Raw genomic sequence first — 144,179 nt, forward strand, 5'->3', positions numbered from 1 at the left:
GGAACTGAAGCAATAAGGTGCTTAGTAGCTATTCAGTATATTGTAAAAATTACTCAAACTGATATAATTCTATTTGATAAAAAGAAGGTTTTATGAGGCGAGTCTTATAACTTGCTGTAAGCAAAGACAGAGTAAAAAAAACAAAACTCTATGAAAGGGGTTAATCTATGCGATATTTACGTACTTAATATTAATAGTAACATCTAAGTATATTCAGTCCTTAGTAAACTAAGTATTAAACATCTAAATTAAATCACTATTAAATTATCATAAATGGTTGATACTTGATATATACACTATTTACACTATGTACAATGAATGATGCTATTCACTTATTCACTTATTTATGGTTTGCGCTTTCTCATGCGTGTTTGAACACTTTTTTTATAAGCTGAGTGACGAGCTGCTAAAACTTTGTAGTGTACAGCACTTGTAAAGAACCACCATAGCTTGGCAGTAATTCTGTGGAAATCTAAGACATCTCTTGATGGAATATCCATTGAATACGTGAACTTGTTTCTGTTAGCCATCAGGTCGTTGGCATGCCAGCAGATCCTTTTGTTGGCCTTATTCCGTTTCCAATGATAAATAATTGGTATATTATTATGATCCTGAATGAGACCGTGGTTGTCGCAATATGTAAAAGCTTGAGGAGGAATTTCACCTGTCGAAAAGCATTTTGCGAAGGTATCATCACTAGTATCAATGATCTTGTTGATTAGTGGATTATTGATTATCTTGCAATTGTTGTAAAAGTCTCTTGAAAGCTTTAACATATGACAGTCAATTCTAGGAATTCGTGCTCTTTCATATAATTCGAGGTTGCTAATGAATTTTAAATAACCTGAAGCTGCTGATCGATAAAGCCCTAAACAGGCTCTAAGACATCTTCTTTCAAATACCCTGAGTTTTTCCATTGTCGCAGCACTAGTGTTCCACCATAAAGGTGCAGCATATGTCAGAATTGAGCGAATTAGTAAAAGATAGCAAATGACTTTAGCGATTTTACTGAGCTGATGATTGTAAAAAATGGCACTATTAGCCTTAAATGCATTAATAGCTTTGTTTAATTGAATGTCGATATGAAGATTACCTCTGACTAGCTCTTCAATGTTAAATCCAAGATATTTAACTGATTTGCTTCTTTTGATTAATAATTTTTGGTCAGCAATATGTCCATTATCGTCGAACGCTTCAACCTCCATAGAGAAAGACTTAATGCTTAATCTGGTTTTTTTCGACAAATAACTTTCAGGTCTTCTGAAAATTATGCATTCAGACTTCAGTGGATTTATTTTAAGGTTCCAAGTTCTGTAAATTCGGTTAAGTTTTTGGAATAAGTTTTCTAAATCTTTCTTAATAACATTAGCATCTCTGTTTGCACTATATGATATAATATCGTCTGCATAAGCAATGAAATTTGCCCCAAAACCATCATTCAGATTAAACGCATTTAAAAAATCACTGGTGAAGATGTTAAATAGAATAGGAGAGTTCACCGTTCCTTGTTGACGACCGTCATTAATGTGAAAAGTTTCAGATGACGTTTCTCAGCCATTCCAAGTGATAAACTTTTTTTCCTTGATCATACTCATAATCAGTAGTATTAGGTGAGAACTGAAGTTTTTTTTTTTAATTTAAATACTGAGCCGTCTTGCTACACTGAGTCGAATGCTTTTTCAACATCAATTAGTACAGCACCGACTGTTAAATTATTGTTAAAATGAGCAGATAAGTCTGAGAGGAGCTTAAAAATGGCGTGACATGTCGAATGCTGCCTCCTAAATCCGAATTGGTTATGGTTATTGGTTATGCAATGATCATTGATTCTAATATTTATAACAGCTTCAAACACCTTACTTAATGAAGGGGTTAAGCTGATTGGCCGGTAGCTTTTTGGATCTGAAGAGTCTTTTCCAGGTTTAAGAAGAGGAAGAAGTTTTGCCGTTTTCCAGATGGACGGAAAATACAAATTGTTAATAGCACGATTGAACAAAATAGTGATTGTTTTGATTATCTTGTCTGGTAAATGTTTTATAATTATTGGTGGAATGAGGTCAATGCCACTCGATGTTTTATTTGGAAGCCACTTCATAATCCCATAAACTTCAAAGAATTCAGTGAAAATTTTATGGTCCTCAGACGTATCAGTATTTGAGGAATCTGCTTTATTGTTGTCATCAAAGTCAGTTATTGTTAGTTTTTCTGATTCAGTTATGAGATATTGGTCCTTAATGGTTTTAATTTTTCTTTGAATTAGATCAGTAAGACGTGTATTAGCATTAAGACTTTTTGGTGAATTTATTTCTTCAAATGTTGCACCTAAGACATTTAATTTATTTTTATCGTTATTAATTATTATGGATCCATTTTCAGAATATTGGTTTTGAAGGTTAATTTTGGCTCTATTGATGATTTGATCATTTGTATTATGTATTCTGAGTGTTTCTATTGAAATAGGTTTTCTTTTTCTTAGAAGTCTATTGATTTTAGGAAAGAAGGCTTCTGAATTTCTATAATCTATCTTTTTAATTTGTTTCTTCCAGTAGTTTTGAATTGATATTTCAAATTCTAATTTGATTGATAATTTAAGCGTTTTTAATAATTCGTTCAGTTGCTTCTCGACGTTTTTGGTGACTTTAAGTTTTCCGATCTAGATTTTCCTCATTATTGTTAAAAGTTTTGATTTTCTTTTCTGCAGTTTTTGAATTTTGACATTGGTATATTTCAATACACTATTGGAGTGTTTATTGCATTTAGGTGTGACTGTTTCTATCGCTGCTAGGATTTCTGAATTTAATTGAGTAAAATAATAATCGATTTCTTCACGAGTAATATTTAAATTAACAGGAACTTCTATTGTAGTATTATCCTCAAGGAACTCCATAAAGCTTTCCCAATTTGTAGCTTTATAGTCGGGTCTAGCAGGTATATCTTCAACTGTAGCTTTAGCAGCAGTAACTAGTTCTAATGTAAAACTCAAAGTTAAATGGTCGCTTTCATAAGATAATTTTCTGAGAATGTCATTATCATTTAGATTTTTGAGGTTAAGTCTATTGTCAGCAATACATAAGTCGAGATAAGTAGCAGCTGGGATATAGGTGGGCTCATTAGTATGGTTTATTTTAGATCTAAACATTGTTCCTTCATTGGAAAGCCAGCGATTAATATGTATTCCTCGTTGATTTAGGCCTCTATCCCTCCAAGCAGAAGAACGAGCATTCAGATCACCAGCGATTACGTAATAATTTTCTGGATAACTTAGTTTGAGTGAGTTCATAAGGAAATTCAATTCTTTGATGAAACAGTTCTTACTTTCCTTGGTTGTTGCATACATACAAATAATAAATAACGATGATCTTCCCATTTTGATTTTAACTATTGACACTTCTACTATTTTATTGGAAGATACTGAGGGTATTATGATTCTTTCAGCTTTAATCCTTCTTGATAATAGTATTGCTGTACCACCACCTAGTTTAGCTTTGCTTCTATCATTCCTGAAAATTATGTATTTATCTAAACTGAATTTATGATTTTTGTTGAGCTTTGTTTCCGATAGGAGAACTATATCTGGTGAATGCTCATCCAGAAATTCACAAAGATTATATCGTCTTGAATTGTGAACAATGGAGTTCACATTAATTGCGATGATATTAATTTCATTAATTGAAATGCTAGTGTTAGAATCACTGCAACCTATTATGCTTCTATTATTTGTATTATTTAATTCCATTTGAGATTAAGTGAATTTAGTATAAATTCTATCTTGGAAGTATTGAGTTCCACCTGTGAAGAGATTGTGTTGAGCTTTGTTGAGATTGCTGAGATTAAATCATCTTTGAATGAGTTGACCCATTCAGGTTGACTGTTATTCATATTAGAGTTATGATTATGATCGGAGTAATTATGATTACTATTGGATGCTTGAGAATTATTTGCGGACTTCTTCAATGCATTGTTACTTGCTGCATTTGCATATGAGCTTCCCGGTACTATTTCATTCAGGTTTTTGATTTTGCGAGAAGGATTTTTCTTCTGATTGATGAGCAATTTATTTATCTTGATAATCACTTTATCTTCTTACTCATTACTTTTATCTATTTCGTTTTTAATTGCACAATTATTTGGTTCATGGTTATCAGTACATTTTACGCAACGGTATTTTAAAGAGCAATTGATACTGGAATGCCCCAACCTTTGGCAGTTTTTGCACTGTGTGATCTTCTTTTTTTTCAGCGGTTACCATCTAACTGCTTGGTAGAGAAGAGAACGAATATTAATCAGTTGAGTTATATCTGAATCGTGAGAGACTTGGATTAAGAAATGATGGAATTGTTTATTATTAAACTTGTAAATATATTTGATGACTTTAGTAATGTTAATATCTTGTAGGTTCAGCTTAGCAATATCACTTTTTACGTTATCTTCATTATAATCTCCTTTAATTCCTTTAAGAATGATGTTTTTATTTCTCAGTTCTTTAGGTGTGAACGTATAAAATTGTACAGAGTTTGATTTTGATTCAGCGCCCTCATGGTCCCCGAGTACTATGAGATATAGTACTTTTTACCTAAGTTTTTATACTAAAAAATACGAGAAAAATTTTTCCGTGTAGTTATTTGGTGAAAAGCCACGTATTCTTCGCATGATTCCCACGATTAATTCAGTCCGACTGTTAACTGCTTCTAAATATTGCAACATGAGTTGTTCCTGCCTCTCCCCTCTACGAACTGCCTCTACTTGGTAGGTTTAGATAGTAGTTGTTAGTAATTCTAAAGTTTTTAATTTTCCAGCTTCTATGTCCAATTGTTTTTCCCTTTGTTGGTACAATTGTTTCTTCGCTCGTCTTTTTTCATTACTTTTTTTGCCTTCTTCTGCACTTTCCTCGTCACTAGTTTCTTTATCTCCTTTTTCCGTCGGTGGTTTGTTCAACAAACATTGGAGACGTTTAACAATATCGAGTGAATTATTTCTTTGAATTGCTTAAAGCGCAGAGCAAATGTTCATACTTACATTTCTGGAGAGCTGCTTGCCATTGGATGATTTTGAATGAATTGATTTTCATTCAAAATTACGGATTTATTATTTGTGAATATTTCAGCCATTTTATCGTACCGCGGCCAAGTGTTGCGCCCTGACCAGATTTTTTATTGGTCTTTTTTGCTTTCATGAATGTAGTTTTCATATTCCTTATTTTACTGTGCACTGCTATCTGTGAAAAATTGAAATTGTGTCCCTTCAGCACATTACTAATTTCTGTGTAAAGAATTTTTTTTTAATGGACGGATTACGAAATTTATTATGAAATCTCCAAGTCGCGTTTACATGTTCGAAATTTACAAATCTGAAGACTTTTCAACTATGCTAATAGAAATTTGAATAGTTATATGACGGCTCCATTTTCGTTATTATTGAATTGTTTATTATATGAAAAGAAATTATTCTTGAATGTTTCTTTACGAAAAAAATATGCCTCATGTAAATATTTAGAATCTTTTTAATTGTAAATATAATCAAATATTTCTTAAACAATTGTTTACTATATCTATATGGACTTTTTTTAATAAATTTTTTTGGCTATATGCAAGTTTTATTTTATCATTATTATATTAGTTATTTTTACACAATCGTAATCAAAATTTCTTTACTTCGAATCAACATTTTATATTCTTTTAGTTTTCTGTAGCTATGTATTGTTCACGTGAAATTACAAAAATATATTGATAAAAATTGTACCAAAATAAACATGTGTTATCAGAAAACAATGTAGATTTAATATATACCTTTAATTTCATAGTAGTTGAAAAAAATGATTGATATTTACAAATATAATTTAGTAGCACGTGACATACTTATTTTTATTAATTAATCATGTGTATGTTCAGAATTTGCGTAGCATATAAATTAATATATGGTATTCTTGTCTATGAAAAACCAAAAAACGTATTCGAAGAGAACATTTTATGAACATTTTCTTTCCATTGGTAACTATCTATAAACAGATTTATAATAAAAAAATGACTATTATATGCAATAAATATTGTAGATTGAAAAAGTCAATAAATGTAATATTATAAAACACAAATATATATGTATTCACTATATATATTTGTAATGAATTATAGAATTATAAACAGTAGCTAACTAATTAAATACTTATAAGATGTTACTCAGATGTCACTCAAAAGAGTGTTACATCTAACCAAATTTATTGCTATTAAAATATTCAATAAAATTCGTTAACTTTAAAAACATCCAAGATTAAGAAATCATAAAACTGGAACATCTAAAGTCATCCACGCTTACTCAGAATTTCCCAATATACTACAATTTCTGTCCTAAATTCCCCCTGAATTTCCTCAATTTATGGGCCATTTTACTGCTATAAAAACCGTCAAAAATCATCACTCAAGGGTTTTTCTTCTGATCAGCAACCTAGACGGTGACACGCAGGCTTGATTGCCCCCGCGCTCGTTGACCACGTCGCGTTAGTAAGTTGAGAATTCTATTAAGATTTTTCTCGGTATCTTAACGAAGTGTTTGTTAACTGAGGCGTGGGTTCTCGTGACATAAGATTTCATTGCAACGATTCCTTTCTAAATAACAAATTCTTCTAGTATTACATATGTTAGAAGAGAAAAGCCCTGTTAGCCCAAGATCCCTCGTTTAGCCTTTGGCTGCTACCAACCCATTTAATTAATTCTTCAAATTAATTAATAATAAATATCTTCGGATATAACAAGAGTAATCAGAAGAAAGCTGTTGCGCGAATCTCAAAGAGAATTGTCGCAATGAAGTTTTATCTTACAAGAACCCACGCCTCAATGAATGGAATTAATGTGACAAAGTAAATTATTATAATACTTACCGCACAGCAGTGTCGGCTTACAATATAAAATTAATTAGATCAGCAACTTCAGGTGTTGATCGAAGAGTAAATTTATAATATTGGCTTGACAGGAAATGAACTTGGACAAAGGTAGATAGAGGTGCTTTCTCAAGAAGACTTTGACGCACTAAATACTCTTTCGTTCACTTCAGTTCATTCAAACACAATTACAAATCGATATGAGTTATAAATTAATACGAAATAAAACTCAAGAAGAGATTTATTATTATATTTTATTTTATGAGTCCTTTTGGAAGGCGTCTCAGTACGCACGTGAACCGAGATGATTCTATATTAGATTTTGAACAGATTCTAGAGGTCTAAGTTAACAAACACTTCGTTAAGATACCGAGAAAAATCTTAATAGAATTCTCAACTTACTATCGCGACGTGGTCAGCGAGCGCGGGGCAATCAAGCCTGCGTGTCACCGTCTAGGTTGTTGATTAACCAAAGAGTGATGAAATGAACAACTCGCTGAATTGAGATACAAAAATGTCGGACATAACAGGCAAAAAGTACTATATCCCATAGTACTCGGGGACCATGAGGGCGCTAAAGTAAAACTTACTATTAAATAGTGTAAAAAGTACCACATCTTATTGTAATTATTACTTTACATTTTGAGAAATTTCTAATAGTCTAATAATAATTTTTATGTTAAAAAATTTTATCAATAAAACGAAAAAAATGGAAATAACACAAAAATGAAACATTATCCAATATATTTAATTTATTTTTATTTTAATTTTATCAATTTTTATTAATTTCAATTTTATATGTGTAATATTATTCAATATTTTATTGAAAAAAATTGGAATAAAGAATTTAGGATCAAACAACGTCATTTTCAAATATTTTATTTATTAAAACCAGTTCTTAATTACATATTGTCTTCCACCATTTGTTACGACTTGATGCGTGACACTAAAATTATGCAATGATTCTGCATTGATGACTGACCCACATGAACCAATATGCTCAGCTCTATATTAGTATATCTTAGTTATACAAGATTCACGTAAACTATAATATCCAAAGTTAACCTCTTACCATCATCATATTGATTCTATTTTGCACTGTAAGAAAAACCAGAGAACATTCCATAATAGTCAATTAAATTTGAAGTTTAAATTTGAGAAAATAATAATATTAGCAACCAAAATCAGTGAATCAACTTAATTTGTTCGATGAATGACTATAACCTAAAATCTATAACATTTATGTATTTTTTGAAATAAGAATTTGTAATATTTATAAAATAATAAAGTAATTTTTGATAAAATATTAATTTTTACTACCGCTTAGTGGTCAATTTTACTACAACAAATAGAACTTTTTACGCTGAAGTTATAGGTATATCTACCATTTAAATTGTTACTTTTTGCCGTGAACTGAAGTATGGAACACGATTACCCGCGCGGATGTAGTAATTTTTACTTAAAATATTTTTTCTGTGTGTAATATGTGTAGTATATAAGTTACGATATTATTCTCAGAAGCTTAACAATCATTATTGTTAGGAGTATTATTATTATTACAAGTTACTAAGTTATCATACAATTAATACATATCGATTAAAACTTTAATGTGTCTCTAGTTAAATTAAAGTTAATTTTGATCAATTTTCTGATTGAAAACAAAAAACATTTTTAAACTTACTAGTGGAACGAAAAACTAAATATGTTGTTTATGAAATTAAACAACAAAAAAAATGTATAATTGAACTGTTAAAGTAATAATTATATTTAAAAGATAGAAACAGTTTGGCTGACAAAAATGTATATTGAATTAAACTGAAAATTAACTTAATTACTGTGTAATGTATATATTTGTTATCAGTGATAATGATTTTATATCTGATGATAATGAATCTATATGGAGAAGGAGAAAACTATTTATGAAACAATTTATTGATAACAATTCAGTAGCAAACAACCTTCAAGAAATGTAAATATGCAAATCTGATCGGTGTATTCATTCAGCATAACGTAGCATAGTAATTTGCCAGAAGAAAGTAGTAAATTATTTGACCAAATATTAGTGTATAAATTGATGTGTCTAAAAACTAATGAATGATAAAAAATATACACGTATTTGCACTTCGTTCTTGTCTATAACAATGAATAATAGTAATGCAATCGTCAATAATATAGAATGCTGCTTATACTATTACCAACTATAGCTATAAACTGAATATTGATTCCTGTGATATCAACAGTAACGCCGTTCGAGTTTCATCGTATTTTTTAAAAACGCCGTATGAGTGAAGTGGTGCCACATCCCTTACATCGCGTTTTGTTCATTAATTTTTTATAGTTCTGTAATCATTGATTTTCATTGAGTTTCATTTACAATTTCCTATCATTTTAATGAAAATGAAGGAGTCAACGGTCTTTATCATAGAATAATATAATAATTATTATTGTAGGTGCTTTCCGTTAACTTATACTACACGTAAATAATTTGATATTGTGTTATCTTTATAAAAAATGTTTATTTGTGAACAAATACGCTTATATAATTTTGAAAATAATTAATACGACAAAGGGAATAATAAATATCCATTAATATGAACAGAATTTTTTGATTCCTTTCAAATTTTAGTGGTGGTGGCGCTCTTATCAGTAATCACACTAATTTTTGTGTGATTACTACGATCATGTTCAAACTCAATGTGTTGACTCAACACATGTTGAATTGTTGAGCTGTGTTAAATTGTCCTGAACACACTCATTAATGCTAAGGGAGGAACAGCACTAATGGTAGGATTTTAAAACGCACTCTGTGCTTTTTAATATCTTAGATTAGAAAAATAAAAACGACGATAATATGTCTTGGTTATTCACGGATATTGTTAATGAGAGCCTAACTAGTGGATATAAAATAATTACAACCCTTCAAAATGATCCCAATTTCACAAATTTCATAACTGGCATACACCAACGTTTATTTGCAATAAATGAAGTATTTTTAATCTAATGTCGGCTTTTTATAAAGATACAGAAATTTATTAAATTGCAAATAAATTAAAGCATTTTTAAAATAAATCTACGTTAAAACAGATTTGTGAAAAATACAACAATTCGGTCTTGAAAATTTCTCTCTTCTCTGCGTAGAGCTTACGCACCTTCTATTGGAACATGGTGGTGCCATGTTGCGGCCACTCCTAATACGTGTGTGTAGAAAATAAAGAAAACTACATGACCACATGTAATAAGTGTAGAAGTGTGACTTCGACATTCACACACAACATGTGGGAAGTAAAAACTCAAGCCACATGCTGCAAGTGGAATTCTCATCTACGCCAGTCAAAGAATGATATTCCAAAATATTTGAGAAAACAGAGAAATTAGTTCTGCAGCAGGCTTGATTGTAAGTATTTATATGCGCTATAAGAGATTTTAAATTTTATCAAATATTTTCAACTGATGTGTTGTTTAGTGCTATTGAGAAAAATTTGAAATCACAACGAAACCGTACAAGAAGACTGCAGCATTTCGACGTGGACAAATCAAAGCAGCTTCAACCAAGTTTGAAACCTTCGTAGACCGATTCGAAGACTTACCAGGTGTTCTGACTTGGTCTAAGGTACTCTATCGACGGCCTAACATTTTTCTCCCCACCGAATAATTAGATGACTCAAGGTCTCTCCTGCCAACTCATTTTCGCCAATTAGACAACTCTAATTAATTCCTAGGCATATACATCCCTTCTCTAAGGGCCTAGAAGCTTCGAGAAAAACGGTCTATATTTGTCGGTATTCGCCGGTTACTGCGAGTATTCGTACGTAGCTCGTACTCGAACGATTCTTGGGCATCATCGGACGATGCCAACCCACAGACAACTCGTTGTAACAGTCAACTCGGTACGTGTGTACTAGCAGAGAGCTCACGCAGTCGAACTCTCTAGTGAAAACCCAGACAACTCCTCAGACATGGACTAACTCACCAGTTAATCATCTATAGTGATGATTATGAACTCATCAGGTAGTCTACCTCTTAGAAGACATCCTCAGGAAGCTCATGTTGGTCCGCATCAGCACCTTCTTACAAAAGGCGCGAATGATGTCGGCTTCAACGCCTCACGGCCTCATGGACAGACACACACACAAGATCCATACACGAACAACTCACTCGTGTCTGTGTGGCTGACGCCAACACAATGAAACCCAGACTACTCAAAAAAATCAGGCTACTCCTGGTGCAGAGACCAGTACAGGAAAACTTACAACTTTCCTGTGATCCTCTACTCATCAGTCAACTCATCAGTGAACTCTGTGTGAAATTTCCGTGAACTCAAGACTGTACAGACAATTCAAAGACTCTTTTATTGTTATTTTTCTGTTACTGTGATTTTAGTGTTTAATAAATCGTTAACTGTTACTGTTAAATAGTGTCAGCCAACTCATTTACACCGTTCAAAAGTCCCGACTGTTCTAGCATCCAAACATCCTAAAAAATACAGTCCACAAAGTCCCGACTTCTCACTCAGCCGACTCAAAGTCAGAACACCAGGAAACCAAGCAAGATTGGAACAGAGCATAGTCAATATTAAAACAACAGTTAAATATCTTAAATTCATTTCTGATGAGCTTACAGAATTAGATCCAGATTTCTGTAACCGAGAGATGGTATAGAACAGGCATGGGACTCCGTACCTGAAATGGGTTTTTTCAACTTTACTCAGACAATCGGGCCCCCGGGGTGACATAGATGTTTCTATTCTTTAAGATATGTCGCGTAACAACGGGGGCAGATTATAGTTCGTCGTGCCCCATTTTTACTCTGCCCTAGATGGTAGTCTGAATGTGGGAACTTCGAACACGCCGAGAGCGAGACGCGTTAGCGACCGCCGACGAAAGCGGATAAAGTTGGTGCTAGAGGAGGCCAAATTCCAAGCCCTGTGCCTGGGGCTGCAAAGTCGAAATAAGACATGTAGGCCTAGGTACAACTGGCCGATTGAGGTCGGACTCGTAGTGGTATGTTGTAAGGCCTCGGGCTTGTTACGTGTATCTCTGTGCCTGTTCTAAGGTGCAGGTATACGCGTCCCGGGAAATGTCATCGCGAAAAGAGTAGAGTTATAATTTCCCAGAATTATGCCCAAAGAGGCGAGGTACTCAATTTCCGTCCTTCGGACGGGGGAAGCATGGCTTTTTTACTCAGACAATGTACTTGCTTCAGCAGTACATATACTAAAATTGATAATACAGAAATTAGCATGGCCCCTGCACAAGGATGACACGCAAAATCGTGAAGCGTTCCACATTTTTTACGACAGGGTGTCCGGTTGGCCTCGCGCACGCTGCCTTCTAGCACTCTCGCTAACAGCCGGTCTCCGAACCTGGCTACGCGCACGCGATCGCGATCGGTCCGTCTCGATACGAGCTTGCCCAGTCAAAGGAATGCTTTGTGCTCCTAAATCGACTGGGTACTCGAGTAAACCCGATTGGCAGAGTATTTCGAATCCGTAAATGCTCAGTGAGCCTTACCCGACCAAAAATTCACAACTCTCCCGGGCTCTGCATACTAAACACAGAAAAGGTATCTTTTGACCTCCCGCAATGGAAGGCCGTTGTCAGGGCTCGGCAACGGATCTCCACCTATACTTTTCCCGTGATCTGGGAGGGCGTGGACTACTAAGTTTGGAGTGTTCACATGACAGGTTAGTAATAGGGCTGGCTTATGACATCTATGAGAGCTCTGATCCTCTTCTCAAGTTCGTGAACAGCTTTGAACTATTGGGAAGGGATGCATTTCTATATAGAGCAGCATATCAGGCAGCGCAGATCCTCGGCTCAGTTTTCGACCCTAGCAGCCCAGACGGTCTAAGGCTTTTGTAATTGACGAGAGGGCAGCGAAAGGTCGATATAAAAACGACCGAGCAGTTAAAACTGCTCGACGAACATGTGGCAAAGTCCTCACATGGTGTGTTTTATCGTCATCTCGAAACACAGGACTTGTCACACCAGCTGATTTTCCAATACCTCAAGTCAGCTGGCTTGTTCTCTGAGACCGAAAAATTCATTATGGCATGCCAAGATTGTGTATTTTCCACCCTCGCCTATCGGCGTGATGTTATGCACGAGCAACTCGAGGACACAAGATGCCGAGTTTGCCACGGTAATGTAGATGAGACGCTATTTCATGTGCTATCGGCTTGTTCGATATTAGCGCGCTCAGCCTACATTCACCGGCATAACGCCGCCCTAAAAGTGCTGTATTACTACCTTCGGCACTCTTATGAAATAGACGAGACACCAGTGCTGCCCTATGTGTCCGGTGAAATTGAGTCAGTCGTTGAGAACGGGAGAGCAAAATTTTTTGGAATTACCCGCTTTCTACGCCTCAACGCAATGAACACAATAAGCTGGATCTTACTCTCTTCGACCATACCACCGAGCCACTTTGTGTGAAATGGATTACTACCGGATCTACGCTCAATACCAAGATCTAGCGTTAGAGAGTAGAGACTAGAGACCCGCACTTAGTGGATTCCTAAGTAGATTTCTAAGTGGATTTCTGAATTTATTATTGATGATTTTTTTTTTTTAACATGGCATACTGAGAACACTGAATTCTCAGCCCCGGCTGAGACGAATATACGTGCGAAATAAGAGAGTAAACAGGAACGCTACAGAGAGCTCATGGAGGATATGAGAAATGTCTATCTCGAATACACAGCGCACGTAAGAGTCCTGATGATTAGCGCCCTGGAGGGATAAGGGACCGCTTTTTGACAGAGCTCCGAACAATACCAATCTGCTGCAGTCAGGCTGAGGTTCTCGCGGCTCGTATGCAGAAAGCGATCATCCTTGGTTCTCTCCGAATCCTGAGACGTTTGTAAAAATTTCGACTAAACGGCTGCAGCCCCGGCTCACCCTCAAACCTGAGGGAGTCGGGCGTCTGCAGGATAATCCCGTCTGGTCAGGCCCCAGGTGGGTCAAAGCCCTGGGATCCCTGGCCAGACACCTCTGACAAATCGCAAGATGATTATAATAATAATAATAATAATAATAATAATAATAATAAATATCAGTGCTCTGCAGTGGTCTGGGTGCGACCCGAAAGGTCCACACGACTAACTTCCCAGTGGAAAAAATGAAAAAACAATTCGAATAGAACCTGTTTTTATTCTTTATAACGAATAGAATTGTTATAAATGAAATGAGTCTGTTTTCATTCATGTCATATGGTTGGTAACATTTTTTTAGTAAAAGAAAAAATTATGCATTAAAAGTACTCATATATGTAGAATGGATCCCTATTTTTATTGTTTATAACCATTTACAACTTATTATTTAAATATTACTATGATCAATAATCACTTGTTAGTAAATGTACAATTGTTATGAACACAATTCCATATTATTGACAATTATTATTGACTATTATAGCCTTTTTAATGCTGTTTTCTCAATCCTGACACGAGTTTAAAATTTTTTCATTGCTGATTTTGTTTTTTAAATTTTTTTTTTTCGATGAAATATTGTCACCATATTTTCATACAAATATTCTAATCACTTAATATTCATATTTTTTTTAAGAATTCGAAATTTTGTCTAAAAAATGGTATAATTTATAAATTGAGAAATTCAGGTCATTTTCCATTTTTGCTAGTTTTTTGGTTCTGCAAAAAAAAATGGCTAGACCGATTTTGCTGAAAATCTAATCAATTCTAAGATACATAATTACGCGTCGAATGCAATTGGTCCTAGATCGATATCATTTTTTGTTCTCGAGATAATTGAGGCGAGAAATAATTCCGAACGCACATACATACATACGCACACACGCACATACGCACATATGTACATACACACACACAGACGTCCACTGGAAAACGATCGCATTCGACTCTGGGGACCTTCAAACGTGGAGATATGTTAAAATTCGGGATTCGCAAAATCGGACCCATCACTATAACTCCCCACTGAGAAGTTAATAATATTAATAATGGTGATGCTGATTCACACAATTCTGATTATAATTATAATAATTATATACGAAACATCACGGTATGCAAACCACGAGACAACCAAGACGGTGATAGCGCCGTCCCGACTCCAAGTGGTCGGGCGCCGTCCCGAAATACCGCAAAGAATGCCGCCATTAGAAGGACCGACGAGCTCCGTCTTCTTCAATTAAACCTCTATCTCAACATTGAATCCACGAAAGAAGCGTTTGCACTTGTGAAAGAGAAGCAACTGGATGAACCGGCGGTGTTCGCTGCTGATTTTCGGTGATCAGAGTGATTTTCTGACGCATGTGCAATAATTTTCTTATGAATTACGCATGCTCGAGAAAAAGAATTATTATTATCATTTTCTTCATATATTTAGCCAGTTATTGTGTCACTTAATTAATTATTTTTTTGTTTTAAAATGTCTAATTTAAATAAATTGGTAGTGCACTTCTTTTATAACCCAACAACAAAATTATTTTTTCCGTACCATATTACAGAAGAACAACAGAAACGAATGAAAGTTGGTAAGTGCAATGAAATTTATTTGCTTAACCTCTAACCAGATTATGATGTTCAACATAAACATATTAGGCTTAAATTACTTTCAATGTGATTTACATCATTATTCAACCTATTGTCATCATTTAATTATTAATGGTTATTCATGTTCTAGATAAAGAATACACAAAATATATGTATGAAGAAATAAAACTGAAATTAGATCAAAGGAATGACCAAAATGTAAATAAAAATCTCAGTTGTTTGTCATCAGATAAATGTATCGATGATACATTGCCTTCCACTTCCAACAGTACAACAGATGATATTGTTATCCCAAGTCAAATGTTCCAATCGTTTGATGAATTGCCAGCTGACTGTTCGACATCGGACGACTGTGATTTTCGGCAAGAATGTAGTGCAGACAACATCGAAGGTATCAAGAGCAATACAGTTTCAAGTCAAGCTCCTAAAGTTAATGCCAAAGTTTCATCATCAGACAAATATTATTGGCAATATGAAGATACGAAATTGCTCATCAATAGTTACGGTCTTTATGTTGATGAACAATATCATCCTATAAAAAGACACCACTATTGAGAGAATACCGTGAATGATTTCGTCAGCCATCGAAATAATGTCACTGAAGATATGTGTTCTACTAAATGGAACAATCTTCTTAGAACATATAAAAGCTGCAAAGACAAATCAGGCCGGGAACCCAATAAATTGGCTCACTGGATGGACATGGATGAAATTTTAGGTGATAAACCTACAAATTCGTCGAAATTTACATTGTCTTCGCTGAAAAAGAAATCTGTGTAACGAAAATGATAATAACGCATTGAATGAAAATGTTAATACTAAAAAAAAAACTGAATTTGTGCAAACCAAGAAAATAGACAAAGAGAAAGGTAAAAAGAAAAACTAACAAAATGACTGATGAAAAAATTGAATTATTAAAAGAGAAAATGGCAATCGAACAAAAAAAAATAGCTTCTAAGAAGTCATTCGCGAAAGAATTTCTGTCTGTAGAAGAGAAAAAAACCGACTCAATTGAGAAATATTGTGATTTGCAGTTAAAAAAAGATTAAAAATGGATTGCAATTTTTATTTTATTACATTTTCTTTCTATTTTTATTATTGAAAGTTAAATAAGTGTTCACGATAGATTATGGAAGTGAGTGTGTATTTATAAGAGTCACATCACTGTGTTTTTTTGCGACATAAAAGTTAAGATTCAAGTTGCTCAGCTAATTATTCACTTTGAATATTGTTATAAGATTAAAATGTTACGTTTTTATATTTATATTAAATGATTGTAATAATATTGAATAAGGCTAAAGACTAGGAGCAAGAAATATTCGATCAAAGTTAAATGTAATTTACAAAATTATGTATTTTTTTATTAGACAGATATCACTGTTCTTCTTTGTTTTATGAAAGTTTATGATTCATTTTGTTAAGCTGAGTGTTTGGTTTAATTATTCTTGCGAGATTGAAATATTACGATTATAAATTATCAATCGTTAGATTCTAAAGAAAGTCTGAATATTAAGAATCATAGTATTATTATTTTAAGCTCTGAAAAATCCTCCAGTTACAGTGATTTTATCCCATTTGCGATGAAAAACAAATAATGTAAAGAAATTAGTCTACATTGAATACCAAAAAATAAGTACAAAACAAAAACTGATTATGTATTGGTATGTTAAGCATTAAAGGCTTTCGTTGGAATAATTGAAAGATTATTGACATTGTATACATACAATAAAAATTCATTAAAATATTAGTAAATTGGTATATTATTTTTTATATACTTGTGCCTATACATTCATTTTATATTACATTTTAAATTATTTATTTTTCAAACTTTCTCAATTATTATCATCACTCACAAAATAGAGTTTTCATACATTATTAGTTTCTTTACGGGTAAATAAATGTTTTTCATTACATTACTGACTGTTACTGCTTTCACTACTAGTTTCATCACTTGTACTGCTCATTACATTGTTTCCACTGCTTGTTTCATTCGTTTCACTGCTCGTTTCATTGGTTACACTGCTTCCACCACTCATTTCGCTATCTGATGATTCATCTTTCAATTGATCATCATATAATATACATATATTATGTAAAATACATGATGCCACTATACATTTTATTATATTATCAAGTCTTAAATTATCCAAACGAATCAATCGTCGAAATCTTGCTCTTAAAAGACCAAAAGCTTGTTCTATAACGATACGAGTTGATAAGTGCCTGTAATTGAATTGACGTTCTCCAGCTGTCAAATGTCCATTATCTCGGATAGGAGTTATCATCCATGGTAGACTCGGATACGCAGTATCGCCGAGTAGGAAGTATGTTTCAAGAAAGTTTGGATCTGTGAGGGCTTTTTCATATAGAGGCGATCGTCGGAGTACACGTGCGTCATGCATGGATCCAGGTTCACCAATATACACATCAGTAAAAACCTTATCACAATTTGCAACTGCTTGTAAAACAATGCTGTGGTATCGTTTTCGATTATAGTAATCTTCTTGATGATTCACAGGTCTTCTGATACGCACGTAGCATCTATCTATTGCACCTGAAATTCAATCTATGTTTTGACTCCTAGAAAATTTTCTGCTAACTTCGGCTTTATCTGCTGCAGTTTTAGGCTATCGGATATATTCTTCAATTAAAAAAATTAAAAAGTCTACGGAGCGTATTAAAATTCTATGCGAATCACTTCGTGCAAGGTCGAATAGATTTGATATTTGGCGAAATGTTTCAGTATTTGCTAGATACCATATAGTCATTAGTAGAGCTCGTTCATGGGTGATTCCTTCAATCAGTAAATTGGAAAGAAAATTAGTCGGTTCGAATCTTTCTAAAAAAAAGTAACAATAACGTTAAAAATTTTCGAAATTTAGACTTAAGTCCATTTGGAGGAATTACCCATGAACGAGCTCTTGAACAATTGTTACATTTTCTGAAATTTTTTTTAAAATGAATTCTACTTACTTATCAATTCATACAATGTTGATCGGCGAAGCCTAAAATGGCTCCGAAATTGTTTATTACTGTATTGATAAATAGTGTTCTAGACGAAATTTTAAAAGCACATACGTGGAACTCTGATTCTATTATTATCTTCATCGTCTTCAGATGATTCTGAAGATTCTGATGATGATGAATTTGAAGAAAATAGAAAATTGTTAATGTCAGGGAACGGAGCATCAAGTATCCATTCCTTAAAACAAAAAGAAATAAAATGGAATTAGGACGTGCTTGTGTCATTACTCATCTATTAAGTGTTTGAGAAAAACTCATGAGTAATTTTGGCAGGATTAGTCTAGTACTAGAATTGATATCAATACCAACCTGTATGATATTATTTACCACTTGGTTCATTTTCAGATTCAATCTTCGTTATTTTTGATGAAAAACAACAATTAAAACAATTTATTATTATCATAATTTACATGTATGTAAAAATGTAAAATCAGCGGAATAAAATAATCAAATGCTATAACTATACAGCAGCGAACACAGCTACTGTTATTACAGGAGCCCTACTCCACAAGTGTCGATTCACAAGGCTACACAGTTAGAGGATTTGGCCAAGCTCTAGACGCTGCGAAAACTCATAAACGGGAAAAACCCAAATCGGCTATTGTCGCAGTTAACCCTCTTCTTAAGATGCTCTATATCGATGAACTTAGTACTGCACACTGTACGTGTGCTCTCATTGAAGGGCTTGGTCATTCGTTTTACGCTATTTCACATTACTTCCAATACAAGGGAAAAGCTTGCAAATTTCTTTACCGAATTCGGTCAGAGAGTTCTCAACAGAATCGAAGGATTTGCTGACACCCTTGCAAATAAGTTAACAAATCTTCGCGAGAAGTCCATGCCGCGACGTAAAGCACCAAGGAAACCGAATCCTCGGTAAAAAAACCATTTGTCCCGATCAAAGAGTAGTGTATATAGGCTGCGCAATAGATTCCAACGTACCAAAAAGCTTGGTACAGATACCCACCGAATTAGGACAGCGAGACTCCGATACCGCCAGCAGATAAGAATGTACTCCCAAGCAATGAAAAAGACGAAAACAAAGAGCTGGAAAAACTTCGTCACAACCCACGGAAACGAGGAAAAATGGGGTGTGGTATACAAGATTGCAGCCGACAAGATTCGAGCCGAAAAAGTTGACAACACAGATGACGCAGAGCCATTCAACAAAGGACTCAAACAAGTCGTCCGAACGCTTAAGAATGGAAAAGCTCCAGGACTAGACTTGCTGGAAGTAGAGGTCGTTAAACGTGCAATCACGTACCTTCCAGAAAAATTTCTGGCATTATTCAACGAATAATTGTCTCAAGGCGTCTTTCCTCGGGCTTGGAAGGAGGGAACAATTCGTATGCTCCTAAAGAGTCCCGACAAAGATGTAGCGGACCCTAAATCATATCGACCTATATGTCTTCAATCAGTACTAGGCAAAATCTTCGAAAGACTTATAAAAATTCGTCTTTCAACTAGCGTCCTTAAACAAGGAAACATCTCAGACCACCAATATGGATTTATGGAAGGGCGATTAACGGTAGATGCGATACTGACAGTGCGAAGAGCGTTGCAAGAGTCCACGGAACGTAACGTAGTCTCGTAGTGGTATGTCGTAAGGCTTCGGTGTTGTTACGTGTATCCCTGTGCCTGTTTTAAGGTGCAGGTATACGCGTCCCGGGAAACGCCATCGCGAAGAGAGTAGAATTATAATTCCCCAGAGTTATGCTCTAGTAGGTGAGATACTCAATTTCCGCCTTTCGGACGGGGGAAGCAAGGACTTTACTTAGACAATAGTAGACCTATTGTCCCAGCAGCCTTTCTTCTGTGTTCCATAAGGCAAACCCACCTTACTTGATACTGTAATGTTATTTTACTTTCATATACAATAATTATAGCGGTAACTCAAATGTAAGATATCGGTTCGTGAACCTTTTGGTAACAGGTTCGAATCTCGCTAATAGCTTTTTTTCTATTTTAGTCATTATTCATATAATATACATTATAATTTTTTTTGTGACAATACTAATGTCGTTTGTTATGTCCGAAGATATTTATTATCAATTAATTTGAAGAATTAATTAAATGGGTTGGTAGCGGCCAAAGGCTAAACGAGGGATCTTGGGCTAACAGGGCTTTTCTCTTCTAACATATGTAATACTAGAAGAATTTGTTATTTAGAAAGGAATCGTCGCAATGAAATCTTATCTCACGAGAACCCACGCCTCAGTTAACAAACACTTCGTTAAGATACCGAGAAAAATCTTAATAGAATTCTCAACTTACTAACGCGACGTGGTCAGCGAGCGCGGGGGCAATCAAGCCTGCGTGTCACCGTCTAGGTTGCTGATCAGAAGAAAAACCCCTGAGTGATGATTTTTGACGGTTTTTATAGCAGTAAAATGGCCCATAAATTGAGGAAATTCAGGGGGAATTTAGGACAGAAATTGTAGTAGATTGGGAAATGCTGAGTAAGCTTGGATGACTTCAGATGTTCCAGTTTTATGATTTCTTCATCTTGGATGTTTTTGAAGTTAGCGAATTTTATTGAATATTGTAATAGCAATAAATTTGGTTAAATGTAACACGTTTTTCTTTCTTCAGTAATTGATAGAAAACAAACATTTTTTTATTAATTTTTAATTAATTTTAATAACAATAATGGATAAATTATAAATATATATTTATGTATTTTTTTGATCATATATATGAACCATAGAGATTTTCAAATATCTATATAAGGCTATAATTAATACCATAATTTTAAAATATACTATATGTATTGAACAAAAATTTATTATAAGATTCAAAAAACTGGGTAGGAATACTATCAGTATTACATCACTCCAAAGTCAAGAAAAGTTCGTAACACCATGAATATAGGTACTAATAATTTAAAAAAAGTATAAAAAAAAGATAATCAAAGGGAAAAACATTTTACATGCTTTTTGCCTCAAATCGTTTACCAACGATGCAATTAAAGATTTCACGATTGAAAACGAATACTTTTATCTAAATCAGCCATGCGAGTTACTTATCAATGTCTCGATTACCGCCTGAAGATATTTCATGTTTAGATGAAATTTCATTTACTCTTTCTCCCGTTTTCTGTTTCTGTCGTGAGTCTGTTGTAATTCACATAAAATATTTCTAAGAGTTTTTTAAAAATGCGAATTCCAAAAAAAAAATTTGGTACGTATCATAAATTATACTGAATTTGTGAATTGAAGTTATCGATCGTTAATTTCTATCATGTAAGAAAGTATAATATCAAATATCTTTTATGATGTTTTATATTTACTTGTAATAAGGTTCGACAACTTAGACAATACAATTGTTGATAATTTCATAATATTGCTGATGAATTAGTAATTAAATTTAATACACATAAAAATGTACTGAATTAAATTATTTTACTTATGTCATAAACTTTTCATTTAGATTTCATGACTGAGAGTAAAAAAGTAGAGAATTAAATAAAGTAATAAATGAATAGTTTTTCAGTTTTTTTTATTTCTAGTCACAGTCAATAAATTATAACAATTATTGTTGAGACCATACAAAGAATGAAAATGTATTATAATAACCTCTAGCCCCGCAATGAATATGTAATTATAAAATCAGCCTATGAAATTTACCGAGTCGCATTTTGAGGCATCTCTGAAAATGTTTTTTTTGGATGTTTTATGTACAATTTTAAGTTGATTTATAATGGACTAGACCGTTTACATAATTCGAGTTCAAAACATTAAAGTCATTTTGATTGCGTTGATATATAGAACTCTCAGAGTCATATTTATAGTTAAAACTCGACTTTCAGCCTCATTAATAATTAATTGTCATTCTCATCTAGAGAAGCTCATTGAAGATAATTCAAATAAATAACTCGGATAACTTTATCCAACATGATCGTTACCAGTTAGACTATCAAAGTAAATAAATGTCTTCAAAAAGTTGCGGTTTACATCGTTTTTGTCGAGTTAATAGTATCACTATTATGTCTATTTAATAGTTATTTCATAAACTTGTCACTAATTAACATTATAATTATTTTTCTACACTGCAATGATCAGTGGAACGGATATTTTACAGAAACACCACGAGAATCCATCAGTCAAATATCCATTAATATGGGAATGTTATTTGATTTAATTTAAATTATCACTTTCTTAGACTACCTATTGCTTTTCCCTTGATATGCTGAAATTAATAGTTTCTTCAATAAAAAAGTTGTTAATATCTAAAATTTAATATGTTTTTCGTTTAGTCAATTTTTGAGAACGAATATTTATTGATATAATTATACGTCTCGTTGCATATTTTATTTAGCCAAATAGTTAGTATAAACCAACATAATTGTATGATCAATTATCAGTAAAAAAATGTAATTTCATTTTAACATTAAAAAATAAATATTTTATTTAAATCGGACGTTTTTAAATAATATTATAACTAAATGAATTATTAAAAATCATGTTTTCACTTCAAGTTTATCTTCTTATTGACAAATAGATATAATTAAAACATACAATGATAAATATTAATGATTTTGATTATGATTGGATCATTACTGCCATGTTGTATTTACAAGATCGTTGATTACATTCATATCTAGCAGATTGTTACACTATACATTGGTATATTGTGTATAAGAATCAACATTCTTGTACATGAATATATTTAATTATTATCCTTTGATGTATAAAGTTTGTTACTTTTATTTTTAATTTATTTTTAGTTCTATCTTAAATATATAATTTAGTCTTGAGTTTTGGCAAAGTTGAATTGATAAAAAACACTTTTATGATATTTTTAAATTATTTACAATTTTTTTAAGTAGTTATATTTTATTTGCTTCATTTTCATATATTCATTTTTAAAGTGTAAATTGATGACTCCGATAATTAATATACAAATTTACATGCTATCGATGCAAATTATAACATTAAGTTTTCCAATCAGATTAACTTCCAATTAATTTCAAGTAAAATCAAATTGTAAGAATGATTAAATTTCAAAAATATTAAAAGTAAATATCAAAATCCAAGATTTTTAATTTACAGTTTTAACATTAATATTCATGATAATAATAATAGAAAATATTTTATGGAATAAAATTTGAGCGCTACTATTGGCAGTTCATGATTTTTAAGGATAAATCCATTGTAACGGAGGAATGACCCTTTGGTCTCGTGATATTTGTAATAAATATCTTACACATAAAACAGAGAGAATCACTATAGAATTTTACTTCACTATTTCGCTCTCTTTTTTGGATTTTCTGTTTTACTTAATTAACTTCGTATCGCCTATAATTGAATTATTATGGCTTAATAATTCATTCATATTGCCATCAATTAATAAATAGTATTATATGAACAAGTTAAAATGAATTAGCAGATCATGCCTATTCATTACATTTACTAATAAATTTTTATCCTCCACATATTGATACATAATGGCTTATAGAAACTCTTCTCTACTTTTAATATATTAAAAGCATAACAAAATTTAAAAGAAAATGTTCATGTTGACAATTGCATCATTTGATTGAATTTCGAATAAAAAAAATATTGATATTCATTAATAAATTCTCGATCGTGAATTCGTCCAAAATTTTTATTGAAAGACCAAAAAAATTTGATAATTGTTACTTTAATTTCTTATGTTAACGAAAATAACATATATATATATATATATATATATATATATATTCATATGAAAAGGTTGTAGAATATTTTTTGATGCACATATATATTAAAATATTTAATTTTTAAATAAATGTAGCACTTGAATAAAAAATTGTGAAAAAATACTAACACTAAGTATAACTTATATGTTATTTTTATCGTTAAAGTATGTATCGATAAATGATTATAAATTTGTGACCATTCGTATGGAAAAAAGCTTTTGTAAAAATAATAAATTAATTAAACAAATATTAGCAATAATTACAAGTATTAATCATTATATTAATAAATGCGATTTTCGAAATTTTTAAATATATGTTAAAGATTAGTATTATAATAAATTCTATTTTTGAATCAGACCAGCTAACACATTTTCTCATATTCGTACTTAACTGTATTTCTAAATTGATCTATTAAATTGTTCTGATTAATTCATCGTTCATTATGTATCAATGTACAGTTTATGGATTTGTGCATGATTCTATTGATAACTAGAATCATTTTGACCTTTTGTTACAGAATTTTGTGATGTTGGTGAACCACGTACAAAGTTGCTAAAATTTTTTGTTGGAGAATCAACAATTGCAGTAACTAAAATTTTGTCTCGTGGTGGAGGAGCTGAACTGATGCTTGATGAACTAACTCCGGAGTCGCTTGACTTTTCACTGAGACATCCACGTTGGCCAAGACCTACAGTAGTTGTAACACCTTCACAAGTCAAACTGAGATCACTACTGCCACCAACTGCATACTTAGACATGGCTAGTTTACTCGGTCCTATATCATCTCCAATTACGACAGTTTCACTCAAGTTGCCTCTTTTGGCTATAAATCTAACATTGCCACTAGTGTTGCGCAGCTGTGGTGACTTTTCGAATAAACCTTCCTTTTGTATTGCACTTGAGATAGGTATATTGGGATGATAATCATCTTTAGATCCAACCTCAGACAGAACATTTGTTTCAGTGCACTTGCTAACCGACATTGATGAACTGAGGTTGTTTTCGCGCGTCAGCTTGGTTGTTTCTGGGCTTACAGTTCTTCTTGACGAATTTTTGTGAGCATCGTAACAACCAGAATCACGTGGAAATTGTCGTCTACTAAATGGAGAACAGTGTCCTGAAGTTTGACCAGATGATATTGCTATACGGTTGATTTCATCGCCTTCTGAACTAGATGCCAAGTCACCCTCGCTTCCAGCTAAATTAAAGATTAAATGAGTAATTATTTAATTCGTCGATATTAATGAAATTCTTTTTTAAGTGTATTTATCTTATAGCTTAGATGTATGTAATTATTGATTCTTTTGTAATAAAAAATATGTTTACCGTTTGAGTATAAAATTCTTAAACGAAAAATATTTTATTCAAAAATATGTATGTATAATATATATGTTAACAGTTGATTTAGTAAAAAAAAATGAATATATATAATGGTAATTCCAAATATTTAAATTATTGATTTATAAATAATATTGTGTTGAAATAAATTTTATAATTTTTGTGAGTGTACTAGTTGAAAGTGTTATTTGACACTCACACTGTAGATCATGTAGCAGCTGTACGGCTGTAAGTATTTTTGCTCTATGTTCGGGCTGATGAATGCGTAGATAGTCAAGGTCTGCTGGCTCTATTTCCCTGAAGAGTTCGAGATCTTCATAACCATTCAAAACAAACACCGGTATATGTTCCTATAAGCATACATACAGAGATATTGAAACAGTATAAAAATGTTTTTCATTAATTTTGCAATAGAGATTAAATTTCTCATTTAACCTTTTTTGATATTATTCATAGCAAATTCTTTGAAGTGGACGGAATATTGAAGATATTTCTCAAACGGAAGAGAGGATACAAGAGGATAATAAAAGATTCAAATAAAAAAATATGAGATGCAAAGAGCGACAAATTGCGGTATACTAAATCCTACTTTGCATTCGAAGTGATGCAAATGTAAATTACCCAAGTCAAGGTATGATATTACTTCCCACCTGAAGATTCATTCTCTGTAAAAGCTCTTGAACTGAGCCTGGTTTCTGCCTGTACCTCTGGCTCCACTTTGGTCGTTCAGGCTCACCACGACGTGGCACTCGTTCGTTCAATATCTCCACGTTTATAAACTTGAAGTGGCCAATTCGATTGTGCAGTACACCCTTCCATAAACCACTTGTGTTCATTTGAACAACATCGATAACATCACCTTTCTGCGAACAATTTATTTCATTTATTAGTCACTTTACTTTTAAATTGAATACATTCAATAGCAAATAAATATTCTTAAAATACCTTAAATTTAAGGGCGTCTTTGTCATAAGGACTGGGAGTATAATCCACAAGTGCACGTGCTCGACAAAGTACAGGACCAATAGCTGTCGGACTAACGGTATCTCTGTCTTCGCAGGATATTGAACTGTGATTACTGCCGGCCCTCACTAAAGCTTGAGTGCTAGAACCACTTCCACTAGGTAGACTTTCAACACTGCTGGCGCTGCAAGGGAAAGCTTCTGAGGAAGCTCTATCTTGTTTCAGCCTTGTGATTTTCCTTTGAACATCATGCCTCAAATTTCTAGCTCTTCCTGCAATTCCTGTCCGCGCGTCATTGCTTTCCAATAATGCGCTAGCCTCTGACTGTAAGTATTAGATAATTATAATTAGAAATTAAACTGATAATTTAAATTAAATATCTTTAAAAAGCAAAATGATGAATACATGTGTACTAACACACAAATTGAAGTAATTGAGTGCTGACATGCAACTCTTGGATATCATATGAAGGTCAACTTGTTTGTGAATTTTTCACGCATAAATTATATCAAGTGTAAATATTTACACATAACATTTAAGATTATCATTTAGAGGATATAATTAGTGCAAAACAGATAACGATATAGTCGAAAATGGTTTCAGCTGCATTTTCATAAATTTATCATATATTCACTCATTCAATTCCGTGCATCGAAACAATAATCATGCATCTACAGATAAGACTACCCACGGTAGAAAGCAGCATTAGGGAGACATACTGTGTGGACAGCTGCAGAGTGTTGATTCTCCATTTCTTCTTGGTCTTCGTAGTCACTGCTTTGGCTTGGTGATAGACCTTCTTCACCACTGCTTCGACTCTAGAATCGATTATACTCCAAAATAGAACTAACCCAACTATAGAAACAATAGGAATAATAGAAAAAAAGCAGGCAAAATTTAAAAAATATGTAAGGTATTTGATTTAATTGAAAACGCTGATGATTTTTAGATTAAGCATCATCATTCTAGTCTGTCTCGTAGCTAGGGCGAGTTTTTATCGAGCGAATTTCAAAGGAAAATGAACGAATAGTACTTTCGATTGTCAAATGAGAAACGAATTGAAAATTTAAACAGATTCTCCGTTCATGCAGAAAATTAAATTAATTTAATAAAATAATGTGTAAAGGGAATTAGAAAAATTATTAGAGTTATTAAATATAATAATAAGATAAAAAAAGTAAAATATATAGCGAGTATTATTGTTGAAAATAAGTGTAAACTGTCCTATTAATAAATAAAGCTCATGGTGACAAGAATTCCGTTGTTAGTACTAATGTGCTATATATTTTACTCATTTCTTTCAGATTTTCAAACTAATAAATTATGCAAATTCTATTTAGTTTTTTTTTCTTTTCTAATATTTTGAAACAACTAATTTTGTTCTCCAAATATTGTAACTATATTCGCATAAATAAATTTAAACATTGTAATACAGAAAACCTTATCGAATTTTTTTTCAAAGAAATCATTTTATTTACAATTCGTTTTAACAATAATTTTCATTTAGTTCGAAATATTTATTAATTTGACAGTCTACATATACGAATGATTGTCATAGTTTTTCATCATCTATTTTCCTTAAGACGTGCGAATGAACGCAATAACACTATTATTGTTGTGCAAAAGCACTATATTTAAACCCTTTTAAAAGCTTTTACCGAAACTCGAGCAATTGATCAGTGGTAACAATTTCTTTTGATACGAAAACTAGCAATCAAGAGAACATGTTTGTCTAGTTTAGAAGAATGATCGTAGGAGAAGAGGCGAATGTAGATTCAACTCCTTAAAATCATTCTATCCCTTCGTATAGAATCAGTGAATTCATATTCGTGACGGGATTTAGGGAAACTTCAATCACTATCTCTTCCTCGAGATGTTGATATTTGTTCGGGTTTCGGATAAGTAGGTTAGTACGAATCCTGCGGCTGCTAAAATGTGTGCGAGAGACAGAAATACATATGCAGAATTTACAAATCCAGACAAATACGAACATATCCGGGTTTAAGTCGTCTTGGAATGGATTTTGATGACAGGGCTGTGATCATGGTGTTGGTAGTGGTGATAGAGCTCGTACTACTAGTAGTTGTGACAGGATGACGTTGATTAGATCGGGGTGATGCCAAGTGGCGAAAGTAGTGGTTGCTGTATTGGTAACGATGGTGGTGTCGGCGATAGTGGCCTGGATGGCCACCCACTGAAAGTTGTTCACTCTCGCCTGTGTCCACTAACATAGTCGACAGTCTCGAACTCACACTCTGCATTCCCCAAATTAAATAAATCACCATTCATTGTTCAGAGAATTGTGGTAATGTATTACCGAGGCAGAACACGAACGTGTCGTGTCATGTTACTTAGTTATGACCATGAAGAAAATATGAATCAATTTGATGGATGGTAATGATGATTAATTTAATTACCATTTTTAGACATTTTTTGCAATTGAATTATAAAAAAATTTTTAATGAAAACTCAACATGTCTTGTTAACATATTTTGTAAAAACGCAAAAAAATAAATATGTACATGAATTTGGAATTAAAATAATTATGAAAAAAGTACGCCAGGTAAATTGTGATACCTATTAAACTGTTATCTAGTGTTACAACACTCCGTCCCATAATTACAGGAAATTACGGATCTAAACAAATATCTATTTAATTTTATTCAGATACATGTGACATCATATGATTGATTCAATTAAAAAAAAATATTATCCGTACATAAACTTGAATAAAGTTACAATGCTTAGAAAATTTTATTTGTCAATCAAAAGGTATTCTAACAATTTTTAAGTTAAAGATTTTAATATAGTTAATATACTCATTCCAATATTAAGTTAAGCTTCGAAAATTTTTAGTATCGAATAATAGAATTATTGCGAACGATTAATTGGTGCAAAAGTTTTACATTATAATAAAAAAAGAGTTTATTCTAAAAACATTTCTTTCCAAAAAAACATTTCCATCTATATCAATATCTAAAGTACATATAATTGAAATTGCAATTTCGATGTAGTTCGAAATTGATGAGAGATCAGTACTCGAAAGCTCCCAGTTTGTGGATGAAGGTTTAAAATTCTCATATCAATGCAATACAAGCAACACGAATGTAAAATGCAAGAGGAAAAGGTATACGAGGAATATGCTCTAGAGAGTATGCAAAATTTGCATCAGATTCCAGATGGTTGAAACGCCCTTTCTTTCTACATATACTCTCATTGGATATGGACCGGTGGCAAATTGACAGCGTTCCATGTCGATGAATAGGTTATTCACGTCTATAGTTTGCATCAAAGTGTCACGGGAATCACATTGCCATCATGATGGTCATTCTATTTCATTCCCAGTATTTTCACATTCCTTAATGCCAGTTGACTTTTGTCATTTCGGTAAATTTATCCATACATAAATTCGCGATAATACTTTAAGCTAATGAACATTAATGCTTCGTCATGTTATAATAACCAACCTGAACATCACTGCTAGCATAGTCGCCACTTTCTCGGGAAGCTCTCGAGTGCGTCAGTGGGATTATAGTTGGAGGATTATTGTGACCTTGAGGTACAATGAGACCTCTCATCATAGATGTCGCTGCTTTCCGTGAACGATCTCGAGGCAAACTGATGTCTCCTGCTGTTCGTAAGGATATTACGCCTTCACCACGATTTTCAGGTCGAACGTTTAGCGTAAAGCACACCCTGAGAAGAAAATTATGTTTTAATTGTTAAATTCTGTTATGAGGTGACGTCTGATAAATTAATTTGATATAAATATACTAAAAAGTTATTATAACTTTCTATCACGTAATATAGTATGTAGTACTATGTAAGTAGTTACTGCAATATTCCATAACAATAACCAAATAACACCTCAACTAAAAATTAGTTCATGTTTTCTAAAGTATGATCAGATTCGAATCGTATATCCCTTAATATGACTTTTTGATCAGTTCCTAATCAAAACGTAGTATGGTATATTTTCAATCTATAAATAATATTTCCAGTCTACCCTAGTAGCCAAACCAACGTAAGACTGCCATCAGTTTAAAAATTTTGTCCTATACTGCGTTAGTCATTTACGTATGCATCTACCGTTTCTATTTTAAGTAGATCGACGTAAGATTGTCATCAGAAAATTTAACGTAAGCAATTGCTCTTGAGTGAATGGCAATCTAATGCAGATCTGGAACAGACGTACGTAAGTTGGACGAAAACTCTTAAATCAGGGCTGGTTACTAGAGTATAGTCACGAGTTGTCAAATAATAAATTTTGCAATAATTCATAATAATCATATACATGTTTTAAAATATTATATTTAATTATATTTTTATTTTTTTAATTTTATTCTGACGTCTACTAATAGTTTACTATTTTACAAAGATTTCATTTTAACATACTTACTATAAACATAATAGACTTAAAGAAAAAAAATTTACCAAAGTTTTGCTTATAATTTCATTGAAATCACACTTATATCACCGATCCATAAATCGATGTGTAGGAAATACAGATTTGTAATAGTAATACCAATTAGTAGGCAGTTACCTGTGTTCAACGTTTGCTGCCACAGGTTTAGACCTAAAATCAACCTGGCACTAAATATTTTTTAATAAAAGACTGTTTGAATTATAATTTAAGCCCAGTTTGAAGCAGTAACTCGATAAGTACATTTTCTGTCAAAAAAAGAGACTTAAAAAATGTCTTGCCAAGATGATCGTCCCATAAAAATCAAAGCACTAAATGATAATTTTATTTTACAGAGTAACAAGTAAATTTTAAGGCTACTTTGAAGTGGTAACTCCTCCGGTATGATTACGGTACTTATATTAGAAGATGTAAAAAATCATACAAATTTTGTGCACCACTTAAGATGACAGCCTTTTAATTTTAAAAAATAAAGTAGTGAGTACTTCACAATAAAAAATATTTCATGCGATAACTCGATAGGCCTAAGATTTTGCAGCGGGTTCTCGCTCTATTATTCCTACCTAGTAAACACCAAACCTTGCTGTTATATAACATACACATAACATGTTATATTAATGTTAGTTATGTGTATGTAATATAACTGTTATATAACGTGAGCGTAACAAAGTAATATAACAGTAGTTACTTTTATGCATTATAACGAAAATGTTACGTTGTTATATCAGTGTTATATAATTTTTATGATGTTTCTTTTATACAAATGTACCATAACAAGTTAAAAATCTTCGTACTGTTCCTTTGAGATAACTATCGTTCATGTGCTGATTTTGTGCGTTCGTAAAAATTGGTCCATTATAGGGTCGGGCGATGTTGAAAAAAGCATTGAGGTTTTTAAATTGATTGTATGTACAACCAATCGATTTTTCACTAAAAAATCGATGTTTAAATAAACGACGTGAAAATCTCAACAGAAAAATTTATAATAAGAAGATAGTTGTAAATAAAGAATAGAATAATCCGAAAAAAACACGAAAATATGAAAAATTTTAAATTTATTAAAATATATTTTTTTTAAAAACATCTTAAAAGTTAATTTTTAAAGTTTCACATAAAATATACTGATCCACACGGAAATCCAATGTATCCATAATGTATCTGGGAGATATCCAAAATATATCCAAGACATATCCAGATACAAAAAAAATGTACGCGGGATACATCCGGGATATATTTGGGATATTATACTTTTGGCCAATTTTTATATATCCAGAATATATCCCGTTTATATCCCAGTGATAAAAAAGATATATTTAAGATACTTACAGAATATATCTTATATATATCTACATAAATTTTCGAAATGAAAAAAAAAATTGAAAAATTTTAAGAAAAGAAAAATTTGTTTATATTAATTCGATTTATAAATGAAAAAAAAATAGAAAATAATTTAAACAGCGATAACGACGCACAAAAGTTCTCATTGCTGGCTTCTTTTTGTTATAATAAGAAAAAAAGTTTTTTATAATTTGTTTAAATTTTTTTTCAACACTTCTTTCTTACATCATCTTTGGAGAACATTCGTCCAAAGTCAATCTTTTTTTCTATCCTCGAAATGTAAAAGAAAAATTCAAAAAAAAATATCTCAACAGTTTTCTACTTGAAATTTAACTAGAAAATCTTTACAAATATTATGTATAAACGGATATTTTTATTATTGAATGATTTATTTTAAAATTTAACACTCAGTGGAAGTAACCATCATTAATTAGACAATTTGAAAATTTGTTTTTGCTCTATCTCTTACCGTTTTCGAGATATAATCATTTGAAAAAAAAAAAAAAACTATTGACATTTTGGAAATTTCTTTTATGTCATCATTTAGTGGATTAAAAACACTGACCCCCTATTTACTTGACAGTAATTAAATAACTGTATTAAACATTTTTGTCAGGATGTTCAGCGGCAAAAATAAATTTTTCAGGGCGTTCAGTCGGAAAATATAAATTTTTAGATGTTTAGGAAAATATTATATTTTTGTAAAGCTTTTAGATTTTCGAAACATTTTTAACCCTACAATGCATTCAGTGACATATATGATACGACGAATATTATTAAAAACAGCTCTAAACTTGTATGATATGAACTAACATAATTGAAACTAAGATTATAGAGTAATACTATTATTTTATACACTGAGAAAATTTTTCTTGAAAAATTAACCATAATGTGTGGGTAAAATTTACCAACCAGTTTGGTAAAGCTACTTTACTGTCAGTTTTCGAGTAAATTTTACTAAGCAACTCATGGTAAATTTTACCTCAATGTTTTTTTTTTAATTTTAACGGATTTTAGGGATATTTTTTACTGTTATTGTCGGTGAAATTTTCTACTGTAAAAAATTTTTTTACATATCTTATGTGTGTTAGAAAATTATTTAAACTTTACAAGTATTTAATGAAATAAATGGATATTATTTTGACTAGATAAACATCTAAGTAGATTTTAATGGCTTTATTATTTAGAGATTTACATAAAGTATAATAATTTGTCAAACATAATACATAAGCTTATCTACTTACAATATATTTATAACTATTTGAGGCGCATACAATGTAGCTTATAATACAACCATGTAAATCTTTACTATTTTTAAAATCCGTGAAAATGATGGAAATAAAATTTTATATGACTGTAGATGCAAATTTAAACCTACATCGTTCAACATCTTTCCTATTATAAAAAAATCGTGTTTATCGATTATTATTAAATGAACAATGTAAAATTCAGACCCATCTTCTAAATGGAATATTATAATGTCACCTATTTTAATATCATTACTTTCAAAATGTTTTGTTTTTACTGTTAACAATTGTTGTATTGTAATTAAATAGCTAGGTAGTAAATCTTCGAAAAACATAATATTTGAAATATTTATCATTGCACATAACTCTGCTTTGTCTTGCTCATAAAACAAGTCTGAAACTTCTGTACATTCTAACATCTGATAATTCAATATTAATTTATGTTTAGCGCAATTGTACGACAGATATTTAGACGGCTTGTCATAGATCGTGAAATATTTTTGACCAACTTGATCGTCCTCAAAGAAGTTTAAGAAAATACTAAACTTAAATATGCACGGACCTTAAATGTATCCAAAGAGTGCATACTTTTAAATAGAAGGAGAATAATTTTTCGTGTCAGTTATGGGAGTTAAGCTCAGTTTTATTGCTGTATAGAATTTTTCCGAGTATCAACAAGACTGCGCTTACATGTTCATTTATAGTTATCCGAATAGTAGGCATATGTGGTTGGCATTTATTTAACTAGGCGTTGTCAATTTTTTTCATAATGAATGAAAGAACATCTTTTTCATTTATTTGTAAGACTGAAGGTTTTTTTTTGTTGGAAAAATTTTACTAAACGTGCTTGGTAAAATTTACCCAGATGGTTTTGTAATAATTCATACGTGTAGTTCGTAAAATTGCTAAGATTCTGAGGTACCACGCGGTTAACCCGAAGTTAAGGGTAATTTTTCACGAAAAATTGTTTAAGTGTAGACTAATATTTTTGAAAACAATCTAGATCTTAAGTGAAATCACATATATTTTTTTCAAACTAAAAAAAAATGCATTGTATGGTTAAATAAATAATAAATAGTATTTACTTTTTTATCAATTTTTAGTTTTATAAACGATATAATGTTTATACTCACCTTTCATTTTGAATTGTAGCAGTAGGAACTGGTCCACCACTAGCACCCATTAGAAAATCTTCAGGATCAGATTCATACGGAGGTTCATCATACCAATGTTGTCCCACACATGTTATGCCACATCTTGCGTCTTCATCGTACATATAAGTATCATCTACGTAAAAAAAACCAAATATTCAATACAAGGTCAAATGTGAAAAAGCTTACGAAAAAAATATATTTAATGTTTTCTATGATGAAAGTTTTACCAAAGACAGGAAAAAAGATAAAAAGACGAAGAGTGGAACTTGACGGGTGTTTACAGTAACGAAATTACGTACGAAGAGCTTCCCGTCCGATAACTTTTTTCTATGCTTATTTTTTACGATTTTCTTTTGTTTATTTCCTTCAACACGTAGAAAAACTAGTACAAACGCGTAAATAAATTCTACAGATACGGTTTTCTATAATCAAATTGTATTGCATTTTTCAACCAACCAACACGTGTTACTGCTACACACGTAAACGTGTAATTTGTTTTTAATGGTTTGATAAAGTGTATATGAGTAGTTGTATGTTACTTGATCATATTCAATATCTCGAAATAAAATATCCATATGTCTAAAAATATAATGCACTTTTCAATCTCTGAGAAAACAGTACAATACACATGTCATTCAGTATAACGTGACAAAGTAGCATAGGTCATGTTATTCAATACATTTTACAATATTATAAATTTTAGTAAATTAGAAGCTGCATCACAAAAACATGTTTTCCTTAAAAAATTGTTATGTATTCTATCAAATAAAGTCTATATTCATATCGAATAATTATCGTATAGAATGTGCAATTTGAAATAATTAATGAAAGTACAATAGCCCTAGTAACCAAACTAACGTAAGACTGCCGTCAGATCTGGATATTTTATCATACGATGGTCATTTATGTATGTTTCTGCCGTTTTTTACCACAGATAAATGTAGGGATATCGTCATCAAATTTAACGTAAGTAAATGGCAATCTGATACGGAATGAAAACAGACCTGCGTAAGTCTGACGGTAATTTTTACATCAAGGCTGGTTACTAGAGCTATTATACATTCTAAAGTACACTGTGTATAAAATGAATACAAAACCTCTACACAGAGAGAATTTTTTCACTAAATGTAAGTGCAAAAATGACAAGCCTACGTTTCGAAATTTATAAGTAAAAATATTTCTGTTCAACAGTAAATTTTGGGTTGTCGTAAGTAATTCTTTTACTAAGACACCTTTCAAGTCACAAGTTTACTTACAAGAACTCAAAATTTACTATTGAATGGAAATATTTTTACTTATAAATTTCGAAACGTGGGCTTGTCAAATCCGTCAGTAGCACCATACCAAATAAGTAATTTACAAATTCCAGCGTTTTCTCTGTTTAGCGTGTAAAGATATAAAATCTAAAAAAAAATGGAAAATAATTTGCATATGATTTATTTTTAAGAAAAAAAAACATCTGAGATATATTATGACATTAATGTATAATTGTCTTGTAATGTATTTGATCTCCTAAAAATTTATTTATTTCATACGAGACTTGAAATTCTAGCCTAATTTTGGGATACAATTCAAAGACTTTTTGATAAATATATGATAATTGTGAGTTCTTGAAAAAAAAGTTTGATTCAATAAATAAATCATTGAAATATCGTATTTAACGTGACTGTATTGTATAAAATTGATCTCTAGTGCATGAGATACGAATTTACAGACCTCCAGGAAGCTGACTTCGACTGTCACGACCCAACTGCATCAAACCTTGTCGTATATCACGTAAAATCTGAAACATGACATGTAAATGTGCAATTTTAATTCACGATGTTATAAGAAATAGTTATTAAATTTAAATGATAAATTTTTTTTTGTCATTATGTAAATATGAGTATTAGTATTAACTCTTTTTCATGAATTACAAATTTGCAGGATTATTCAGGCTCAATCAATAAAGATAATTCTCATGGATTTCTCTAGACTTGAAGAATCAGAAAAAAATTTATGACTTTCCTAAAAAATTTATTTGCATATTCTTTATAAATAAATGTTAAAAGAGTTCGATTATGTAATAGAAAAAATTGTTAAGATTTAAATGCTATATTTATATAATTCCGTTAAAATGGAATTAAAAATGCTTGGTATTTAACTAAAATAGATAACTATTTTGTGGAAAACCAGTAAATTTCATTGGAGGAAAAAATTTCCAGCGCTAAAAAAGAATTACCACATTTATCAAACAGGTACAAATTGTATGAAAAATGTTTTTAAAATTTAAAGATAACGAAATGTAAGTTTCACTGATTATCAGTGACAATTCAATTACTGATTTGATGAACGTATTTCAGGATTATTTTTAACGTGACAGATGAACTAAAATACTCTAAAAATTTTACAAAAGGATTTATTGTGTCATTTCTTCTTCAGATATTAGCTTCTTATTTAAGCACATTCTCGAGTTTTAACTAATATTTATTGATATACATGTAGTTGTCTGCCTGCAAACTCAACTATGAAACATTTAAAGGATACTTATGGTATTAAAGTTAATTCAATTTTTATTTTTGTCAGTGTAATAAATAAATAATATTAAGTCATCGTATAAAATTATATTCCGATTTTTTTTTTCTTATTTTTCGTACGATAAATAAAGTAGTGTTTAATTCTGAAAAGGCTCCAAAAGTAATTATCGAAGTTTGCGCGATAGCCCGAAGGGACATCTAAGGATAGCAGAGCAAGCAACGAAACATGGCGATTAAGGTACAGTCAAACTTGTGAGGGGAACAAACATGTTTGCCGAAGGCTTTCATAGGTCTAAAGTAGAAGCGACAGAACGAAAAAAAAAAGAATATTAGAGTAAATGAGAGATGAAATAACAGTATATAATGCGAATTACGTAGATTTTTATATAAAAATAAATAGCCTTTAAATGGTTAGTATTTTATCATAATAAAGTTATATTTGTGAAAAAAAATTAGCCTCTTCATGTAAACAAAAATTAATTGATTCAAAATACTTCCTACCTCTGTTTATAAGAAACAATTTTTTTTTAGTTCAGATATTCTCAACATTCGGAACTTATCAAATATAAAAGAGTTTCGTAGTGGACTGTTTGTGAACTTTGTGATAATAATATAAGAATAGGATAGATGATTAACTTACAGATGAAATTGATTCAAAATCCAAAAGAAAATGTTCGTCATATTCTTAGATTTTAAAGTCATATGATTATCTGCAAGCTCGTATAAATAACTTTCTCCGGAATTACATACTGTTTGAATTTTGTTTATATTATCAAGTTATAGATATCGTTCATTTAGTGAAGAATATTTTTTCAATATTTTCAGTATTATGGCGAAGTTGATTATGTAGATTTTTAGGGTTGCATCCACACTATATTTCACTCGACCAATTCAATCACAACTTTAGTTACAGAAAATGTTGATAAAAAATTTATTTAAAAGAAAATCAGAAAATGATGAACTCTAACAGAATTAGGTTTTAAAGTCTTTCCAGACTTGGTCTGTGCTTACAGTAGGTTACGCATACGAACTTTTCAATCTCTCCCTTTAGAAAAGTAAACTCTTGTTGGTAATCCTAGATGATCTTCTTCAGAATCTATACTGTTCTGCTCTTAAAACCTTTGACCAGTAGTTCCTATCCCATGAGTCAAGGCTAAAGGAATCATCTCTGGCCATGTGTGATGTAACTTGGGATTTCATGAAACTTGGCCTTATGCCTGACTACTATGTTTGTTTCTACTTCTCAGCACTTCCAATACTCTTAGAACCTACTTTCTAAATCCGAACTTTAACATTTACATCACTGGACATGTCTCAGAGACTAGTGATTACTTATAAGTATCTTGATTACCATTAATACATAAAAAAATGATAGTTAAAAAATACAAGCACTCGGAAGGGTATATTTTAATTTTTCTAGGCCGAATAATATGAATAATAAGGAAGTGTTTACCATGATTCTATTTTTTAACAATATAACTGAGAGAACCTGTAAAATTAATATGACTATTTAAGTTGAAAACGATTTTTGAATTTTTTTAACAAGAGCACATAGAACTACATTTTCTCTCATTTCTCTCTATTTACATAAAGTAGGTTTTTGATTTTAATTTCTACTAAACGTTTCATACTGATAAAGAACATTGTTACATTATTTTTGATCGTTGTTTGTGTGAACAAACTACTTTATTTGTATATGCGAAGAACATTTAACAAAGTCTGACATGATGAGAAAAGCTTAAAATTAGTAAAGTAAATTGATGTTACGAATAAAAATTCTAAAAAACTTAATTTTTTAAACCAAAAAACAGTCAACAGATAATCTGATAATAAATTTAACTCTAAAATGATAAAGCTTATTCGTTCATGATGGCATAATACATAATTTATTGAAACTATCATAGAAAACACCCTTGTAATTGCAACAATTTCTATGATTTACACTGTGACTTTCTGTAATACGTGCTTGGTGTGGTTTTACGAGTTTCATTATTTACTACGCAACATGAATTTTGATAGATATTTTTACGGTAAAATTTACTACAATTTTTTTATTTTAAATGTCATTTTTTACGTTTCAATCATAAATCACCACGGAAATAGAGAATTGGGCTTGACAGATGCAAATAAATGATATGTTTGATTTGTTATTTTTCTGACGGATATCAATTTTTAGTTTATTGAATAGACAACTCACCTCTTCATGCTCTTTGTGGAAGCGTTCTTTCTTCTTTAGTGCATCTTGTACTTTTAGCTGAAATGTAAAATTTATACTTCATGAGTATTTGAAAAGATTGTGAAACTTTCGAGATACATAAAATAACAATTGTGAAAATTGAAAGGAAACATTTTGTTGAAATTATTAATTCAATATTTTTCAGAGCATTGATGGTATGAGTTGTTTTCGTTATTTATCATAATTATTTTAAACTCAAATCACGTCGGTTTCTTTAGCAGTTAACTTAATTAGACATTAATTATGGAATCATTTCAAATGATTGGACTTTAATCGCTCCATTTAATTTGTGAAATATGATAATTTCATCTATATCTAATAAATAAATTGCAAGTATGTTTAGGATGGACAATGAAAGAATATGCATATTCAGTTGTTAATAAATAGAGAATGTACTCAAAGAAATGTTTTAATCATTTATTGATCACAATCAAATATTTTCTTTATGCTAAGGTAAATTGTGTCATGAAAAAATTTAACTTCTACGTCATAAAAATTTAACTAGTCACTTTTTGTGCTCGTTTCTAGCAAAAAAAATTCTTTCCATATAATTTTATATTCAAACTAATATAATTTTTATGCTTCTTAATTTACTAATTCAGTTGTAAACTGGAAGAATGAGTTGAATTCACAAAATTGGTGAATAATAAACCAGCAAGTTATTTGCCGTATTAACTTACTCTGTGAATAGTTTCTTCAAAGCTATTCGGCTGACCACCATTCATCTGCAAATACCGGAGTCTATCATAGTCTCTAGGATCTACCATTGATCTAAGAATTGTATGTCCCATTTCAGGTCCCAAACCAAGTCCACTCTGCAGTACACTATCTGGTGTATCCACCTAAACATTCAATTAAATAGATCATTACAAATCTTTAAATTTGTCAGTATTTAGTAAACTTATTCATTAAATAAATAAGCTTTTCATAGCTTTTAGGGTTGTTTACATGTTTGATAATATGGTTAAATATGTCGCTACATAATAAGATTATATATCGTGATAAATTTGTTCAGTTTAGAGTAGGTATTTTGAAATGTCCCAAGAATATTTGAATAAGTTACTTTATTAAAATACAACACACATACATTCTAAAGACGCTTATCTCAATGCAGACATAAGCATACTGAACTTTACATCCTTACTAACCTCCAGGTAAAATAATTAAGACTTAGTTTGAGTAATTTCGGGAGTAGCTTTAAACAAAGCACCCGCCAAAGCACTTATAAAGGGGCCTAGCTCTCCGGAATTGCTAAGAGACAGTACACAAGGTTAATCAAGCAACAAGGAGAAAGGGTCATGAATTTTCTCTGATTTCGTACATGTCATGAAACATGTGGAAAAAAAATTAGACTATGAATTTCGAGAATATATATTTTTTTACACGAAGACTATTTCTTCTAAAAATTGAACTATAATTCATAGGATAAAATGAAAATGTTATAAAAAATACTTTTTTTAAAGTGATTTTTATACCAATCTTTTCTTTATAAACCAGCTAATAACATTCAATAAAAAAAAAGTAAAAAACTATAAAAACGTAACAAATTACAAGACTTACAAGGCGAAAGTCAATAAATTTATTTAACATCATAATCTCTAAAAATGAATCAGTAAATATTTACTATTTGGAGCGATAATAATAGCACTAATTCAATCAGTTATGGTTATATAACTGAAAATCAGTGGATGTATACTATTTTTTACAGATATACTTCTAGAGAATCACAATTTATGATTTGTTCTAAAAGACAATAGAAAATATAAACATTAATTACAGGTTATAATATTTCGGGAGAGAAAAAAGGTAGAATTATATTCCGATCTTCAGGATAGTATATTTGTTTATTTTGGGAGCACGGTGTGTCTTTCATTAGCCAACCCACAGATATATTGAAAAATAAATAATTACTAGCCTAAGTCAACACTGAAAAAAGAAATTTTCATATCAAGTAAATATGTAATTATTGTAGGTTCAAATAAATAATTACTTATTATTACAATAATCTATTTAATGAATTATAAACTACTAGCTTAATAAACTACTAGTTTGTTAAACGTGTATTATTGAATGTAAGACACTAAGGATATGAAATAATCATCGATTAATAAAAATAATTCTTATGGTAATCTAATGTTAAAATGCACAATTACTTTATTAAATGAATTGTAGTAAAAGACATATGCATGGAGTTCTCTGTTTTGTCCTACCTTTACAGCCAATACACACGGTAGGAGCACAGGGATCATTAATGGTGAAAAATGATTGAACAATTCATTAATTTAAATTTAGAGTGATCTTTGACGTCTTGTATTTAAAACAATTTTATTATAAAAAAAGCAAAATAACGAATTTTAAAAAATTATAATACTTTCAATTAACAGCAATTAAATCAGCAGAATGTACAATTTCAGTTGATAAATAATATTTAAACCGTCTAATCGTCTAATCAGTTGGTGGGATTGAAACCCTCATTCATAATGAATACCAAAGTAATTAATATCTAATTTTTAGAAGCTTCTACAGATGTAAAACGCATTCAAGGTTAAACTCATTTACGATTCATTTTATATTATACAAAAGTTATACCCATTCAAAATAATCCATTGATTGATAAAATTTATTCCATGCAATGTAGTCAATGTCTAAATTGACTCGACTATTATTCTTGTTGTATAGTTGAAGCTAGAGTGTAACTTGTTATGCCGTGGATAAATTTCAGGATTTCAGTCAATTTAAATACACAAAAATTTATTTTAAGTGATCACAAATTTATTGTCACTTTTAATATTAATTACACTTAAATGTTTAGCACTAAAATTATAGTTAAGAACAGTACAGTTAATTAATCACTTCTATTTATTACTGAATATTCTAAACTTATTGACAATATTCTGATTCTTATTCTTCACATGAATCGAGAAAACTTTATTTATTTCTGTTTCTACTTCAATGATAGTTTTCTGTCGACTGCCTGAATAAAAAAATGAAAAAATATCAAAATACAAAAGTAGTGCTACTAATGTGTTACTGCGCTTGAGGAAAATAAGTAAGAGAGTTGCCCTGAGTGTCGAGACACAGGCGTAATAATATTACGGTCAGCAAAAATTTAAATACACGTATGGTGTGAGGTAGTCACGGCGTAACAAACTACACGTGAGATAATAAGGGTGATATCAGCATACTCACAAAAGTGCTTATCAAGGTTATTAGTGAATTCAAAGACTTGTAACACAATCATCTATGACAGATTCAAACTTAACATTGAGTCTAATGAGCTTTATGGGAAAAGTCATGTAGAGGTTAAAAAACTTATAAGAACGACATGCTTTTTATTATGGTGAAAGTCTGGTATAAGATTGGTAAAAGTCTGCAACGACTAATTTAATCGAATTGATATAATTTCGATTAAATCAGTCTGCTTAAATTTAATCAAACTTTATTTGTACTGAATGAGCCGAATGAACTTCAGTTGTATTAAAAACAACCTTGTATCAAATTGTATGCTTTACTCAATTATTTAGTTATTATACTGTAATATTATTATATTTTTTTCTAATCTCCCATTATTTTTTTTTTCAGTGTACATTAGAGAGTTTTTTCATATTTATCGTAATAAAAGCGCATATTTGTATCTTTGATTACATTCAATCAAGTATTTTCTAAAAACTATATTACACGAAAAAAAACAACCGAGCTCATAACACTTTCCTTAGCAAGTGAAAATAAAAATGTAGATCTTACTAAAAATATAGTAGATTATAATAGTCTTTGAAGAATTATTGATATTATTATAAAGTTTTAAACTTTTTACAAAAAATAGTAAAATAATATTCGGTTTTATTACTTCAATGAGTTGAAATTAAACTTTACATTAAAGACATTCGTTTGGTCTGACATGTAATTCAAAGAGTTTATTATTGACGTATAGATTCTTAAATATTGGAAAATGAACATAACTTGCTGTAAAGTAAATCTGATGTCTCGATAACTCAATTCGATCTGTACTTTTATTGGTATATTTTGCGATCAACATTTTTCTCATATTATTCAAATAAGCGTAAAATTTTTTTAGCGTCATTATTATTTTATCACCAATAAATGTTACCACAACAAATTTAGAAATATTTGAATGCACAACTATCAATTTACATGAACTAAAATTGTATATAAATGTAATGCAATTCACCTTTTACAATTATACAATTTACAGTTATATGGCAAAAATTTGTTTATTAGAAAAGTAAAGTAAATTTTATTGTACCCGCCAATCATTTTTACTCCCTTATCTTGTCTTTATGACTCGGATCTTTGATCCTTTACTTTTTTCCATGTGTGTTATATTGAAAGTATTATAATAGTACATTTTTAATGGTTTAGTATTCGTTCGAATTAGTGCATTTATATAAACACTTTTCATTATCTTTTTTTTAAAGCTATTCACTGATTTTAACAAAGTGTTGAGGAAGTTAATCAAGATAATTGCATTACGAAAATCGCCGAATAACAAGCTGAATTTGCATTCGAAATAGCTATTAATAAAGAACTTGGAGGTAATAAAACTTGTATGATAATTACGATAAGTAATTGTTATGAAACTAAACTGAGTAAAATTATTGGTGCTCGTTCATGAATCCGTGCAACGACAATAGAACTACACTGAACCAAACTACGATGAGGGCAGGGTAACTCACATGCAATTAGTCACAAAACTTTCGAGTTCGAACTTTAGAGAATTTATAACTCATGAAAACTCCGAAGAAACCCTCTTTATAATAAGAACATATATTCCTCTCTGTAAACTAAACCGATAATATGTGTTGGGAAAATTCAAATGAGAGACTGCACGGTGGGCTATTGTCATAAAGTTGTCAAACAAATTGAAAAATCAATTGTACAATAATCTTTTAAAGTGAGACAAAAAATTTTCGAATAAAAATATGTAAGTGTATTCGATCGAAAGATTTGTATAATTATTCATTGTTATTGAGTAATTGTAATTAGGTAAATAATTTATCATATTAGAGTATGGAGTAATTTTTACTTCTTAAGAAGTAGAATCTACTCCAAATTTTAACTAATTTTACTTATATAACAAGTAGAATTTACTCTAAATTAATTATTTAATTATAATATACATATATGTACATATAATAGCATTGACTCCATATAGTAGTAAAGATGTACATGATTTAATTTTATGGCTAAAAACTGATTGATAAAAATAATTTGAATTATTAAAAAATTATTTTCATATATATCTTTATTGCCTCCGCGTTTCGGAGTAAAATTATTTCAAAAAATGAATCTACTTTTTTCGGAAAAAGTAGGTATCATATACCAGGGAGATACCCTGAGTCCTCTCCTATTTTGCATCTCACTGCTGCCATTATTTGTCACTCTACGCCGAACACCTTGATATAAAGCCGGACGAGTCTCCAACCGCGTACACAAAGTCACACATCTATTTCATATGGATGACTTGAAAGTGTACGCGGCAAGTCCTGAGAGACTCCGAGCAGCCCTAGAGGTTGTGTCCGAGTATACCAGTGCAATCGGCATAGAGTTTGGGTTAGAAAAGTGCGCAGTAGCCCACTTAGTAAAAGGAAGATCGCCGAACTGGAGTGATAATGTCGAGCTTACAGACGGGAGCATCATAAAACATCTGGATGCTGGAGAGTCATACCGATATCTTGGACAGGCACAATCTCCTTTGCAGGACGTGTCTGTCATCACAGATACTCTCCGCAGTGAGTACAAGTGGCGACTTAAGAGAATATGGGGCTCGGAACTATCAGGCCCTAACAAAGTCGCAGCCACGAATATGCTTGCTGTCCCAGTCTTGCTATACTCAATCGGAGTTCTCGAATGGCTCCGGAAAGAGCTTGAAAAGCTGGACATTATCACGAGGAAAGTGATGACATTACATCGAAGTCATCACCTGCGATCTTCTGTCCAACGCCTATACTTTCCCCGTGATCTGGGAGGACGTGGACTACTAAGTTTGGAGTGTCTACATGACAGGTTACTAACTATCCCGTCTAGTCAGGCCCCAGGTGGGTCGGAGCCCTGGGATCCCTGGCCAGACACCTTTGACGAACCGAAAGGCGATAATAATAATAAATAATGTACATAATAATACATATAATAACATATATGTTAAACACCAATTTTAACTAAACCGACGCTTTAGCCTACTCGGCTATCTGAATCAATTAAATATGACTTAAATTCTTATGTGTATATAACAATTATGAAGTCCAGGCGGTGGAGTAAAAATTACTCCATCAAGAAGTAAAATATTCTCCATGATGGAGTATATTTTACTAGATAAACAAGTAAAATGTTTGACGGAAGAGAAGGAATCATCGATAGTCTCAAAATTACTTCTAGTAGGAGTAAATAGCACTACTCTAGAAAGTAAAATTTACCAAAGTCCAAGTAAAAAAAACGAAAAATGATTTACTATGATTTGGAAGTATTTGTTTACTAATATGTAAAATAATGTTTACTATTCAAGTATTAAATCTTACTAAGAGAACTTTAAATTGATGGTTACTCTGAAATTTATAATAACCTCAAAATGTTAAAAAAAAATCTTAAAATTATTGTTAAATATTTTAAATTAAAATTCAGAGTTTAAAATGTAACAGATATAATATAACATAGACGTAATATTAAGATAATTACATAAATGTTTGACACTTCAAACAAATGATACATCGTAAACATCAGTCAAAAATGTATTTATTGACTTATAATATAACGATCGATCGAACTTACCTGTAAGTGATGATCGATCCTAATTATATGAACCGTCTCGTCCGAATAGATCAAATCCCAACCCATGTCATATCATTTCCCTTCATAGAGTTTTTCTTCAAATCTTGGTTAATAAGCTGTGGATTTTGTACTCGAATCGAACGGACAAAACGATACTACAAATTTGATCTATTCGGACGAGACGGTTCATATAATTAGGATCGATCATCACTTACAGGTAAGTTCGATCGATCGTTTAATTATATTACACCGTCTCGTCCGAATAGATCAAATTTGTAGATGTTTAAAGGACTTTGCAAATACACTAATAGGTTCGTGTGTATTAACTCACATAGTTGTTAATTATTAATCAATTTTTTACTAGCTACTACATAATAACACTAGGATTTCCCAATAGCTTATTTTCTTTATTGATTATTAACGGTATAGAAAAACTGAGGATTTTAACATAGTTGAACAATTTTTATAGATATATAGAGAAAATAAACGTTTAAATATTCATTATTCAGGATTTGAGATGATAGTGTTCGCTAGATTTTCTTCTAAGATAAGAGGTCTGTTATAGACTTTTACGAACATATTAGATCTTTCTGTCCATCCTGCTGCCTTGCGAATTACTTCTACGTTAGCACCCTTCCTGAATGCTGCTGAGGTAGAAGCGTGCCTCGTACTATATTCTGAGAAAATAGATGTATCTATCCCACTTGCATGCAATGTATTTTTTATCCAGCGGCTAATTGTTTGCGATGTTGCAGCCAAATGCGGACTCTTAGTTGTCAGAATTAGCGTCTCACAGTCTTGAGGCCTGTACTACTGATGCAGCACACACTCTTGGGAGCTCCGGACAGTATGGGATAATCAACGTAGGTTGTTCCTTATTTCTTCGAGAGGTTTTTAAACAATCTAAGATGTTAATGAGAATTCTGTCATTTGTGACCTTGATATTGTTCAACCTTATCTTGGATAATGTCTGTATTCTTTGTGCTGTACATAAGGCTAGCAACATAATCATCTTGTGGGTGATCTCTTTCAGACTTAACTTATTATTTAGATAAAATCGTGATAAATAATCCAACACAACTTGTGGATCCCATACATTAGAATATTTTGGAGTTTGTGGTTTTAAATTGCTGGCTCCCTTGAAGAACCTCTTTTTCTGTTCGTCCCCCGTGATATCTATTTTTGAAATGAAGGATAGAGCTGCCCTGTGTGTATTGAGAGTAGAAAAAGATCTCGTCATATTGAAGGAGTGAGTGGAGAAACCTAGAACTTGACTAACTTCAGCTGCGTAGACTGGAACATCATGTTGCATACAATAAGCCCACCAGTTTTTCCAAACCGAGTTGTATTGCTCAAAGGTTTTTGTAGATATCGAAGAAGTGACTATATCTATAGCATCATTTGGAACTCCTTTTTGTGTATATGCTTCGCTGACAATTGTCCGGTCACCAGGGTAAGTTGATGCACCAGCGGATGCACTTCTCTAAGGTTAGAAATTAATAAATTATTGTTAGGCTCAAATTTTAATAATTTACTTATTAGTAATTTTTTAAACAAAGGAAACCAAGCTTGGCCTTTCCATAAAGGTACGACAACTACACCTTCTGCATTATCTGTAATAATTTTTTGAAGTACTCTCGCTATAAGTGAAAAAGGTGGAAAGGCATAAAATTTTAGATTTGACTATCTTAATGTGAAGGCATCAATAGCCATTGATTCCGGGTCTCTACGCCATGATACAAACTTCTGACATTTTTTATTCAAGTGTGATGCAAATAAATCAACTTCTAATGGCCCTAAGGTTGATTTTATTTCCCTGAAGGCCCAGTTAGCGAGCTCCCACTCTGTTTCACTCGGTAGTCTACGTGATTCTCTATCAGCTTCCGTGTTATCTTTAGATCTAATGTAGGATGCAAAAATGCGAATGTTTCTATCTTCACACCACTGCCAAATCATTTTACTTTCTTCATGAAGATCTTTGCCGAGTAATTTTTGGAAAATTTATTAAGAGCAAGGTATTTTTCACGTTCTAATACCTTTGTATATAATCTACCATATTCAACAGCTATATAAAGTGAATTGAGAGATCCAAGAAAATTTGCCATTTCTCGTATTCTGCATGACTTCTTACCTCGAAAATCTTCAATATTTTTTAAAATTTTTTGGACTTTATCCTTTGGAATATTGTAAGTTAAGTTATTACTATTGACGATAACCCCAAGAAAGGTAATAGTCCTTGATGGAGCTAACTGACATTTATCCGAGTTTAGAATGAATCCAAGAGATTCTAATAGCTCTCTTACCACTTTGACATTTTCTAAACATTCTTGATAAGTCCTACCAATTATTAAAAGGTCGTCAATATATACAACCAATATTATACCCCTTTCTCTGAGGGATTGAGCTACTGGTTTTAGGAGTTTCGTAAAGACATAAGGAGCAGTGCATAAACCAAATAGTAAGCAATTGAATTAATATACGACACCTTGGAAGGAAAAGCGTAAGTATTTTTTATGTGATTTTTTAACAGAGATGAGAAAATATGAATCTTTAAGGTCTAATGTGGTCATGAAACATCCCTGAAACACCAACCGCCTTATCGTCTTTAGGTCTTCCAATTTGAAGTGTAGAGATACTATGAAATTATTGAGTTTTTTCAGATTAAGTATAAATCTTTTTTCGCCATTTGGTTTATCAACAAAAAAATAACTAGATAAAAATTGACCTCTCCCAGTGTGAGAAATGGATATTACTTTCCTTCTAAGAAAATCTAACAGAAGTAATTTCATTGCTTTATTGTCACTTTTTGACAAAACTGGCTTCACAGGCGATGATAGTTGTCGTACCTTGTAAGTGAAAGGAATAGCATAACCCTGAATTATGTTTAAAATAGTCTTATTTGATGTTTACCTTTTCCACGAAGGTAAAAAATATTGTAAACGCCCTGCCAGATTATTTACCTCTAGCGATGACGATTGCTCCGAAGCTTGTAGGCCTCCTGTCGCGGGGCATACTGCTTCCTCGACTGGCCTCTCGAGTTTAAAAATGTACTAGGCTTCTTTGTAGGATAACGACTTGCTAATTTATCTGTTGACGTATATGAAGACTGCGACAGACGTGAGTACTGCTTCGATTTTGAGATTACTTTTGATGACTTCTCGATTGTCTCAGCTGCTTTTAAGGCTTCCGAAAAATTATTACCAAATAACAGTGTATCAATTTTGCTAGAATCAGCAATTCTTTTTGCTACAGGATTCAAACCTAGAACTAAGACTGCTCTTCGTGCAATTGAGATAGAATGATGTAGATCTGTAAGAATTCTACCCGCGTCACTAAGCCACGTGATGAGTTGTGACATGTCTATGTTGGCTACAGACTCTTTTCCAGGCTCACGTGACTTGAGAAGCTTTGTTATGGCTAGCCTTATTGCACCTAACGCTGAATTCAATTTAGCTTGTGCTAGTACTTGGTAAGTATCTTTTTTAATAGTTGTAGTTGCCTTGATAGCTGATTTTATCTTTGGATTAAGAATTGGTGGTCTCAACAGCAAACAATTTTTTGGTGCTGGATATTTTTTAAGTAATTCCAGTCGGGTATCCTCATTTAATCCCTCTTTTAAAATGGCTGTCCATCGTTCTTCGATAGCCGGATGAATATCTGGCCCTAAAGGGTCATTATCTGTCGGTATTTCACCCAAAAGCTTCAACATTTCTTCATCCATAGGCAAATCTTTGGCCTCAACTGCTGATTGGTTAGCTTGAGCTGTTTGAATACACTCATTATGAGAGTTTTTGTTCCCTTCTTGTATCTGAGGGTTGACTAACACTAGAGTATCTTTGTCTGCTAGTGCTGTCTTATCAGCAGTTCGAGCAGCTGAGAGATGGGCGTCTTTGTCCCAGCCTCTCATAATCTCACAACTGTTTTGTGAACGACTCCTTACTCGACGACGATTTTCCCCACCTGAGCGTCGACTCTCTTGTGAACTTCTACGATCTAAATGACGATTTTGACTTTTATATTTGCTTGGCTATCTTTGACGATTATAATTCCTCCTATAACTTCTCGATGATGAGTACGAGGATGAATCTCGTCGCCTACGATGTTTATAGTGCTTCCTAACCTCATTCTCCAAACTTCGGATTTGTTTTAACAAATATTTATCTCTTGAGTCGGTACTATGCGACCTTTTGCGCTTTCTAAGTCGATAGTAAGATTCCTCAGATGATGATATTCTTGCTTTAAATAATTGTGTTAATATAAAAACTTTTATACTGTGAATTAATTTCCATGTGCACTCGAACCGCACAGAAAAACGTAATGAGGAAGTGGTGGTGAGGCGCCGGTAAGCAGGAGAGTTGAGAAGAGGGCGTAAGCGGGAGTTTTTCTTCAAATCTTGGTTAATAAGCTGTGGATTTTGTACTCGAATCGAACGGACAAAACGATACTAAAAATTTGATCTAGAGGACGAGACGGTGTAATATAATTATACTCATTATCGATATATTTTCATGAAATCTTTCAGAGGTTAACACTATAAAATATTTAATTCTCTTTATTTTTTATATAAAATTCGAATTACTCATGAAAGATAAAAAGTCTCTTAGAGTATTGGTTTCTTTAATTTATTTATTACTATGGCAAATTTGAAAAAATTATTGACAATTACTTACTCTCAGTAGCAAATCAGATCAAGATCAATATTTAATCACTGAGTTGGTGATTTTATTTATTATTATCAAAAACCTAACAAATCTTCAAAAGAAATAAAGAGCCTGAACCACTTTATTATAACTTTTGTCCTTGAAAATTCTTTTCTTCATGTATTCTTCACTTTTATGAACTGAAATAACTACACCACTGGGTCAAAAGTAAATAGAGACCTATAACGATAAAACACACTGTCTATTTACTATTGACGCAGTAGTGTATTTTCTAACAAACAGATATAAAATATTAAACAAGTGCAAGCTATTTTTACACAATCAATGTTTTCTGTAATTGTAATGATATATTAAATCCAAAGTATTTCAGGTCAACATCATCTTCATTTTTAGCTTCATTAGTATACCACCCTTAATCTCCCACTCCACCTCAGAGTATCGATCCATTTTTTACCCCTAGGCTATAGATTAACTGGACTATTCCGAATCAAAAAAAAAGATTTGATTTCGACTTTAAGAAAGTTCAGAAGCAGATTAAAACTAAACATTGCCTTGATCTGATTTCGAACAACATACGCAATAATTGATCCAAAATCAAGTCTTGTTTCTCAAATCCAAACCAGGTTTAAAAATCCTCAGAAGCTGATTTAGACTCAAATATATGTCTTTCTCCCCACAAAAATGTACTAGTACATGTATGAGTAAATGTGTCAATTGTTTGAGCTAAATAACATTTGATTTAAATTTAAAAATTAATTCAAACAAAAATTTATTAATAAATTATTTGATTTATATTCAAAAAAATCTATTTCCCATGAATTTTTATTTGCTATTGACATTAGGCTAAAAGCAGATCTTATGTTCCTCTGAAGAATTAATACCTGCTTTCGACTTAGTAGCTTTGATAAAAAACATTCTATTTATCTAAGTACACCAAAACCGAGTTTAAATCGTCTAACTCAGGTCACTTATAGTTAAGATCTGGCTTTGACTTAAGAATTAAAATAATAATAATTTTTTTTTGAAAAGCTATGTTCAAACTAAGTAAAAATTTTCCAAATCAGGTCTCATTGTGTCGGCGTATTCCGACATCAAAGAAATATAGTCCAAGTCAGGTCTTATTTTTTGACTCGGGACATACTCTGAGCTGTTTAGCTTGATAGTTATCAAGAAGAGTTGGAACCGATTTAGTTAGCTTAATTTTAAAGCTAAAGGTTCTTAAATCATTTAAATAATTTATCAGCAAAGTAAATATATTTCATTCTGATTAATCACATAGAAAACTGAATTAATAAACTCACACAATTCGAAGCAAATGTGGTCGAAATTCTTCCATAAAACAACTCAAACATTTGAAATTGTTACTCTTTAAGGGAATCAAACTGTTCGAGATCTTAGAGTTAGGAAAACAAAACAGAAGAGCTGGATAGTTAGTTGCTCACAGGTTACGAAACTGTTCGAATGAACTTTCCAAGTGTATTTTCAGTTTTTTTGATGTATTATATTTCTTTTGATTGAATCAACCAGTGAATCAAGAGAAAAAAGTTGTGGACTTACATTTTTACGTGTTGGAAGATTTCAGGTGAAATGTCCTGAACTGCTTTCAGAAAATGAACTAGAGAATATGAGATCAGAATATTTGTAAACTTATGGAAATGTTCCTTGTGAAAATATTGCATAAGTAATTTAAGTGATTCTGATAATTATATTAAAGAACCATCCAGAAGAGTTAGTGATTATTTTGACAATTTATTATAAGTGAGCTTGATTAAATTCATCCATATTTCATGCTAGATTACAAACGTTAATGAATCTTTGAACAAGAAAAATTCATTCAACTCTTCTAAAAAATGAACAAAAGTCTTTAAATGCTTAATTTGTTCATATCAAAATGAAAAGTGTTAATGTCATGAATGAAAACACCAACTCAATAATTGCATAAAGGAATTGTTAGTTATCTGAACTACAAACGTCAACTACATCGGAATAGATGAGGTACTTTAATAGGGTAATACATGTTACTAGGGTAATACATGACAATAGAGTAATAATACATGATGGGATGAATTTTAGAATTTATTTGACCAGAAATAATACATCATACACAAAATAATAATAACATTTCGCATAAAATGTCCCATAGAGGCGTACAGAGAAACGCCTGTGCATGGGCCTGGTACAAAAATACCTACAGTGAAAATAATCACTGTAAACAAAAACTTTTCTTATAAACTAAGTTAATTAAAAAGTAACATCATGTCCATAAAATAGTATGTCGCACATATTTATGAAGTTTATGAATACAACAAGAAAAATATCTAATTAATACCAATTGATACATTACACTCTGTTCAATCTGTACCATGCTGTTAGAGCTTTCTTTCTTACAAACTTATTTCCATTAATATTCTTTAGTTGTAAAGGTAGCATATTGAACAGTTTAATGGCAATCAGAAACGCTCGCTTACAACTTATACTTTTACTAGTCTTTGGCACAATAATAGACTTAGACCTAGATCTACTACTGGATTCCAGAAACATTTTTCTACAATCACAGTAGTAAAACTGCAGAGCCATAAGCTCAAACACATTCTTAACACTCAATGGTTTGCACATACCAGGTTTAATAAATAATTTTATCAGTCTACTTTGTACTGACATCAGTGGACTGAGAGCATTATCATACGCACCACCCCAAGCAATAATTCCATATTTAAGTATACTCTCTCCCAGAGCATGATAAACTAATTTAAGTTGACTAGCTGTTAATACTTGTTTAAGCTTGAAAAATACAAAAACTAGGTACCTGAGTTTTTTTATAATCTCACAGATGTGACGATGCCATTTCATATTGAAATCAAAATGAATACCTAAATATTTACAGAACTTAACTCGTTCAATCTTAGTATGATCAATATAAATCATCAAATCTGTTGGGACACTATCGCTATACGATCCAAAAGTAATAAAAGTAGTTTTACTAATATTCAGAGATAGTTGATTTAATTTTAGCCAATTACTAAGATCATTCAACCAGCATGATGCAATCTCAGTCACCTCATTCTATGTATTTCCCGAGCTCAAAACAATCGTATCGTCTGCATAAGAGACCAGATTTCCACTAGGAGTAGTATTAAATATATCATTAATATATATAATAAAAAGGAGTGGACCAAGAACAGTACCTTGGGGCACTCCTATTTTGACATTCATTGATACACTCGAACAACCATTATACCTTACAAACTGAGATCTATCAGTTAAATAACTTCTAATTAATTCAAGAGGTAGTCCTCTGACCCCATATCTTTCAAGTTTAGACAGCAGTATATTATGGTTGACAGTGTCAAAAGCTTTGGCAAGATCTAGGAAAGTTAGAATAGTTGGTCTCCCAACATCTACGTTTTTATAGATACATTCAGATACAAAAGCTAGTGCATCGGATGTGCCTCTTTCCTTCATGAAACCAAATTGTTTATCCGAGATAACATGATTATCCCCAAGAAAATCGCTAAGCCTTATACATACAATATTTTCAAATACTTTGGCAACATTTGAGATTAAAGAGATCGGTCTATAATTAGTCAGTTGATGTCTGTCACCAGATTTATATACAGGAATAATTTCAGCAGTTTTTAGTGCTTTAGGCCAACACCCTATACTTATACAGCTATTAAAAATATGTTCAAGTACAGTACTAATGTCTTTTGCTAGTAACTTTAATACTTTACAGCCAATACCATCAGCTCCTCCAGACTTGACCTTAAGACCTGCTATTACTTTTTCAATTTCGAAGCTAGATGTTGGCTTAAGAAAAATAGAGCTGTTATTATGATTAACAAGTTTGGTGGGGCAGTCTTCATTTGGCATTACAATTTTATTAACAAGGTTGATACCAATATTAGTAAAAAAATTAACAAAACTATTAGCAATACCTGAATTTTCAAAGATAATACCATTTTCAGTAAGAACATAGTCAATAGAACTGTCTTTACAATTATTCTTACCAATTTTACTATTGATAAACTTCCAAAGTTTTTTACTATCATTACAGTTGATAATAACATTATTTTTATCAAATAAAACTTTAGCTAATTTAATAAGCTTACTCAAAACTTTACAATATCTCACATACTCCTTTTTTAGAGAAGAATTTAGCCTACTTTTATTCCATAGTCTATATAATGTTTCTTTAGTCTGACACGACTTGATCAAACCTGGTGTAATCCAGCTTTTCCTTAGCTTAGAAACCCGTTTACTCCGTTTCCTCTTACATCTGGACTGATCTATAATATCAGCTAGGTTCTGAATTAGCACGTTTGCAGCACAATCTGGATCTTGCATATGCAGCACATCAGACCAATTAAATTTACGACTGATTTTTCCCATTAAATTATAATCAATAGGTATTTGATCATTATTGCTCTTGAAATCCTTATGCAGTTTTATTACCAAAAATAATGGAAAGTGATCAGTAAAAATGTGAGTAAGTGTATAAGATTTAAAGTTTTTATGTGATGATTTTACAAAGAAATTATCAATACATGAGCTCTCACTATCATTAGGCCTGGTTTCTCCATTGAAATACTGAATATATCCCATATCCAGAAAGTTATTTATGAATTCATCAACTAGCACGTCAGATTTAATCAGGTTTATATTAAAATCACCAACAACTGTATGGCTAGATGTTTGGCAGTGTCCATTTAGGAAAAGCTTTAAAGTTGGTATGAAATCCTTGATATTAATATCATGGCAACGATAGACACCACTTATTTTGAACGGTTTATTATTATTAACTTTCAAAGTTACAGTGAGAAATTTAATACTCCCAATAGTTTCAATTATAGATTGCGTCAAGCATATAAATAACAACTCCATCTGCCCTGTTTATTTGGCTATTATTATACAACATCTTATAGTTATCTAGTTTATAAAAATCAGGGCATAACAATACCCAAGTTTCTGTGCAAATTATTACATCAGGCTTGACATAAAGTCTATCAACAAAGAGTTCCAAGCGTTCAAAATTGGCATTTAAAGATCTGACATTGAGGTGGACAAGGATCAAGTCATCTTGGTCAAGATGTAGGTTCAAAGAATCAATCTTATCAATCTGTTCTTCAATCAGATACGTTGATGTGTCTTCAAACTCCATTGAGGTTATGTTTACTATTTATAGGATGAGCTACTCTTTTATGATTTATTCTCCCAATTTTATCTGGCAACATAGGTAAAACTGGATAATCAGTGGTGTTAATTATCTTATTTAACTTAAATTTAAGGTATTCACATTTACTAACATCTGTTGCATCATGATCAGCAGCTCTATTCTTATTGTAGCGAGCATTATAGAAGGTACAATTTACACATTGTTTAATCTCACTTTTGCAGCACCCAGTGTCATGGTCCTCAGAACAATACAGACATTTTGTATCATTAGAGCATTTTTTCTGGCTATGGTTTGTTCTGCCACATTTAAAACATAAATTAAGGTTAAATTCATCATATACAGCACAACATTGGTGTCCCACATATATTTTATATCCATTATTCCTTATATATAAGTAAGATTCTGAGGTAACTTCAAGAATTAACGTTCGCTTATTCAGATGATTTTTATAATCTGCCATAACATTAAAACCTCCATCAAATTCTAGAAAGTTTCTATTATATATATCATCACATAGGTCTTCTTTAGATAAATCATTGTCAATGTTTACAATTTTCACTTTTGGTAGACTTTTACTTTCAAGAGTAACATTGAAATTAGAACCTAGTTTATCATGCAATATGTCTTTGGTCCTATTTACATCCTCTTTGTTTTTACAGCTTACTAATACAGTCCCATCTTTAGTTGACTTAACTCTTTTGATAGGTATAGCAGAATCATGTGTTAGTTTTAATTTGACATTTTCCATAGCATTGAGGTTATCAACTTTTGCTTTCACAATAATACAAGGAACGTTGCTTTCACATGTATTAACTTGGTTCAATTTTACAGTGTTAGCATATGAATTAATCATCTTTTTCTCATCAAACATATTATTTTTAGCATCTAGCAAATCTTTTAACAAATTATTTTTATCCTTTAGTTCAGCATTTAATTGTTTCAGCAGCTCATTTTCCATCTTCAGTGCAGTATTGTCATCAGCTGTAACTTCATCCAGCGAGATCTCTCTACTTGACGAGAGACTATTATATAAAAGATTTTTTGCTTCTTCCTTTTCAAAAAGTTTAACTTGCGCAATTATTTTCCTTGCTTCTTCATCTAGAACACAACCAGTGAAATCTTGCTTGGAGGTTAGATTGTCATCATGGTGTTTTGGACAAATCACAAGTATATCACTAACATAATGACCTTTAGAATATTTATTAAAATCACCAGCATGAAAAACACTTTCACATATTAAACAAACCACGATATTTGGGACTTTGAGATTAGGGTGAAATTTGAAAACTCTTCCACCTTTATCAGGTGGAGTTGCCTCCATATTAGATTTTTTCGATTTTTGAAAATGGTTGATGGTAAATACAACTATTTAAATTTTTCTCAGTAATTATTGCATGTTATTAAAGAAAATTCGTAAAATATCAATAGATTATGGAGAGACAAATAAACATCACAACGATGTCTTGTTTTTTCTTTCTATGATTAATCTTCTCATTAAATCTAATTTTAATAGAGATTTCTCTTATTCAGTATATATATTTTTTTAAAATGTTTATTACATTCGTAATTATATTATATCAAAGAAATTTCTTTCATAATTCACACAATAATTTCAAATTACAATACCACTGTGCAAATATATTTCATTAAAAAAACGAAAGTCAAATAAATGATGGTGATACGTTCATGGAGCGAAGATAAACGTTAGGAGTCGTAGAAATGAATTATCGCTAGCAAAAAAATTAAAAGTAGTAAAAATGTATCAGCTGCATTTGGAAATTCAGGTCACTCGAATACACGAAATTTGCAATATTATTTTCGTGGGATAAAAATACAGTTTATAATAATCATCATCATGAGTATATAAATAAAAAGCGTCTTAATTGACTGAGTCACTTCAATGATGATTTTCGTAGAACATTGATTTCTCAAATCAATACTGTATTCGGAAAAAATAGAATAAAACAGAAATCTACCGTTAACTAAAGCGGATAGAATCGTGCAGAACGGCCAGTTGCTCTAGCGCATCATGCGATATCTTGTTTCGTGCTAGAATAGAAGAATATAAGTTGTATTCACTTGGGTTAACTTGAGTCAAGGGAGAAGCGAGATCTTGCAAGATAAGCGAAGGTTTCTCTCAAAAGAGGGAAGGTAAGGGGTGTGGTGCTTAATTGCGTTTGTCACGAGCGCGTATTCAGCAGTATCTATTGCCAGGCGAGAGCGCTGGCACGTAACAATGCTGGGATAAATCGACCAGTAGGCGGCACACCACCTCTGAGTAAGTAAGGAGCGGCAATAAAGCGATCCTGCCAAGTAGAAAAGCCGCCCCAGGTGGCCAGTTAGCTGGTTAAACTTATAAAAATATATTATTCTCTTTCCTCTTTCTTTGTATGTGTATGAAGCATTTATTCTTCTAATCTCTCTTTAAATTAATTCTGATTTATTATTTCAATCTGTGAAATTTTAATTACTCTTACACTCTTAGTATTTTTTTTTTAATTCAAAAAAATACTCTATTTAAGAAAAATCAGCCAAATTCTTTTGTCATAAATTATTTTATTTAAAACAGAAATTGACTATCTCATTTTAAAAGTAACATGTTCCATTTGTTTATTCTGCTAGAACACAGCGACCTCTGTCAGTTAACCTTCAAACATATTAGAAACCCGAGGCGAAATAATGAACTTAAAATCAAACTGAAAAACTTAACAGTTAGTAGGTAACACACTATGACTGTGGTTTTATTTTAAAATTAAATTTTATCTTACAAACTATTCTGAATTGATTTTGACACACCTACATATTTTCCGATTTGGTAGTGAAAGTTTCATATTAGGTTTAAAAATATATTTCAGAAATCCGATTGTTCAAAATCTATCCATATTAAAAATAATAGTACATTCCACACCTCTGGAGGAAAAGAAGACTAGCTTAAACCATGTGACAAACACGTGGAAAAGAATGGTCTAGTTGTTCTCTCCAGCGCTGAATATGATTCTTCGTCATACCTGTGTGGAAAGTTCAACCCTCTCTCTAATGGAAAAGTGAACTTTCCGCACAGGGTATGATAAAAAAATTATTTTCAGGTTATTCAAGTCGATCACAATATGATCACAAAAAATACACATTCACTGCGACATCATATTATTTTTTTGTTTTTTGAGTTTCAAAGCGGTCACCACCCATCCAAGTACTTCTCACGATAAAATGTTGTTCGACTTCAAAGATGTTGAGTGCAGGCTTTCGTATCCCCATATGAAGTTGGATTAAAATGTTTTTTCGTACTCTATGTTAATCAAATGTTGGATAATTAATCCAACAATTGAAAAAAGGCCGACAATAAATAATTATAGTTCTTAATAAATATTCAACTCAGTGAATAACCATTAATTTTTTTTCATTAATATCGATTAACTGCTCTCTAAATACGAAACAAATGATAATAATAAACAATAATAATAGTGAATATAATACAACTTTTTCGAATGGTTATTTTATTTTAACTGTAAAGTCAATAAATATTCACTGATTTTTTCGGTCAGTTTTATTATTTTTTCTGTTTTGTTTTAGAGAGCGCAACTAAATTATCTGAATTTAGATACGATACATAAATATTGAAAAAAAATATTTTTAACCATTAAATTAAATTGCAATATTGCTAATAATAATTGTTTACTGCTATAAATAGTAAAATTGTACTCTCTAAAAACAAATTAGTGAAAATCACTAAAGAATCGTGAATAATCACAAATTCATTTTAGAAAGTATAAGAATTATATATCATTGTTTTTAACCATTTTGACTGAATAATACTACTAATTATTGTTAAAATAATTAAGGATTATCGATAAAAATTTTCCTTCTACCGCTAAATGTTAAATCCGGTGTTCAGCGATAAAATATTGGTGAAAACTATAAAAATATACAGTAGTTTAAGCATTAAATGCTGATAATAATTATTTTTCATTAATTTTTGGCATCAATTAATAATAAATTTCTTAAAAAGTTTTTGATGCTAATATGATGCGATTAATTGCAATATAACATGTTAATAATAATCTATATTCGAGTGTCTCAAATTATTTATGTTAAACGAGTTTCACAGTATCATAAAATACTGGATTTTACTAAGACCAATTAGATGTTGTTATAAACCTTCGTATATTTTTTATAAAATAATCAACTATGTTTAAAATAATTAAATATGATGAAAACAGTCTTTTCATTTTACGTACAAAGCTATATTGAAAACTGCTATTGAATATTGTTGTTGATAATAAAATATTATTAATAATAACATTTATTCTTTTATTTTATAATATTTTTTGTACTCAACAATAATTAATAGATGGTAATGCTCGTTGCTTCTTGCAAATATAAAATTAACTAATTTATTTCTAGTAAGATGTTCAGTATGATAGAAGGATCAATATTTTGGTCAGGATAAGCCTAGTTTAATACTGAATATATTGAAAATCTGAAGAAGGTTGATCGGTACAATTGCAGTATAACAATTAAATTATTTAGTAGTGCATTCAGTATGATACAAGGTTCTTTCTGATACAACTCAAGTTCATTCGGTACATTCAGTATTAAATAAGGTTCGATTTAGCAGGTGTAAATAAGTTTCATATCTTCGCCTTGGGTAGACCAAAGATTAGTGAAAAAAGAACTTCACATTGAGAAATTTTGATTGATTAAATAATGTATAATTCCAATCCTGAAAAATGGAATAATGAGCAATAAATAATTAGAAATTTTAAATTCTGGATTACTCTAGTAAACAATAACTATATAATGAATAAATACTGCATTGAATAATCGAAACAAAATTGCCGATAGGCAACTGAATTCACTCAAAAATTGTATTCATATTATTTATCGTAGTGTTTCGAAATTCTTTCCAGACATTTTCCGAGATATTTCTGATAGCTTATGAGGCAAAAATTCCGATTTATGCAAATATAATTTATAGTGACTTTTAAGTTTGGAAGAGTTATCCGTTATCCATTGTTCCTAGTGTAAAAATCATTATGAATAGAACATTCTTTCAACCAATTTCGCCAATGTACGACATAAAATAAATGTTTACTAGTATGCATTTTCTATCATTTTTCTGCCTCCTTTGTAAGAACAATATGAATTATCAGTATAAGAAATAGAATTTGAAAAAATCGTTATTTAGAAAAAAGTACGTGATATTAATATTGACTGAAATGAGTAATATTGAATAAATGAATAAAGTCAACACAGAATAATAAGCATAAATGTAGAAGAAAAGTTTTTGATCGTCTTTCATGTCACAAAATGACAAGTCGTGCGTTGCAACCTCAGGCATGTTGTTCCAGGCAGCCGGCGTGTCTTGGTTACCCGTTAAAAAGTCATAAATATTCTAATTTTATTGTATCAAAAAATGAATAAAAAAAAATATCGACGCTTTAGGGTATATGCTGGTGGAAGAGATGTAGAGAAGATCGAAAAACAAGGGATGTAACAGCTTCTGTCGTCAAAGGCTGACATCGTAGAAACTCCGACAGCTCTCGACGCTCCGATCAACGGCGTCAGGTTCACGCATTTTGTTAATTAGAAAGGCCAGAGAGTATGAAAAGGTCGTTGGGTTCCTGGGTGCTCAGACAAGGTAACTGTAAGAGCCGTGACATTGAGGCTTAGAGGGCGAGGAATAAACGAGGGTTGCATATGCGCGACATCGATCGCACCTGTATCCCCTACTACTAATGCTAACATCTAGGGGATGATGCCCTTTTCTTTTTTCTTTCCTGCACAGACAGACGCGCGTCGAATAATCGAGGAGTTGTAGGCGCTCACAATGTCTGGTCCTTGCTTATTTTACATGCTTCAACTTTTCATCTTGAATAATGCTCGAAAAACACATTGAAATGATTGACAAATACTCACGTGGAAGAATCAAAAAAGAGTCATGATGCAAAGTAGAATATCAATGAATTGAAAAGCGGAAATGTCATAGAATAAGGAAACATGAGAGTAAATTAACGTCTTGTGACAAAGGGGTGATTTCAGGGGAAGAAATAGTGGAGTGAGAAGGAGACCGAGGGAAAACACGCAATGAATATGAAACAGTCATTAGTGCAGCAATGTGGAATCACTTAGGCGTTCGTGGTGATACCAACGACGGTGGTATAAGTCTGGACTTAGAAGGGTCGGGATGACGAAAGGTACAAGAGTTGCATTTGAATGCACTGCAGGTAGTTCGTGGTTAAACCGGACCGGTGATTTTCTCATGAATAAATACCTAGCACACTTAAATCTAAATATAAGGCTAAAGCCGCATTAAACGGTAAGTACACACTCTAGCCATATGAGTATAGGGTATATAATAAGATCTAGAGTGTATTAGTGCGTTTGTCGGTTTCATTGAAGCATGCAGAATAGCGATAACAGAAATTTCTATCGGTGTTATATACTTTCAATCTGAATTAAATGCGTTCATTTTTATACATAAACAAGTCGAAGAAACTTTTTCGACATTTGAACTATTTTTCATAATGCTTCACTCTCTTTCTAACATATATAAATGTAAAAAAATGAATCGTTTCATTTAGAAGACTTTAACTTTGTATTATCAAAAAGAATGGTTCAAATATTAAGTTGGTTTCTTTTAATATTGTGTTACGATCAATTTTTAAAAACTATAATTCTCATGTCTCTGAAGAACATTAGCTATGAGGTTTAAAAAAAAAAAAATATTGAAGGCAATGTGATTATAAAAAAACTGGTTGATGATATCTAAACAATAAATCGAAAATGTGTTGAAATAGCACATTTGGGACATTTGTAGTGGTAAATTGTTACATATAAACTGTAAAACCTTATGGTCATTCTTTACACACTTGCAAACACGTTAAAATCTATTGTGTGTTTATGAACATTGTCATGAAATACATATATACTGTATGTACGCCATGCTTTTATTACTCTGTAAACATTTTGAATTAGTATTGTATCTGTAAGGGTTTAACTGCCACATAAGTTGCACGATTTTCTACATATTATAAAATGAATATGAGCATAAAGCAGTTTTAAATGAAACTCATCAAAGAAGCTGAAATAGAAGGCGAATTTCAAAAAACCTCTTATTGCTGATATTATTTGTTGAAGATGATAAGAAAATAAAAGCAAAAGGAAGAACATCCAAAAAAATATATACCAAGAACATATTGACATCCGCAATCTCCACAACGGGGGATTCGTTTCATTTTAAACAGTTAGAATATGGTCAGGGTGAGTGGTCTTTACCACGAAATTTGGATGTGGTGCAGAATGATAGAGCATGGAGGACAGGGATAAAAGCTCACTCCACCAACATTTGCTGACGTTTGCGATATAAAGCATGTAACCAAGTTCACTGAAATTTCACTATCTCTACTGATGCATTTTCTGTGACCTTTATTTTGTGGTTAAGAGTACACACTCATGATCAACAAGAGGTGATTCAGAAAACTGCTATCATCAAAGGTTGTTTATATTAAATAGACTGGTGGCTGCAGTTGAATTAACAGGAATGATGATTTTGATAGCTTCACAGCAGTCGGTAGCGAATAGATATGCTTTTCATACTATCATGCTGATATTATTCCTGCATCAGAATAACCACCAATTCACTGAGGTAATTTTCCTGACTTGGAAAAGCATAATTCAATTTTCTTTCAAGCTGACCACCGTCCATCTACTATCAGCAAAAGCTCTTCTCTTGCACATTTATGTCTAATCCCACTTTTAACCTAAAATCCACTCAGTAATTTGATTTTCATTTTTATTTAACATTAAAGTCTACTTCTTACTTTCTGAGTAAAAAAAAGAACTACAAAGTTAGAACATAAGACATTGAACTTTGAGTATCAGAAAATTACATTTACTCAAAGCCTCTGGTAAATTTAAATGAAAAATAAAAAAAAGTGGTTTGGTTTGGTGAATTGCAACTTCATAATATCATTAAAACAAATTCATGCTACTACTACATTTAAAAGGTCAAAATATTTATACTTTACATTTACAATAATTTTACACTTTCATTCAATAGATCATTTTGGAATATATTTGGAAAAGAATCAGTTAAAAGTTTATCTCGATTTAATATTTTAATTACTTTAAAAGAGACTAGAATTTTAAATGAAAATGAATCACATTAGTTAAAATAATATTTTAAGCACCGAAGTGATAATCATTATTGTTATTTTTACATCAATCTATGCACTGTCACTCAGAACATTTCGAAAGAACAAAAAATTGGTCTGGGTGCGATCCGAAAGAGGTCCATACAACTAACTTCCCAGCGTAAATAGTGATAAGATTAGCTAGTTTACTATTTTTTCCAGTTTTTTGATTTTACATAAAAAATGGCTCGAACGATTTTCCTCAAAACCTAATCAGGTCTAAGTTGCGTAATTATACGTCCAATGCAGTTGGTACCACATCGTTATTATTTTTTGTTCTCGAAATAATCGAGACGAAAATTGAATCTAAACATACATACATGTATACACGCATACGAACATACCTTGAAACGGGGAGATATTTTAAAATCTTCAATTTGCAAAATCGGACCAATTACAATAACTTCCCACTGGGAAGTTAATAAAAGAAATATTACCGTAACTAATCTTACCTTTAAATAGGTTGATAGGAACATAAAAGTAATAGGCACTCTTACACATTCGAGAGTACTCTGTATATTTTCAAAAAGGAGTAAAATTACAATGTTTCAAGTCATTGAGAAAAGCTTCATTAGTATGAAGCTCTATAAACTTACTAATTAATAAAGTTGAAAACAAAAATAAACAGAGATATAGGTGAATTTGATACGATGCAAATAGCATTTTAAAAATACTTGTTTTGTGCGATTATAATTCGACTGAAATAGATCTTCAAGATGTTTGCAAGCTTTTCGCTAAGTTGACGTCAAAATTATTTTCATTTTATAAGAATACTTACAATATTTTTATACCAAAATTCAATAACACTGGGTCTATCATTTGATTTTTAATTGTAAGAATCAACAAATATCTTATCTATAACTTAGTTCTCAAAGACTCAAATTAAAAAATTATAGATGTCCTCTTGTTCCTTTCAACACAGCCAAACAATAGGTAAATGTAAGTTTAATTACTCTTGACAAATACCAGTCAAAGCTGGAATCAGAATTGACTGACCGAGTCACTAACACACAATACCTGAAATGCTCAAGTATTGGTGATAAGAGTTATTAAACTCTGTCAGAGGCGCTTTACATAAAGTGAATAATAGTTCAGGCTTCGTGGTATGCTTGTGAGAGTGTTACTGCCTATTTGTAAAGGCTCCGTCAGACTTCTTCCAACTTTTATAGTACTTGTCTGTTTTTCTGCAGTTTCTCTGTGTCCTTGTGCAAATGCGATACAATGGTTAGGGCGTAAGTCGGCTGCAGACGCAACCCGATAGACTATGTGGGTAATAGTTTATTGGGTAGGTAGGAAGTGGTGAGCCTGTAGAGGGGGAGGGGGGATTTAGCGGGAGTGCGCGTAGGATCCCGATCGTAAGGATAAGGAGGAAGTATTGTAAAACACCTGGTAAAGCCAGGTGTACAATTAAAATAAATGATCAATATATATATTGTAAAATAAGAACAAATAACAACTTTGGAAAATTAATAAATAAAGGAAAAAGTTTATTAAAGATTAACAGCAATTGATAAGAAAGAAAAAATCCGTTCGGTCAACTCAAGTCTCAGTCAAAAACTGGAGATAAACAAACTCTCCCCTCGTTGCTGTAAACAATCTAATCGTCAAGCAATCGTCGTTAACTAACAAACTGTCGTTCGTCTAATAGTCATTAGATGGCGACATACAAATATTTTACAATATATATACTTTTTTAAATATTCATTTAACTACACTGACTCAAAGTTTTTCAAGAGTACATTATCAAAAAAAGAAATTTAAAATGAGTCTGGGCTTAGTTTGTGCCCTGACGACGAACTTCCCATAAATTGAAATTTATAATTTTGTCATCTTTTAGTTTTTTTGTTTCTAAAAAATTACTATTGTTATAAACAATATACAATTGTATAATCACATCAAGTTATTTATAATAATATTCGTTGATATTTATCGAATATCATCATAGTCATTATAATTCAATAGACTAAAACCATTTTCAATTGTTTATGATAATTTGAATTTTTTATAAACAATACATGATTGTTCAGAGTCATATGACGTTATTAACAACCACATTATATTGGCTTCAGTCACCAGTCATGTTAATCATCTAATAAGTAGAATCTATTACAAATGTCTTCTTTACTCAACTTATTTTGCACTCTTTTTGTTATAAAAAAAAGGCTAAACCGAATTTGTTTAAACTTCTTCCAGGTCTTCTTCATTGTATTACCTTTCAAACGAAATTTGTCTGAAGTCGATATCTTCAGTGATTCTCGAGAGATCAAAAACGAAAAAAAATCCAACATACGTACATACATACATCCATGCATATTTAAATCTTTTAATATGCTTTGAAATGTCTCAAAATGTGAAGACATGATAAAATTACGAATTTCAAAAATCGACCCCATTACAATTACTTCCTAATGAAAAGTTAATAAGGTTGTGAACAAGATTTGAATGTAAAATTACGCCTGCATTGGATTGAAATCTTATGCCAATATATAATAATGATATTGATTCATAGTTGTTAAAAAAAGTTAAAAAAATATTCAACTTTATTTGTTTCTAAACCTTCACCAATTTTTTTATTCTTAGAATAAACTTAAATTGAAATTTAAACATTCTTACCTTTACCTCTTGAGAATTTCCTTTTTTTTCAGTGATTTAAATTTTTTCTAATAAGATATAAAATATATAATTTAAAGTAGAACAATGTAAGGTCAACTAACTGAACTGCACTGGCGACCTTTTCAAAGCATCTATTTGACATGAATATTTATACAATTAATAATATAGCTAACAATGATAAATAGGTTAACTTTTTGTATCAATTATAATAATATCCATATATTATTCATGTTTATAATCATTGACATTTTAAATATACTAGTTGTCAACGAAATATTAATTCATGGAATTTATGTTAATTTATTGATTATGAAAATTAATTACTGAAAGTTTGATAGCAATGGCACAAATATATACATGTAGTAATTGCTAGTGTGTTTCCTTGCAATACATATACATATAAAATATAAAAGTAATATCTACGAGCTGTCGATTGTGTTTGTCCATTTTGTACTCACGTATTTCGGAGCTTTCTCTCAATTATTATCTATTTTCATTAATTTGATTAGTTGACTTCAATTGATTATTATTATTATTATTATTATACATTTACCACGAATATTTATCTCCTGGTCAATTTGATTGAATCTTCCATCTCATCGTGCTGAAGTAACTGTTTTTTATCGTAATGCTATTTGACGTATGGTATAACAGATGATCGTAAAAAAACAAAACGTTTTTTCCGGAGAGATGAGTGCCATCGATTATTTAATATGCAGACATATTCCGAAAGCATAAAATAAAAAAGTAAGTAAAGAAAGATTGATAGAAAAAAATTAATAAAGTGGTAAACGCATTTTCTTTCGATCGTACGATTTAGTAGGTATTCACGGCGAAAAAATAACACTTGCTTGAATTTTGTCTGACCACACATTTTTTTTTACATTTTGTGTCTCTGTTGTTACTTCCCTTCTATGATATTTTAGTAACCAACGTTAATGAAAATTACTCGAAAAATGTATGCCGTTGTTTTTTTCTCTGCTGCAATTGTTATAGTGATAACTCGCGTATTCATATTTATTATCACACTTGTTGTTGAATACTTACTTCTTATGATTAGTTTTTTTCTATTCACACTAAAAATAGTAAATTTTTATATTCTTATTCATCGAAATCTGAATAAATATATTATTTATTATTTTCCAATATTACTAAGAATATAAAATGCAAACAGTTTGCATAGTTAGGATCTTTTATTAAGCGTTCAAAAACAATATCAAGTTTTAAACGTTAATTCAGAAAAGATGCATGCGAAATCAGCTTGAAGTGGTTTATTTATATTAAAAAACTATCATAATTTCAAATCGTACGTTCGTATGTGCGTTCGGAATTATTTTTTGCCTCGATTATCTCGAGAACAAATAATGATATCGACGTGGGACCAATTGCATTCGACACATAATTAAGCAACCAAGACCACTGGAGAACACTGATATTCTTATAAATGTTTTTATCTAGTGGTACTCTAAACTATTGGTAATTGAAACAATGTTTTTGATTTAATGAATGTATTAAAATTTCATTAGCTATTCTTTTAATCTGAATCATTGAAAATAACAGTGAATCAGTTACTATTCACTAGTTGTCAATGCCAAACCGACTACTAATTAACTCGGTGATGAGATTGTCGCTGATAATCAGTGACTATATACTGATTCGTTTAATAGAGTCAAGATGTAATATTTGCCGTTTGAATCTATAATATATATATACCAAATATTATAAACACTAAAGAAATGTGGATTACATAGCTTTGAAAATGTTCATCAAGATCATCAAAATTTAATATTACTTGAATGGTTTTAAGAAGAATGTAATGCACATAGTAAAGTGTTTGAAATAAAACCAATTATACAATAACTTGACAAGAATTATAAGTTTTTTATAGAAAACGTTAGCTACTTGCAATCTTAAATTTTTACTCAAAAAAATAGATAAGACGAAAGTCGTATGTTATCATGGAAAAATAAAATAAAGTATTAAAATATGATACGGCACTAAGCGCATGTAGACTTTAAATTCAAGTGTTTAGAAACTAAACATTCAAAGTGATTACGATGTTAAATGTCATAAATGAGCTATAGTAATTTTGTACACGAATTTTAAATGTTTCTTGCCGTTTACCAAATTGCTATATTTTGTTTATGGTGTTCAACATTGTAAACACTCAAGTATTTAATTATTTATTACTTCAAGCGTTTTATTACTAAACACTTGAATTTTCCCGAATTTGCAATGTAGTAAGTCTTGATTTACATCGAGCTAAGTCAAGTATATTATGATTTGGTGAAACTGATCAGCACTAAATGATCGGTGATATGATTTTCCTGTCCAGAGCTATAATATGACTAACTTTCCCCAAACCTGATGCAGAATCCTTTTCCAATTTTTGGGAAAAAGTATTGGATTTTGGCAAACTACATAGATTCTATTGATTACTATAATTCTAATAAGAAATTAAAAAATTTCATGTTTTTAACGTTGAAAGAGTTCCGCTTGCACTAGTATGTTGATTGTTGAACCGTAAAGATGGGGTTTTTGCAAGTATTTTGGTATAACGATGTGAGATACACCGTCATTTTTTCACTAAAAAATTCGAGAATTGATGATCGGTGGTAATTTAAATAAGTTTAATATAATTTAATAAAAATAAAAAGTTATTCGTAACTCTATCTTCTTCTCTATGATACAGCATACAAAAAACGAGATATTTTTATAGTAATATTAGTACCATAATGTATGTGTGTGCTGAACAGACATTTTATTTCCAAAATTGAACAATTGCTTACTTTTTTCAATTTTAAAAATGAGAGGTCCACCTGAAATGTATTCAACACTCGTACAAAAGACCAAAATATTATGCAAGCAATCACCATTTTTTGCAATTAGAAAATTTTTTTATGTAAAAAAAGAGCCAATAAAGTTAATTCTTTTTCATTGTATCGTCATAATTACTTTTTGATGTCATATAAAACATAAACGAAATATTAATACTAAATATAGCATTTAGTATAAAGCCATGAAATTCGATGATTTAATTAGTGAAAAATGCATAACTTTTAGATACATAAAACTAAATTGTTTTACCTAAGAATATTCCATGAATAAAGCGTGACAGATTCAATTAATAGTAAAATGAAAACTAATAAAAACATTTTGATTTTTTCCAAATATAATTCAAATATTTAATTAAGCTAAGTGTTAAAATTTGATCTAACTTACCCTCTGTGGCACTCCCATTCTTGTTCGTCCATGCCTTGGCGATCCATGTGATTGACCTTGTTTTTCTTTTTTATGAGTTTTAAGTCCTCTTAATAGTCGCGAAAATGTTGTTTTCTTCTTACTCGTACTTTGGCCTTGTTCTACAACAATAATAGGTTGTTTTACCAAAACTAATTCATACAATAGTTCATTATGTATCGGGAGCTGTAAAAGGGTTTTTGAAGACTGTATAAAAATACTTCTCAACCAAAAGGCGAGGATGGGAAAAATAGAGTCTGCAAAAAAGCCTTTTACTGACCAAGTTTTCAAGTTAAATAGTAAAGTTTTCTGTCCTAGAGAAAGATAATACTTATTTTTTTTTTATTGAAGCCAGGGAAACCTCTTATGAGGTTTAATACAGCTATTAAATAATAGGTACACTCAATGATATATAATAGAAACAATGGTTAGAAGAGTCAGAATAGAGAGAACATTCTTTATATAGTTAGACCACATTCTTCAAAAAATGTATGGATTAATTAACAAGCTCGAACATCCGGTTCATCCAGAAACATTTCTACACATAGAGATAGCTGGTGGTGAATCAGTTTCAGTTTGCGAACCAAGGAGGCACGTTGAGTGGAGTAGAGAGCACACTGCCAGATCACGTGGTTGAGGTCTTAATTAGATTGTTTACACTTGCACAGTGGGCTGTTCACCATACCCACTCTGTGAAGGGAGGTGGTAATGCTAGGTGGTAATGATTAGCTCGACATCATTTAATGGTGACAATGAAATCCCGTTTGAAGTTTTTATTTTTGGCAAACCAGGGCTTAGTAGAGATGGTTTCGTACTGATGATTGAAGAATATTTTTCCTTTAGACTCTCCCTGCCTTCTTAGGATGAGACTAGTCGCGAGCTTTCCGCAGACTTTGAAGGTCCCAGTGAAGTCAGTAAATGGAAGTTTGTTAATGTGAATAACATCAGACCTAGTGGCCTAATGTCTAGTATGAATGGGTTAGTTTTGACAGAGAATTAGAGAGCCTGAAGACAGGTTTTCTGAAGCAATTTGCAAAGCCATCTTGATCGCAAGACACTCTGTGATGGACATGAGCTTGGATTCAGACAAGATGATGTTGGTAGGAGTACTTCGTCTGTAGCCTAACGCAGCTCTTATAGCAGTAAACTGAATTTTTTCCAATTTATCTCTCTCAGATCTCCGTTTAGGAAAATAAATAAATGCACCATATTCAATAATAGAGTGTATAAAGCTTTTGTAGAGCGCAAGGAGAGTGACTGGATTACTACCCCACCATTTACCACATAGGAAGTTGATGATATTTAAAGAGCGCTGGCACTTGTTGTGAATGAATTCTAAACGGAATTTGAATGACAACTGATGATTAAAGACGATGTCTAGGAAACGAGTTCTGTCCACTGATTTAATCGTGTGACCATCAATGGTGATAGCCAGATCTCCAGGTTTGATGTTTCTGCGATTGAAATCGATGAAAGAGATCTTGCTTGGAGTGAGGTCTGGCCCAAGATCTCTGAGATTGTATTTGATTAGTGAAATGGCACGCTCCAATAGGAGATTTTTAACAGCTCTACTGTTTCCACCGCTAACACAGTGTACTCCAATATCATCAGCGAATTGTAGAACTGAAATAGAATAGAAAATATTATCCGTTACATTTGAAACGTAAAGCATATATAGAAGTGGGCTGAGCACTCCTCCTTGAGGTACCCCTTTGAACACAGATCTTACTCCGTTTTGTAGACGCTAATTTTTTAAGGGGAATGTCAGAGTTGACATTGTCAAATGCGCCGTGCACGTCTAGAAAGGCGGCCATGACCTCTTTATTTTGAAGAAATGCATCATCTATAATTAACGACAGAATTGCAAGGTTATCTAGGCAAGATCTTCCATTTCTGAAGCCCTGTTGTGAAGCTGGAAGAAGCCCATGGAATTCTGCCCACCATTGCAGTCTACTTTTGATAGTAGTTTCCATTAGTTTGCTCATACAGGCAGTGAGAACAATGAGTTGAAGTTCAACATTATCAGCTTTGGATATAAAATGGATGAAGGATACTTTCTAGTAGTCAGGATAAATACCAGTGGAGTACATTTGGTTGAAGATGTCCAGCAACAACAATTCGTATTTTATAGGTAACTTTTTATGATTTCAAAGTCAACTCTATCTACTTCAGGAGCAGAACCAGACTTTTTAGAGTTTAGAGTAATGTTGAACTCAGTGAACGATATGCAAGTATCAAAAAGTTCATTTTCTTGAGATGTAGGAAGCCAGTTAGGATCGGTGGAAACCCAAGCTGGGCACAATTTGTTGATGGCAGCATCTATGTTGCCTCGATTTTGAATGTTGCTGACTGAGTGATAAAGAGAAGTTTTTACCCAAGCGTTCTTGAATATCTTGCACTTATTCCAGACGTAGGTAGGATTGGTTCTGAAGTCAATGCTTTCAGCAAATCTTCTGAAGCATGCTCTCTTCTTGGCTCTAAAAGTTCTGCGAGCGGAGGCGCACAATCTCTTGAAATAATCTGGGAGATTGCGAGTATGTCGCCATTTCTTGTATGCTGCACGTTTGAGTCTTACAGCTTTATAACATTCTGTGTCCCACCATGGAAGGGGGTTTCTTTTGAATATTGTTTTTTCTGGGAAGAGCTGTTGATAATTCTATCAGAGACGATTCTCATAAAGAAATTGTACTTTTCACTGGCAGATAGTTCCTCGTGGCCAGGTATTAGAAACTCAAAGAATGACTCATTTAGAAGTTTCTCAAACTTGATCCAGTTGGTGCGAAGAGAGCTTAGTTTAAACGTTTTTTTCTTACAGTAGTTTTTCTCTAATGATAAATTAATAAAGGTAGGGAAGTGGTCCGATCCTATCAATTCATCATGGACCTTTACCATGATGACCTTACTTCAGCTGTTCTTCTTGTAAGCGAGAAAACCTGGACAGGAAAAGTTGACCTCAGGGACTAACTAGGTTTCAACACAAATTATAATATCTAGATTGGAGCTAAGACGTACAAGATCTAGATGGCAGAGATTGATGCTTCTTGCGTTCCAAAAAAAAATTATCAGAGAGGTAAGCTGTGGTTTAACTGAAGAAGGGAAATGCTTGGAGGAGTCAACAAGTCTTTCAGCTCCATGAGGCTAGAATCAGAGGCGTAAGTGTCAGATTCTCCATCAGAGGAAAACAAACCGGCTTCGAGCTTGTTGATAAGTCTGGTAAATCTGTTTTTGAGATTTTTACTAGGAGGATACAAGTAAAGCTTTCTCATCATTGAGGTGAGTTCCATCGAGTTGAGTTTTAATTGAGTCAGCGTCTCTTGTGTATTATAATAGGAAAATGACTTGTTGAGAAATTCTGTAAAGCCGAGAGTGGCTGTACTTAAAGTCATGGGGATTTTCGTTGATGACTGTTTCCAGAGCTGGGATAGGTAGTGGTGTAGGAGCCGATTGTGGTTTTGGAGCAGTTTTAATTTTTTTTGCGGGACGGCGTTTTGGAGTAAGGTCAGGCTTAGTGAAAACGACGTTTTTGTGAGAGTCCTTGTTTCCCCGTCCTGAGAAGGACATTTTACTTGAGTACCTCGCCTTATAGGGCATAAATCTGGGAATGGTTCTACTTCTTGTGACGGCGTTACTTGGGACGTAATATTCTCGCGCCTTTAGAAAGGCACGAGGATACACACATCTGTTTCTGTAAGAGGAGGAGGAACTCTCTAGCAAACTGGGTGAGGTGTCCGATAACTGGCGTTTCTTTGGGGTTGAGGAAGCAGCTAGTTTATTACCTTCGCCATTGTCCAGAGCTGGTTTCGGGGGAAGAGGTGGAAATCGCTCTTCAAAATCAATAAGATTATTTTCATTATCGATAGTGCTTACTGGTTGTGAAGCGTTGTCAGTGGTTCTCACGTTAGACTCAGAGCCTCGAGTAGTGTTTACATTGCTGGTAGATGGGCACGATTTTGCAAGGTAGCTTTCACCTTCACAGAAAAAGCATACCATACTGTCAAGCGATGATTTGATGTATACTTGCCGTCTAAAACTAAGGATATGTTAAAAGCCAGGGAGGTTGAGACCCACTCGCAGTGTAGTTATTTTCGAGACAGTGTAGATTTGTAGACTCAGTAGTTTATCTTCAATTAAACGATTGGAAATTATTGGGTGTACATTTGAAAGAATAATCCTTTTGTTGTGCTATTAATAGGCGAATACTAAGAGAATGGCCTTAATTGGCTATACGTCTGTGAGTGTTGACTAATTCCTCAGCTATTTTTGCCGTTGCCAGATATATACAGATTCTTCCGTTGGATATTCTGGATATATGTCAAATGTTTTGAGGGCGACAGAGTGATGCAATAGCTATTGCATATTGGTGGATGGCTAGGCCTTCTATTGCATCTAGTATAATCGCTTAGTCTTTGGTAAGAACAGATTCAGTAATGAGAGCTTCTGAGAAATTCATTTTTGGGTTGGCTGATCCATTGGTGGAGTTCCCTGGGCTCAGAAAGCTCATGGTTCTCTGCTTGCCCTTTTTTTTTGATTTTTTATCACTTATTAGAACATCACTTTTAACAAGATTAACCTTAGACGCAGGCAAAACCCAGCACAGAATACGTTGTTAGACACGTAAAACGGACACAAAACGTAAACACGATCGATCCTTGTCAGCGCTTAAATCAGACTCCATAATACTTATTTAAACTTGCGGACAGACGATTTTAGATGTTATTTCAAGTTACTAACTTTTTATTTAGTATATTTAAAGACTACACTGCAAATCCCAGGATTTCACAAACGTGTTAAAATAATACGCGTAAAATGTGTTCAATGTCAAATGCCTATTAACAAACTATGCATGATTTATAGACACTTTTTACACGTTTCGTAGTGTGTGAAAAATTTATAATTAGTTCATGACATTTAACACTGAAGAGGCTTAACGTTTTAAAAGTGTTTACAACTTGGATCCGCAGTGTAATGACCCGTATACTTATTCCATATTCAAATTATGTAGTTCATTGATAATTAAAAAAAATCACTGAATCTAATCCCATACGAACTTAATCCCCTTCTTTATGCTATTACGCATTGAAAAAGTCTAAGATAGAGTTGACATCCTGTTTTATCTGCAAGATAAGAATTAAAACGATTAATTTGAACTCTAGAGATCACAAAACGAAGATATAGGTAAGCCTAAAATTTTTATTCAAAACATTGGATCCCTTACAATAACTTCATAACTAAACTCGTGGGTAGTAGAGTATGTAATAATTAATCACAAAAGATAAATACTTTCAAAATGTATATATACTCTCTTACAGATTTCCTTCAAAATATAATAAAGATCATAGAGGTTCAAAAAGTCTTAACATTCCTTGACCATGACTACTTTTCAATTTATTTGAAGAAGCTTCTACGAATAATGAGTCGATTAAAGAATTGTTAAATGATAGTTTAACCTAAAATTTAAATTATTTATGACTAAGATATTTATTATGTTATTACAATTAACATTGAAAAATAAAAAAATGTCATAGTAGCCCTGAGTCAAAAAATAAGACCTGATTTGAACTATGTTTCTTTAGTGTCGGAATATGCCGACAGAATAAGACTTGACTTAGAAAACCTGAACTTAGTTTGGATATAGCTCTTCAAAATGAAAAAATTATTTTAATTCTTAAGTCAAAGTCAGGTCTTAGCTAAAAGTGACCTGATTTTCATGGTTTGAATTTAGTTTTGGTGAACTTTGATAAAATAAAATGTTTTTTATCAAAGCTATTAAGTTGAAAACAGGTTTTAATTCTTCAGAGGAACATAAGATCTGCTTTAAGCCTAATGTCAAAAGCAAATAAAAATTCATGAGAAATACGTTTATTTTAAATTAAAATTTGAAATAACCGAGTATCTACGCGGGATAAGGCACTGCTGTTCAAATTGAGCGGTCGCAAGTTCAAATCCCACTGGAAGACGATAAAGACATTTATTTCTATTCGTACTTTTCTTAGAATTATCAGCTAATTTGATAATATTTCTGAATGATTGAAATACAACATGAATAAAATAATTTATCTATAAAATTTTTTTTTTTGATCAATTTTTAAATTCAAACCAAACGTTATTTGGCTCAAACAATTGACATATCTACTCATACACGTACTAGTGCATGTTTGTGGGAAGAAAAATATATATTTGAGTCGAAATCAGTTTTTGGAAATTTTTAGACCTGGTTTGGACTTGGGAAATAAAACTTGATTTTTGATCAGTTATTATGTATGTAGTTCTAAATCAGGTCAAAGTAATTTTCAGTTTTAATTTGCTTTTGACCTTTTTCAAAGTCAAAATCTAATTTTATTTTTGACAACTAGTTGATAGAAAATATGCTTCAGTAAAAACTGGAATATTATGTTTCAATGAATACATTATTATTTGAAATTTTTAGCTCATAAAAAGTTTAATTTTTGTATCCATCTATTTCAATTAGTGAGAACCATCCCACGTTTATGTAAATTGATAAGCAAAATAATTTTTGAATGTAAGAAAACTTTCACTTAAATGAATAAATCAATTAATGTCATTACATAGGAAAAATGAAACGTCAATTAATTCCTACAATGTCAAAAGAACAGAAAAAAAAACTAAAAGGCAATATTGATCGCGCATAATATCATTCTGACAAATAATCGAATGAATCAGGGTTAGCCACGACATCTCTATTCATTAACGGATAATACGAGTACGCTGTTAGTCAGCCCCTCAGACTACCCATCACTTTATTACATTAACGTCCACGCATCAGTTTATTAGCTGCGACAATAACGTTCCACCCTAATTATCTTGCTTTCCTATATGTCCCAAATAGACACGAATAAGGAATAAATTAACGTGCTTGGAATTTGTCATGATTTTTTATCCATTTTATTACTTTTCCCGATGAAAATTTTTTTCCACAATACTCAATAAATATATGCATAAAATATTTTTCAGTTATTATAAATAATCGCGCATTTGTGAAGTAACAATATTAGTACCCAAGTACCGAACGATGAGAAAAATAATCAATTATCCTATGCATATGCTATAATGTATAATACATGGAAATTTTCAAAACTCAGGATAAGTATTTTCAGAGTCCTGGGACTTAATGTTAAAGAATAAAGAGTTGCCTCAGGGAGAAGATAACTCGCTCGGGTGAATATAGTTGGTAGTTTTTCCAAATTGACATAATTTTTGAGTAAGTTCTATGATAGAAGGTGCAGTACAGTGCGCACATCATTTCTCTATAAATCTTCTTATAATCTGCCCTTCGAGCGAACTTAATTCCTATTTCAAATAACTTTGTCTACCTCACTAAAGTCCTCTAAAACTAATTCTATTTTTGACTCATTTAGTAAATGTGATTTTATAAACCGATGTTTCTTATTACTTATTAAATTATTCATTTGTTTCTTGTTTTTCTAATACTTATAAAAAAGGTTCTTCTATTTCTTTTCTTCCTTTGAATACGAAATGATAAAAAAATATATTCAAATTTATACAAGATTGTCTACGGTTAATTAACATACAACTACAGTTACTATTTCAAGTGGTAAGAAAGGCTTACACAAAATATTTTGTGATATCAGCATAAAAGTAAAAATATATTGCTGTAAAATGAGCTCAGGTTCATCACATAGTTTTATGTGTGTAATAAAAAAGAGATAGTTACAAAGGGAAATAGAGAAAAGAGTTGTGGCATGACGAGTTGTTGAGTCGTTAAGGTATCTTTTACTCTCTTTGTCTCTCGTCTGTTTCACTTGAGAAGGCATGTGATAACATATGCAAGCATGCACACTCGGAAATAGTGGAATTTAATTATTAAACAAGAGAACAAGCAGATAAATGATATAAATCTTTGTAACAATATATTCATGATGTTTTAATATTATATGCTAAATAATACCAATAATCTGGCTCTTTTATGTGCTCATCAGCATTACACCGTAAACTGTTATAATTAATAACTATGTGGCTAACGATTTTGATCGACAAAACACCTCGTTACTGAGTAACAAATATCCCTATTAATAAATGAGATTTAGCCATTGGGCATGAATTTATCTACGCTTCTATTCGCGACTTGTATTGGTTAACGGTCTGAGTTTCACAGGATTATCCACTTAACTCTATTGAAAAAATATTCCCCTATTATGTTAAATACTTAATATAATATTAATTGAGTTGTTAATCACATTCATTGGAAATCAATATGTTATAGATATGACGTCCATAGTGAAGAAGATTTAAAAGTATAAATGAAGGTGTATTTAAAAAAAAAAAAGAAAAAATAACGGCTTAATACCGTGTAAAAAAGTTTCAACAGAATTATGAAAGGATTCCATCTCGAAATGTTTCTCAAATAAAATGGAACAGGACTTTTTTGGGATTTCGTTGCAATTTCAAAAAAAAGAATTCTAGAGAAATTTTCAAATATTTTCTCTCATTTTATAATTAAAAATTATTCAAATTCCTCACTATTTATTCATCTATAACCAAATAATGAAATGATTTAAAAGAAATTTAATTGGTTTAATATTTTTTATTGAAAATGATTTTTTAGTATTTTAACAATTATTTTTGTAATCTATAATAGAAAATGAATGCATGAAAATCTGTGGATAAATTGATATGAATCACAATTTTGAATAATGTGCAATTCCAACAATAAGTCTGAAATAATAATAAATTTATCTAATTGGCTCAATAAGACTGAATATATCACTTAATGTGTATTGTTTTCCCAATAACCAATTTATTAAATTTAAAGAAGAAATATTTATCTTTTTAAACTATTATTAACTAAAAGAGAAGTTATTGAAGCTAAAGATAATTTGTTAAAAACTAGTGAGATTTTTATTAAATCAAATGTAGTATTTCTTTAAGGCGTTATAAATTTACATTATTGAGTATTGAAAAAAATAGTATACTTTCCATACGGACTTGTTATAAGTTTTGTTTATACGTCAATATCATCCTCAATATTTTATAGAAAAAAATCAAAAAATTGGAGGGCATTAGTAATTTTTTGGCTTTTTTAATGAATATTTTTTTATTATTATTATCAAATTGTCATCTCATTTTTAAAAAAATATTGTAAATATTCTCTTCCGAAGTACAACAATGACAAAGCAAATGTGTTCATTCGCTTTCGTAAATGATCGATTATTCATAGTTCCAGTTGGCCACGAAATTTCTTATTATGTTTAGTAGTCAGCATTACTTTCCACATAGTTGGAAAATAGGTACACTTTTTGTTTTTTTTTTGTTTGAAACGGCTAAAAATTTGATGCTGCAGCATATAATCATACATACACATTCACATAAAAAAACATAGACACATTTCGTTTTCAACCAAATTTAAATCCCAACAAATATTTTAGAAAAATTAGAAAATAGCTGCATTTGATAGATTACGATTACGATGCAAACAAGAGTAAATGAGCTTAAAGTGTGAGTAAAGCAACAAACATTTAGATTAAAATAGTCTTATTATCCTACTTCGGATCAAATACTGTTTTTTACTATATTTATGCTAAATGTTCTACACATCTTTAATGGAAGAATTGACTTTCCCTTAAAGAGAGTCCATTTACTCCATTTCTTTATATTATACTTAATGAAACTTCCGCAGAAAATTAAATAATTGAAATTGTAACTTGGGGATTCGTACCTACGACCACTACTTAACGCAACTTAAAAACTGGTGCCTTTACCCATTCGACTACACTGCAAATCCCAGGATTTCACAAACGTGTTAAAATAATACGCGTAAAATGTGTTCAATGTCAAATGCCTATTAACAAACTATGCATGATTTATAGACACTTTTTACACGTTTCGTAGTGTGTGAAAAATTTATAATTAGTTCATGACATTTAACACTGAAGAGGCTTAACGTTTTAAAAGTGTTTACAACTTGGATTTGCAGTGTATCAACTTATTAAATAAGTAATAACAATTACAGACATATCAACTGATACATATGTAATACTTTTTTAAAATACGAATACTAATAATATGTTTACTTCAATACTTAGTATTTTTATGAACTTTGATGAATTTTTTTTCCGTAATATCTGATCTAAATCTGATCATACTCCGGGACCCCAGGACTGGATTGGGATTTCGTAACAGGGTATTCCCTTTTAGAACCTGATAGGGACCATATATGAATATCCTATGACGGCATTCCATACTAGATCCTGATCCAGTCTGGATCATGTTGGGACATGACCTTTTTTATTTTTATTCGGGATGGGGCAAAATGGTGTTTTGAATTTAAAACGACTAATACCCATAATAATGTAATATGAGCAATAGACATATTTTCAAATCAATGTTAACTTTTGTATCAACAGCTTTGGAGAATCCGTTATGCCCCGAGTTTCTTTACGAAAGTGTTAAAATGCTACTAATTAAAATAATCAATAGATTATTTAAATGATTTACATAAGAACATTCATTGAAGTTTATAATAGTCAATTCCCAACTGAAACCAATACTTGTCATTCAAGTGACATAAAGTATGTACATTGACATACCTCAGGAAATTCTCAAGTGAAATTTTTTGCCTGTAATGTTTGTGATACTTCCATCGAAAAGTTGAGTACTTTTCTTCCGTTCAATATATGTACACACCCATACTTTTGACATTGAAAAAATCGGAATAAAAGTTGTGATTTCTGAGGACAAAAATACACTAAAAATTTTTGTTAAAAAGTTACTCGTTATTTGTTTCTTTTGAGTATTTCTAATTGATACTATTGTTTTTCATATTCATTAAAGCATATTCAAGTTAATGACTAAAAGAGTTTAGTAAATAAATTATGATAAAAAATTATAAAAATTTTGTGTGATTCTAAATATTATTTGTTTGATGGTTAATTAGTTCTATTTTTGGAGGACGAATCAGTGACAATGACAGTGAAAGAATTTATTTGTTGATATATTTTTAGAGAGGATGCTATTACAGAACTAGATTCATGCGAGATAGAGAAATAAAATTTAAAGCTTATCCTTCGTAATACACTACATGGCATAAATGATTTCCGATTATTTTAGTTTTTTTCCGATAATGCATGCAATTCCCGATAATACCCTCCTATACCAAATTGAGACACCATTTATGTAGCGTAGTGTATAAATAAAATTAATATGTTTATGAAAATGTACGTAATAAATTTACATAGTTACATACAGTTTTTTATATTGATTTTACTTTTATGCTAACAATCTATCTATCAAGATTATTCTAAACAAATGATAATTTTCATTGTTGTTACAGTACACAATAGTGCGGTTTCATGAATCTTTTTGCTAATTGGCATAAACATTTATATTGTATTCAATTCAAATTAGTCAATTGTATTCTTTATTTATTGATAAAGATTTTGTGAGACTCAGAAAGTACTTAGGTATTGGAGAATTCTTATGATCAGATGAATAACGATACGACTCCTGGAGTTAAAACTGATAAATAGAAGTAGTGGAATAAGATTGATAATAGCCATTGGAGAACTAGAAGCAAGATCAATTGATCAATCTTTCAAACAATCTTACAGCAAATTAACATTCAAAGTATGAAGCCTATTTGTGAATGTTAAGTATAAACTAGTCAGTGTTCAGTTGATGGTTGGTAGCGAATTATCAGACATTTATGAGTAATGAGTTTTACGAGTTCTACTTGGGTATTACATTAAAAGTTTTTTTTTGATAAGCGTTCATCACATTCAATACAAAATAGTTACAAAAAAGTAATAATCATTACGTAAGTGCTGGCAATGATTCAAATCAATTTCAACTGATGACATCCTCTTAGCTCAATGATATCAAACGTAATAATCAGACACTGAAACTATTAATCTTGTTCCCCAAGATGTAGCTAAAATAACCATTAAAAAATTATTGAGTAAAGTATGGCTACTTTCTTACACATAAAGAAATGATTGACGATAATTTGAATCCGTTTTCAAGCAAATAGATGATAAAAAAATTCAGAAAGCTATCCACTTCCTTGCAACATTTGATATGCATAATTTACATCAATGTAAAAAGGATATAAAATGGAGGGAGGATATGAAGTTAGCAGCAAACGAACGATATGAGGAAAGAATAGAGAGGACTCACGGGACAGCCAGGATGTCGTCTATGTAATATCGAAAATATATTGCCGACTGTAACCACAAGTCATGTTCAATCGAATGAATCGTATGGAATAAAAATAAACCTACCTCTTAGCTCTGGTGCAGCCAAAGCTCAATACGAGAATGGATATGGAGGCGGTAGTGCCAGACGTCAGTGGAGGGAGAGATGCGATTGAGGGTAGTCGGATCAGTAGAAACAAAGAGGGTGAATAAAGGGCTTGAAGATAGTGTATAGATGAAACGAAGAAGAGCAATAGAGAAGAGTTGAATGACAAGGACCAAGGAGTGCATTGAGGAAGAATATTTTTATCTCATGTCAACCTACGTTATATAGTAACATTTTCTGCATCAATTTGTCATTTTGGTGACTCTTCGTTCACCAGCGCTTGAAATAGCAAATACTTTTGTTGAGAAGTAAAAAAAAAACTTGAGTTTTTCAAAAAATCACGTAAAATAAATACTGTCGTCAACTCGAGCTCAGGTTTTTTGCTAACTGAAAAGAAATTGCATTTGGTAGTTTCCATCTGAATAACATCTTTTTTATCGGATATATTCATTATTTTTAATAGTCATTGTTGAATAATACTAATTACTTGCAAGTAATTAATTAAGTTTAACATTCCGTATTATTTCTAGATACTCGATGAGTTATTAGCGATGCAATAAAAATAATTAATTATTATATCAAGAGAAGTATAACAATTTATATCTTCTTACAAATTTGTTAATGTTATTTATTGACTTGAGAAATTAACTTGCAATCAAGAGATGACAAATTGAATTTTTAAAGTCATCAAATCCTCAAAATTGATCAATAGTAATCATTATGTTCCAAGGTGTTATCTTTCTCAAGATTCTCTGATTCAAAAGTTTGGATAAATCATCCTTTATATATTTGAAAACCAATTAATTATCAATTGTTTTTTTTTAAAAAATCAATATCCGAAGGTAAAGTTATTTTGAAGTTTTCGTTTCTTAAATTAAATTCTAAGCTAATTGTATTTAACTATTTCGTATCAATTCAAATATTGTTGTTTAATTATTGAAAAAAAATTTGTTTTACAATATATTATAAACTTTTAAAAATCGAATGTAAATTTGGCTATATTTTATATTTTTTTCTTTTTTATCTTTTCACTTAAAAAAAAAGATTAAACGTGGTGATTGCCAGAGTAATTTCTACGCAGCTTCGGGCTACTTTGAAAAGTTAGAATGTGGTTTTAAGCTTTTTTTTTACTTTTACCTAAGTACAGCGTAATATGTATTGATAAATTTTTGAAGAGTGTATGCAAAAATGCAACATATTATGCTACAGACAAATATATTGATATTTATTAAAGATAGCGATTTATGTGCCTGCCTATCCCAAGTAAAAATTTTTGTTAGGTCCACATCAGGCCTTAATTAGGCAGCAAATATGTCATTAGAATTTTATTGGTCTTTAGACATACCTAATGACACATTTTTACTCGGGAAGGAAGAAATTATTATGAGATCTAACAAAAAAATCTGTAGCCGATAAATTTCTATTTCATTTTTAATATAATCAAAGCATTACTGAGGGGATTGAAAAGTTAACTTGAGAATCATAAAAATATCAAGTAGTTCGAAGTCGATTGATAATACGTCACACACGAACGGACTTGTAGGATAAGTATCTTTGTTGAGAGTCGACAGAGGAGCTTTGTCATTGTCTATTCCAAGGTGTTTGTCACGCCTTAGCTACTATGAATGTACATAGGTTGCCATAGAAACGTCTAGTGCTAAAAAAAAAGATCTAAAACTCTTGAATTTTATCCCTGTCTACCCCTTTGCAGTTGAGCTCGTTCACCACGTAAAGCATCTTTTAGTCAACAATGAGATATAGCTATATACATAATTCCAGAAAGTGCGAATAATACTACTTATTATTTTTTATCGAATATAAAAAAAATAGTGAACAGGAGAAAAAACAATTGCCATTAAATAGAGCAATTTTATATGAAAAACTAGTTTCATGCATATTTAAAAAAAAAAATTTTTATTAAAAATAAGTTGTGATAGCAGTATAACCCAGCAGTTCTACACTATCAACATTCTAGTTGTATTGAATTATTATTAAGAGTTTGTCCTATTTTTTCTATCTCGATCAATAATTAGTTTTTCATATTTGAAATATTCCCTTTTATTTCCTAGAATAATTAATCCAACATCTAAAGTAAAATTAAAATAAACATTTATTTTTATTTAATAATGAAGAATTTTATTTCAACTTTTCAGTCATTTTTTAGCCCTCAATCATGACTGATTAATTTCTGCAGAAATTAATCCAGCAATCGAGATTGACCTTTTCAACTGATCTTCGTGTTTCATGATCCTCACAATTATTTAATTGATTTGAAATGTTATTTGTATCTATATAAATAAATAAATGTTAGTGATTACTTTTTTATAAACAATAATTTCTGTCAAAGGATCTAACCCAATGTGTTGAAGACTAGATTGATACATTTTAACGAGATCGTTTCATTAAATTCTTCATTTAATTTAGAAAATTTTATCCAGCTATTCCTACTTTATTTGAGAAAAAACTCAAAAACTGATTACTTCTTCAATCTTTGCAAAGAATTAATTTAAAGATTTTCAGACAGTATGAATAATTTCAAATATTTGTAAAGTTCGATTAAGAATTTTATTGTTTGGATCTATAAAGTCACAGTAACTCCATTTTTTCAGTATATATACAACTAGTTTCTTTTAAATCTAGCTAACGATACATTTGAATAAATGAAAATCAAGTGCAGCTTTTAAATTGACGATAATAGATAACGAGGATATAAAAATAAAACAAACAGACTTCAAAATTGCATTTTTTGTAGTTTTATAGACATTCGATCAGTATTCTTTCAGTTTTAGAGAAGTCAAATGTATGAGAATGAATATGAGTATGAGAATAAAATTTTTGTGCCAAGTTAATACGTGTTTTATATAATGACAACTGATATTAATTTTAAAAAAGACTTAAAGTAACTGAGGATCTTATTGTAAGCACTGAAATTGATTTCTAACTGAATGCAAGGATGGAGGAGTTGGCACGGTATCGAATAAAGTAACAACGACTGGCCTGAATGAATAATAAGTTGACTACTGGTGGAAAACTTTGCTACAGAGCTACCGTTTGCACGATCATAAATTGATCGTACTAAATATAGTTCATTCAACTTCATAAACTAAATAAAAAATGATGATTTTGAACTAACTGACTAGTTACCAGGATATTGTGCACCTTTCTTTTTTAACCAATTTAACCAAAAAAAAATAATGATTCAACTACTTGATACCTTGCAGCTGCCCTATAAAATAGAGCAAGAGCCGGTTGCAAAATCTTAGGCCAATCAAGTTACCGTATGAAACATTTTTTGTTGTGAATACTTACTATTTTATTTTCAAATCTTAAAGGGATGCCATCCCAAGTGGTGCACAAAATTTATATGATTTTTTAAATCTTCCAATATCGGTACAGTAATCGTACTGAAGAAGTTACCGCTTCATGTGTGTTCTTTTACTTTTTTTTTAATAAATCTTAATTCTAAACAGTGACTTCCAGTTATTGTGGAATTACAGAAATTTGCATTTATCTTCTGAGAGGTGTGAATAATATTTAAACTAAATATTCAAACTTTAATTGAAATCTAGTTTGTCGCAGTAACTCGGTAGGTACATTTCCTGTCAAAAAAAGAAACTTAAAAAAAGTCCTGCCAAGATGATGGCCCATAAAAATCAAAGCACTAAATGATAATTTTATTTTACATAATAAGAAGTAAATTCTAAGCATGCTTTGAAGCGAAAACTCCTCCGGTACGATTACGGTACTTATATTAGAAGATGTAAAAAATCATACAAATTTTGTGTACCACTTAAAATGACAGCCTTTTAATTTTTAAAAATAAAGTAGTGAGTACTTTACAACAAAAAATGTTTCATGCGATAACTCGATAGGCTCAAGATTTTGCAGCGGGCTCTCGGACTACTAGGTTTTTTATTTTGTCAACCGAGAATCTGGCCCAGTATTCGTGTCCAGCCGTGAAGTCACTGTGGATGTTCGTCAGTAGCCGGAAACATTATTTGATTGATAACGCGTGAAGCAAGAAGAAGGTAGTGTTAGCTTTTTTGGTAAGGCTCTAGCCTGGTACTCGTAAAAGCAACGATGGTTATCACTCCGTCACCAAAGTCATTAATGGTTTTAAATTTACTATTGAACTTTAGCCCACCACTTATGTTCAAAATCCAGGTGTTCTGTTGAAAAAGTACATGCAATAGTTTTGAACTGGAACCCACCGGGACTGAAATCGGTAAAAGCGTGCATCTCTGAGTAGAACCACTTTGTATTATAGATGTTAGAAATTAGCGCACACAAATTCCGCGCCGTGGATGTAAAATGCCAATTACTAATTTTTGAAATTTCCTGCATAAATAAAATAACAAATGAGGAGAATACCACTCATTTTACCGATATATTTCGATTATTAGCTAACTTCATGTGTCTGTGTCAATTCATTGATAGAACCAGATTATAATTATTTCTTTTCTCCTGAAAAAACAAAGTAATTATTCAAATGTTCTCAATTCACATTCTTAGTCTTCTGAAGATGTATTTTTTAGTTGCTGTGGAATTAGTTATTTTTTATTTCTTGCTTTTAAATAATTGATAAAATGTTATGAGCTTAAACATAAACGACTAGTCAAGACTTCTACACGCGAAGAATTCACTGCAAATCTCAAATTTCTGAAGTGTTTTGGATTAAGACAAATTAATTTTTTCCTTCGAGAATTTCTATGTTTCTAAATATAATTAATGGTGTTTAACAAAAAAAAAATCAACTCACCATTTGGTGGAAATTCGTAGAAAAATGCCGATCGTGGACTCAGACAACTGAAACAATGATAAATGACAGTTTAATATACGTTCATATTAGTTATATGAAAGATGAGCGATGCTTATTTCCATTTACGCATTATTTTAGACAAACATTTTTTTTATACTTATTATTATTGAATTATTTGGTAAATTGCCTGGCCTCGTATTATAAATTCGTGACCATTGTTTATAAATGCTCCTGAATAGAAATTTTATCTTAGATCCAGATGATCTTTGCCACATTTCTTCTCCAACATCTAGATTAACCAAATCTGAAAAAACGTCATCGAAGAGCTATGTGTAAATCCTAATAGTTGAGAAAGAAAAACAACACTTTAAAGTTATTTTAAATGTAAACATTGTCTGCTCATCAAATTTGAATGTATCGCTTCCGTCGTTTGCATTGATTTTAAAAAAAACAAAATAGCTGGAATTACTCCAAAACTAAAAATTCCACTCTCTTCGCTATGTTTATGTAGTTTTTTTTTTAGATATTCTAATAATATTATGCTTAAAAGTAATGTACTTATGAGTGAAAAATATTGTTACATAACTGTTTGCCTTCTTATTTCAATAAGGATATAATAATAAATTCATAATTTGTGGTTAATGTTGGCATGCTTTAGAGTTTGGAAATTACGGTTACAGATGTCTTTAGAAATGCCAAAAAAATATTTGTAATAAATAAACAATAATCATTAAAGATCTGCAAATATTATATCAGATTTGATATCCACCATGAATCTGAACATTTATTAGGAAGTAATTGTAATGGGGTCGATTTTTGAAATTCGTAATTTTATCATGTCTTCACATTTTGAGACATTTCAAAGCATATTAAAAGATTTAAATATGCATGGATGTATGTATGTACGTATGTTGGATTTTTTTTCGTTTTTGATCTCTCGAGAATCACTGAAGATATCGACTTCGGACAAATTTCGTTTGAAAGGTAATACAATGAAGAAGACCTGGAAGAAGTTTAAACAAATTCGGTTTAGCCTTTTTTTTATAACAAAAAGAGTGCAAAATAAGTTGAGTAAAGAAGACATTTGTAATAGATTCTACTTATTAGATGATTAACATGACTGGTGACTGAAGCCAATATAATGTGGTTGTTAATAACGTCATATGACTCTGAACAATCATGTATTGTTTATAAAAAATTCAAATTATCATAAACAATTGAAAATGGTTTTAGTCTATTGAATTATAATGACTATGATGATATTCGATAAATATCAACGAATATTATTATAAATAACTTGATGTGATTATACAATTGTATATTGTTTATAACAATAGTAATTTTTTAGAAACAAAAAAACTAAAAGATGACAAAATTATAAATTTCAATTTATGGGAAGTTCGTCGTCAGGGCACAAACTAAACCCAGACCCATTTTTCATATTCATAATATTAAGTAAAGATAGGATTCTGAACACTTTTTGTTTTTACTTAGTTAAATTTTACTCTCTTAAATTATAATTATTTTTCACTTTTCGAAGTTTCTGTTTATTAACAAGACACTGTTTTTCAATACATTTGTGGGTTAGCTGATGGAAGACACATCGTGCTCGCAAAATAAACAAATGGACCATAATCCTACATTTCCATCTAGTGGTAGAAATGCTATATATTATAGCATATTATACATACTATATATAGTATCTAACAATTTTAAACCTCATTATACATATACACACACTAATGTATAGCCTAATCTATGTTCACATTCCAAATATCTAAACATAAATTTTCAGTTTAACTTGTGCAGCCTTGCTGTAGGTTCACATTTTATACTCATTAAATAAAGTCTCTTTAATTGACTGCCTTATGTAATTTTTGATGACGCTCTTCTCAATAATTAGTTTTCTCTATTTATTAGTATCGAAAATTTTAAACAGTTAATTTTATCATTATTTTTCCATCGCTTTACATGAAGATCTAAATTTTATCGGTACAGTATAACATGAAAACTTTAGTCCTTAATAGAATGAACATAACACCAACAAATACAAGAGTAAACCCTATAATTATCTCGGCTTATACATATACAGATTATAGATAATATCTGTGAGATTTTATTGTAATATATTATTGTTTGATGTTCATAGCGATAGAGAATAATATCTTAATCGTAATACTCATACATAGTTGATAAAGTTATACGAAGCTGCAATAAATTCGAGGACGTTGCGATGCACTTCTACTTAATGCTATTATGATACTGAGTGATGATAACAATTGTTCAGTTCAGCAACTGTACTATCTCTATCACTAACTCATTAATAACTACAAAAGTTGAGGTAGTTAGAAACAGAGGTAAAAACGACTCTCTTGAAGCCAAAATAACTTATTGATACATAGTTATTGGTTAATCTTGCACTCCAGAGCATTTGAGAATACGTCAGCAATGTTCAAGTGATTCACTTGAGTCTGACATCAATCTAAGAGACGTTGGTATAAGGACAGAGGGTTCTCTATTATACAGAATCTTCAAGTAGAGAATCAAATGTACTATCACAGAGTTACACGAAGAGCTTGTGTTGGTAGCTTTGCACGTGCCGATACAGTGGGCTGGAATTCACCGCATATAAATGGAATCCTTTGACGAAAAGCTAACATCTCGACAACTCAACCTAAACTGTCATGGCTTATTCTGCTAGAGACGATTGCCTTCATCGCTGCTCATTTAAGTGCGGTTACTCATTATTATAAAAAAAAAGCAACATTTCAGTTGAATACAGAATTTAGTGCTTTTTAAATAATTCAGTTTTACTGTAACTTTCTTTAAAAATCATTAGGAACAAACGTCACAGTTTTTATATTCCGGTGAATACTAGCACAAAAAATATGAGTAAAAGTATTTTTTACTTTAAGAGCAACAATATATTTTAAACTTTTACTGTAAGTGAAAAAAATTTATAAAAATTACTCATAGTAAAAGTTAGTTTACTTCTTCGAGTAACTTTCACATCAACCTAAATGTGTTATAAATTGGATTAAAGGAGTCAGGCTAGACTTACAGTTAAATAGATTGAGGATAGTGAAAATTACATAGAAATAAGTGCACAAACAAAACTCCATTATTTAAATTAAATAAAATTAAAGAATAATTAATTACGAGCTGAATTTCTTAGAGAATATAATTACAAAGTAACTAGTTCTGCAGTTAAAGATAGTCTCGTTAGTAGAATAGTACATAGTGCGTTATAAAATTTTTATAGAATCAATAATTTAAATTTGATCAGATTCCTTTTTTTATTGAAAATGAACATTTCGATATTGAAAAAAATTATAGTTTTTTGTTAACAATTTGACTATTACTTAAAAAAAATATTTTTTCGATGGCATCACAATTATATTTGGAATGATTATTATTTTATTACATAGAATAAATTATTTTGTTTAAAAGTGGAACTTCACCATAAGAAGTGATTTTTTTTATTTTTTATACGAATGTTTACTTCACACACATACTGAAGTGATTTCGACAAAGTAAAGTCTTTATATAAACTTTAAAATCCGCTTAGTTGCCTATGTACGAGTCTGAATTTCGTATTTATAATTATTCAAATTTTGCTGTTGTGAAATTTCAGTAAATGAAAAAAATCCCTCTGGTAAAAATAAAGATTTTAGAGTCAATCGAGTTAATCTGTCTGACATCCACAAAATGAAGGTCTATTATTATTCAGCAAAGTTCTTTCTATCAATTCAACTAAAGCTACTGAGTTGACAAGTACTACCTTGAATTAGTCAGAACTTAGCATAACAGAAAAGCAAGGTCAGTATAGTTAAAAGAATTTTTGTTGAAAATATTAATCAGATTGTAAAATGACATTTGGTGTCAACAAAGGGAGAGATAAATGGAACTGAGGAAGAGCAATACAACAGTCAGGACAGTAGACTGCCACGTATAGCAATTTGTATATATAGACAAAGTTAATCAAGCTATCTCTTAAATCGACAGGATATTTGCCAATCGTTGAAGAACAATATGATTCCTCAGTGTAATTAATTTCGTCGTTGCTATCATCGTCGCGTGCATTACGTTATTGTGAGTAGTAACAAGAGAGTGCAAAAGCCGATGAATGACGTTTGTTCTATTGCCTCGTACACAAAGTTCATTTCCCACGACGATGATTGTTGAATGCACATACAATCCTACTGTGTATACTCTGAGTTTCTGCGTTGCTGAGCTGTTAACCCGCTTAAATTTATATTAGTACAAGAGCATCCGAAAAGGACGGACATATAGGCAACACATCACGAGAATTCGTATTGATGTGCAAATTAAATAATCGTGAGTGACATCAGTATCATCATTCATATGTCCATATAAATTCATAGATAGGATACGTACACAGTTGATTCGGGACACGGAGAGAATTTTTTCACTAAATCTTTTTTTATTTTTTTTTTATTATTGATTGATTACAATCTGTCCTTTTGGACAATAAATAATTTTAATGACGTGATGGCCTGAGCTGTGGACACTCCAGTGAGTATCATCCCGGTACTGGTAGGAACCTGCTAGGCAAGTCAAGAGGGTTGGTTTTTTTCTTCAGCCTTCTAATTTCTCTGCTGCGATCCAGCATTTTGATGGTTTTCTAACCGTTGGACGTATCTCGAGCTAAGTGATTGTGTCACATCGAGGACTGGTTTAATGTCCAGGTCGTTATGTAGCGTGTCGTTTGCTACATACCATGGTGCGTTGGCTATTATTCTCAGAGTTTTAGATTGAAATCTTTGGATGATATCAATTGTGGTTCTCACACATGATCCCCATAGTTGGATACCGTAGGCCCATATAGGTCTTAGTATGACCTTGTATAAGAGGACTTTGTTGCTAAGAGACAATTGTGTTTTCTTCCTATCAGCCAGTTCATTTTTTTTAGTTTGATCTCAAGTTCTTTGCGCTTGGTTGTGATGTGCTTTTTCCAAGTCAGCTTGCTGTCCAGGTGCATGCCCAGGTATTTGACATTATCTGCTACAGTAAGTGGATGGTTGTTTAGGGAGACTGGAGGACAAGTTTTATTAGTGAGTGCAAATGTTACTAACACTGACTTGGCTTCACTAGCTTTGATCTTCCACTTAGCAAGCCATGTTTAAATCCTGTTGAGGTGATTCTGGAGGATATTTGAAGCTTCTTCAGGGTGGTTGTGGACTGCTACAATAGCAAAGGTTGCAACAGCAACGCTATTGTCGGTTAGAAGGTCTGAGGTGAAAATTGAGGATAGTGTAGGTTCTATCACGCTTCCTTGAGGAACTCCTGCCTTTATATGATGAATTGTTGATGTGCTGCTCTCACATTGAATTTGAAATTTTCTATTTTCAAGGTATGATTTGAGTAGTAGGTAGAAATTAGGGATAAGTGTCTTGATTTTGTATAGAAGTCCAGGGTGCCATACTCAAATGCTTGCTGTATGTCCAAGAATGCAGCTGTACAGCATTTCTTTTTCTCAAGCGCATCAGCTACGATGTTGGTAACTCTATGAACCTGTTCAATAGTTGAGTGCTTTTTCCTGAACCCAAATTTATGGTCTGGTATAAGGTCGAGTGTATCTATTATAGAGTTCAGTCTCTTGAGTAGTAGCTTTTCGAAGAGTTTTGACATCACGGGTAACAAACTAATGGGCCTGTATGACTGTGGTTTGTCTGTTGGTTTTTCAGGCTTTGGTATGACTATTATTTTTGCAAGCTTCCACTGCGACGGAAACTATGATTGTCGAATTATTGCATTGAATAGTGATGTGAGATAAACCACTCCTTTTTTGAAAGCTCCTTGATCATTTTAGGAGTAATGCTGTTGTGTCCTGGAGCTTTTTTTGGGTTGAGGTTCTTTTTTAGTAGGTGACAAATTTCATTTGGTGTAATATGTTTGATTGGTAGGTCCATAGGTAGTAGGCTATTTAGGTATCGTTGTATTTTTAGGTCGTGTACTATTTGGCTAAAATCTGAGGTGTTTCGAGTAAAAGCTGATAAGAAGTTCCTTGCAAACACTTCTGCTTTTTCATCATAGTTTCTGGCCCAGCTTCCATCTTCTTTACGTACTGGTGCGTTTGGCTATTGTGGTCTTTGTAGGTACTTCGTAGCTTTCCAGAGAGAGTAGTTGGTGTCTTTGAGGTAGGATACATTGCCGATGTAAGTTTGAAAAATATTATTTCTGTAGCTTTGGAGTTCAGCTTTGAGTTCTTTGGTAGCTGCGTTGAGTTTTTTTTTATCTGCAGGATGTCGGCTTAACTGCCATTGCCTGCGAAGTTTTCTTTTCTCTAAGATCTTTTCTCTTAAATATCTAGGATAATTTTGTTCTTGTGGAGTTATTGCTTGGTCACTGAGTTTATCATGAGCTGCGTGATGTGATCTATTGCATTTTCTATATTCTTGTTGGTTTTTAGAGGATGATTCATTGTTATTTGACTATCTATGAGTTCTTTATAAGTATCCCAGTCTATGTTAGCGTTATATAATGGGCTTCTAGAGTTGTTTGCTTGGTTTGCACAGAGTGTGATTAGCACAGGTGTATGATCAGAGGAGAGCTCATCACTTACACTGACACTCATGCTTGTTCTGGCTATTCCCTTAGCGACGAAGATGTCCAGTACGTCAGGAACTTTTTGCAGATCTGTAGGCCGGTTTGTGGGCTGACCTTGGCTTAAGCTATCATAATTGTTATTCTTTATCACTGTGAACAATTGTTTACCACGCGTAGTTGTTAGCCTGGAGCCCCAGTGCTGATGTTTAGCATTATAATCTTCACCTGCAATGAATCTGTAGCCTAAGGTCTTAAAAAATTGTTCACATTTTTGGCTTTCTATTTGATGTTTTGGGAGGCAATATACAGCTAATAGTGTTAGAGGCCCTTGCCGGTTCATCAAGACTAGACTGGTTGCTTGAATTTTTGCAGTTTCATATCTCGATATTTCATAATGTTCTATTGTTCTACGGATTATTATTGCTGACGTGTGCTGTGCCGTCCGGGTGCTTAGTGTCATGAGTGTTGTATCCTGGTATGTTAAAATAACTTTTTTCGGTGAAGTAGGATTCAGATATTAGCATGACATCTATTTTATTGAGCTCCAGGAAAGCTCGGACTTCCTGTCGATGTTGAATCAGGCCATTGGCATTCCATAGCACAATCTGATATGAAGAGATCATTTCTGATTAGTAAGACTCTGTGTTAATACGGTTAGTAGGTTTAGCATGGTATTTAATAGCTGAGTTTGTTGCTTTAAGATTGACTGAAATTTTTTGAATGAATTTTCTATTACTCTAGATAACTCTGTTTGTTGTTCGTTTGATTGAGTATCATTTCTTATAATACTCGCGTAAGTGGGGCTTGGTCTGACGTCTACCTGGACTGGTGGGGTTGTGTTGGTCTGTGGGAGCATTTGGGTAGAGTTGCTTGACACGTTCCGTATGTTAGTAGAGCGTTGTTGACTAATAGAGCGATGCCAGTGAGGCTTTTGTTGATTTTGTTTTTTTTTCCAGTATTCTCTTATACTCACTACAGCCTTTATAATTAGCAGTATGAGGTCCTTCACATAATGCACATTTTGCTGGGATATCTTTACTTTTGGTACAGTTTTTAGAGTCATGATCTTTACCACATTTAACACATCAAAAGGGTCTATTACAGTATGTTTTGGAGTGATCATACATCTGACATCTAGTACATTGCACTATAGTTGCATTTTTTTTGGGTGATTCTATCTGTATCTTAGCGTTTAGTAACGTCTATTTTATATATTTCTTTGTTATTAGAGTTTGGCTAGAGGTCTGCAAATAACAAAAAACTTACAATTAAACCACTACTTATTTATTATTCAAATACTTAAATAAGAGAAACTATTGTTGTTACAATAAATTTATATATAATTGTGGGTAATAATAAATCGAATTTTCTTTAGCGCTCTTTACATCCGCCATCACGATCTTTCGCTCCAAACAACCAGTGACCAACATTTCTATCAAAGAATTATCAGACGAGTAATCAGCATTGAAGCTTGAACTCGAATACGAGATATTTCTGGACTATTTAGACACTGCTCTTCGCTATCACTAACAAAATTATTGTTTGCAAATTCTTCAAACAAGTAATGTTTTTTGATTCTGTACAAGGACATTTTGAAAGGAGTTCACTACATCTGGTGATACCTAAACGGAACTCTAACCATAATTTAAATTGTTTTCAACCATTTTTTAATTATTCAAATTATTGTTGTTGATTATATTTTTACATAGTTGGTATAGGGAGAGCCTTTCTTGTTAAATTTACTTAATTTCGCTTTATTTAATTACTTTCTAATAATAACCTTATTTATTTTCCGAACTTCATATCAAAGTTAAGCATTAAATAAGAAACTGATTAGGATAACGAATTCGCATGGTAACGGTGAAATGGTTAGCACGCTTTTTTTAAGATCGAATATCTTAAAAATAGGTAAAAATATAAGAAAAATGAGGTGACAGATATCTACATTAGACGGTAATATTCTCTGAAGTAATGTAAATTTTTGCATAATTGAAAAGTCATTAGTGAAAATATGTGGATTTGAGCAGGCAAGAAATTGTTGATCGTAAAAAAGACAATGACGTGTACAACTTTTTTGCCTGTGAATCATTTTTTTGAACACCACGAGTAATTTTACATAAAAGAAACTTTGACCAACATGGAAGGCTTGATTTCCTATTACCTTTTTTTATTTGCCCCCTTACTGGACCATACACTGAAATCGTCAAAGTCACTACTGCAAATCCAGTGTCTAAAATGTAATATGCAACAATAAAGGCTTGTAAAAATACATTTTACACAAGATAGAGATTTTTATCTGTTTTCAAAATTTTACTGCAAATAACTCGTTTTTTTACTGCAACATTTATGAGCGACGGTTTTAACTGAGAATTGTTTCTTTAAATAAAACTTTTGTAGGTGAGTTTAAAGATCAAAACCCAAGTTATAAGCAATTACGGATAACGAACTCACAAAAGGAGTAGTTCAGAGTTCGAAGCATGGTTTTAACTCAATTAACCTTTACGCAATTATCACTGAAATATTCCCAGTACATCAAAGAGATAGTGGAGATCATAATATTTATTACAAAAATAGAACTATGTAGAAATCTATTAACTTCTCATATGAAAAATTCTTGAAGTGTCTGATTTTTTAAAATAAATTATTTGAATATATATAGGTATACCGAAGATATTCGCGTTTTGAGTACCCTCAAGTTTGAATTCGTCGTTTTTTAAAAAATATCTGCATACGTTCGTCAATTTATTTAATTCCGCATTTATTGTAAATAAATAAAGATATGAAATTTGTATTAAGTTAATTTAATACGTACAATATGTTCATTTTCTGACACATTAAAAAAATAAAACATTAACAATCCTTATATATATATTTAAGTCTTTTTTTATTAAAATTATCTTGGTTTTATAAAAAAATTTACCTCTGATAAGGTTGTTGAAGTCCCGTAGAAATTAAGGTATTTTGTGTAGCTAAGGCCAATTTTTGTTGTCTCTGCTGAAGCATTTGTCGTCCGAATACACCGTAACCGAAACCATAAATCTCATCTTCTTCTTTATCACTTAAGCAGCTTGACGGCTATGTAAACAGAAATAAAATTGATTTTTTTGTCAACTGTTATGAATGACAATGAAATATTTCACATTAATATTTGAAACACCCAGGTAAAAATTTCAGGTCAGAATCATGAGTGAATCTTATGTGATTCTGATATAATTCTTATACGAATTTGGTCACATCAAATTCACATGTGAATTATATCAGAATCACATAAGATTCACATGAGATTCAAACCTTAATTTTTATTCTACTAGAATCATTCCTGAATTATATATGAATTTTATGTAATCTTATATATCTGATTATTAACTTATGTATGACCTTTTTAAGTACTCTGATATGAGTACATTGGCTTTAAATTAAACTCAATAAATAAATTTCATGTTACTTGAGGTGATTTTTTAGACATCAATCTAATCAAAAATTGATATTTAACTATCATATTACTAATCATTTATGTTATCTAAAACTTAAGTTTGATTACTTTTTATTATTTAAATATCAGCGAAAGTAGATAGTGAATAGCAATTTATTAAAACGAAATATTTCTAACAATTACAAATAAGAATATGTACAGTTTAACTTTGGATTACAATCATTCTAACTGAGCACAGATAATTCTTAATTCTAAACATTTTTGTATTAATATCTTTAACTGCTACTGCATGAATGCGATGTGTTTCACGTATATATACAATATAATCACTTAGATCAATGTCTACATCTCGATTTTGTATGGGATTTATAGTTGGATCAGCACTAGGAATTAATTCTCTTACTATTGCATATAAATTTTGATTGCATTCAACAAAAAACTGTATAATTCCATAACTTTGTTGATTATTCCACGAAATATATGAATTACATCTTTTTTTCTGAAGTAAATAATTTTCTGAAGTATAAATATTTGATTTAAACTTTGCACGTCGATAAATTTTGAATGTTTCGTGCTCTAAATGATGAGTATCTATTAGAGTTTCATACTGTAATACCAATACAACTGATCTATGTAATCTCATATTTGTTATAGGTGATCCTAAAGGAAATAAATCATTTCCACTGGACATTTCATCACTAAGTTGATGTGGTGGTTCGTTATTCTCAAGAATATTCATTGCATTATGTAATTGGAGTGTATTTGCAATTTCTTGATTTATTTTATTTGGACCATGATTGAAATTAAGAAGTATTCTATTACCGTCTTCAAAAGGAAACGTGGACCAAGCCCAAAGCGGCCCCCATAATCGTACAAAATATGATAAATGAATTAATTGATGGACATTGTATGTACACTTTTTTAAGCCATACAATTTCATAAAATCTTTACAAAAAGTTTCTATTAATCTTTCAGCTTTATTAATTTCTTCTTTTCTTATACTCGATCTTAGGAATAAAGAAATTACTCTAACTAAAATCAAATAATGCCCGTAGTACTGTTGAGATAATTTTCCTTTTAATAATATTGGAAAACAAAATAAGAAGAGGGTTTGTATTTCATTAGCTTTTAGAAATTTCAAATACTTTAGTGATCTAATCTCTCGAGGAATATAATCAGGTGGACGAAGCTCTAATAGCTCTCGATTAATTTCTTCTTGATCACTTTTTTCAATATAATATTCTTCACCAGGTTCTTTAAACCAACTATAAATAAGAGCCTTGAATACTCCTAAAACTCCATGCATGTAGTCAGGCACAAAGCCTGTTGATAAATTAAAATGAGGAATAAGAACAGCAATTGACACACCTTTTATACCTTTATAATGTTTGATTCGTCCATTCATAGATTTACGAGCGCATGAAATTATTTTTTTGTGAGTACGAATAGGATATTCACGATCAAAATTAAAAACATGATTATGGCCAGAACCAATATGACAAGTTTCACCTGGATTTTCACAATAAGGACAACAGTAAAATCCTGAATGATGCATAATGTTCAATACTGATGCCTTTGCTGGTGCATCTAAAGATGCAATGGGAGCAATACAACGACTATGTAACATTCCTTTAGTTGGATGTTTCCAGTAAAATCCTTCATTATATAATTTTTCTAATGACTGAACAAATGGTTTCATGAAAAAACAAGACAGTGGTTTTTTAAAGCAATAATATAAACCTGAAACAAGCTGAAATTTTCGTCTACAATTGAGAGGTATGTTTACAATTTGTAGTTGAATTGGCCATAATTGAGCATTGCTGCTTTTTGATACAGGAACTCCATCAAGATTCCACATTATTACAACATCATACTCTGATAACTTTGTATCACGTTCTATTTTTTTATAATATCTTCCGGATGTTAGATCTGATAAAATATTATGTTCTCCGATTTTATTATGAGAATTGTGTTTTTCTATCAATTTATATAAATTCTTCTTTTCAAAAAAATTGATTAAAGATGATTGTAAATCATATTCAATGAAGATATCCTTTACTCTAGATTCAGGACATAGAAGTGGAGATTTATTAGAAACTTCTCCAATATAATATCCACAATGTCCACAAAGAAAATGTTTTTTAATAGCAGTATCAAACGAAGGAATGATTTAAGTTAAAAATTTCTTTAAAAAATAATATGTTCTTGGAATATTGTTTGGCTGAGGTAATATGTCAAAGAATAGTCCAAGTAGCTCATGAATACTACTTTTTGTTAATGAATTACTTAATGCAAATTTAAGTAAGCGACTAATAAAATCACCACACGTGATAGATGGAAGCTGTTCATACAAACGTTGATTGAACCATGATAAATTTTCTTCTTCATAGTCACTACTATTTTCTTCATTGTTTGATTCATTACATTCTTGATCATCGGAATAATTTGATTCACTATGAATAGTAGCATTAGATAACATTTCACTACTAGTACTACTTGAATTTAAAAATGAGTAATCACTGTAATTATCATCAGAACTTTCTGTCGTATCAGAAGTCTCAGAATTTTCTGTAGCCATCCATTCTTCACGCTGTTGAATTCGTTTTAGAGTAGTTGGAGGGATACGAGACTAAATAAAAATACAAAAATGATTCATATCAATAAATATTTTTTGTTTAACCGTCATAAATAAAAATAGGTACTTCATCACGAAGATATGAAAAATATCGTCCTTGTTGAGCCATGATCTTCTATTAATTCGTAATTAGTAGTTAAATTAAGTTTATAGTTACAAATAACAAATTTTTAGCATCAAAATATTCGATTGACAACGTTTCTCAGTTCTTCTCAATAACAAACATTTGAAAGTGCATTATAAATTCAATTTAACCTTTATTGACAGTTCGTAATGCAAAGAAAAGAAAAAAATATAAAAATGTACTATCTTGTCAATGGTGACGATACATGCCTTTATATAAGTGAAAAACGATCAATAATAAATTTTTTTGAAAATTTAAGCAATGGATCACTGATTGAATTTAATTGGCAAGAAAGAAAAAAATCTAAAATTTACAAAGGAACAATATTATTTTGTTCTGGTAAGTTTTATTTTTACAGAGATTTATATTTTATTAATTTATTGATAAAATTTAAATTTAAATATAACAGAGGACAAGAAAATTGTAAATAAGGAATATAAGAAGAAAATGAAAGAACGAAAGGCTAAAAAACGAAATGCGCAATCTTCTGGAGAATCTGTAAAAGCTACACGATCAAACTCGAAAAAAAAGGTGAATATATGATCAACTTAAAGTCTTCAAGATTTTAAAAATTCCAATTTTTAAAAGTATTTAAAACGTTTTATTATATTTTATATAGTAGGTTACATTATACTGATAAAATTAGTTTCTACATTTATACATACATTTTTTTCTTAAAAATAAAGGGAAAAGAAGATCCTACACGAAAATTAAGTCAAGAAATTTTAGAAAAAGTTGAATCCAAGGAATCAGATAAGAAAGAAATCGATTTTACTACATCAGAAATAATGTTGACTGAGAATGATCAAAATGAGCCTAAAGAAAAATTTAAAAAAAATATATCAATACAAACTGTTGATCCGAATAGTACATTAGATTCAAATCATCAAAAAGAACGGCTTGTCAAATTGAAGAGAGCTCTTTCTACAGCAATGAGTCTAATAGATGAATTGATGCCCGAAGAATTAAAAAAAAAAAGAAAACTGCTGTGCACATCATGATTTATTACTCCAATCTTCTTCTTCAACAATCAAATTTCCAAAAAAATCCATTGCCAGCGCGTCTACTTATTCAAAACCTTCAACATCTTCTGAAAATACTACAAGAAATATTTCAGCATCACCTCTTTTAAGTCCTCTATCTCTAACAATCGAACCTATTGTCTCTCGTACTCCATCACCAGTACTGAAAAAAATGAAAAAACATCATAAACCTCTATCATCATCTTCTGAAAGTGAAGAAGATGAAAATACAGAATCTATCAGTACTCAAAAATGTCCAGTAAAGTCAAAAATTGATCCAAAAAAATCAACAGAGTGGACTCTAAAGTATAGAGAAACGATTCCAGGAAAAGTAGAACCATTAGTTGAAGGTAGTGATGTATTTGTTGACAAACAAGCATTGGAATGTCTTATAAGATCATCCAAAGAAGCAAAAACTTTTGCCCGAGGATTGCTTGAATTAATTTATAAACCTGAAGCATTAAAAACATGCTCATTATCAGGTGGAAAATCAAAAAATGACCCAGAAAAGCCCGCTCTAGATCAAAACGCAAAAAATTTAATGATGAGTAAGTGAAATATTTACCTAATTCTATATTGATTTATTTGAGAAAAAAAAATTACATAATCACTCATAAATACTTATTTCTTATAGACTATGTACAAACAATACGGAAAGAAAAACATTGGTCACGGATTGAGGATAAAGAAGTTGAAAATAGTCTGAGGTCTAAATTAGAATATTTAAGCAAAAAATAATAAAATAATTTTCATTTGATTGTCATTAATGGTTTTGAGTTATGGAATAAAATTTGAATTTCTTTGGTACTCATGACTACATAGATTTAATTTAAGGTAGAATTATGAATTAATATTCGTTTTTTATTAACTTGCAACTAAATAGATAAGATTACATAAAATTCATATATAATTCAGGAATGATTCTAGTAGAATAAAAATTAAGGTTTGAATCTCGTGTGAATCTTATGTGATTCTGATATAATTTACATGTGAATTTGATGTGACCAAATTCGTATATGAATCTTATGAGAATTATATCAGAATCACATAAGATTCACTCATGATTCTGACCTGAAATTTTTACCTGGGCAGTTGCACGTTTTTAAATAGTGTAAAAAGATTTCTATTTCTAAAATGATAAAGTGTGATCCTTAACGATAACCGATTTCTGTGATTGAAACTCCGATTAGCTCTTGGAAAAAAACAAATGGTGAACAATAACCATTGCCAGCTGAAGCCAAGTAGATCGACATTGCTAATCGTCTTTACCAAACTTTCTCCGTACTTGGAAAAGATCATTGTTCTACTGTAATGTTACACGTTTACTGAACGAATTTAAATTTACTGCAAATGGAAATTCTCACTTACATAGCTTGTTGAAAAAAGGGGAAAATTAATTCAGTATGATTAAAGTCTTTTCTTCAGAACAATTTACATTGTCTTCGTTTCTTTAAAGATCAAAGTTAAATTAATAGAAAAATAGCTTTTCGATTTAAACTTGAAAAAGATAAAAAAATGTTACTTACTGAATATTTTCCGGGCACATAAATGGGTTGTGAATGACTGGTAGTGAGTTGAGTGTTGGGTATTCTGGGTGAAGCATTTGTTTCTCGTCGACGTAGTTCTTCGAGAGGCTCTAGGACATCACCGTAATGCGTTCTGAAGAGGTCTGCGTACCTTGATGCAAGCCCTTCTAAATATCCCTGCTCGCCCTCCTAAAAATAAAAAAAGAATGTCAGTTTTGACGTTTCTAGACATATGATATTCTGCCGTCTTCTTTTTTTTTTTGTTACCATTTCATAAATCTATGATGAGTATACTCTAGAACATCTGTCAAGTATTCGCTAATGCATCCTAATTATTTATTTCATTCCTTCTTTTCGCATCAAGTATTAATTACAATGAAATTGAGACTGTTGTCATAGGATAAAAAGTTTTGATGTCAATTAGGTAAAAGTTATATAACAGAAACTTTATCAAGCATTTTTCAACATTGAATAAAGTGTTTATGAACATTCAATATCTTTGTTTTTGTAAAACTATAATTTTTTATTCAGCGTTGTAGAAAGGATTGAAACTATAATTGAAATGGAATATTTAGATCCTTCATCCACTGTACATTTTAACTCGAAATTTTTCGGTTCACCTCAGCAATAAAATATCGTAAAAATCAACGAGCATGTTTTACACATACTCTAGCAAAGCTGAAAATATTTCCGTCATTTTAGAATGAAACAATTTATGTTATCTTAGAATGTTTTTTTTAAAATAATTTTTTGAAAATGAAATTCAATTTAAAATATTTATTTAAAAATGTATATAATTACAAACTAAACTATAAATGTATTTATTCAAAAACTTTTTATCATGTCAGAAAAAAAAAGTATTTTTAGAAAAAAAAACTTTTTAACTCGAATCACTAATTTCTAAGTAAAGAGATGCGAATTTCCTCCAATCCTTTGAAATATGATTTCTTCTTAGTTATCAGAAAATAATTAAAAATTTTTTATGAAGACGTAGCTAAAATGAGATAATAGAAAATGATCAAAAATACGAAAATGTGGAAGACAAGTAATGATCAAGTTTTTATTTGCTTCCATTTATTGTTGACCCATAGCTAGTAATTGAAATGCTAACTATCTGTTTACTACATCCGAAACCCATTAAACTTTAATTATGTAATCATTTTAGATTTTATTTCAGCGTTGAATATTCAAGCTTGTACGCAAATTAATGAATAATTTTATGTTTTCCTAGACAACTTTTATTAAGTTACTTTCTTCTTGGAAGATAAAGAGTTTGATTTTTGTTCATTTACTTTATTTTTTTCAATAAAATTAATCATGTTTGATGAGTCAAGTCACGCCAAGTATTAAGTTGTTATGTTTATTGTGTCATTAAACGTACTAATTTTAAAAAAAAAAAAAAATCGAAGAAAATAATTTATTTTATATATTGTTGATTTGTAGATTTAAATAATTGGCGTTTAATGATTTTAAAACTTTTTGTAATTTCATCATTGTCGTTATTTATGTTTGGCTCACATTTTTGTACAGCCTAGAAGGAGGGGACTGTTTTTGATGAGATTTCACCATTGTTTGTACATATCAACTAAAAAGGAATATTAAAAAAAAAAAATCTGTTCAGAAAATATTTTAATTATTTGTATATTCGCGCTCGAGCAAAATTAACTTGTTACCAACTTCATCATCTGTTAGTGAAAGAACTTCATAGCAATCAAAAACTCTGATCACCAACTTGATAAAAAAAAAAACGTATGATTGCTCCATGAATAAACTCTCATTTTACTCAATTTTTGGGCAACGAAATTTTTTCAATTTCGTATATTATGAATGAAGCAATGATAATACTTTATAGTATGCTTAATCGAAAGTCAACGATCGCTTTCCAAACAAATTCTTAATTTCCACCCATGTTTATGTTATAATGAGAAAAAAATTTTTAATTTAAAAATTATAACCTGCAAAAATCATCTTATAATTTGTATAGAGACACGGTAGTGCCTCGTCGTGACGTAAGAGCTTGATGGCGGCGATTTATGCTTGGCGCACGAGACACTACCGTATCTCTTGATTATAGATAAAATTAAATATATTCATTTTTCTTGATGATCCAATTACATTGGAATAATTTTAAAATGTATGAATAAGAAAAAATTTTTTTTCGGATTCTTTTGGAATTCTTATAAAATTCTTCTGGTGTTCCTACAAAATTTCAAAAGAATTTTCCGGTGTCTCACTAGCGGAACATTTTCGGAACGGAACTCTTTTGGAATTCCGGAGGAACCTTTTTTTTATATGGGATTAAATAAAAAATAGTTAAAAATTGAATCAAATGAATAATGAAGTTATTTAAGAGTATATTATCTTAAAAAATGCAAAGTGTCAAAATTTTTGAATAAATACTAGACTTATATTATGAGTAAATTAAAAGTATATCAGAAACATGAAAAAATTACTTGATTATCAAATATCATACATTTGAATAAATTTGAAGTTTTTAAAAGTAATTTCAACTTTATTATAAAAGAATAATTTTGAATGAAGATTTTTTCTAATTAATTTACTGAGTTTGAAAATATTCTTGTTCCACTAAAACCATTTCCATTATACGATAGTGACGTAAGTTAGTAAGTACGAAATTCTGTCAAAGGCTTTGCAACATCAAGAACTTAGTCATGTCTGTGCGGTTGGTGTCTTGATGCAGTAAATTAAAATTTAATCACGAACTGTAACCTTAAAATATGGGGAAGAAAAAATTCAAATCTCCATTTTTTTCTTCTCCAATCATTATTGTAGAAGAAAATATATGTCAATTAAAAATTAATTTAGCGATATTTGTAATAAAAAAATATTATTGACTTGAAAATTGAAATTGACAATATGACCAAAATTGTGCATAACTTATTTAACCTATTTAAGTTTTAAACTATTTAGTATTGTTACTAGTCTCTTTGAATCAATAGTGATGATAAAAATTATTATCTATAATTATAAATGATAGATGCGATGTTACTACCATGCTTACAAATTTCATAGTTGAAAATTGTTTATATTGATATAAAAAATTTTTTACAAATTATAAAAAATAAATAAATATACTTGTCATATGGAAGATCATTTTTGGAGTAGAGGATTTGAATTAATAATCCAACAGAGTCACGAGTCTCGTTATGCATAAAAAATGAGAAACTTCAGGGGCCTCAATTGCTGTAGAAAAAAGAGGTTGAAAAGGAAAAAGTAAAAAAAAAAGTTTAGGCTTTTTTCTGGGCTCCTCTTAACCAGGCTCCTTGGGATCTCTATAGACAAAAAGTAAGGCGTCTCTAAGGCGCGAAGAAGTAGGCGTCTCGCGATAATTGGTCGGTCGTTGGTTGGTATAAGGACGATGGAATTATTTTTGGGTAACCCTCTCTAGCGGACGTTGCACTGGCCATTAACGTCGATGAACTTTTTTTCTTTCCACTTCTACTCTAGGTCCTTTCTTCATGAGTGAATTGAGTACTATATTCACTTGTCACTCGCATCAATGCTATGTTCATTTTGTCACCCCCTCATTATTTACATATACTTCATTTGCTTCAAATCCTCTCATTTACGCTCTTTTACCGGTAGTGCTGATTCAAATGCAGTCAGAGCTGACATGGAAAAAGAGAATTGTTTTTTCTGCACAATGAAATGCACCTCAGGGTTAAATAAAAATTCTTTTTATTTGTCAAAAAATTTTTTTGCCTATTTTCGAAGTACCAAAAAAATACATATTTATATGAAAAATTTATTTATATATATATTGTGCTAAAAAGTTTCACATTGAGAGGATTTTCTCCTCTGAGCATTAATACTAAGTGTGATTAGTTTCAATTTTGTTGCATGCAAGTAAGAATACCTTAACACACACGTAAAATTTAGTTTATCTCGAGTCAAGCACTACCTTTTGGTATAAAATATTTTCTTAGGAGAAAAAGTTATGTCGAATTTCAATAATTGATTAATTTTTTATCAAAAATGTTTACACGAAAAGAAAATATACAGTAAAACTCCTATCAGTTCAAAACTACAAGAGCAAGCATTCTGAAAATTAAAACTCATAACATACCATTTTCATTTAATTTTGAGTAAGACAAATATGGGTACCTCTTTTTTCACACGTTTCTTACTAGTCATAGAAAGGATATACATCTAACCAACTAAGATCACCTATCATGAAAACTCAAATGACAGGTTTGCATGTCAATAAAAATGTAATAAAAATTAGGTAATTGATTTCTCCATTGAAATTAATGAAAATGTAAATGCTGAATACTAAGTTTGTACTTATCAAGACGTAACAATTAAGATTGTTCTCTATCTCTAACCACATACTCCATTTAGTCAATAGACACATGGCAACTAGTAGAGGAAGCCGTTTCTCCGACGATGTAGAAAAGGTCAAACTCAAAATATTCGAATTTATAGGAACTCTACAGTACTTTCTTTCATAAACATATTGCTTATTTAAATAATTTAATTGAAAACAAATTTAATTTTTCATTATACATTATAGAGATAATTATTTTTTACATAACTTAAAAATTACTTTTAATAATTACAGGATATTTGTTTTTAATAAATACAATCACTGTAAGGTACACAATTGATTTTGATAATTTTAGTATTCCATCATGGTAATTATTTCTTCGTCAGACTGAAAGTGAAAACGGTCGTCAATGTGTCTACTACCCTTTTCTTGTGCTTTATATTACACCAGACTGAAGAACAATTTAATGCCTCCCTGGCTATCCAGATACAAAAGAGAATAGCTCTTAAGCAAAGATAAGAATAGGGTAGATCCAGCAGACTTAAAAACTTGTGGCCATCAGGATGAAAGTGCTTCTTGGTGATGCTTTTTCGTATTTGCAACTTTTTTGACTGTTTCTAAGATATTGTCAAGATTTCAACTAAAATTCAAAAGTGGAAATGACAGAAGGTCAAAAGCAAAAGTTAAGGATTAATGTGCATCAGACCAAAACATAAGAACTGTGCCGCGGTACTTTAACCCTTTCAATCGTTCTTAGAATTTTGGCGTCAAGACTTAAGAGCGTCGCCTTAATCTTTGCTTGTCCAAGCGACCTTCACTTCTCGACACCGTTGAGACTCTCCCACCGGTCGTATACTTTTTCAAGATACTTCAGTTGCCTATTCTCTTGTTTCTATGATGCTGTTTTTTGCAAAAGCCCATTGAGACATATTTTTCTCCTCTTTTCTTGCATTTTCTTTTGTTTGACTAAACAATGTTGATTCTCTTTGAAAAATTTTTATTTATTCAAACTGACCTTATAGAATTTTTCTTAAAATGAGTAACGATTGTACACAGAGACAAATTCTGTGATTTGGAATAATCTCAAATCACATAAAGTACACAAGCAGAAATGCAGATCTCAAGGCGACAAGATACGTGGCCTGAATAATATCCAGGATAAATCAAATTGACATTCAAAACATGTGCTACATTTTCTTCAAGAGTCTTTGAAGCTTGGATGAAATTTTCTATCTTAAAATTTCGGTGAAAAAATCGCTCCTAGAACAAATTTGTCCGAATGATTTTTTATTTTAGACGTAGAGATTGTAAACGTCAAAAAAGAAATGATGAATAACATAGAAGCAATATAGTCGGATATAGTTTCTAGCATTGTTTAACACGTCAGCGTGGTGAAAAAATGTATTGTCAGTTTAGTACATTTTTTTTTTATACTTTTTCCTTGGCTACAGTACAGACTTTGTAAACATGAAAAATTTTTAACGGGCATTTGCCCATGTCGACGAGTCTACGTATTATTGTTACTCAAAAAGAAAGCAAAAATATACTTTTGAAAATCCACCCTCTTTTTTTCCGCGACATTCCGAAAATTAATGTGAAGTAAAAGCAACTACCCTAGTCTATTTGACTGCAGACGTATGATCATAGAATACCGCTTCATTGTGCCAGCGTCTCCAGAATTTACGTTAGAATTCCAGACAGCAAAAGAGACCTCTAGATGGCGATAAAGGAGATGGGGAGTCGTGTATATACAAGGGTTTTCAATTTTTACTATAAAGCTTACCTCCGCTAAGAATTTTTAACAGCGATATAATTGTACTAAAATATGTTATATAGACTGTAAATGTACTAAGATTTGGGATTTTCCAAAGGAAGCATTGAATATTTGAATATTGATCGTATATCTTTCAGTCGTTCAAAATTTAATTGAAAAATTCAGTCTTGTGATTTCCAATATTATTTTTCATTAGAATGGTGTAATTCAAAAAAAAAAAATGGCAATAAATAGAATAAGAAGGTAAAAGTGTTCATTTCTATCGGATGGAGTTCGGAATTATATTGAATCCACCCCTCTTTAGTCTCTTATTACTTCCATAGCTTCAATCATTTTATCTTCATTAAAAAAAATTTTACGTTAACAATTTTTCCATCTTCATTTTCTTCAACTAAATCAGAGAATAATCATTGATTCGTTTCAGAGAATATCACACGATTGAATCAATAATAATTCTAATTGAAATTTTAGGCGTAGAAAAATAGATAATTACTTTAATTTGAATTTAGCTTTTTCGAAATCGTCTAACATAAAAAAGTAAATAGCTAAAAATAATTTCAACCTAAAAAATGTAGAATTCATTGAATAAATTACGATAAAGCAAATAAGAGTTTCAATAAAATATAATTATTAACACTGCATCGTTCGATATTTTAACAACCCTGCTAACAAGTTGTTTTTTTAATCCGTGAGATTTTTATTTATAAGATATACTAATAATAGTTAATGAAACAATAGAAAAACCAAGAGAAAAAGAGAAAAGTTGAGATATAGAAAGCAAGAATTAATGGATATGTAGGCGTAAGTTCAATTGTACAAAAGAAACCACAATCGACAAATGGTAATGCCAAGAGCATCAAAGCACTACTAGTAGACAATATCGAGCCAATAATGAATTCACTTTTGTTTGTCATCACTATTCAGTTTTATTTTTTTACGATACAGTATAAAGTAAAAACCATAAATTTGAATGAAATCGATTAAAATATAAAAATAAATAGATATTTTATTTTCGAATATTTCCTGATAACAAATATTGATAGCTTTTCGTATCTTAAAGAAATATCACGTATTCTGAAAACGAAAACTCAGACATCAGCTCATTAACAGTTCTGATAGCATGTGTACTGTTCAAACTTGGATTTTAATTACAGGCCAAAATAATTGATACATGCGTTGAGTATTTTGTCTACTTTGTTATTATCTTTATGTCTCACTTTTTTTGACGACTACTCTTTTGAAGAACAGTCATTATGGAATCATGTCATTCCAAATAAAGTATCCCGAGTAGAAAACCAGTCAGGTTGAAATCTGACATCTGGATCTGGCATCCCAGCTTCCCTACTAGGGCTCAAGAAGGTAAATCTGATCAGGTCCGGATCCTAAATGTAGCGTCTTCAATGGTCCGGTTCGGATCAGGCTATCTTTCACGGATCTTAGCAGGGCACCCTGGCCAAGCTCTTCTTATAATTATTTTTTTTATAAAAAACAAAAAATACTTGAATAATTTCTTTTTTATGTTTATGTGAGCAATATTATTGATTAATTAAACTTAACGAAATTTCCGCAGAACATTGAATAATTGAAATTGTAACTTGGGAGGATTCGAACCTACTTAACGCAACTTAAACCGGTGCCTTTACCCACTCAACTATCAACTTATTAAATAAGTAATAACAATTACATACATATCAACAGATACATATATAATGCTTTTTTAAAATATGAATACCAATCCTATATTTCATGAATACTCAGTAATAAATCGTTTAAATTGCATTATCTTACATTCTTGGTAAGAAATATAAATATTATATTAATATAATATATTTACTAATATATAGTATACTATATACAGTAAATAACGAAAAAAATAATCCTAGTTACCCTATTAGGGTTCAAATAGGTATGTCTTATCAAGACTGAATTGGGATAGGTAAGGGATTTCGTAACAACGCATAAGTTTACAATCGTGGGGTTGATTGAAACGAAGAAGTTCAAGGATCCACTGTCCATTGTGCACACAGATTTTGGTGCTCTCAAGATTACTCTGTCACCTACTGATGCTATTCACCACCAGAGAGGCGCCAGTCGTAGAAAGAGAGAGTAGCACCAATAGATGAAGACAGCAAATAATTTTAACTGACTCGCTACTCAGTGGCAAAATACATGGAAGAGCTGCAGCAGGCAAGAGACTAGGAGCACTAATACAATGAGAATGAACCTAGTACTAAAGAGCATGCAACCAACTGAAACATCAGATGTCTAAATGCAGAAAAAAGCAGAAAAGGCACTAAGAAAACAATCTTATTAAAAATTAATTTATGAGTGTCAACTATTTGTTGAGACTATAAATTTTTATCAGTCAAAAGCAATTTAGAATTCGAAATATTTTTTTTAACTTAAGATGTATTTAATCAACTATGTAATCTTTCTCATTATTGAGACAACTCAATCAAACTTCGTCAATGAACTATACCTTGATTGAAAGGTTCGACTAGAAATTAGTTCCGTTTTGGATCTGATTTGGATTAGGATTGTCTGAAGTTTGATGAGGAACCGGTCAGGGTTTCTGATTCGGAAATGATAATAAATGCCACACCGTATATGATATGGATCGGATCCGCTTACAAAATCCGGTACGAATCAGTTAAATTTATCAGGCCCTGATTACAATTTTTTTTTATTAAAAACAACGAATTACTTGACCAAAGATTGGAAATTTTATCCATAGACTGAAAAAATACCGTACTGTAGTTTGATCAGGAACTGATCAGATAGTCGTATTGAAGAATATCTGATCTAGATTCGATCATACTCCAGAATTACTGAACTAATTTCTACTCTGGTTAAAGGACAATCTTGATGCAGACCAAGTTTCTTAAGTTCTGTCCCTGGATCCTCTCCCCTTTAATGTTAAGCCTAGATGTATATAAATAAACGATTAAAAATTGTACAGTTTTTGAACCTTTATGAAAGTTTTATTGAAAATTTGCGCCAAAAATCCTTCGGAGATTTTCCATGTCTCACTAAGGTCAACAAATGCCCTAAATTTCACCCCGATTGGATCTGTAGCCCGAACTTTTTTCGTCGTAATCCTAGTAATACCCTCGCTGGGCTGTACTGAACCGAAGAAGAGAGTAAATAAGTATAATAGTAGATTTACATGTACTGCGATAATGAGAGATGAAGAATAAAAGTTTCCGAGGCATCAAACTAAGAAGAGCGAAGAGATTAGAAACCGCACACTGATAGAAGTATTTCTTTCTATCTAACATCATTTATTAGCAGCTAATAAATATGTTATTTGAAAAAGAAATTGAATTGAAACATTTGTTAACAGTTCAGAAATTATTTATTAGAGTAGATTTATTTGGCTCAATGAATGATTTCTTAGCTGCTAACAAATATTTATTTCTCATTTAAATACTATGATTGGGCTCGATGGTAAGGTAGAATGATGGTGAAGCATAATCAAATGTGGGGTTACATTATGAAATAACTTTTATTTATTGGAAATTTTTAAATAAAAGATAACGGTTTCGTAATGATTAAAATTAATATTTTCTTTTAAACAATAGCTCGACGAGCAATTACATTATAACCATTTAATTTCGTGTGAATTTTTTATGGTTTCATGAATATAATAATATCAGACAGCTAAGCAAAGAAGATTTATTACCTACAAATAAATCTTTATATGTATCAAATAAATGCTGAAAAATAATTTTAATAAATTCATTTAGTCCCACCAAATATATTCTTCTATCAGTGCAGGAAATCTTAGATAGCTGTGGTTCTCCAACCGTAAAGACTAAGAATCGCAGCTCTCAAGAACTCACACGGGGATTCTTTGCTTTTCACGAACTAAGAACTGAAAGTCACTGCTCTCAGAATGTCAAAGCTTTATCAGGTGGACGAGAATCATAGCTTTATCTTACTATTACCGAATTGTAGCTCCCTATGATAGAAGCTCTAGGAGTAGAAGCTTCTCTAGAGAATTTCTCATATTTTTTAGGGCTTACATTACTATCTATCTTAAACACGTATCTCTTTTACCGTTAAAAACTAATTGCACCATCGCGTTATTATGAATACCTTTAATTTTATTTTAAGCAAGTCAATCAGAAATTTGAGTGTCTCCAGGTGGGAACGTAAATCAAATTCCATATATGTGGTGATCTACAACGTACATGTGAGAATATTTTAGTTTATAACTGTGGATTGGTTGTGTTGTTGCTTCTTGTATATTGCCAAATAAACTTTAGCTGCGATATTATTCATATTATTCATATAATAACTTGAGATGATGTTAAGTTGCACTCTTTTTAGCAGAAATTTACTTGCTTTTCTCTCAATTCTATGAAGGCACTGTCCAAGCAGCTCTCGAATTACCCCATCTACAATTTAAATGGAGTTTAGTACAGTAATTCAAATTATTATAATGCTATATATAAATTCCATTCGAAGAAGAAAACTGTAACTTTACAATGAATTTATACCCTGAGAAGTTCTTTGATAGTATTCTGACAAAATTACAACTAGATCACTCTTTATTTGTCATCTATCTCAATTATTTTCTTTTTATTGTAATCTCAAAGAATACATTATCTGAATACATAAATTCAATATTTCAAATTGATACATACGAAATAATTAACAGAAGTAAAGAATTAGAAGTTCCCAGTTCGTTGTATGCTTGATGAAGCTGCTTGATCAGAAAGACATGTATCCAGGGAAATGAGGTCAGGATATGGACTACAGCTCACGAGAGAATCGGAACATCAAGGAGTAAGGAATGAATTAGCTGAATTGCATATCTTCTTAATTGAAGAGTTTATAAAAATAACGTATTTGATGAATTATTTCTTATTATAATTGCATGAGTGAGATCTTTGAAACCAATCATAAACAAGCAAAATACAAAATTAAAATCATCTCTCGGATAAATTTTAAAATATAAATGAGAAACATACAATCATTCTTGCTTGCGCCATTAATACCGTCCTTTTCAATAACGTAAATGGTTAATATTCAAAATAGTTTTCTGTTGTTCCACATATTTCACGATTAATTATTAATAACTACACAGCCGGCTAAAAGTTTAAGACCACTTATTCAGAACTTCGTTGTCTATAAAAGATATTACAGCCATTTTCAACATAAGTAATTGATATTTCTTGAATATTTTGTTGTATGTCATTTATGAATGAGTGTGTTATTTGATGATTAAACCGCCTACTCTATTTGCCTCATTATTTATGAGTTTAATTTCATTTTTTTTACTCTAATTAAAGTGGTCTCAAATTTTTGTCTAGTAGTATATGTTTCTGTATTGAATACCAATATAACAAGTTTTTAACAAAAAATAAGTAAATTTCCACTTCAATTACTGTGTATCAAGAGAGCTGAAAGATAATTCAAAAACATTTCTTAAATTGATAAAGTATATTTATTTCTATTAGTTATAGTGAAGTGTAAAAAGTTACATTATATTAACAAGTACTCAAGATTCAAATTACCAAATTGTTGGTAACAATTATGATAATTGTTTTACTGTAAAAATGTTTAAAAAAGGTATTTAATTGAATGCGCGTTTAAAGAAAAGATCTTAAGTGTGATATGTTCAACCTTGACTGAAAATAGTTATATAAATGGTGTAAAAACTCCAGTTGTTTGACGAGAGAAAAGTGAATATAGGGGGTGAAGTAAAATAGCAAGTGAATGAGTCAGTCACGTGCAGCTCGTACGAGACGCGACTATTGCCATGTGAACACACGAACAAACTAGTGAATTGCAAGAGGGAGGACGAAAGTGAAAAGCTCTCTGTAATCTCTAGTATTTAATGGTGTTAGTAAAGCTTCATTCTCTAGCATCAATGGTACCTTGAACATGGCACAAAATAAAAGTTCTCCAAAATTGATTTTTTAAGTCAACAAATAATCAAGGATAACATATGTAACTTTAATGCTGTATATGACAATATCATGGTTACGCATTTCATTTTTTCTCACATTTCTGACTTTTTCTTTTTTTGTCATTAGTGATTTTGTACTTTCATACTCATGAATATCTATATTTAAAAAGATACTTTATATTCTTTTTTTTTATTATTTTGTAATTTTTTACTGTTATTGTAACTGCTGTGATATTCTTCACTTTTTTGTCACATTAATGCGAATTTATTTTCCCAAGTTAATTACGCGACACTAATTTTTTTCCAAGTCTGCCCAGCGTGAAAACGACCGGTGACTCCTTGTGGCAGTCACAGCTCTTGAGACGTCTTCTTCCTGGTTTTTTTCTTTTATTTCTCAACCACTTTAAACTTAAGCTCGTTTAATTAGTGAATAAAAATATTTTTTTTGTTTATTTTGCACTCATAAGTTTAGCAAGTTTTTAACGAAAGCAAAAAAAATAAAAATAATCGAAAAATACAACACTGTTGGAACATTTAATTCTGAAGAAATATTAAAATGAAACCCATAAAATCTTTCTGAAGCTTTCAACAAAATTGAATGTCAAACATTGAAATATTTATATATTGGAAAAGCAGTTCGTGAAATTACAAAAGGTATCATCCCTCGAGACTACAAGTGCATTTTTTAGCAAGACATTTGTTGTATGTATAGATCTCCAGAGTTTAAGAAGACGAGAGAATTGTCAGAATCGAAATGTTCCGAAGGTACCGACTAGAAAGACTGAATTCGATAATACGTGTATAGAATGATTCAAGTATTTGAGCCTTTATTAAAATGAAAAATAACGATATGCAGAAAAAAGCAGAAATTTCTCTAAATTTCATCTCCAACATTACTTTTTTCCCATTGTGCTTTTCCCTTCACTTCATTTTAGGCTACTAGGATGACTGTCCTCTAGGCAAGAATCTTAATATAGCACCTCTCAAGTGTCATGAGTTACTGCAGTATTTAATCATTTCCAGTGAACTCAGACCCTGTTTCACGAAACCTCTTTAACCTTTCTTATTCTTGAAAAAAACTTTTCGGACTAAATTTTGTAAAGTTCTTAGTATATTTTATATTTTCTCTTGCTTCAAATAATTGCTCAATTACAGCTATGAAATCGCATAACACAATGGTTGAAAGCAGCGATTTTAACTCTGAAATGAATAAAGAAAAATGAATCAGATGAAAGAATAAAAAAGATTAAGTTAAAACCAGGAATTTAATATTTTGTTTGCTTAACATTAAGACGCTAAAAATTTGAATGTAAAAATTATTTTGCATAATAAATATGTAAAAGGTGTTGAATAGTTCACACGCGAATATAGAGCTATTATATAGAATACAAAGAAGAAAGCGCTTTATTTCAAATTATGAAACTACTACTTTGACTCACTTCCATTTAGTATTCTTCCAAGGATAGTCTATAGCTGTTTCTCTATGTATTCTTTTTATATGCAAGCTAGCATGTAGACTAATTTCTCGTGTAAAGAAAAACCTGCTTAAGTTTGTGGTCGCTTTTACTACACTTGGTGCGAGCAGAACTCTCAGTCTCGGATATGCGTGGTTTTATGCGAAAACAAGTGTATTCAAAGATACTGCAAAGGATGAAAAAGAAGAAAAAGCACTCAACAATGTTTTTATATGATTTGATAACTTGGCAAAATAAAAACAAAACGAAACAAGAGAAAAATACTGCATGAGATTGCATTAAGCCAACGCAAACTATGTTTTTGATCTTTATTTATTTGTTTATTTTTCTCCAATAAATAAAATGAAAATAAAAACACGAAAAATTATTCAGTTATTTTACATTTTCCTCGGTAAATTTAGAAGGTTGTGACTTGGGAGTGTGAATTTATTCATCGAGGGTAGTAATCACCCCTTAGGTTTCCTCGAATATTCCAGCCCTTATAGTTGCTTATGATACTAGTTTTTCTTTCTTTTTTCGATAGTTTTGGTTCTTTGCAAGTTACACGTATTTTTGGAAGTTCACGCTTCTACATACATACGATAATAGAAGGCAGAATTTCCCGTGTGTATTGAACAACGATCGATTCATATATCTTTTTCTTCTCAAGGGACATCACCGAGCCAATATCAAACTTTTCGTTCATTCTGATGACAGAATTTCAATTCGAAAGAGTCAATTTTAGCAACCACAAAATTTACATTACTTTGTTGACTCTACTCAAGCGTTTGAAGATATGAATACAACTGCACTTAGAGAAATTGTTAGTTACCCTAAATAAAAATGGCAATGTGCAGAATATAAGATATGTGTTTTCACAAAATTATTCGTAAATATTTACTGTGTATCGACAGCATATAAATGCACTTATAATTATTTTTTAAGGTAAAATTATTTCAAACCATCAAGGCCGTGTCCATAAAATCTTTAGCACTTTTGATACTATTCTTCAAGTATTGCTGATAATTTTTCTTTCTGATTAATAAGATTAGTAAAGCTACATTATCAGTGTTTTATATTTAGAATAGTTTCAAAATATTAAGGAACTAGCTGACCTGTGCAAAAATTTCGCACAATGTTGTAGTTTAATATATATTAATATTATTATTTATTAATATGACTAGATATGATAAGAGTAAATTTGTTTAACTAGAACGAACTTGAAAATACACTGTAAATGTTAGTGTGTGATTTTATTACAACTACACCAGATAAAAATTGAAACCAATAGTTTCTAGAATATTGGATTATAATAAGTAAATTTTTTATGTTTCTGACAGTATTTAATTGAACTGAGTCTAAATATACAGAAGAGTAGATGATGTAACCAAGTGTGTGAGTATTAACAAGCCCTTCCCACAAAAACGTCCTACAGTAACAACTCAGCAAGATAAAATAAAAATATTGTTTGTATGTACTAAATAGTACAATAGTTAAACCAGCTATCATATCATGCAGTAAAAAAGTCAAACAACTTGGACTTAAACTAGTGCTCCGATAAACGACCACTTCGATCATCTGGCAAGTATTTTTTTTTCTATTTTTAAATAAAAATATCAAGGCTGTTTTCAATCCAATTGCTGACTATTCCGATCAAACACAGACCTTTCATAATATCCTATAAATAAATTAAATTTTTTTATTGTTTATTGTTTAAAGTATTTATAAATATTTTTAGAATTTTTATGAAATTTCAATATCTCAAGAAACTCAGATAGCTTTAGATAACGTAAAAGCTGCGAATCGTATTCAAGTGTACGTATCCACGCATATACACAGTCGTTGATGTGTACGTTATAAGATAGATAGTCCCATAACGATTCCTTATGAATGAATGATGTAATTAACGTCTATGAAACTACAAAAAAAACGTCTTAATGTAAAAGAGTTAATGAAATTTCAAAGTTATTTCAATGTTTTTTAAAAATATATGCGACTTTGATACACACTAATGTTCAACAAATAAAAGTTCATTAGTTTATGAAACTAATTTTTGTGTAATTTTATACCAAAAATTTTCCAAGCCATTTGACTATTGAATTTGAGTTTTTCAATTCTGAGGTGAATGGAATACTTTTGATTATTTTACAAGTTTTCAAGTGCTCTCAATTACGTTGACCTAATTTCATCGCTTCCATTGGCCAAAAGTACATGAATTTTAATTTTCGAATAGTTTATACATATGTATGTTCGACTAATATAAGTTTAACATATTTTTCATACAATCATAATGTATGTATATTAATAATGTGTTTCAGATTTTTTTAATTCTATAGTATTAATAGTATTATAGAGCTACAGCTCTATGATATAGTGTTGAAAGATTGTCTAAAAAACTAGACAGATCTAGCCATAGAAAAAATTATATAATTGGTTGATTGTTCAATTGGTCTTTTCGATTATAATTGATTAATCAATTCATGGACTTAGGAAAAAAATTGCGGTTTCATTTTAATTAATTTTCAATTTTTGCTTTCAAATTGCCACTTGATTAATATTTTGTTAAAATTGATGTCCTTGTCCATTTTTGAAATATCGTTGATAAAAAAAACATATATTCGTACACACATACGGACGTTATTTTTTTTTAAACCTATCGATTTGTTTCTACATACTCGAAAACGTAGAAATATAATAACAGTCCGAATTTCAACAATTACCTTTACTACAATAAGTTCCGAATGGAAAATTAAAAATATTGATTCATTATTAACATACATTTTAGTCCTGTTGTTTTATTTTGTGGAAATTGTAATAGTTACTGATTGTAACGATAGAAGAACTATTGTAGTCCAGTCAATAGGCTTCAAAAAGGGCGCAAATAAACGTTTCTTTAATGTTCACTGACTTGACTTTGCAGCTTCTTTTTAGTGACAAGAAAATGTGAAAAGCATCTATGACCGCAAGTAACATGGAGTTCTTTTGTTTATAAAACAAAAGTTTTTTCTACACATTTCTCAATAAATATCTTAAAAACAATTGGAGATCGGGACACACCGTCTATAATTTTCGAAGATGTTTATGAGGAAGAAAATAAGACAAGCTCAACCTTTATGATTCATAGTTCTCGAGATATTTAAATACTTAAGAAATAGATATCGCGGTTTTTCAAACAATTGAGTGTAGTTTATGAACAATTGTATTTTTAGATCTTTTTTTTTTAAACGTCAAAGCTTATTCTATGCAGAATGTATAAAACAAATATACATAAAACAAATGAAATTTATACTTTGTTTTTAGTGATTCAAATAAATTCTGTTTTTACTTTCAAATCAATGATTTGATGATATCATTAATCAGTAATACTTAATTAATAAGTATATACTTATCAATTAAAATCTATTGCTACTAGAAAACCGTTTTGTATCAAATCTCAACTGAAGTAATTAAATATGGAATAACTTTGGGCATATTTGGAAGTATATTCACAGAATCTGCACGTAGACTCATATTAGCTCCAATTTAAGCAACGAAGTGAGTTTACTGATATAATCATTCTTGGCTTCTTAATTTATGATTCGAAAATCTCAAGTTCTCCAGAGAACCATGAAATTATTCCGAGAAAATAAAAAAAACTTTTTTGAATATATGTTTCAACCACATTTGTCGTTCTTGAATAAATGATTATATGATACTTAATATAGTAGGTTTAATAAAGTTATACTCCAGAGATCTTTCTTGTTCATAGTAATATATGCAGTACTGTCAAGATTTGTTTTATTGGTAGAAAATGATAAAAATATTGAATATGATGAAAACATGGCCACTTAGATGTTTCGAAAATTTTTCATGTACCAGCGACAAATCTAATCGATATCTTGCCCTTTACTATTTCATTAGTGGTTTAAATGAGAGCGAAAGAAAATAGAAAAAACTTTAGACGTTTGATCTACAAGAAAAAGAATAAATGCACCTTAACATGAGTTTTTTAGTGTGTTTTAAGACATTAAGGAAGGTAAGAAGTAGTCTTGTTGAACTATCTTAAATGACAGTTGAATGATAAAAAAGGTAATAGTTCAACATGTAGAATTACCCAATTTTTTACAAGGTAAAATGCGTGTTAGTCTAAAAAAATAAAATAAAAACTTATGAAAAATTCTGTTTACATTGTGAGAATTATTTGTAGTTGATCGATGTAACTGTAATTTTTATTTTTATTTTAAACTGAATTAGCAAGTGATAGTGGCTTCATTCTCGCTGATTACATTGTAAGCTGATTATAAATATATGCTGATAAATATGAATGAATATTTCTGAGTATTACACATTGATACACATCAACGATATAAATAATTGAAATCACCTGGTATCTCCTCTTTAAACTTAAATTAGTATAAACCACTGTAAATTGGTATGTTTTTGCTAATTCGTAGTGGTTTTGACTAATTCAAGTTTAGGGAGCTAGTGTTGATTGAAATTTAGCTTTGATGTATTCTGATACGAGACACAAAAATAAAAAAAACTTCTGTTACGAATTCAACATTGATAATGTATCATCATCGTGAACTGAATTTTCTTGATAAACTAAACTTTTTGTTGTAAAAGGACTAGAATTTTAGTACTTTACAAATCGTTCTCATAAATAAAAGATCATGATAAAAAATAACAATGAGTAGATGCTTTGTTTTTTCATTGTTTCATCAGAAATTGAATAAACAAAGAATGAACAAACGACCTTTCTCTTTCGGCAAGATAACTTTCCTTAAATTACTCTAATATTTCAAATTCTTTCTAAAAGGTTATTTTACACTTTTTCATTTATAAATTACTCCATTTATAAGTTACTCAGTGACAATGGTTGAACTTTCCGTTACTTTCTTTCTTTAACATTTACTATAGGAAGTTCAAGGAATATTCTCAGATCTAAAGTGTGGTTTTTTTACGTATTCGAACAAACTTTTAATTCACTATCAAGATGCAAATTTTCTAGCCCAGTTGAATAAAATTTATTCAGTTTTTAAGAATGATGCTTCTTACTGAGGATATTCAATGATTCTTGATAAAGCTTGAGGTTTTATATTTTATAAGTGGATATTGCAACAACAATTGAATATGTAATAAAGTACTTTATTTGATTTGATTTTTAAAAGTGTCAGTTATTTTTTTTTTTGAAAATATGTTTATAAATCATTCTTATGTTAATTTTTTTCTCAAAAAATTACATCCTTATCTGCAAACTTTTTTATTCCAGATGTCTTTTCTCTTGGGATAGATCTTAAATACAACCACCCTTCACTCTTGCTCTGTTATTTCAGTTCCCCTTTTCTCGGGAAAGTAAATCTTTCTATGCACACAGAGATACTAATGACAAGAGTCACATCACGTTCGATGAACTATTTTCGTTATACGACTAAGCATGGTCAACAGCACACACGAATAATCATCACAAATAGAGATCAGACTTGATAATTTACCCTTCTGCATAAAATCAGAAAAAATTGTAAGAGCTTGAAATGCACATTAAGTTAACATGATAATCACGTTTGAAAAGTTCAAAGCAAAAATGTCTTTTAATAAAATAATTATTAGCGACTTCTAACTACAGATAAAATCCCAGATAACGGAATTTTCTCATCAGCTTCGATGTTTGAAAGAGTTCCTCCATAGTAAATGGATTAATGTAATATATTACTGCAAAATTCATCCGAAAAATGTTTCATGAAATTTTCTATTCAGATGGTTGGATACTAAATATAAATATTCTAAAAATGTAATTTCATCAATATAGACATATTGAGTGATAATTTTTTCTTTAAATTTTATTTTTTTTAATGAATTTGGTAAGTTAAATTACATTAAACAGAATTGAAAAAAAAAACGTTCTTTCAGCATATTGAGATGATGGCTAATTATAGAAAATCATATCTAATTAGTTGAAAGAAATCCTTCACATTTTTACAAATGTTGTTTTCTATCCAGAAGATATTTCGAAGAATGAGTTAATTATTATACAACAGATGCATTGAAACACTTCAAACATCTAAAGTTGGACTCCTTCATTTTTGATATAGATTGTCATAGTAAGTGCTTCGGTAGAATTCATAGAACGAAGGCTTCCTTTCAAGTGCAGACCGAGTACAATTAAAAATTGAAAATAACAAAATTCTAACTTACATTCTAAATTATACTGTTTAAATAAATAAAAACTTTTGTCATGTTATTATCAATTATTTCAAATAATATATTTATAAAATTATAGTTTCAATAAATTGTAAATATTCATAAGTAGAATATCAAACGAATGTTTCAACATGATGAATATTCTTATTACATTAATAATTTTCTCCAACAGTATGCTTTTAATTTTGCCCTATTTGAAGCTTCACATATGTGTATAAACGCACAGCTGAAATTCTCCGCATCTTTGACGCCTGCTTCGATTATCTCTGAAGCAACTGGTCAGCTTTATGCTTGGAAACTAACCAGCTAGATTTGCATAACCATCTCAGAAATTACATACACCACGGCATGAATACACAGTGAGCATTGCTTCGGGCACGCGTCGATGCAAACCGCACTAATTCACTTGCACTGCTATTAATTCAAGTTATATTCGACACGGATGATTAAATAAAGGTCAGTTGAATTTCCCTGTTGATCGAAAAGTTATTAATATTATTGAATAAAATGATGGAAACTCTCTTTATCAAAATGTCAACATGTTATATACATTAAAAACAAAAAAGTGAAATAACTACAATTTCACCCTATAGTATACAAAATTTTCGATTACGAGAAAAAAGAGAGAGAAGAGAAAAGTAGGAACAAGATCGAAATAGTTCTCGTATAAATGCAAATTATCGTCACCGGCAACAGCATAACTCCGATTATTTGACGTTGGAGACTCACGAAAATGTCGTATAAGAGGGTTTATTCTGAAGGGAATACTATTACTCGAATTTCCCCTGATGTTTGAACCCAACTAGTTATAATATTCAAAAGTTTAGAAGACGGCTCTAATAGTAATGAAGATCAGACTATCTTTGACGTTAAATTGGTCTGACCCATGCAAAAAATGAACCCGATTTTTTTTTTATATAATATTTATTTTTTGAAGTAGAATCATTGACCTTTTTCTTCTTACTATTCCAGAGTTAAAAGTGTAAGAATAAGTCCAAATTTAACATTTTGTTAATATATGTTCACATATTTATTGATTGATAGAAAAATCAATTCCACATCATTAAAACTCTGTCTTCCTGTATAGAGAACCCTTGAAGTAAAAAATTCTTGCCACTGCTGTCTGCAGCTCATAAGTTTATCATGCGCTGAGCAGTGCAACAATGTGAAGTACAGAAAGCCACTGATCATATTGTTAATTGGCTTAGACAATCGTCCAAAGGATTCAATGAACCGAAGTGCCAGGAAACTTCTATGGTTGGGCTACTGACCATTTGACCCACAGACTTGGGGATAATTAATAGACGGATATTTAAGGAAGAAAATCGAAATGAAATTTCCAACAGTTATTTAACCAAAAAAATAATCATCAATCAGGCAGTTTTTCAAAAAATTTTGAAGTAAATTTACATTTGATGTTTTCGTTAATTTTTATTAGGAAGTTATTGCAATACGATCAATTTTTACAATTTTTAATTTTATAATATTTTTATGTTTTGAGAAATTAAATAATATATGAGAAGGTTCAAGAATGAAGGTATATATGTAAGAGAAGAGGGGATAGAGTGGAACACCACAAAACAATTCAAATAAACAAAGTAAGCATTATATCAGCATGCTAATATAATTAGCAAATGTTAATCGTTTTGATTGCACTAATAAACTGAAAAATTGATAAACAAAAAGTGCAACAGACATTTTTAAGTTGATAAATGATTGGCAAGGTCCACTACCCTCTCAGCAGTATACTGCCCACCAAGACATAACATCACCACCGAAAATTTTACTATTTTCTTTCAGACTCTAGGAAATAGATTGTTAGCCGGCATTCAACCAGAGATACAAGAGACAAGACTAAACCAAATTATTGCAGAACTTAAAAGAGACCTAAAAGGGTATAGAAATAATCTATTGCAAAGACATGTCAATAATTCAACACACTACAAGAACACTGACTACTTGTTGTAGAAAGTGACAAAACACATCGAGCGCCCACAAAAACCAAACCATCCAATTAAAAAGCCAGACAACAGTTGGGCTAGGAGCAACAAAGATAAAGCTAAAGTACTAGCTGGACACCTGAAAAATGTATTCATTCCCATAACACCTGACTCATTAACTAATAACATCACAATCCATTTCAACTGCTAGCTAATACCCAGCAAGAAGAAAATTCAAATGACCAGTCAAATGGCACCCATACCACTCAAACTAACAACACTAGAGTTCCCAAACTCCCACCGATCTTCGTTCCAGGTGTTCAAGTCATCCCAACACTTGCTGACAAAATAAAGCAAGCAATCGAGGGCGATAGATATACCTATAAGACCATTGGTAACGACGGACAAATGAAAATCATGCCAAAGACTGTAGATGATTATAGGAAAATAATTAGTAAGTACTCAACGACGAGCAAGCAATACATCACACCTACCAACTGAAACAAAATCGCGCATACAAAGTAGTCCTGCGATCTCTCCATCACTCAGTCCCACTACCTGACATAAAATCTGCCCTTGGAGAAAAAGGACACCAAGTCCGAAACATTTCACATGTGTTTCGAAAAGGTACACGTGACCCCCTACCTCTATATTTCATTGATTTAGAGCCCGAAGGCAACAACAAAGATATTTACAAAATAGACCTACTATTAAATGCAAAAGTACGTTTCGAACTGCCAAAGAAAAACACTTCAATAGTGCAATGCATACGCTGCCAAATGTACGGCCATTCGAAATCCTACTGCAACAGACCTCCTCGCTGCGTTGAATGTAGTGGAGATCATCCCACTACTAGCTGTAAGAAAAGCAAAGATTCACCAGCTAGATGCGCACTGTGTAACGGCGAACACACTGCAAATTATAAAGGATGTATTGAATACAAGAAACTACTAGACAAGCGTAAACAAAACCAGGGAAGAGCTCACTGGCACCGGTCAACAACTATTCCACAACAAACAAACTACACACCTGACCACAAGCAAAGTCATCCACATTCAGCCTCACAGCCACACACACACACACTTATCAAATCACACCGATACTAGTTCTAGTAACCCATTAACATACGCTAATGCAGTCTCAAGGAAAACCCACTCAAATAATCAATCAACTAATATAACAATAACGACAGTAATAGAAAACTCATTCAACGAGTTCAAAACAATCCTAACCCGTCAAACTGAATTACTGAACACCATGTTGAACCTAGTAACAACGGTAATCACCAGTCTATCTAGTAAAAAATGACTTATTCATATCAAATAGTTCTTTGGAACGCCAACGGTCTGGTCCAACATCGCCAGGAAGTCCAATCTTTTTTAGAGCTGAACAAAATGGATATTATGCTGATTTCTGAAACGCACTTCACTGACAGGAGCTTCTTTAGCGTTCCAGGTTACACCACATATGACACCAAGCACCCTGATAGTAAGGCGCATGTAGGTACAGCTATTATAATCCGCAGAACAATTAGTCATTATGAACTGCAAAAATACGTGACCGACAAAATCCAAGTAACAGTTATAATGATCTCAGACTGGCAGGGTCCCCTAGCCTTATCAGCAGTATATTGCCCTCCTAAACACAACATTAAAACTAAGGATTTCCAAACCTTTTCTCACATGCTAGGGCACAGATTTATAGCAGGTGGAGACTATAATGCAAAACACCAGTTTTGGGGCTCTAAATTATCAACCACACGTGGAAAAGCAGCTTTATTTAACAGCTCAAAGCAATAATTACAATATCTTAAGTCAAAGCCAGCCTACACACTGGCCAATTGATCTGCATAAAATATCAGACGTTTTAGATTTTTTTATTGCATACGGGGTAGCTCAGAACCACGTAACCATTAATGCTTGCCGTGACCTTTCATCAGACCATACACCTGTACTACTTATACTTAATGCAGGTCAAACATCAACTATTAAATCTCGTTACATCCACAATAAAACCACTGACTGGGACTTATATAGAGAAAACGTAAATAAACAGATAATATTGAACCAACCATTCAAAACAACAATAGCCATTTATAATTCTCTCGAACACATCGCACAGGTATTGATAAAATCGGTGACCACTGCAACCCCTGAAACAACAGAAAAGGTACAAAACTACCCAAAGTATCTACATGATAAAATACTCAACAAAAGAAAACTTCGCAGAAGATGGCAACTGAGTAGACACCCAGAAGAAAAAAAAAGCTAAACACAGCAATAAAAGATCTCAAGCAAGAGCTGCATGAATATAAGAACAATATTTTCCAAACATATATCAGTAACCTCTCCAATACAAAAGAAACAGATTATTCACTATGGAAAGCCACCAGATACCTAAAAAGACCACAACAACAAAACCACCCAGTAAGGAAAGATGACGGCAGCTGGGCAAGGAGTGACAATGATAAAGCAGAAGCATTCGCAAAGCACCTGCAGACTGTCTTTACCCCCAACACCTCCTGTCAAAATCAAGGTAAGCAAGAACTCGAGATTCAACAATATCTCGAATCCCCTCTGCGATGGATACTCCAATAAAGCACTTTTCTCCACTTGAAGTAGAACATGTAATACGTAAAGTCTTAAAGTCAAAAAAATCTTCAGATCTTGATGACATTACTCCTAAAATGCTCAAAGAAATGCCCAAGAAAGCTATAGTTTACATCACTTCAATGTTTAATGCTATAATTCGAACCTCATACTTCCCCACCCACTGGAAAAGAGCACAAATAATAGTCATACCGAAGCCAGGCAAGCCCACAGATAACGTCGCATCGTACAGGCCCATTAGTTTACTAGCAGTGCTATCAAAACTGTTTGAAAAACTACTACTAAAAAGGTTCTATCCATTAATAGAAGTACTTTTCAAACATTTCACTACAGTTGCCTTCCTGGACATCCAACAAGCATTCGATAGGGTTTGGCACAACGGATTACTGTACAAAATCAAAACGCTTACTCCAAAATATTATCTAATCATGAAATCTTATCTTGAAGATAGAAAATTTCAAATCCACAGTGGACAATGCATCTCAAGGTCACGACCAATTATAGCAGGAGTTCCCCAGGGAAGCGTGCTAGGGCCAATCCTATACTCCATCTTCACGTCGGATCTACCCACTAACTCTGATGTCACGGTTGCTACATTCGCAGACGACACGGCGATTTTAGTAACTCACCAGAACCCAGTTGAAGCCTCGAAAATCCTGCAAGACCATCTGAACAGGATCGAGCAATGGCTCAGTAAGTGGTAAATCAAAGCCAATGAAACCAAGTCAGTCCAGATCGCCTTTTCTTTAACCAGCATATGCTGTCTTCCCGTCACATTAAACGACCATCCGTTAACACCAGTGAACAGTGTCAGATATCTAAGACTGCACCTGGACAGCAAACTAACCTGGAAGAAACATGTGATGACAAAAAGAAAAGAGTTGAAATTAAAGCTGCGAAAACTGTATTGGATAGTGGGAAGAAAATTCAAACTATCCCTGGAAAATAAAGTATTAATATATAAGGTCATACTCCAACCAATTTGGGCCTATGGAATCCAACTATGAGGATCCTGTGTTAAAAGCACCATTGACATCATCCAGAGGTTTCAATCCAAGACCTTGAGAGTCCTAGCCAATGCACCATGGTATGTTTCAAACAACACGCTTCATAATGACCTAAACATAAAAACAATAGTAGAGGTCATCGAAACACACAGCAGTAAATATATTACCCGCCTAAATAATCATCAAAATCAACTAGCTCTCGATACACTGGACCGCACCCAAGAAATCAGACACTTAAAAAAGAAAACTGACCCCCTGGATCTACCAAACAGATTTAAATAAGCCACGAAGTGACGATCAATGGAAAATCCTTCGAGTACATCAACCCTACCGCCATCAAAATTACTCATTGTCACATTATGACAGATTGTAGTTAACTCAAAACAATAAAATAAAAATATTTTACAATATCATGGTAGTAACATTCGCTGGCGACACTGCACTAATAGCTTCTGACATCAACTGAACAGCAGCATTTAAAAAGCTACAGTCAAGAATAGAAGAAATAGAGAAATGGTTAAAAACCTATAAAATAAAAGCCAACACCTCAGAATCAAAACTAATTACATTCACACTCAGACCCGGATTTTGTCCCCCAGTAAAGCTATACAACCAACCACTACCAGTAGTAAAAGAAATGAAATATCTTAAGTGGAAGAAAAATATCTCAACAAAACGCAGAGAAATGGACATTAGATTTAAGAAACTCTACTGGTTGATAGGCAGAAACTCCAAATAATCATTAGAAAATAAACTTCTAATCTACAAGGTAATCATCAAGCCAATATGGACCTATGCCATCCAACTATGGGGGTCAGACGCAACATCGAAATTATACTAAGATCGCAATCGAAAGTCTTCATAACACTAATAAATGTCCCATGGTTCATAAAGAATGGCGTTATACATAAAGAACCATCCCAATCAACTAGCAACGAACATCCTTGACAGAAGTGAAGAAACTCGGAAACTCAAAAAAAAATTCAAACCGCTAAACCTACCACAGAGACACATAGAATAAAACCTAAAGTTTTCTCTTATTCTACTTCAAATTTTCCAGCACCTAAAACCAAAACATTCTAATTACCCATTGTTTTCTTTTTTTATACGCATAAACATTGGTATAACGTTACAGTTGTTTTGTAGATGTTATATTACATCGTTATATCAATGTAATATAATAGATGTTGTATCTACGTTACGTGGATGTTATATTAAACAATTATATTGACATGATAAAACATTTGTTACAATTATGTTACGTAGATACTATATTACATGATTATATCAATATAATCTATCACTAACGAAATTGGAAAGATAAATGCTCCTATAATAATGTTAACGTCAAAATGAAAAAAGTGTAATCCCGAGTCAGAATTTTACTCTTATTTTGCCGCTGAACCTCCTGAAGTCAGGAGCATCAGCGGGAAAAAATTATTTTTTCGTATAAAAAAAATAATATAAAATATTTTTATATTTTGCCGCTGAACTCCCTTCATAATTCCCGATTCAGGGGCTTCAGCGGCATAATATTTTTAAAAAATTCAGGGGCTTCAGCGGCAAAAATAATTTCAAGGGGTTTAACGTAAAAAAAAATTCAGGAGGTTCAGTGGGATGTTTTCATTCAGGGGGTCTAGCAGGAAGTAGAGAAAAATCGTTGGTGTTCCCGGCGGTCACCCATCCAAGTTCTGTACACGAGAAATTTACTTAACATCGAGAGATCGAGTCCAGGTTCCTGCATCCACTGCGCTGTGTCGAATTTATAAATCTACTTATTTGAATCCACAATAATTAATATTATAAATGAAATACTATTAATGGTAACTCAATCTTATAATGAAAAATTAATTAAAATATACAAAATAATAAAAAAAATATTTAAAAGTTGCAATTAATAATCACTGATTATTGAAAGTAACTTAATAATTTTTTTTTAATAAATATTAATCAAAAGAACTGAATACTATTAAAAATAGTTTATAAAAACATTCTGTACTCGGTAGTAATAAAATAATCATATTAAATATAATAATGTATTGTTATAAACAATTAGCTATTATAGAAAATATTTCCTCACCATTACTAACTATTAGAAATTATTTTAAATCACTACAAATAATTTTTAATCGTCAAATGTTGATAAAACTAATTTAATAATATATATTTCATTAATAAATTCATAATAATTATGGAAAACGCGTAGATATTCTGGATGAAGACAAAATTTTTATTTTAAATAAAGTATAGTAAGCAGGTTCAGCGGCAAAAATAAATTTTTTCAGCGGGTTCAGTGGGAAAATATAGATTTTTAGGGGGTTCAGCGGTAAAATAAGAGTAAAATTCTGACTCGGGATGGATTATTTTGTGTAGATATTATTTATCTAATGAGTCAATAGCCGAGCGGGTAAAATCACCGGTTTAAGTTGCACAAAGAAGTGGTCGTAGGTTCAAAAACCCCCTAGGTACAATTTCTAAGTATTTAATTTTCGGCGGAAATTTCAATAATTATAATCAATTAATAATATTTCTCATGTAATAGTCATAAAAAAAGAATTGCCCAAGTATTTTTTGCTTTTAATAACCAAACTGTAACATTACGACAACATAACAGTTATATCATCGTAACATATGTGATGATATTATATAAGCGCAACATAGCAATGTTATGTTGTTGAACGGAAAATAGTAAAGTGTATGTTAGGGCTATGTTATATTGTTGCAGCATAAAAAATATAACAACGTTATATAACAGCAATATAACATGAATATAACAGTGTTCACTGGGAACGTTGTACACTTAATTACAAAAATTTTCTTGAAGTACGGTCAATTTTTACACTTTAAAACTGACAAATACAAACAAATTGTCCATTATATTTCTAAAAGAAAAATTATAAGCTTATCACCAGTAATCTCAGAATCTAAAAAATTTAAACTGATTATCACTTATATTTGAGAAAAAAACATCATCACCTTATTCCTTAATTGAAATAAATTAGTAACTGCATTGCCGATTGAACTATCGTAAATTCATTTCTAGTAATCTTTAGAATTTGTCGTTTTAAACTAAACTAATTATTTGTCAATCACGATTTACACGAGGACAGTACAATTATAATCACATGTATCTTCACAGCGAAATTTCTATGACGCACTTTGACTCTTCGTTGAAAATCTTTATACTGAATGTTCTGAATTCTTACTGATTCGATACTAAATATTCTGAAACTATTCTGAATTTATATTAAAAATACTAATCTTTGAATTTTCATCTCAAATCTGTATTGAATATTCTGAAATCATTCTCATTTCATACTGATTATTCTGACGACAATATTTTCAACATAAAATCAGAATATCTCCTTCAAATGAGCTCCCGAGGCAAAATTTTTATAGTATATTTGTACTGAATGTCTTTATTTTTTAAATTTATTATTTCAGTCATCATGAATATACATTAAATAGCTCGAAATTTTGACTGATCTTGAGTATGTACTCAATGTCCTTAATCAATATCTGAAAATAATTATTATTGTTTATCCATTTCTTATTTATTTACAATTCAACTAAACTTATATGCAAATAAAAATATTCACTAATAAGTGTGTATTATCTTAACAAATCTCTGAAATTCTTTTTTAAAAGAAAATCTCAATTCTTTTCAAAAATAATAATTTTAAGTTACAGTTTGTATATAGCTGTAGCCACAATTAGCTATACAGCTACACAAATTAATTGGTTACGTAATTAAATATTATTTTATAATTGATATTATAAAAAATACTAAAATAATGATTACATGCTATATACATATATTACATATATAAAGAAGAGGATAATTTTTATATTAATAACTAAGAATTGAAAAATTTGTGAATATATATTTAAATATTCTTTTTATTTTGTAAACTTTTTACTAGATTTAACTTCAATTTTGTAAAATATATTCTATATATTTCTAACTTATACATGAATAATATTCCATAACTTCTAATAAAGTAAATTCATAGATCCTTATGGAATGATTGTTACATTGATATTATTACTTCACAGATTTTAAAGTTACTTCAGTGTTGTTCATAAGGATTTATAAGTTTTTGTCAATAGGAAATATATCACATAGTAAAAAAAATTTTTCAATCATGAATTCAGTTAAAAATTAAACTGTTTCGAATACACATTTCTATTAAATGTAAATTAAGACAGTGCGAAATATTAGTTAATGATTTCTCTTCTTCATTATTCATAGAGTATGCTACAGAGTGTACGGTTTCTATTATCGTAAAGATACATGGTGTTATCAAATCACATACTTAATAGCCTATAATGGTATATATCATAATTGAATCCTTTTTTTGCAAAAAATGATATATATATATATATATATATATATATAGTGTACTATGAATAGTATGCTATACATAGACAAATTTTTACAAAAAAAGGACTCAATTATGATATATAACATAGGAAATAAGTGCTAATAGCAAATTTAACTATTTTATTTTCTGCAGTATATGTATATATGTATATAATTTAAAAAAATCAGTACAAAATTAAGCTTTACTGTATTTTTATTTTGTATTGAATTTGTTAAATGTACAAAATAACAATGTATTAAATTTGTCTTGATTCTCTTGAAATTGGAAATATGCCGAAGTTTGAAGACAAATTAAATTTCATTTTTTAATATAATTCATTCTTTTTTTTGTACATAATGTTTTGAATTTTCAAGACATTCAGTACAAATATATTATAAAAATTTTGCCTCGGGTTTATGCTGACCATTCTGAAATCGTATTTATTTTATATTGAAGATATTAACAGAGTTTTTATTGTATTGATGATTCTGACATTAATATTTTCGATGTAAAATCAGAATATTTGTTCAAATGAATATCCTGGATTTATGCTGAACATTCTGAAATTATATTTATTTTATATTTAAGATATTGACTAAGTTATAGTTGTACTGATCTCCCGAGTCAAAATTTTTATAATAACTTTATACTGACTATACTGAATTTTCAGTATAATCAGTACAAATTCAATAAAAGTAAGGATAGGGGTTTTAGAGTTAAAGTAATACTGAATTTTTACTGAAGAATTATGAATAACTCCGTTTTTAGCTGTATCAGTATAGATTAAGTATTCAAAATAAATTTTCAAATACTGAATATATACTGACACTTCTGAATATCCGGATTCATATTTAATACATTCAGTAAAAAATCAGTATAAATTTCGTAGATTCAGTATAAAAAAAATATTAAATAGAAGAGGTTGGTTACTATAATTCAGAAACGTCAGTATAGATTCAATACTTAAAAAATAGGTCTGAGCACACTTTGTCTGTGCTAACACGAAGAACTTCCCATTAGTAATTTTTTATAACAAATTTTAATAGTTATAATCAATGTTTATTGAAAACATCCAAATCCATGTGATATACGCATTACTTAATCAATGAATACAATTTTTAATTGTTTATAACAAATTCATATAATATATAGTTAATCTTCTCATTTATTTATTTCTAGTTTTTTTGTTATAAAAAAACCTGCTTAACCGAATTCGTTGGAATTTCTTTTAGACCTTTTTATAATAAAATCTTTTGAATAAATTTTAGTTGAAGTTGATATCTCTATCCGTTCTTGAGATATCCAAAACGAAAAAAATGCTGACATACGCACATACGTACGAACGTACATACACACACATCATTCTAAGAATTGGTCAGTACGTTGTAAATATCATGAAACGTGAAGATATGATGAAAATTCAAATTTTACCAATCGACCCAATTACAATAACTTCTTAATGGAAAGTTTAAAATATTAATCTTTGAAGTGCAACAATTTTTACAGCCTAGTAGATTTCTAAATGAAAAAAAGAACTCTAATGGAAAGTTCGTATTAAACACAACAAACATGACATAGGAGTTTTTTTAATTCACATGAAAATTTATTTCATAAAAAGTGCTCTGCTTGATAAGAGCCTTGCTAATTGTTTTTACATCAACATAATGAAGTTAAAGAACGGATTTTGCAAAAAAAAAAATTATTAGACATTGTCTGATGATAAATTAACACAGTTAACAAAACTGTAAATTGATCTAGGGTTTCAAATGATGTAAATACGAATAAAAAATAAAAATAAAACACACCTACTTGATTGAAATACAATTATAGTTATAACTAATTAAATTTTTTACTACACAATTAGTTAAGGACCTGTCACAGGCTCTAACATAAAAAAATAAAATAAGCAGAAAAAGACGAGGTCAGATAACATTATAAGGTTACGACAACTATTCTACTATTTAATGGAATTTAATGGAAGTCGTAGTTTGATTACGCTTTTATACGTTTCGTTCGTCGTAGTTGTTGTCTGCCTCGTAAATTTCAGTCTGTCCGACAATTAATTCTCGAGGGTCGCGACGATCTCTGACACTTTCAACTCCTACACAAATTCACGTACCTATACCGTGTATTTGTGTACAATACGCGAGGGGAGGGAAAAAATAAAACGAAATATTCGAGTACCACAGCAACAAATGCTCGACGATAAATTGAAAGTGTAAGCCAAAAACGCTCTGGCTTGTGTGGTATTTACTCCTGTATCTTATACTTGCATTGTATTATTAACTAATCACACAAAATTATTCACGCAGATATTGTCAATTTCTTGGGAGAAAATAAAAAAGTCTAAGTAATTGGACTATCATTTCACAAAGTTGACAACATTTATTGAAGTCATTTATAGGAGTAAAATCGAGCTCAATATCTGTACACTATAATTTGTTGAATTAATATTATAACACTATAGAAATATTACATAAACTCGAGTCAAAAAATTAGTTCCGATACCGTTCTTTGAATTTTACTTCAAAAATTAAAAGAATAAAACAACTATGATCAATATCTTTACAATATAAACTGTTTAAATTTGGCTGAAACAAAGCCTGTAGATACGTCTGTAGTCATATAGATTCAATATTTTTAATTATAAAAATGTTGGTCATCTATCGATTAGTTTAGAGCATGCAATAGTTTACTTGTACACGGAGAGAATTTTTTCACTAAATGTAAGTGCAAAAATGTCAAGCCTACGTTTCGAAATTTATAAGTAAAAATATTTCTGTTCAACAGTGAATTTTGGGTTGTCGTAAGTAATTCTTTTACTAAGACACCTTTTAAGTCACAAGTTTACTTACAAGAACTCAAAATTTACTATCGAACAGAATAGAAAAATTACATCTTTATGTATTGTGAAATAATATTTCGAGAAATGATTTAAGAGAACACTGTAAATTCAAGGTGTGTTACAGAAAACTTATTTACATGTGTTTAATGTAAAACTCTGTAAACAAACTATACATTTTAACATACCTTGAAGTGTGTTAGTAGTGATATGACTTCGAAGTCCGTGTGGGTCATCCGGATCGCATTCAAACCACTGAAGAGCATTGATACTTAAAATTTTTTATCTGAGTTTGTTGACGTAATTCATTATTCCACTCTATCATTTTTATCGATTCTACTTCTAAAGATCATACGTTCAGCATCCTTAGTACTCAGAAAATCCCCTGGACTAAGATTAATACAATGAACCTATAATAGAAACTTGCTGAAGTAACCACACTATAGGCTGCCTTGTATTGTTATCAGTTGGTTAATTTCTCTGTAGTCAACGTCTTTATTTTTCATCCAAAGATTGTCATCCAATTAAAATTCATAATGGTTAATATTTTTTTAAATTACTTGTATCAAATTTTTACTTTATTTTCAAAAATCAAAACTTAGTCTTTCTGTACATTGTTGTCATTTACCAACTAAAGATGTCAGTTTATCTATAGAAAGATAGAAAGATAGAATGCTCTGGTTCTTTCAAACATTTCTCCTCTTCACCAGAACGCAGGTCATTTCTATGATTCAAGTTGATCAAGCTACATTTAATTTAATAAGTCCATGTAAACTTTCGAGATGATCCTCAGAAGTTAGACGACCACGTCCAGTGACCCATATAAACTATTTGAAGATGTCTCATGCTTTCCAGGGAAAAAATCTCTTTCTTTTACCGGATTTTGTCATCACGATATCTATCTCAAACCTAATTCTTTTGTAACTCATTCTACACGCTCACTTGTCGTACTAGCTTTCTACATGTAAGTCAACATACTATCTGACAAAAACACAATCCTAAATCACCCTCAATTAACATACACATGACAGATGAACGTAAGCCTTTGGTTTTCGTTTTATGTACGTAATGACTGTACACAGCCTAAGTTTTTTTTAAAAGTAGTAAAATAAGAAATCTAATTGTAATATTTGTCCATTTGTCCATCTTTTATCCATCAATTATTTTCTTCCTTCAGAGATCCATCTCGATTCTTATCTATGGATTATGATTGTAAAGTTAAAGGAAGAGTTAGAACGTCTATACCTTTGTATCCTTGTTAACTAACGAATAAATGAATTTTTTTTTTACGATAAAACATACTACAGAACATTAGAAATTTTTATGAACGTTCATCTCTTGATTCTTTTCCCTTTTTTTAGAGTTTATTCAAATTTTTCGAAACTAACAACTGATTGGTTAAGAATGATCAGATCCGGATCGAATATTCTTTAATATGGCTATCTGATCAGTTCCTGATTAAGCTACAGTACGGTATTTTTTCAGTCAATGAATAATATTTCCAGTCTATCATCAAAAGTTATCAAATAATAATCATTGTAGAGATTCTGAAAATATAATTACGTCTATTGTTGTGTTAGTTGTTGAAATATAAATATTTTATTTCTATTCAGGATTATGCAAAAATATCGACGAAAAATTTTTAAGGTTATCAGCTCACCGGCATTAAGAGTGTTTTAGTGTGCACATTAAGAAAATACTTAACACATGTGTTGTAATTTTTAGTCAGTACAGAAGAATTTTGAATTTTATGAGTGAATTTCAATAAAATTTATTTAAATTCAGCTAAAATATCGAAAATATTTTTTTGATGTTATTCTAACTTCTACTAATACTTTATTTTTTTTATAAAGTTTTCCCTGTAAATTTTGGTGTTTTATTTTAAATGATTAAAAGCGTTTTAATATGACGTCACCCATTTGATTAACATTGTCTCGATTTTAAAACTTGCACTGTTAAAATTTTTTGTAAAATTACAATTGTTTTATAAAACAAAAGATGAGTAAAATTACAAATCAGTGGATAGTAATACAAAATTAAAATACCATTTAAGTAATTTTCTAAAATTTGTGAGGAAATCTACTAATATCAGATGTAATTTTACAGTCTTTATGTATAAATCCTACACGCATTGTAATTTTACTGAACCGTTTATCAGCTTGCAATATAAAGCATTTCGAATTTACAAACATTGTTTGCAATTTGATTTATTTCTATTGTATGTAAAATTACAAAAAAAATTGTAATCGAAATTACAATGAAGTCAATGAAAGTTTAAAAATCTTTTTCTTTTTCTTATGATTTTAGAGTTTCATAGTGTATTGTAATTTTACTAAAAATAAATCTGCTATAGCGGAAGTAAGTCATAAAAATTTTTTTTTTTACTTTCTGGAAATGTGATGAATTATTGAGATACAAAATAAAAATACTTAATAGAAAGAAAAAAACAAACAATTAACAGAAATTAAAAATTATATATATTTTACTATTGTTTTTAATTTCTATTAATTGTTTTTTTTCCTTTTTCGGGTGTATTATAATACACCCATTAAACCACTACATTCTTTCTATGATTGTAGTCATAGATATATCTTTTCACATCACCAATTCTTACTGAGTAAATGAAATTTTAAAAAGTGTTATATACATATATTTGTTGGTAGTGGTCAGTATCTGTTCATGCAAATGTGTATGAATATGTATATCAATGATTAGAGAACGTTTTTATTGTAACCTATAGAACACAATAACAGCATAGCATAGCTGTAAGCTTAAGCATAAACACAGCGCCTCTACTATAGACGCGCTATGTTCATTTTTCGAAAACATATCAAATTACTTATGGCTAAATGATTAAAACACGCCACGTGCAAGCACTGATACATATTTTTCCTTATCCCTTCTTTCTTTTCTTTACAAATGAAAATCAAGACGCTAAGACGTTATAAGTCAAGAGAATTATTAGAGGTGCAATCGTATTTTGTCACTCAGCAGGTCCAGTTAATATTCGTCGCTACAGTAAGATAAAAATTGGTGTGTTCATATTTAAAAGTGAAAATTTATAGTGTTCATTGTGAATAAAAGTGTATTACAATTATAGCAGAAACTGAAGATAAGAGATTATCGTCTTAGTGGTCGAAATCAAGTAAGTTCAATAAATTTATCTTCATTTTATTTAAACAAATCTGTACTAGGGAGTTTTACAAAGTTTTACAATGGAAGTTTTTCAAAATAGAGATATTATCGGAAGCATTTTAAGATGTACAGGAGTTTGATATCATTCAAAGAGGAAGTTTTACATATTTTATTATTTTTTTCGAATTGAGATGACTGTCCCGATTGTTTCGTAGTTCACTTGACTTAACTTTTCTCTGCTTAAAAGATTTTTAAGAAAGATTTTTCAGTTTTTCTGGCTATGTAAAAAATATGCATAATAGTTTTTTAACCAAGTTATGTAGCATATATAAATTTTAACTAAATTAAAATGGGCTAAGGGTTTACACGTAAATCAAATAAATTTCATTTATCTCAAATAATTTTTTTCAGTTTTGATGAAAATTATCTTGCATTAAAATATGTTTCAGATTGTTAACGCGTCAATCAGTTTTTAATGTTTAATTTGTTTTATTAATTTTTTTGTCATGAAAACGGATGTTTGTTTAACTGTAAGATTATTTAAAGCTCTTAAAACGTCTTTATAATAAAGATTCTATAAGAATTAAAACATCATATTAAATAATAAAATTTCTTTTAATCATATGATATAATTAATAATTAATATGTTTTTTAATCCGATGCATGAATGCAAGTTTGAATTATTCATTATTTTTGTTTTCAAGCATAAAATAAGAAAGTCTATTTAAATTTTAGACAATATATAAAACAAAATTATTCTTGTAATATTTTTTATGCAAATTATGGTACTCAAAAATTTCTGTCTCTACGTCTTAATTAATGTAAGTTACGAATGTAATAATCCATAATTTCAAAATATTGATAAGTAATGAGAATGGAATTCAATTTTTCAATCTTTTTTTTTCTTTTACGTATAGGAAGAAATCACTGACGAAGAATTGATTCAGCATGTACCTGTTGTTAATCCGGTGTTAATAATTAGAGGTACGTAATATGTTTATATTTTTATAAAACTTATAAAATTAGTTTTTTTCTGCAAAATAATTAATGTAATAAATGTTTTACTGATATTTTGATAACATTCTTTTTTTGATAATAATTTTCAAAAGATAAATTATTTTTATGTTATCATAGAAGATTGAATTTTTCGAAATAAATTTATTGAATAAAATGTATTCATGGTTTTAGGGCAAGATTTACATCATCCTGCTAATATATACAATGTCGTCATTGACAAACAAATCATTGTACATGCTGGGTCATTTACTGATGGATTGTTGACAACTTTTTTTACTTATTATGTTTTTGGCATTGCTTATCCTCAAGAAATCGGGGGGACATTAGAAGCAATTCAACGGTGAGTGTTGAAATATTATATTATGCTTTAACTTTTAAGAATAACATTCTATACTTTCTTAATAACTATTAAAGTGTATCAATCACAATGTTTTTATTTGACTCCCATCAAATATTGGATAGAACGTATAAAAAAAATTCTTAAAAATCTATTTTGCTTTTATTATGGATGGTCCAAACTTGCCATTTTTTTCTTTGATGTCATCACTTGCGCTTTCTCGACTTTTGAACCCCTGATAATTGCATTTTTTTGCTTTTCTTTTCTTTCTTGTTAAGATTAATTTCTGTTTCTATCTATATTTCAGATTGTTTCTTAAAATCTGTCCTAGCAAAGGGACAAAGCGAGGGGGAAAGAGGAAGGCGACAAATATTCACCCCAAAGTCACGAAGCTGATTCAGGCTATTGAGCCGTATATGGTAGATGAATGTGCATAATGCATTATTATATTTAATTATGTAACATAATTAAAAAATTACTGCTATTTTACTAGTTTACGATACTATATTACATTACATTGAATGATTTTTTATGTTCCTAAAATTACTTTTTCTATGATGCTTAAAAGATTATTATATTCAATAAATAATTTTCTTAATATAAAATAGAAATTATTATTGTTTGATATTTTTATTATAAACCTATAACTTGAATCAATAAAGAGGTGCAGGACACCCCTAAGACTTTCTACTATTTTCGAGCTCAAAGCTTAAATAGTTCAATATTTTGTGATTTCCTCGAGCTGAGTTATTGCAAACCTCGTAGTATAATAATAACAAAACGTATTGAAATTACGAAGTATTTTTAGTATAATTTGTTTAATAAAATTACAATATTGGTATTGTTATATTACTAAATAGGTCATTGGTACTCTTTAGTAAAATTGCTACGAATATTTTGTAATATTTCTAATCTTAGTTGAAATGAATGGAGTAGTGTAATTACGGTAAAGTATACTAAAATTACTAAACATTTTCAATATAATTTGTTTACCAATATTACAATATTTGTATTGTAATATTACTAAATAGATTATTGGTAACCCTTCAGTAAATTTACTACAATCGTTTTGTAATTTTGCCAAAATTAATTGGAATTAATTGTGTAGTGAATTTACAAAACTGGGTGTTACGTTTACTATATCGTAATGCGTAAAAACTTCCAACAATTGTTTTAAAAAATTACAATAGAAATTTTTAACAGTGTGTTTAAGTGTAAAAAAAGTGCAATAAGCAGGTAAGAATATTTTAATATCGACAATCGAGTTGAATGTTAAATTTGGTATTCCAGTAATCTACAGGAAATTACACTCGATGGTACTGTAACTCAGATCTAAAGACAAACTTTTTTTTTAGTATATCACACTTTTCCGTGAAACAACAAAGTTTCTCTATATTACAACAAATTTATGAAGTCCTCCGAGAACGACAATAATCTCAAATTGTCGACAAGATGCAAAGGCCGATTGGCATTTCAAAACTTTCAGAACCATCCGGGACAAAGGAAAATTATAGACAAAGTGATGGTAAAAGAGGAAAGGAAAAGTTTGATTCAAATCGGAAATGTTCATTCCAGACTTCTGGCCCGCATTCATTTGAAATTTTGTCGTCCAGCGTCGTTAACGATTTGAGCACATGGTTTTTGTTTCGTACTTTAAATTAACCAACTTTTAAATTTTCACTTCCAGTCTAATACTGTGTCATTAACATCCTTTGGAAATTAAATTTGATACAGAGTTCTTAACTTGAGCGGCAAAATTTTCATAAAAATAAAACTAAACTCATAATATTCTCTCTTGAGAATAAAATTGAATTTATTATTTCATCTTTTTTTATAACTTATAATTATGAAATTTTCAAGGACAGTAAAATAACTTTTTTATAAAGATAATGATGTCCTGTTTATTATAATTATGTTTCATCAAAACGAATATTGTATTTGTCCTTCAATTTAACTATTCTGAATCGTTAATTTTTAGCAATATTTTTTAAATTCGTATTATTTCTCTTAAAGTAATCACGATTCATCAAATTTTATTCAGAGAATGTAAATCATTCTAAATTAATCGAAAACATTTTAAATTACGCCACAATAGATTTTTCATGCTTCCAGTTAAACCATACTATTTATAATGTATGAACTTTGTAAAATAAAATTAATCTTTACATATAAGTAACATTTATCTCATTGCATGTAAATAAAACAATGTCTGTAATGGAAATAAATCTCCTGAAACCGAATTCTTCACCATACATATTTCATTCATAATTTCTTCTGTATATATACGGCTTTAACATCCAGTATTTTGGCTATAATGAAGCTTAATAATTTTAATAAAAAAATATTATTTCAGGACGAAATTTCATATTTAACAAGGAGAAGCTCTAGAACTAATCTGAATTTCCACATCCTTACATAATTGAATATTTATATATTTTAGAATATACTTCTTGAGATGCATGTAATTTAAATGAACGATAGTTAATTATTGGGTTAATCCTTTGCCACTTTCGTGCTCACATGTGATATTCTTAGGAAACTAAATTTCGATGCATTTTCGTATCTAATCTTTGTAGAAATTAATAATGAACTTAACATTCATTTTTCCACTGTATTTTATACAAATTTTCATCTCATCATCAGTTAGCATATTTTGTATTTCATAGAAGTAATGTTAGTAATAAACAATAAACAGTCAAATATTTATTCGTCATACCCGCGCGGTAAGTTCACTTTTCTATTGAAGAGAGGTTGAACTTTCTACACAGGTATGCCGAAACATCATATTCAGCCCTAGGGAAGACAATTAGACTAGCTTAACCGTTTGAGTAATGCTTTTTTCTATTGCATATTTTGACCTGAAATTTTGTATTCGGTGGTTTTGAGGTCGCCGATCACGAATCTGAGGTTATAATTTTCAAATCCAAGATGGCGGAACAAATTTGTGAACTTCAATCAAATTTCACTAAAATTGGTATACAGAGGTTTTTTGGGGATGCTGATCACGAATTTGAGCTTAGATTTGCAAAATTCAAGATGTTGGATCCAAGTTTGATTGGTTCGTCGAAATGATTAGTTCAATTTCACACATTTTTCCGCTATCTTGGATCCGCCATTTGGAATTTCGCAAAAAAAACTTTGGTTTTGTGATCTACGAACCTGAAAACCCTCGTGTACAAATATTCAGACCAAAATATGCAGTGAAATAATGTTTGTCTGGTTAGTCTAAAATATAAGTCCAGTTTCACATATTATGCCCACAATGTTGGACCCGCCATTTTGAATTCCATCAATATCACCTCAGGTTCATGTTCAGCGACCCCAAAAACTTTCGAGTACAAAAATTCAGACCAAAATATGCAGTAGAACATTTTTGACAGCGGTTTAAATAGGTGGTGCTCTGGTAATACCACTGTGACTCAAAGGGTTAAACCACGTGCTTACTATCCTCGCCTTTGGCTCGGGTTGTAATTTTACACGTGGTTTAAGCTAGTCTACTTTTCCTCCCTAGGTGTAAAATATACTATTCATATTCCGTCAAGATGAAATAGTAAATTATACACCTGGACGAAACTGAGCTATATCGTACCACGTGTAAAATTGCGAATACATGGAATGATATAGCTCACTTTATTCCTAACGTGAGCATACTTTTTTTGTCAGAAAGTCCCCAAAAGTTAAAGTTTTTTTTCCATTTTTGAAGTTAGAAAAGTGACTATCTCTCTCCCACAGAGAAAGACAGCACGCATCTACGCTCGCGCACAAACAATTTTTCTGACTTTCGCAAAGGAAGAGATTGGTCGCTTTCGGACCTCAGAACTATTCTAAGAACTTTCGGAGAGCTTATGACAAAATTCTATTTTGTTATTTTAATTTATCGATGGATTACTACTCATTCAATCAATTGATTGATAAATTAATTTTTATCGCATTCTGTAAATATTTGGTTTTCAACGGATAGTCCAGTCAAATGAAGGAAATGGGATAATTTTGGTTTGCTGCGGCAAAAGTGATGATTTATAGATGACTAGATCGGAAATTTTGCGAGGAACACGATGGTGTAGGTCAAAAATGTTTGGCACGCATAGGGGGGAAGTAAATTGCGAAAAACCGCCCCCCATCGCAAATTTTTCGATTTCTATTATAGATATGAAAAAATGTTTTAAATGAAAGTTGTTCAAAATGTAATTTCAATAAAAAAAGTACAAAACACTTTTTTTCATATCTATGATAGATAAAAAGTTATTCGCGACTGAAGCTTCACTATTGACAAAAGCTTGTAACGAAGTTACATTTTTAAGGCCGGTATTATAGAAAATTAATTGGTCTGATGAATCAATAATCAGTAAAATCATTTTATCGACCCATGAGAAATAGCGCGAAATTTAAATTATCGGCGAAGCCTATTAAAACCATGTATTAGAGAGAGAGGATCATAAGAAACGTAATAGATCTGAGAGAGAGAGAGATATTGTGATGATCTTGTTGCCATGACGACTTCCCCACGCAACTCACCACAACAGTGGTGGGGGATAGCAAAGTGGGCGGAGTCAAACAGTATAAAAGAGCTGGATTTTGCGGAGATCGTCACTTCATTTGTCTCCGAGGTACTAGACTGACGAGACCGACGAGAGTTGTAGCTCACGTCGTACGATACAGAGTTGTAGCTCTGACTAAAGGGTTGTAGCCTTTTAGTTTCCCCGGAGAGTAGTAGCTTTCCGAAAGTAGGAATTGGAGGGTGGTAGCCTTCCAGCCAAGAGTTGGTGCTCTTGGTTTAGCTAGCGATCGAGAGTTGTAGCTCACGATCTTGGACCGTGTAGGAGTTGTAGCTCCTCGCTGACGAGTTGTAGCTCGTCAGCTATTGAGGCAAGGTTGAAGCCTTCCCTCGAAGAGTTGTTAGCTCTTTGAGTATCCCGGACGAGTTGTAGCTCATCCACACGCAGTTAGGCCGTATTAGATTAGAGGGTAAAGAGTTGTAGCTCGCACCAGTGTCC

At 30.9% G+C, this 144,179-nt stretch overlaps 1 protein-coding gene, 1 long non-coding RNA gene and 1 other non-coding gene across 4 annotated transcripts; 1 reads left to right on the plus strand and 2 right to left on the minus strand.

Moving 5' to 3' along the window:
- Positions 1-7,734: 7,734 nt before the first annotated feature.
- Positions 7,735-8,687, minus strand: LOC118074970 (uncharacterized). Its single transcript, XR_004691252.1, has 2 exons — positions 8,553-8,687; positions 7,735-7,969 (listed from the first exon to the last, which is right to left on the minus strand). It is a non-coding gene; the product is annotated as an uncharacterized lncRNA (long non-coding RNA).
- A 3,373-nt stretch (positions 8,688-12,060) lies between these two features.
- LOC118074975 (U6 spliceosomal RNA) lies at positions 12,061-12,162 on the plus strand. The gene has a single exon (XR_004691254.1). It is a non-coding gene; the product is annotated as a U6 spliceosomal RNA (small nuclear RNA).
- A 12,044-nt stretch (positions 12,163-24,206) lies between these two features.
- Positions 24,207-102,504, minus strand: LOC118074973 (uncharacterized). Of its 2 annotated transcripts, XM_035096542.1 has the most exons (15): positions 102,322-102,504; positions 96,502-96,656; positions 87,012-87,058; positions 69,962-70,101; positions 39,998-40,159; positions 39,279-39,335; positions 36,282-36,348; positions 34,545-34,698; positions 29,871-30,099; positions 28,395-28,658; positions 27,123-27,221; positions 26,386-26,727; positions 26,091-26,303; positions 25,640-25,790; positions 24,207-25,300 (listed from the first exon to the last, which is right to left on the minus strand). In XM_035096542.1, the coding sequence occupies exons 2-15, from the start codon at positions 96,582-96,584 to the stop codon at positions 24,582-24,584; spliced, it is 2,727 nt and encodes a 908-aa protein (XP_034952433.1). In that variant the 5' UTR covers positions 96,585-96,656; positions 102,322-102,504; the 3' UTR covers positions 24,207-24,581. The 2 variants fall into 2 exon arrangements, with proteins under 2 accessions (XP_034952433.1, XP_034952434.1); XM_035096543.1 differs by lacking the exons at positions 27,123-27,221; positions 28,395-28,658 and having other exon boundaries at positions 102,322-102,452.
- Between the last annotated feature and the right edge of the window lie 41,675 nt (positions 102,505-144,179).

This window comes from Chelonus insularis, unplaced genomic scaffold (assembly GCF_013357705.1).
Source record: "Chelonus insularis isolate UGA/USDA-ARS -01 unplaced genomic scaffold, ASM1335770v1 contig_141_pilon, whole genome shotgun sequence".
Classification (NCBI taxonomy): Eukaryota; Metazoa; Arthropoda; class Insecta; order Hymenoptera; family Braconidae; genus Chelonus; species Chelonus insularis.

What these genes read in the sequence shown, in the direction of transcription:
- LOC118074973 (XM_035096542.1), bottom strand. Translation starts at nt 96,584, where the DNA reads ATGCTTCAGCAGAGACAACAAAAATTGGCCTTAGCTACACAAAATACC. An exon ending in ACTCTGCAGCTGTCCACACA is followed by an intron (nt 26,728 to 27,122) that starts GTATGTCTCCCT and finishes TAATACTTACAG; the next exon opens with TCAGAGGCTAGCGCATTATT. An exon ending in AAGACGCCCTTAAATTTAAG is followed by an intron (nt 26,304 to 26,385) that starts GTATTTTAAGAA and finishes AATTGTTCGCAG; the next exon opens with AAAGGTGATGTTATCGATGT.